The sequence below is a fragment of the Phytophthora infestans genome, genomic scaffold, assembly GCF_000142945.1.
Source record: "Phytophthora infestans T30-4 supercont1.1 genomic scaffold, whole genome shotgun sequence".
Lineage (NCBI taxonomy): Eukaryota > Oomycota > Peronosporomycetes > Peronosporales > Peronosporaceae > Phytophthora > Phytophthora infestans.
In genome coordinates, this window is record NW_003303758.1 from 2,614,258 (window position 1) to 2,748,180 (window position 133,923).

Here is a 133,923-nt window from a genome sequence, read left to right on the forward strand (position 1 = left end):
TCGGTTGGTCCCGTGACGTTCGAGACGGATGGGTGTTTTGCGGAAGCAAAGGGTCTCAACTGGAAGCTCGGTGCGCGTGAAGGCAAAGGGCTGTTCAAGCTGTGCATGACACCAGTTGTGCCCGACGAGGCCAATGCGGCAAGCTCGAAGGATCGCAAAGGGGACACTACATCGTACCTCTGGCATCTTCGACTTGGTCACATTGGCCATGGCGGTCTAGACGCCATCGTCATAAAGGACTACGGTGCAGGCATCAACATGACGTCGGTGAAACAGTGGGAGCTGTGCGACGGATGTGCACTCGGCAAGCAAACGCGAGTGAGCTACATGTCCAAGTCACCCAACCACGCCAAGAAACTACTGGAAATCGTTCACAGTGATGTGTGTGGTCCCATGCAGACGTCGACATTTAGTGGCAAACGCTACTTTGTCACGTTCATCGACGAGTACTCGCACTTCTGTGTGGTGTATTTGCTCCGGAACAAGTCAGAAGTGGCCGACAAGTTTGCTGAGTTTGTCGCATTTGCGGAAACACAGACCGGCAAAGTCGTCAAGACGCTTCGTAGTGACAACGGTGGCGAGTACACGTCGGGCGAGATGGCTAAGTTCTGCAAGCGTCGTGGTATCGTGCAGAAGTTTACGCCTCCGTACACGCCTGAACTAAACGGTGTCGCCGAGCGGATGAGCCGGACGCTGGTGGAATGTGCGCGCTGCATGTTGGAGCATGCTGGTTTGGCCAAGTCGTATTGGGGTGAAGCGGTAATGACCGCTGCGTTTCTACGTAACCGGTGTCCCACACGTGCCATCAGCCATGACAAGTCACCGCACCAAGTATGGACCGGTAAGAAACCACTGCTGGCGAACCTGAAGGTGCTCGGTTGCCATGCGTATGTGACGGTTCCGAAGCAGAAACGCACCAAGTTGGACGCTCGAGCAGTGAAGTGTCGGTTTCTGGGGTACTCGGAACACGAGAAAGCGTATCGTTTCGAAGAGATCAAGAGCGGTCGTGTGCTAGTGAGCCGCGATGCGCAGTTCATGGAAGACGTCTTCGACGGAGGGAGACGCAGCCACGTTGAAGATGACATCGTGGAGCTTCAAGAAGAAGAAGTGACGGATCAAGAAGCATCGTCCGAGGATGAGACGATGGGAGACACTGCGCCGCGTCAAGAATTTGAGCCCGGTAGCAAGCGACACCAGCGAACTCAGTCGCTGGAGGAAGCGGTAGAGATCCCGCGGAGCAAGCGACAGAGTCGGCCGCAGACGCTGGAGGAGATGTCAGCGGTCGCAAGTGGTCGAGAAGAAGATTGTGAAGCGGCCTACGTTGTGGATCAGTGGGAGAAATGCCGACTACGTTCAAGTCGGCGATGGAATCCAGCAACGCGGCCAAGTGGAAGGAAGCGTGCAACTCAGAAGTCGACTCGCTTCGCAAGAACAAGACATGGTCATTGGTGCCATTGCCCGAACGTCGAAAGGCTATCGGTTGTCGTTGGGTCTTTCGCATCAAGGAGAACCAAGCGGGAGAGATCGAGCGATTCAAGGCACGACTTGTGGCCAAGGGATTTTCGCAGAAGTACGGCATTGACTACGAAGAAACCTTCGCGCCAGTCGCCAATTTCACGTCGATCAGGATCCTGCTCAGTCTGGCGGTCAAGTACAATCTGACGGTGCACCAGATGGATGTCAAGACGGCGTTCCTGAACGGGCTGCTTGATGAAGATATCTACATGGTGCAACCGGATGGTTACACGGATGAAGAACATCCTGACCATGTCTGCCATCTCAAGCGCTCGCTCTACGGTCTTAAGCAGTCGCCACGAATGTGGAACCAGACCATTGACAAGTTTATGCTGGAGCTGGGGTTCAAGAAATGTGAAGCCGATCACTGCATCTACGTCAAGTGGGATGACCAAGACATGATCTTCGTGGCTCTCTACGTCGATGATCTGGTCCTCGCCAGTAACAACGACGAGCTGCTCAAGTCGACGAAGAAGGCCTTAAGTGAACGCTTCGACATGACGGACTTGGGTTGCCTCAAGTACTTCCTCGGTATGGAGATCGATCAAGATGCGACTTCAGGAAAAGTGTCGGTGCGTCAGACCAAGTTTGCGAAGGACATCCTGGAAAAGTTTGGCATGGAGAACAGCAACCCTGTCAAGACCCCTCAAGACCTAGGACTCAAGTTGACCAAGGCCATGTGCGAAGGAGGATGCAACCATGAAGAGACCATGACCAAGGTGCCTTATCGCAATGCTGTCGGCTGCCTGATGTACCTCATGGTTGGAACTCGACCGGACCTCGCTGCGGCAGTGGAAGTTTTTAGCCAGTTCGCGGCGGACCCGTGTCCCACACACTGGCAAGCACTCAAGCGCGTCTTCCGCTACATTCAAGGAAAAAGGAAGGTCGTTTGTGCACTAGATGATAAAATGCAAAGTGATTGATTTTTTGGAGCTTACTCTGTCTTACGTCCTAGTCTGCATCCAATCATGTGGTGCATCCAATCACCAACACTCTGGACTCGTCCAATCATCCTGTTCGTCCAATCATCTGTTTGCGCATACATCCGTTTGCGCAATTGACTTACCGTAAACATCGCGGGGTCCTTGGAAACCGGTTTTACTGGTATGCCGAAGCTGGACGAGACGCCTTCTTGACAACACTCCCACTCGACTCGACCGCGCTTGGTGGCTTGATACCCAGCTTGTTGCGAAGATATTCGAACTGCACCGCGGTGATCGGCTTGGTCATCAGATCCGCCTTCATGTCCTTCGTCGGGCAGTACTGCAACACCACTTGGCCATCTTCAACCTTCTCGCGCACGAAGTGGTAGCGAATGTCGATGTGCTTGGTGCGCTTGTGAAACTCGGGGCTCTTGGCCAGCGCAATCGACCCTTGATTGTCCTCGAAAATCATGACAGAATCCTCGTTCTTCATTTCGCCGAGTTCACACAGGAATGCCTTGAGCCAGATCGCTTCTTGAGCAGCTTCCGTTAACGCCATGTACTCCGCCTCCGTCGATGACAGCGCCACCGTGCGCTGCTTCTTGCTTCTCCAACTAATGCATCCGCCGTTCATCATGAACGCGTAGCCGCTTGTACTGCGTCGAGTCTCGACGTCACCAGCCCAATCCGCATCCGAGTAGCCTTGGAGTCCTTCTTCACTTGTTTTGTGAAACTCGATGCCGTGCGTCTTACACTGAAAGGGTGGATCCAGCCGTGATCCAGGTGTACACTGAAAGGGTGGATCTAGCCCAGATCCAGGTGTACACTGAAAGAGTGGATCTAGCCCAGATCCAGGTGAACGCCGGTAGACTCTGACTGGATTCCTCTACCAACACGAGAATGTTACGGACATATTCAAGTAAGGAAGCGTGGATTAGAATAGCTTACGCAAAAAGGCTAGCTCGACCCAGTTTCCAGTCGCTAGTTACTACTACGAAACGAATCCACGAAGACTGAAACTGGGGGCGTGGCGTCAAAGAGTGATAGCGATCAGGTAGGCTTGGGCTGAACATTGAAGAACTTGCCCACCAAACGCTGGATCGGGCGTCCTGGGTGTTAGCTCGGGTCCCCGCGAAACTGGATGCGCAAGGCGCGACTTCGTCGATCTCTCGCAATGTTTCCAGTAGGTTCGTGGGCTCTGGGCGATGGAGATTGGGATCCTCCAAGTTGGCTTGACGGGATACGGATCCCGGAAACCAAGCCACCGAATCCCCACGTCGGGGGAGATGCGAGAAGGATGGATCCAACAAAACATCCACGTCACATCAACCGTCCTGGATCGCCAACACGAGGATCACGAGAACTTTCTTCCAAGCTCGACCAGCATGGATACGTCGGTTACCACGCTGCTTGTTGAAGTTGGACAACCAAGTCGAATCCTGCAGTTGATTACGGGAGGTGGGGAATCGGTGAGTGCCTTCCCATATGGCAACCCGGTGCTTGGAAACGAAATCCCGGAACGCGCGAACGAACAACCCGAGACGCCCGCGCACGTCATTTCGGAAGCTAACCGGATCCACCGGTGTGGTGACCAGCGTATCCCACGGGGCAGCATTTATCAATTCTGCCACGTGAGGTCGAGTGATGAGCGAATCCACGTATCCGGCCGTCGGGATGACATCCGCTTCCCGAGGGAATATCCATTCAGCTCGAAAAGGCAACTCAGGGAACAGGGCCGTGATCTTCATTGAGATGACCGCGACCCGGTTCAATTTCTTGGCGGACCAAGGCTCAATGTCTCTGGTGGCGAAGGCCACAGGAGCACGCCGACCAGGAATGAAGGCGGCATCCGGACCGAACGGAGCCACGGGGAGCATCCCTGGCAGTGACGAGTTAGGGGGAGCGGGGATCAAGACAGATCCAGGGGATCCGCTGCCATGAGGTGATCCTGGGTAACCGCCACCAGGAGGCGATCCTGGAGATCCACCACCATGCGGTGACCCCCCTCCAGATCCGGGGGATCTGCCACCAGGCGACCCCCCTCCGCCAGATCCAAGGAGTCCGCCACCACGAGGCGACCCCCTCCCACCATCGCTACCCGATCCACCATCACTGTCGACTTGAATCGCAGATCCCGCAGTGCCGCCTCCGGATCCGGCTGTGCCTGACGTGTGCAAAATTTATTAGAGCGAAATGGTGACAGTGTCGTTATCCGATTCTGAGTCGGAAAAGTTCAGCTCATCGTCCGACAAAATATCGTCAACGGTGCCCTCTATCAAACGGAGCTCCTGCTCTGTAAGTGAATCAATTTCTGGCAGTCCAGGCTCTTCTTGTTGCTGCTCTCGAGCCGGTAGAGGCGACAAAATGTGGGCACGCTGGAAATCATTCTTGACGGTCGATACAGAGAGCTTGTTCCAGATCGTGTTTACCCATTCACAGAGTGTAGGGCGATAGGTGATTTAAACTCGAAAGCACCTGTTGATTCCCCGTGGTCGTGCCGCTGACGGTGTAGCATGTTTACCCACTCGCCGCGTAGATAAGCTTTAAACGGTCTACTTCACGCAATATCTGCTGGCTGACAGGTTGCTGTGCAGGATGGAGGTACAGCCATGGGATGCACTTAAACCGAGGCAGCGTAGTCTTTCACAGCTGGGGTCCAAGGTCCAGAAAAATCATCCACTAGTAAGATAACAGGCTGCCAAGGCCGTGTGCGGTCGCCGAACATTGCCTTTAGCCACTCGATATGAATCATTTCATTCCACCAGGCCAATGGATTAGCATATAGCTCCAATTGCTGGACTCCGTAATCGACTTTGCTTCTTTCCACACATAAACACCAAAATTACGCCGTTTCTCCCAATTGGCTTGGTCCCCACTGGGTACTGTAGAACGGTTCGATTTAAGCACCAGAAAGGGAGGATATTTTTCTCCATCTGAATCGCCTAAAAGCATGGCGGTCACTCGCTCCTTATCCTTGCCATTATGGCGCACCCACACTGTTTTTAAGCCGCGAGAGTTAATAGTACGCTTTGGTAAATATTAAAAAATACACCTGTACATGCACAAATTATTAGTAAAAAATATATTATAATACAAAATAAATAGTAAAACAAATAAATGAAGTCGCATTAGTCTGATCGGCGTTAAACACCTTTTGTACCCGTAGCTCTAGCATCTTTTGCTGTACTTCAATACCAAACCTGACAGCGGTCATATCTGCCTCCTCTGGCGTCACCTGACCTTGGCGTGTGCGCGCGCGAATACTGAGTCGGTGTCGCCTGAGAAATTTCTCTTGTCAGTGCCAAGATCCCCGGAACGCCATTATGCCGAGGTCCTCTGCTATCTCTGCGCTCTTCATACATAGCATTACCGAGCTGATAGGCACACCTTCTTTTCTAAACAAGTTTATCCAATGCACAACGGCCTCCTCAGCGTCTCGAGGCAGTATTGTTACGGTACCAGGTGCCCTCGTATACTTCATGTCTGCCACAGCTGTCGACGGACAGCGCTGCTTCGGCACCAGGACCATGCTACGCCATTTGTAGACTGACTTCGGCGCTAGTCCTTGGCGTCGTCGCCAAGGAGCGGGTAGAAAAGGTTCACCGTGTGTGTCATGCTACCACCACTGATGAAGTGGTTGGCTACCTCTAGTTTGTGACGATTCGAGAAGCTGCTGTGATTGTATTTGGGCTTCTTACGCCCAGTCCCGCCGACGCGCGGTCGCCCTTCGTGCAGCGGCATGCTGCCGAATTTCAAAGTCTAAGTTAATATAATGGCGGTCGGCGCTCTGATTTGTCGCCAAGCACATAAAGCGCGACGACACGAAATTTAAATCAATTTGATTGGCTATTCAATTTGTTGCTAATGACTGAGCGTCGCCAATCACATAAGGAATACGTTATTACAATTTTGTAAAGCGCTTTTAAAGTCGTCTGTACTGAAATGATTACACCGGTTGGATAAAATGATTCCGACCTGATACGCTGGATGTGGGGCTTAGATGACCTACCTAGCCCCTCACGTGTTGATTGGCCAGAGTACATGTATTATATTCATTTGATTGGCAATTCAATTTGGGAGGTATATGATCGGTTGTTTATGTCCTTACTAAAACTAAGTAAGATCGAACAAGTGATGGTATTCATCCACACCTAAACCCATCGGGCCGGATGACCTTATGGGACCTGCGTATCGTACACAGTTTATCTCAGATAGGCACGAGTTTAGGGGAGGGAAAAAGTGATGTGAAAGGCCCAAGATCAAACAGCCTATTTTATAGGCGGTAGGGAATGGCCTGGATATTAAGAAGAAGGACAAATGTGCTCGTGAGCCGGCAAATTCACCAGTGAGACTGAATATCCACGATCGTCCGGATTATTTCGGATACCCAAAATACAGCGATAGCCACTATTTCCGGATGTTCTTGCTATTGGCTACTTATCTGCCAGTAAAGGTGTACCACCTGTAAATTAGTCACTATTAGCATCCCATTTTCAGGGAGACAGTTGCCGACAGTGCCCATTAGCTGTCAGTCTAGCTTTTTCATCTCTATAGCCCATATTCGACGTACAGGTTGCACGTCTTTTACAGTTACCGGAGCGCATCCGACCGCCACCCCCCCTTCCGAACGATGTAGATCAACCGGAAGAGCACAGGGCTTCGGCGATAAGAATGTCTGTTCAAATCAGGCCATCATGAATGAGTTGGAAGGCACGTTCACGTTCACGTGAAAAGGTATTTCGAGTAAATGTGCTAAAAGTGGCGTACACCACGTAGCTTTGCGTGTGGTGTGGTTGAACAAGCGCGAATGCGTCCGTGACAAATAGATTCAAAGCAAGGGCAAAACCCAAACGAGGTAGTGCAAGGTAAAGAGGTAAGCTATTATTTTTTCGATGGATCTTCGATATTGATTACATCTAACTCTTGCTTTGATTAAATATCTTTCTTACATCTTTTCAGAAATGTTTTGGGCTAAACGGTACTGACCTAGATTGTGTAGAGAGCTTGGAAATATCCGGCAAGAGGCATACGTTGCCTCCCATGAAGGCATCCGAAACTCGCTTAATGAAAACCATCACGAATAGCCCACCGCCAACTGCATTTGTTTGCATAGGACTTGTTTAAACTCCTTTGACGGCATAGTCCGAACGACGCTTAGCCCCAGCCTCGTATTTCTGTTTCAGCTTCTGATCAAAATAACCAAACAATACCCGCTTAGCTGTATCCGCCGTGGTGATGCCGTACGAATTCACATGCACTTAGCGCATTGCGTCGAGAGCCATAGGATTCTGAATTATCTTAATAGCCCAGTGCCAATCTATACACACACGAATAATCAGATAATGATATTTATCATCAGGAAACATAGCGGTCACTGCGCGACAAATATCATACGCTCGAACGCTATTTCCTTAGCACCCTGAAATGCCGAAAAATATGTCCGAATACATTTGCACAACTCTTCCATAGACCGTAATAAAAGCAATGATGTAGTAGGTGATAACAGCATCATCTAGCCACTCGCCACCCTCCAGTTTAACCATGTCATACTCGTGGATTATGAAACGAATGCTGTCATAGTTAGGAGCAAAACAAGGTAATCCTGTTTCACGTACAATATTTAAAAGATCCATCGATCGTCATTAACCAACAAGATAATTTCCGATGGTAGCTGCGCCACGATCAGAAATATTCAACTGCTCCTTTGGAATCTCCAACGAAGCCTCCAAAATCGGAACCAACGGTTTATCTTCGGTATTAGAAAATGCCAAATCTCCATTCGTCCCGTCCGAAATACCGGACGATCCTAAATTTGAGCCGTATCTTCACCAGTCTTGAATTTCCTTTAAATCGCAGAATTCCTCTACAGCTTCGCTAAGATATCAAGGCAAAGTGTTGGTAGGCGCTTAAACGCATGCTGTAATGCGATTGCGAAAAGTGCTAAAGCACATGTTGCACAAGAAAAGCAATCCGATAAGGACTTATAAATAGTTTGGCTAGCTGGTGCTGGTTGCGATCTCACGAAACGATAGGGATGGGTTAGTAAACGATTGGGTCTCTACACGTTTGCCCCGCCTATGCTAACTAATGTGCAATTAAACTTGAGATCATTTAATTTGGGCTACTCTGGGGTGCCCAGAGTAACCCAAGCTTGCACCCTCTTCACAATCATACTAGACTAATCTACAATCAAAGCTGGTGCCCAAAAGAATTGTAAGACCGCGGATAGATCACTGGCTACTGTCCTGCCATGCTGGCGACAACTCTGACCGGCGGTAGCTCTGCCAACAGTAGTTTTATTGCAAAGCTTCCCCTCCAAGTCTCGGATGGCTTTTCAGACCCCCGCCAAGCGACACAGTCACCGCGTCCTAGACGCGTATCCCTCGGGCGGAGACTGGCGAGCTGTCACCTATCGCAACGGGTTTCCAAGGTCCACGGCGGAGTGCCTCGTCGCCCAACGCCGTACTGAAGACCTCTTGCAAAATGGTATCCCGGACAGAAAATGACACCCAAGATCTAGGCGATGCTGGAGGTGTGGCTGGAGGAGTGCTAATTATACACATTTTACACGCTGCCGCCCCTGGTGGTGAATGACTTCAACGTGCGGCTGTCACAAACAACCATCTCGCACCACCTGCTTGACATGTATTACACCTTCAAGCAGGTGCACGTCGAGACCACCATGTGCAACATTGAAACGAACAAAGAGAAGAGGAAGCTGTTTGCAGTACGCCCTTGCTGTCGATGCCACTACCCCCTGCAATATGCTTCGCTATACAATCATACTTACGCATCAGTACGCACGGATTTTTATTTGGACGAAATGTGTGACTTGCGGAAAACCAAGCAAATGGTTTGGCCTTACTACAGTAATTGCAATATTTAATGGTAAAACCAAGCAATATCCTCTATTATGCTGCGGAATTCAAAGTAAACCAAGCAAATGCATGTTTGACATATTACTATAGAAGTATACCTTTACAAATTACACGTACATTTTTTAGCAGCAATAGGGTTAACCCTACGACCAGGTTGACTTAATTTTTTATTATGATGAAACAAACTACAATTTGTACACGAAGCGCATGCACCGTGGCTCAAGTTAGGCAAGAAGACGGCATCCAAAGGCGCGAATCTTCGTTCAATGCGCCGTATTTCTGGGTTCGGTATCACTGCGTACCGGACACACTGTGTCGGCATCAAGACGCATACGAATGAAGACTTGAAAAGGCGCTGCACAGGGAGATCAAGGAGTCGGACGTGTATAAGGACGGGTATATAGGTGAGAATACATGGTTGTCTTTGACAGCGCGCTGGCCCATCGCCAGACGGATTCGTACGTGCCGACACGATGATCTCTTTTTGTTTCGACTGGGGTCGTATAGCGTCGCCTGTAACTCCATTCAGAACTGCTTCCGTTCTCTCAGGGCTCACATCAAGGACTACTTGGCGCTGATGTAGAGAGGGGGGATGAACATCCCGCTGCTAACGAGCAGCGGCGAGACCATCTCAAAGATCAAGGCTCGCATGCGGATCACTTAATGAATGGTGCAGAAGATGGAAGTATACGTCTTCAAATTCGTCAATGCATCGGTCCACATGGAGGACATGGTGTACGGAGTGTGCGTGTAAGTGCTAGACAAGACCAGATTGACTTTGAATGAGACAACGTCAGTGACAACATATGGAAGGTCCACGAGATGGTGCCACCCAATCTGCAAAAACGCACTGAGCACATGGTGCGTCGGGTCCCTACAGACCCCATTTTGTCGGCGCATCCTACGAAGGAATACAGTGAAATACCCCCACCACCACCTTAGTTTAGTTTGGTTTGGCTAGGTCCAGGCCTAATACGATATTTAGGTTGATATATCGCAGATTGTTAAAATTGGTCGCGGGCCAGGTATTTCGTCAAAAAACCGAGAGCCACCCACCGAATGTGACTCTCAGAATCTTGGCACCGTCAGCAATACCAAGCTCTTGACCATGCCACTGTCATTAGCCTCTAATATTTTGGTCATGGAGACCTGTGATACACCAGTCGCGCAGGCACGTGGATCCCTCATGCATCGTGATGTACAGTATTCTGCCTGAATAAAGAAATCCCCAACTCTATAAAACTACGAGATAGATCGAACATGACAGGTAAAGTGATGGTTGGGTCGGTCACACAGTACTGTATTTGGTTAATGCAGGACAAACATCATACCTGACTTGCTGATCAGACCTGAGTGCAACCAGCAGTCTCGGCTGGCAAACTTTGCCAAGCCTCGATAGACCACTCAATCCTTTTTAACATCCCAACCTTGTACGGCTTGTCATTACCAGTGTCCATCTCGTCTAAAGCGTGCTGCATCTTCCTAGTTAGTACATGGCGTTTAGCACAGTGGATGATGCCTTGATCTAAAGGTTGAAGCTTCGAGGTCGTAGTTGGAGGCAGTTTTTCAAGGCGAATGTTTGTCAAAGTAACATCCTCATCGCTGTGCGATGAGGCATTGTCTACCAAGAGTAAAATCGGCCTTCCCTGTTCCCTCATCGACGCGTCTAGGTCGCGCAACCACGACTGGAATACGGTCGTCGTCATCCATGCTTTCTTTGTGGACGTGTACTGCACTGCTTCTGACTTTTTCTTGAACCAGCGAGGCGTCGCTGACTTCCCGATGAAAAGCAAAGGAAGTTTTTCACTTCCATTAGCGTTGGTAAAAACAGCCATGGTAATGCGAGACTTATCTTGCTTCAGGGCTGGCGCCGAGAACGCGCATAGCGAGCCGCGGGGAACGCTGTTGTAGAATAGTCCTGACTCGTCCATGTTAAACACGTCCGAGTAAGCGTAGCTACGAATTATACTACGCAGCTTTTGTATTTCAGCAGCGCATGCCCCCAAATCAACGGCACCAGATTCGCCATGAGAATGACGGAAGCGAATACCGTACCGCTCTTGAAAACGGCGCAGCCACGATTCGCCAATTCGGGGAAGCATAGCATCAGAAATGCGGTGACGAGCCGCCATCCTCTTAGCCTGCAACATGACCATGGCTCCAGAGAGCGAGACCTGCGAGGTCTCGCACCACACCACGAATTCGACCATACTTTGGTCGAGTTGGAGCTGGTACAGTGGACGCTGCTTCTTGCGGGCCAGGCAGTCGGGAGCCAGCTGTCGCAGCTCATCTTCAGCCCTTAACACCCTCGAAACCATCTGCAGCGAGGGCGACTTGACCAGACGGAGAGCCACGCGGGCACGAGAAGCAAGCGCTGTGAACGTTTGGCGGGGGAACGAGCGTCGGAGGTCGCAAACCTGCAGCTCTTGTTGCTTGGTGAGTCGGAGGCGCTTCTGGAATGAGCGCTTTCGCGTTGGTGGGGCGGTCATTGCAGTGGCGTCGACTTGGCAACTGGCACACTTCAGAAATGAGCTCGAGGAGGCCATCCGCTCTCTGGTAACTAGTGCGAGAGCCCGCGAAAAGTTTTTCCGATGTCCTCGGTCCCTGGGCTGTGATTGGTGGAATAGTGAATGCGTTGTTTGATTGGCGGAATGCAATCTGGCCTGTCACTATATCAGTAGATTTGCCGGTAAATGGATACTTTTTGAGATATATGCTGTATCCAAAACAATAGGTTTTGATAGCTTCTTTATTCAGGCAGAATACTGTACTTATACTGCAGGGATTTCGACTAGTCAGAACCGACGTTGTATGATTCATGCTACAACGAGATCGACTCAGAAAAACTGAACAAAGATGACAAATTCTCGCCCAAATCTACGATAAACGCCGTCTCTCCACCATGTTTCGGTTTTGCAGACGCGTGCGCTGTTCACTGGTCACAAAAAAGCTTTCGCGCTCTTTGTGCTTATGCTGCTCCGCCATAATTTCCGTGTTCCCCCATTCAAAACGTATTGATTCGAACGTTATTTCATTTACGCTCAAGTGGAGTTATAGAGAGGGTGCTCGGACAGAGGGGGTATCAGAGGCTTGGCGCATTGTACCGGTTAACGCTTTAGTCACTGAACCAGTTTGGCCTTATACTTCCACCAGTGTTTATCTAGATAATCTGCAAACACCACATTCGATGGGCGGATTCTAGCAGAGCACGTTTCGAAGTCCGCCGCTGTTGATGAATTTACAGTACCGTAGTACCGTTCCGTCTACTGGGCGATAGCAATGGTATGAGCCATTTACTGCTGCTGGTCTGCCGGTATAGACTGGTGCTCGTCAACCCAGACTCAGCGTCACTTCGACAGGATGCAGCGTTGCCAATGGTCCTTTTGTAAGCTAATTTTACACCTTTGCCCGGACAAAGCTGGCAAAATCTACAAACATAGTTGGCAAGTTTTATTTTACCGGTAGCCGTCGGGACAAAACAAATAAGCTTTGGATGTGACGGACCGACGTCATGAATCTGCATATCCATATCCGACACATACGCATGATATTCTCCTCTCGAAAAAAAGCAAAGTAGCGGTAGATTCAACGTAAGTACGTGATGGATGATGGATATCAGTCAAACCAGCTCTGATGTGCTGCATATTTTATTGTTATCCATTCGTTCTCAAATTCAGTGCTAGTTAGAGTTTCTGCAGCAATTGCTTGATGTTGAAGGTACGAAGTTGCCGATTTCATAATCTGACCCAACCGCATAAAACCGAATAATTGTACCACTGCTAGTATGTTGCGCTTTTAATGTTAAGTATAATGCTTAAGAATCACTAATTATTAATGTTAATACTAACCATCGGTAGTTGCAGCTAGCTTAAAAACACTAGACGGTTCATCACAGGGACACACTACCGTAAGAGCAAATAAAACAGGAACAGTAGATAAATAAAATATACAAGTTGTTTTCACACTCGAATCTGCTATTGTGTCGTCAGTCATCCGATTTAACGTTGCGCTGACTCATTGCGAGCAGTGGCGGATGGTGATGGTACTGAAATTGAGGCCCTTCCACCTCGAGTACATGCTACTTAATGCACAGGAAATAACCATCAATTGGTAAAGGCATGGCTTCAATCGAGCCGGATATGTTATATCGCAAGGTGAATGTCGATGGTGCTGTTCGTTCTTTCAGTTTCGTCTAATCCTGAACAGGCATATACCCATGCTCGCCGTTTAGCGTCGCTCCGATCTGAAGATTTTTTTAATCGGTAGCCCTCCTGCGCTCCTCTTTCTTGACCTGGACGACTATTCGTGTTATTTCGCACCCTGGGTGTATTTCGATGAATGTGGCTCTTCATGCGGCGATTTCACGAGATTTGTTTTTTGCAGCGATGGAAACGGTAACAGTGGGCTAGGATGTGGTAACACACTCGACTTGGTCTGACCCCGAGTATTTGTGCTGGAATATGTAGGTCTTTAAAAACATGAAAAGCAAGCGGAGTCAAGGCTACACTCTTAAACTCACCACGCGGACGAGCCTAAACCAGAAGATAATTAATGCTGGAAATCACAGAAACGAATCAAGCTTTATTAGTCATTCTTGCATGCCCAATTCCAAGTGGATCGAATTCCAGTCACTTGTAGGACCCCACATCGGCATCTTTACTCTTCGGAGTAATATGGTAGGAGAAGCGTTACCGGTTTAGTACACCCCGCGGGAATTTACGACTCATGTCTATGTGCGGTATACTCGTTGTCGTGATAGAGTCGCTTAAGCTCTCGTATGTGTCGTTGTATTTGCATTATAATCAGTGCCCATTCCCCTTCGTCTTCTTGATAAAAACAATTTTTATGCAGTCTGTAAATCATGACCTTTGTTTTGAAATTGTACAAAGCCAGTTATTCTTTGACGCATCTGGTCAATCCATCACCCGTTCTAAATGGTAATTTGCAAGTTATTTCTAACGTGTAGTGGTATGGTGGCTGCTATCATTTTGGAGCGGGGTACATTGCTGGTTGGTTTAATTATTTACTGTTTATCCTGGACACAACGATGAATGCAGCATCTCCATGTACTGGCCGGCAGAATATTTTGGTACAAGCACAACAAACTCACAGGACCCCGCGATGCCCGCATTGTATCCAACAACCTTGAAATCTGTCTCGCAAACGTAACCAAACATTAAGAAATACTCGATCATCAATGACCAATGACGACCGAGCTTTTCAGCTTAGCAGGCCCAACCATTGGCGAGCTAGTAATGCCGGGTCGGACGAAATCAGCACTATCAGAGCTATAAATGAATTTCTCTGAGCAGTTTAGCAATATAACCAGGACAGGATACGAAGGCGGTACAAAGTATCACTCTACGGTAATGAGGACATAACGTGTTTATTGCTCACGTCTGTTTCATCCTGTGACGCGAGTAGAATTCGAAAGACGGCCTACAGCCCGCTGTTAAATACAATCAAAACCAGACTAAAATCTACTCAAAACCTTCCGATTGAGCTTATCAAGCAATATGATGTTTGTGGTGTAGAGGCAGATCTGGGTGGAGTGCCGTTAGCAGAATTCAAATTGCGCTTTATGACGACCAAGTAGCACTTTCAGTGTGTAATCCATGCCGAACAGCGTCGAGAAACGAATTCACCCACTCTAAGTTGCCATACATTTTGGTGTCTTCTCGCTACAGCAATGGCTTCCCGCAAAAACCTGAACATCGATTCAGAAGAACGACATTCGGCGGTGATGCAAGGAGCTACCATATTCAAGAAAACGAACAGGATACGACAGCAACTGCGCATGGTACGGAGCATCTCACAACTCTCTTTGAAAGTATCACTAATTCACCCGACTGAAATTTCCGCACGCTAAGCGCGATAGTCGTGTGACGTAGCCAATACTGGAGGAATACTATTCAACGTAGTAGCATACAGAGGTATGGAATGGCTCCCGATTTCTACAGATGAATTATCTGTGCAAGTAAATTTGATTCTTTAAATCACTCAGAGAAGTTGAGAAAATCCCGATATCGTGGGCGAGAGATTGTCGACTTCCATTTCACCAGGGTTGCTTCCAGCATCGCTGTTCTCCACATCGCTGCCCAGTTCATACTCGACTTCGGTGCTATAGCTGCCAACACGTTCCTTGCCGCCATTAGAGTTGTTACTGTCATCAACGCTTCTGTTGTCACCCTGGATATCCTTGACTTCCACTTCCGCAACATTCCTTCCAGCAATGTTCTCCTCACGCTCATCTTCGCTCAATATATCTCCGTCATCGCTTTGGGTACCACGGTCATCTTGATTTACTGTTTGGCATCTGCTCCAATATTTTTATTCAATTATTTTGCCGGTAATGACGCCGCTCACTCTGGCAAAAAAACACACACTTTGCTGCTCAAAAATGTCATCTTCGGGTATACACAGGTCAATTAATTGCTGCCGAAGCTGGTGTGCAGTTCCCTTACCAATATAAGTGCCAAGCCTCTTTAGTGAATTATACAGAAAGCGAAACTCAGAACGGGTTGGGTAGGTCATTCTGTTCATGGTTTTGATTGTGAAGAATTATGCCACGACGGGTCTCATTTTTGTTCCTTTCTTTGAAGAGATATTTTTATCGGAAGAAAAGCAAGGATAAAACTGCAAAATTATATGGCGATTAATAAACGTGCAACCTCAATACGGCAGGACACGACTAGATTCTCTGCTAGGCTTGTTTGCTTTGGCTAATGTGGTTGGGTGTTGGGTGTGCAGTTATCATCTCATCACATCAGAATTCAAAATTAGCACTATGTAGGTCTTGGCCGCTTCAACCATCTTGAGTCGGTTCTTTATCTTCGTTTATTGACCTTGAGTAGGATCCAAAGACCCGTCCTGGCATCGCTGTTGAACTGCTGGCTATAAATCGCAAACAAATGTCGTGTTAAAAATTAAGCACGAGCTAAATCGAAACTAAAGCACCACCACCACCAAAGCGCAAGCTCGCGAGCAGTTCAGGTCCACTTTATCAGCCATTTGCTCCGCGAAGTGACGAAGTGCACTGATGGCATCTGGTGGCGAGTACCCGCTTCCGGTGTAGTAGAAGCCACGATCTGCAACTTTGACTTTCTTGGCAACCTCGGCACGCGCTACTCCAACAGCGAACATAGAGGAGCCTTGTGGTGGAAATGAGGCACCGCATCCTAGATGAAGAAGTCTAGACCTTGTTCTGTGCCTAACAGCAACCCGCATATGGAGTTAGCTGATCGCTTGGATGCATGCAGCACTAGCTCGACGTCTGCGTCGGCACCGAGTAGTTCTTGGGTATTAAATGTTTCTACATAAAAGGGTTATAATTAAAGTTATGCAAAATGCAGGTACTACCATAATGCATATGCATTTTTGGAATTTCACCCTTTCATCTCCCTACGTCACACTAATTCAAATCACTTGAAGCAGATTTTTTTTTTAACTCAATTTGTTTACATGTCATATCCTCTGACATCGGTGAAGGAAGGGTTAAGCAATACAAGTCAATAATGGCACTAACATCTCTTGGCGGAGCAAAATCGATGTTTTGTGACGATAGTGTCTCTATCGAGCCGACAACGCGACACGGTTGGAGGGGCATCTATATATGGATGATCTGCTCGAAATAATTGGGTATCATTACTTTACACGAACTAATAAGTTTCACCCAATGACAAACACACAAACTACGGCGAACTTGTCATTATTGAGAATTTAAGTTTTGGTTTACTCTCTTGATCAATTCCAAGATTTTTCACTACAGTGGTCACGGTAATGAATCTCATTGAAATTATTTTGTGTGGAGTAATTGTTTTATCTCACACAGCAATTAATCTCCGTGAGAGTATTAATGAACTCCCATTAAATAGTGTTTGGTAAAATAAATCTCATTGCTATTATTTTATGTAGCCCTAAAATTAATCTCACATCTACATGTCGGCATAAACATACCAGAAGGTAGAGTACCGATCATCGTCGCCGAAGATTTTTCAATTTGTCGCTGGTGTTCAACTCTGTGTTTCCAGCAACTTCTCCAGCGAAATGATCCGGGTATTTTCAAATAATTTCTTGCAGATGGAGAAATAATTGTGTTGTTCTCCATACTCCATCAAGGTCCAAGGACAGACCAGTTCTTATCATAGCTTTGCGAGCGTAGGTGATGCCGTTTTTATCTCTGTGCGAGTTGATCTCGCGTACAGCTCGAGCAGCAAGAGACAGGAAATACTTCTTGCCCGGATTCCGCAGTTTTCCCGACCACGATCCATCTTTTCGGACTGTATCCTGCCACTGCTCTCCCTCCATAAAGTCAATCTTCTTCTCGTTCCACAGTCTAGCCCAAACATCCTTAATCTTGGCTATCACAAGAGAGTCCGCTGGCTGACACCGATCCGTGGCGTTGGCAGGAAATAATTGTGGCTTGGTATTAAGAGTAGCCAGCTCGACCTTGCATTCTTCTTCGCTTAAATGAGATGTCAATTGTCCAAGAAGATGGTCTTCGTTCGGCCTAGGCGATCCGAACTCATCGCTCTTTTCTCAGAGAGATACTGCCGAAACACTCTCTTATCCATCCACCCTTTAGGGCCCGTACGATAGCAAACTCCGGGTACATCGTCCTTCACGCCGCGGATCGGATATTTGGAGTCCTTGTTAGTGAAGATCATCATTGGAGGCAAAATGCGTGCTCCAAGAACCACCTGAAATCCTCACGACCATCGTGATGCCCTCCCCGCCTGACACAACATCCGCGTACTTAACTTGCTTGTCGCCGACAAACCCGAGCGTCTTCTAGTTGTCGAAGTCGACTACAAAGTGAGTCTCATCGACATTTTCCACAGTTTCTTCATTCAACGAGCCATCCTCAAATGCACGCTTCACCTTACCTAGGTGGCGCGCAACTTCTTGATCTATCGCAGCCTGCTTAGCTGCACTGACCTGCTTTTTGCCGGTTTGAGTTTGCAACACGATGTCATGATTCTTCATAAAACTTTGAATCCACCGTGAAGTCACCTTATCGTAGAGCTTAGCATCGTTCTCATCTACACTTTCTACATCATAGCCTTCTCCTTGAGTACGTAGGATTCGCAGTGCCAATTGACGCAGCATACTGGCGTCAGACTTGAGCCCCGCTTTTCGAAGACGGTCAAATTCATCCACGAGATGCCCAATATTGGCGTTTCTTGTTCGCGAGTTGAAGATCTTAGGAAATTCGTCTACAGCAGAGGCATAAACACCCTTGTGATTTTCCCGCTGACTCATTTGATCTTCTATCCAGCGAACAACCTTCTGACGCTTTGAAATGACTGTAGTAGCGGGTTGGCTTCGATGGCGCGGTGGCATAGACGTCTCGTCGGCAACGATAGCCTCGTCACTCTCCTCTTCATTTTCTGACTCTGAAGTCGCAGTTGCAGACACAGAATCCACCTTGTGACTGCAGGAAACTTGAGCGGTACGCTCAAATGCCGCGATTATCGGAGATCCATCGCTGTGTACAATGGCATCTTGTTGGGTCTCACAATGTGGGCAGAGTACAGGCTGCCCGTATCCCTCGTTTCCGACAGGGGTGCCACAGAAAGGGTGCATGTTGATCCTGCACGTCGGGCAGACGTGAACACCGCCAACCAAAGCGCCACACCCTCCACAAGGTTGTTCTGTAGTCAGGCTGCTCATGAGTGCTAAGTGGTGAGTGAAGTGTCGGTTTAGCAGAAAATTTGAAAATGATTGGTTTCAGAGCTAACCATTAGCAGGATCTACAGCTAAAACAGAGGGTTGGAATGTCACCGGACTGTACAGTGGCAGAGAGAATTACTAAAAAAAACATTATGAAATGAAGAAGGCTGAGACACAAGCACATGCAATCATATAATTTAAAGCCACAGCCAATTTGTACTTTTGTTGGTATTATTAAATACATACTGTGAAAATTTTCTTAAGTACGAACATTAGTGTTTACAGCCGAGCAACGAACGGATGCCAATTATTGGGACAGAGCATTCCACCAAACATGCATCACCACAGATCTAACTCTAAAAGAGTCAATTGACATCCGATGCACTGCTGCTGCGGGACTTGAACTCACAATGCAGCGATTGGCTAGGGTGATCATTAACCACTGCACCATAAGCAAGCCCAATAGTGAGTACAAGATATCAACAGCAACTGAGATTATTAATTAACTCTGAAAAGGTTTGTTCACGTGAGTGAGAGGCACTCTGGGGTGGCGGAAGCCGGTCAAGTAGAACGGCGTGAGCCCCGTGGACGCGTGCACCGCGTTGTTGAGCGCAAACTCAACAACAGGAAGCTGCGTCGACCACGTACGTGGTGCTGCCGCGCACACACTGCGCAGAGTGTCCTCGAGCACTCGATTGACACGCTCTGTTTGGCCGTCTGTCTGCGGATGGTCCGCAGTGGACATCTGCAGACGAGTTCCCAGTAAAGGGAACAGCGTTTTCCAAAACGCAGCAGTGAGCCGCGGGTCTCGGTCCGAGACAATCGTCACTGAAGCCGGTTTTCAGACTGCGGTAGAATACCGGTATCTCAAAATTGCTTAGAGCTGTCAATCTTGTGAATGCTTAGAGCTGTCAATCCCGTGAATTGAGGGAAGCATGGATGCCTACCTAAGGATTGATGGCGAAAACGGTCGTCATTTTCAGTTAGTCGCGTCGGAGCAGGTTCGAGCAAGCCCCATGCGACAAAGAGTATGGAGCGGAGACGATCGTGGCTGGATCACGAAGATCATGGAGACTGCGCGACTGATCAACGGTCTGTTGGTGCTGACGAAGAAGAGGGGGCTTCTCGGCCGAGGGGGGGGGGCGTGCTCACCGGTACGAGCGACAATACAGCGCGTCAGTGGCAGAGAAAAGATGTGTGAGGAGAAACGCTCAGCAAAGAGAGAGGCGAGCTTGCCAGCGCAACCAAGACAACAGTGCAGATGCTGAAATATCTGGTAGCCGATGTCTCGCCGAGGAAAGACGTCTAAGGAGAAATGCTCAACAAAGGGAGAGATGAGCTCGCCAACGTGACCGAGAATACAACACAGACAGAGACGTCTCGCGAGACTTACGCGAGCGTGTACTGGACGCCCCCTCCCTGACTAAGAGCGAGATCGAATGGCTCGCTGAGAGCCAGCATTATTTGCGAGATCCGCGTCTAGCACTGGCGTACTATCATTGCTGTGGCGTCGACCCTGCGTCTTTTGTTTTCGGGGACGAGAATCTTGGCGGGGAAGCCGGAGTGGCGGCGCGAGAGCGGGTTTCGGCGATGCTCGGTGACTTTCCCGGCCCCCGCAATATTGCTGAGTGTCAGCAATTAGTCGCGTCATGCGGGTCCGAAGCAACGTCCGTTTGGGCTTGTGCGGCGTGTGGACGGATTTTGCTGCAAACAGATTCGGACGGTGTCCATTTTTCATCGCTGTCGCAACTGGATACTGTTCTCTTGTCTACTACCGAGCGGGAGTTATTGTTTAACGAAATACCGGAGCCGGCATTACGGTGTTATCGACAGCTTTATATTTTCGGAGAAGACATCTTTTATTTGATACCCGAGCTGGTGCGAGATCGAGAAAAAATTCCTCTTTGTCACAAATGCAAAAGCGATCCACGTAAGAACGAATTTAGCGTCGCGGCTGGTCACAATTATGGGCGTATCGCGATGCTTCGGCTTTGACTGACTCCGCACTGTTGCATATCTCCTGCTCGATGCTTTGGGATCGAGCTTTCGCTGTCCGGTAGACACTACAGGGGCCACGCGATCTGCTTCCCCACAAATGGGTCTTTTGAGCTTGCCCGGGAACTACCAAATGTGCATTCTAGCGGCATGCCTCGTGTGACGTTCGTCGGGTCTCGTGAGGCGTGGTCTGGCCAGCGGAAAAGATACTCGTCATTGTATACGATTCCGCCCGACGACGTGTACAAGGGGTTGGCCGTGCTGATCGGCATCAATAACGGCTTGAAAGAAGAGGGCATTCAGGTTGTTGATACCCCCAAGCGGCGGGAGCTTCTGAGGGCGATGACTTCCTCCGTCGAAGCCTGTGTTGATATTTCTGAGTCTGCCGTTGGCCGTTCTCCCGAATATTGAGCAAAGCGACCCGGCGGTTGTTCACGAGGTAATAGATGCTATGGCTGCCACTATCGGAGAGACGCGGCCGGGGCAGGACAATGAGGCGCCGGTAATTCCCATAGAACGCGGTAGGTCCCCATTTGTGGAATGGGTCGAAAATGCGAAGCTATTAGCTAGTGTTTTTCCCGATTTGTTTCTTACAGGTTCGTGTCCTCTTCCGTCCGGGCCTCTTCCCCAACGTTATGTCGACCCCTTTCTGCATTACTAAGATGGCCGATTTAAGAAGTCTGTGGCTTTTATTTCGATGCTGTTTAATCAACTGCAGAGACATGCGGCGGCCCAGAAAGCTGCCCGAGTCGGTGTCGTACATGGTAGTGCCATAAAAACGTTTGGAGAATTGATTGGTGCACAGAAGTTCAAGGAGGCTCTTGCGTTCGCCAAAGATCATCCGGAGTCGAGAGAGGCAAAACGCCTTAACGCAGGGCTACTGAGGCTGCTTTCTTTGGTGGGAGGTAGCGTCCCGTTCTCGCCGTTTGAGAGGGCGGCGACACGGCCGAAACTTGGCGCGATGCGCTATCGCTATGGAATCGCTCTACATTGGATGACAATCGCGCCTCCGGAGCATGATGACCTCCTGCTTCATCGGGTTGCAGCGATACGGGAGCAATCGGCATGGAATGATCCAAATTGTGTTTTTTTTTCAAGAAAGGAGTGTCGTTTTGGAGATTTCCCGGTTTCTTTACGGAGTAGCGCAAGAGCGCGATTAAAGATCTCATCTCGGTACCCCGCGCTGTCGGCACAGGTATTTGAAAGAAGAATAAAATCGTTAACGCGCGATATCGTACGATGTCGTGACTCCAGCTCAACTCGTGCCAGCACGAGCTATATCGCTGCTAAACGTGGAGTGTACGGGCGCTGTGCTGCTTTTAACGCGGTTGTCGAGCCTCGAGCGGACGGCCGACTGCACGCTCACATGACAGTGTATGCGTCTGCTGTAAACCCCAGTATGTTGACGAGGGTGGCAGGTTGCCCGGAGTTATTGCCGATATGCAGCGATATTTGAGTGCGGTGTCGTGCACGAGTATCCCCAAGCGGTCGCGGGATTGGTGCGAAGCGTGAAAGGAAGATCACGCCGGGATGCTTCCACGGGTTTTTAAAATTGATGTGCCGAGCGCTGTCGTCAATTACAGTGGATTTGTAGGCGCCGCTGAGAAGCGAGTTATCGCGTCAAATATTCATTCCCATTCTGCTACTTGTCGGAAGGGAAAAAGAGGACAGTATGTTTGTCGGTTGTCTAGGCCCGCTGGGATAAACGAGGGCGATACTCGCCCGCTCTGTATTCGTCTCGACGCGCCTAGCGTGTTGGGTAAGCGCCTGCGCGCCGAGTTTGTCGTGAAACCTGTTACTGGCGCGCTTGCTGATACCCTCGACGCGACGTTGCTGTACCCGAGCAAACGTAGTATGCGCGAGCATGTTCGTTGGACAATTGTGTGGGAACAGCATAGACCTGAGAAGGATGCAATGTTTGCTGAGACGAACCTGGCGCTTGCCTGTTTATCTTGTTCTCACACCAGCTCGGCGGTGATGAATGGCGAGGACGCGGGCGATATGGTGGAGGAGTATCAGCAGGCATACATGACCAAGGAAAAGGGTGGTCTGAAGCATGCGCCTACTGTTATGTATACAGCGCTAACAGACATCCAAAAGTTTCCTAGTGTGGCCGAAGACGGTGGAACCAGCTTGCGGAATGCGAAACATTTAGCTACGAGAACAGTGAATGCTTTTACCGGAGGGAACGAGTGGTCGCATTCTCTGATGGCGCATGGAGCGGGTACCGATCGTTTCTCTCTAGCGATACATTCTGGTATGTTTTTTTCCCATAGACTCGTCCAGCGTCTAGCGGACATAAGCGGTGAAAAAGCGACGTCCTCATCAGATGCCGTGTCATCTGATGCTAAATTGGGGGGCGCGTCATCTGAGACTGAATTGTGTGGTGTTGCCAACGGCGGGGTAAAAGGCGATGTCAATCTCGAGACGGCTCGAGATGACCACCCAAAACCCGAGCAGCTCGCGTCGCTCGCACTTTGGCGAGCGAGGACAATGGCCGGGGGTATTCCACCTCCTCCGGGGTATCTGCAACAGGAGCTCGAATGTTCAATTTGAAGGGTGGTAATGTGGTATTGCTGACGCAAGCGGAATCATATCGGCATCGTGGTGATGCATTCGAGGTCTTTAACCTTTGGAATTTGAAGTTATTGTTGATATACTACCACGGGGTGGTTGTGACGGCGACGCTGTGTACAGGGGTCGGCCGAGGCGGCAGGAATTCGACCTCGGGGAGGGCCATCCGCTGTGTTCCGAGTACCAAGGATTCCTTCGTGCGAAGTTTAGAGCTCCGGTCCTTGGTGGAGCCCCGCCCCCGCCGATGCAAAAGAATGGCGAGGCTTCACCTGCTCTCAGCAGACACTTAATCGCTTTGCTGACGCCCTGGAGGCCCGATGAGCCCGAGTACGAGCTACCACCATCCGGGTTAAGCCGTGTATGCAAAAACTGGAACTCGGCCGGCGCTAGTTTTATAAGTCGACAACGGTACCGTTATCTAGATAGCGTGCTAAAGAAGCAGTGGCGATCAGCTCAGAACGAGAAAGTGTGCTCCGAGTGGAGGAGTAGAAATGCTGATTTTTGGAACGGGCTTAAATTGCGACACTCACTAGGGTTCTCGCCGTCTGACAGTAGTGAAAAGCCTGAGGATTTGACTCCTGACCAGTTTGGCTTGGAAGAGATCACCCAGTTGGCTTCGGCAGCGGCAGCAAAAGATCTATCGGTGGCAGGTGCAGTCAGAGCACTAAAAGATGATTTTTTGGCACTTGTTCCCGACCAAATATCGCGCGGGGTGGCAGATCAAGCGCGATCTCCGCCGATATTTAGACGCCATCAGAGAGATGGGATAGATCTATCGATGATGGCTCGGTCTGTTCATAGCATAAAGTCTCGCGATGATCCGGATAGCGCTCTTGTGTCGATGGTGATGGTGATCCGTCCGGCATTGCATTTGGGACGGCTGCTAATGCGGCTAGAGCGGCGGAGGACGAGAGCGATCGATCTTCGTGCTCGCCTGATCAGCTAATTTTGTTTGATCGAATTATTCAAATCGACGACGGAAATGGCGGTCTGCATCAGACTCTTAGTCTTCTTCATGGTGGCGGAGGGACGGGTAAGTCGGCATTAATCCGCCGTATCACCACGGCACTAAAGCGGCGCGGGATCAAGACTGTAAATACGTGTCCGACTGGCGTCGGAGCATCGCACTTACAAAATGGGCAGACGTTCCGTTCAGCATTTAAAACCTTGTAAAAAAACGGACTGAGCTCTGTGTGCCACCCGACCAGGCATTCTCACCTCTCGTTTCGGCTTAGGGCTCCCCTCTATACTGCTAATGCATCTACAGTCATGTGCGTCAATATGCAATTGTCTATGTAATGGGCCCCTCCATTACATAAGTAGGTAGATTTCTTTACATAAGTAGGTGCATTAGCACACGACTAGCGTGTGCTGAAATGCTGTCATGCCATTGGCTGATACATGGGGAGCCAGACCCATTATTAGCCAATTGAACTATGACGTGTATTTGAGTGGCCAGGGCTGTGGCCTTGGTCCTAAAATAAAGTCAGAGTTGATTTTTCCTTAAACCAAAGACTCAGTCGTCCTATTGCGAGCTTCCTCAACACTATAGTGTAAGCAAGAAACGGAGTAAATACCTGGCCCGTAATACCTGGTAGCACTTCGTAGTCCTTCCAACGACCAAGTTCGACATGAGCCAAGACCTCGACCACGCTGCCTTTCTCCATCTCACTCGGATCGAGTGGGAAGCTCTCCACCGCCACGCGGCGGTGTCCGGAGAAGCCGTCGACACGTCGCTGCTGCGCTCAACGACGCCCGACGAGCAGCGCGTTGCGGCACAAGAATTCGTGGAACGCGAGCTCGCCGATGCGAATCGGCGAGTGTCAACTCCCTCGCGTATCTCCACGAATGACGTCGTGAAGCTAGAGACGTCCACCTACTCCGGTGCCGGAGAAGATCGACTTCCGCTGAATCGCTGGTTTCGAGAGATCGACATCGCCATCGTCTCGAGGTTGATCGAGGCGCCTTCCGCGAAGGTCCATTTCCTCCTCTCGCGGTTGTCTGGGAAAGCCAAGGAATGGGCTCTCGGCAAGTTGGCTGTCGATCCCAACGTCTTCCCTACTCTGGATGCCCTCCAGAGTGACCTTCGGCTCGCGTTTGAGCCGCCGCAAGATGAATCCCGAATTCGGGCAGACTTCTTCGCCCTTCGGCAAGGCACGATGACTATGCGCGACTACGTCCAGAAGACACGACACCTCGCGTCGTGCATCGTGTCTAAGCCGATCGATATGGCCTCTCAGGTTCATGTATTCATGTTCGGTATGCGCGAAGGCATGACGCGCTACTGCCTTATAAGATCGGACCCCTCTACGCTCGAAGAGGCATTCGCCCTTGCCCTACGCGAGGACTACGTGGTTGCGGCGTCATACGCTCACGCGCTACCTGCTTCAGCTCGGGATTCTGCGCCCGAGCCCATGGACATCGACGCTATCGATGCGACGAGCAATCGTCAGCGTCATGCAGCGCGTCGGAGCGGTGCTCGGAACAATCGTTCTCTCACCTGCTTCCGCTGTCGGAAGGTCGGTCATCGCGCGGCGGAGTGCCGCGCGCCAGCTCCAGTGCTTGCGCATGTCGATGCCGAGCCCGTGAGTTCTGACCAGCCAAAAAAAAACGGTCAAGGTCAGTAGGTGCGGGGCACCCTACTGGCTGAAAGGAGGTCCGGGTCCCCCGGTGGCAACCCAACCTCCTAGCCCTCCTGTGCGGCATGCACACTTTCATGCCACCACCACGCCGAGCGATTCAAGATTGATCATTGTCAGTCTTCATGTCGCCGGTGCCCGGCGACCACTGCGAGCGCTCCTTGATTCAGGAGCGACCAATAACTTCTTCCGCGCGTCGTGCTTGTCGGTACTCCCGTCGGACATCACTGTCCGCAAAGGTAGAGGGGAGGTCGCTGTCAAGTTGGCCGATGGGAAATCACGCCGCGTCGCGCGGCGCGAGATTACACTTCCGTACACGCTCGACGGTTTCCGAAGCAACGACGACTTCCTCGTCGTTGAGATTTTACGCGTTTGCCTGCATCCTGGGTATGCCGTGGCTGACGCGCTATCAACCAGAGATTGACTGGTTGGCCCGGTCGGTCAAGGGCCGCAGTGATTATGATGTGAGCGAGGTGTTCACGCACCTCCTGGTCGCCCAGAAGGATTGGCCTCACGTCACCGTCGTGGACCGGTCATCCACGACGCACGTTGTGCACAGAGTGACTGATGGACCTCTCTTCACGGCTTGCGTAGTGCTGTTAACTGACGAGTCCCCGCGGCGACGCGGGGATGAAGACCAACTGGCGGTCGAGCAGGGGCTCCCGCAGATGTACGAGACGGCGGTCGAGCAGGGGCTCCCGAAGACGAACGAGATGGCGGTCGAGCAGGGGCTCCCGCTAGAGGGGGGGGACATCTCGTCCAGCGAGAGCGACTCATCATCCTCGAGTTTGCACTCGAGGCGGCGAAAGAGGAAGTCGAAGCAGCGTCGGCTGAAACCTTGCCGAGGGCCCGTACCAAGTGACAGCTCACGGACGGAGTCGGTCTGCGTGCTTGAGTATGTGGACGGTACCGCTGGCCGCCGACGAACACTCGAGCTTACAAACCCGCCTGGCGAGGCAGGGTCGATCGCTCGACTTCCAGGTCTCTCCTGGAAGAACTTTCTTCGCGGCCTCAAGGCCGATGAAATCGAATAGATTTGCCTGATCACCGACGCCGATTCGGCGTCGATCGAAGTGAATGCAGTCAGTGACGACGTCTCGCGTCCAAAGAGCGCTGAACCGAAGTCGGCCCGCGAGGAGCGCTTCGCACCGCAGTCTTGGGAAGCGCTACGCGAATCCGGCAATCCAGTCAGCTTACGAAAAAAGTTTAAAAAATATATTTAATCGAATATGAAGATGTATTTCCGGATAAGATCCCAGCTGATTTGCCAGCTGACCGAGGAATTCGCCACGAGATCGATCTCGTGCATGGCTCGAAGTATTGTGTGACGCGGCAGTGGCCGCTCCCGCCAGATCAGGTCCAAGCTATCGATGACATCTTCGAGAGCCGCCGCAAGGCGGGTCATGTGCGTGAGAGCACATCGCCGCACTCCAGTCCGACCTTCTGTGTGAAGAAAGCCACGAGCGGATGGCGCATCGTCCATGCCTTCAACAAGCTGAACGACGCTACCATCCCTGCCCAGACGCCGATTCCTCGGAAGGACATGGTGCTCGACGCAATGTCGGGTAGTGAGGTCTTCAGCGCCATCGACTTGACCGATGGGTTCTACCAAATCCTCTTGAGGCTGAGTGATATACCGCTCACAGCGGTAAGCACGCCCAGTGGTATGCTCTGGGAGCGGCTAGTTATGCCACAAGGCTTGAAGAATGCTCCCGCCACGTTCAATCGCATGGTATCCCATGTGCTGCGCCCGCTCCGCGATTTCGCACCGAGTTATTTCGATGACATCGTTGTACACAGTCGCGCTGAGGGAGGCCTCAGCGCGCTTGAAGTCCACTTGAAGCATCTGAGGCAAGTCTTCCAAGTGATGCGCGAAAACAAGCTGTATGCCAACTTGAAGAAGTGTATATTCTGCGCGCCGGAGATTCCGGTGCTTGGCCGCTTTGTAAGCAAGAACGGCGTCCGCGCCGACCCCGAGAAAGTGTTGTCGAAATGTGCGTGGCCTACGCCACAGAATCCCACTGAGCTACGTCAGTGGCTGGGTCTCGCAAATTATCTCCACAAGTACACGAAGAATTACGCCGGATTGATCGAGCCGCTCTCTTCGTTGTTGAAGAAAGATGTGTCGTGGTCGTGGACTTCCGCACATCAAGCCGCCTTCGACTCGGTGAAGAAGAGTCTCGCCGAGGCCCCAATCCCCGCGCTCCCGGATGCCTCGAAGCTATTTCACGTCGTCTGTGACGCGAGCGATTTTGCCATCGGCTGTGCGCTGATGCAATTCGATGAAGAAGGTCGAGAGCGTGTCATATCCTACCAGTCCAGGCAGATGAAGCCGGCGGAGCGCAACTACCCTGTTCACGACAAGGAGCTCCGTGCGATGCGCTACGCTCTGATCAAGTTCAGAGTGTACTTGTTGGGTGAGGATACCTTCGCGGTGTACACCGACCATGCATCGCTGAGGACAGCGATGAAGAGTCCTCATCTGTAACGGGGTACGTAGCCCTAAGCTAAAGATGAAAGCGACGGACTGCGGCGCTTGCTTGCTCGCTTGTCCACAGCCGCGTCACCCGAGGAACGATCGCCTCGGAGGCCACCTGAGTAGCCTCCTTGAGTGCAGAGCCTTTGCCGTGAGGCTTAGTGCTCTTGGCTTGCGCCTTACCGGCAGCAGCCTTGGAGCGTGTCTTAGCACCACTCTTTGCAGTGTCACGAGGCATGGTAACGGTCGAATTGGAGACCTAGACGAAGAGCGCACAAGTTGCTGCTCGAGGCTCTAACTGTGAAGTGAGCCTCCGCCGCGCTCGCGCGGCCAAGTCGACGGTTTTCGACTTTGAGAATGAGAGTTTGTGACGAACACCTCTTCACTCTAAATTGGTCGGTAAACCGAGCCTAAGTGGGGGAGGATGTAACGGGGTACGTAACCCTAAGTGTACCCTGGTTACATGAAGTGTGACACTTCACACTTCAGGTGTATGACACGTCATACTCCGGGATATTTGGTACAAGGTACCAAGGTCGTTCAAAGCCAACCATTGGTCAAACGACATTGCATTTCTATAGGTAACTTATAGTTTGTATTAAACCCAAACTTAATCTACCTATAAATATACTCAGTTTACAATCTACCTTATTTAGGTCACTTCGCTCTCTTTAAATAAAGAGGGGACCTGTGAACTGCCGTTCACTGAGAGTTTGTATACTCTCGGAAGATAACTTCCTCTAGCGCAAGGTGCTGTGTGACCCCGTCACACTTGGTAGCACTAGTAGTCAATCCACGCCACCGCGGGTAGACTTCCTGAACCTCTCCGAAGTTCGTTGCCATGGATAGGAACGACTTCTCCCATATGAACGACTCTCAGTTCGAGTCGCTTCGGAAGATGGCAGGCATCTTCGGGATGGAGGCCCTGCAGAGCCTGGTGGTGTCAACACCGGCTGAGCAGCTCGTGCGCGTCAATGCATTCGACGCGTACGAGCAGAGCCTCATCACGCATGTGCGGGAGAACCTGCAGGCTCCGGCGGCGGAAGCAAATCCGCCTCACTCGAAGCCAATACGGCTGAAGGTTAAGCCGTATGAAGGGAAGGAAGGCGAGAACCTTCACTTCTGGGTCCGAGAAGTAGAGCTCGCGATGGACGCGGCTCTGATCTCGACCGAGCAACTGCGTGTTGCTTTTGCACTCTCCAACCTTAGCGGTCGTGCTAAGAGTTGGCTGTACACACGGAAAGCAACATCCCCTGGATGTTTCACATCCTGGGCTCAGCTATGCGAACAGCTCCGAGCCGCGTTACTCCCGGCGAGCTACGAGTACCGCTAGCGTTCGCGCTTCCTCGCGTGTAAACAAGGAAGGTGCGAACTGCACGAGTATGTGCAAGAGATACGGGAGCTTACGGCGTCCCTAGTGGGAAACCCACTCAACGAACACATCAAGATGACTGTGGTCATGGACGGCCTTCGAGTGGGCCCCGCACGCACTCAGCTGTTCCGGGTGCAGTCAAGCACGCTTGATGAGGCGGTTCGAGTGGCTCTTCAAGAAAAATACAGCCATCGCCAGGCGCGTACGCCGGCCTCAGCGTGGCCTGGGAGTTCCTTGTCGGCTCCCGGTCGAACAAGCACTAACGGACCAGTTCCCATGGAACTTGGGTCCGCCGAACAGCGTGACATCCGCTGCTTCATCTGCGGGAAGATGAGCCACTTCAAGCGCGACTGTCCCGCGGAAAGACTCCGCAGACGGTCCTTCCCCAAGCCCGTCCTTAAGGGTCGCTGGCAGAAGCCAGGATCCCGGGGACAGGGGAACGCCGGGAACCAGTAGGGGCGGGGCGCCCTACTGGGGAAGAGCTAAGTCTTCGTGATGGGTGCGCGGGTGGCGCGTACCACGGGGACATAGCCCCTGAGAGTCTTCGCACTCTCGAATCGGCGAAGAGCAGCGGCGGGTTGCTCGTAGTACACGGATGTGTACGGGGATACGATGATCCCTTTAGAATCTTGATCGATTCTGGGGCGTCGAAGAATTTTGCACGCCGCCAGACGGTTGCTCGCAACAGCAACAAGTTGTCCAATGCTTTGAGAGAAAGCAAGGGCAACGGGACGGTGTCAGTGCGACTGGCCGACGAAAAGGTCGTCACTGTCCCCAACGTCCAAGTGGATCTGGCCGTCAAGTTTGAAGACTTTGACAGCCTCGAACAGTTCACTGTTCTCGATATGGATCCATATGATATGATCCTGGGCATGCCCTGGCTTGAGAAGCACGAGCCCTGGATCGACTGGCGAGGCAAGGCAATCGGTGCCAGCCGCCCTGCGCAGTCCGACAGAGCATTGGTAAGTCATGTTCCCACCTCTGTCAGGACCCGGGGCGCCCACAAGGGCTGCCAGGGTACCAAAGCATTCGGCAGATACTTGGGAGTCGTCGACGTATATGACGACTCCGAAGATGCTTGATGGTGGCAGCGCCCAGAAGAGGCGTTGGCCAAGTGGGTAACTTAGGTCCACAAGCGGGTAACTTAGTTCCGCAGACAGCTGCAGCTGTCACGAACACTGAGAACAGCGTGTTCAGAGTGGGTAACAGAGCTCCACTCACGGTCGTCCAGACCTTAACTGAAAAGGAAGACGTCGGATACGCTTCCTGCGTGGGTAACACAGTGCCATACGCGGTCGCCCAGACCTTAACTGAAGAGGAAGGCGTCGAACACGCTTCTTGTGTGGGTACCACAGTACCACACGAGACCACGAGTGCCTCGGATGTCGTAGCGCCGACATCCCTCGACGTGGGCAGCAAAGCCCGACGTCACGGTCGCCGTCGTCAACGACGCCGCCGCCGCCTCAAGTCGGATCCGAGCTTCGTTCCGATCGACGTCGCTTCAAGCGACTCGGAGTCCAGGGCCCGGGCTCCTCCGACAAGGCCAGTGGAAGAGTGTTATCACATCTTCGATGGCGAGACCGGTTTACCCGTCAAGGCATCTGGTGTCCACTTGGAACCGTTGCCAGAGGTTGCAGAGATACTGCACCTCGAGGAAATGACGGCTGAGTCTTTCCTGACCAACCTCAAGGCTGGAGAGATTGCTGAGATGGTACTCATGAGACCTGAGACCACTCGGGAGGAGCTGAACTCCTCCTCTGTTTTGGACGAGAGCGTCCTGGAAGACCTGAACAAGCAGCGTCAGGCGCGCTTGGGTTCTGAGATTCTTAAGAACCCCAAAGATCCGGTGTATCCTTTGGTAACGGAGTATGCGGACGTGATGAACAAACACCCACCGACCCAACTCCCACCAGATCGAGGCGTACGGCACGAGATTGATCTCGTGCCCGGCACAAAGTATTGTGTCACGAGGCAATGGCCTTTCCCGCGCAAGCAGTGCGAGGTCATTGATGCCTTCTTCGCCGCGAAAGCGAAGGCAGGCATGGTGCGGGAGTCGAAATCCCCGCACTCGACGCCGACTTTCTGCGTTCGTAAGCCGAACGGAAAGTGGCGTCTGGTTCACGCTTATAACGAGCTGAACAACGCGACGGTGCCGGCCCAAACACCAATCCCACGAAAGGATGTGTTGTTGAACAACATGGCCGGGAGCGTACTGTACAGTGCGCTGGATTTGGTAGACGGATACTACCAAATCCTGATGCGAGAGAGTGACATCCCGCTCACCGCGGTAAGCACTCCAAGCGGCATGCTTTGGGAGTGGCTCGTCATGCCGCAGGGCTTGTCTAACGCCCCGGCGACGTTCAATCGCCTGGTGACGCAATTGTTCCGCCCTTTGCGTACCTTTGTACAGACGTACTTCGACGACATTTTCGTCCATAGCCGTGCCGAGGGAGGCAAGACGGCCATGGAGGTGCATCTAGGACACATCCGTTTAGTGTTGGAAGTAATGCGAGCGAACAAGCTCTACGCCAACATCGACAAGTGCGTTTTCGCGTCACCAGAGATTAAAGTTCTCGGTTGCTTCGTAAGCAACGTGGGCGTTCGGGCTGACCCAAACAAGGGCAAGGCCATAGCAGCATGGCCGACGCCCCGATCCCAGAAGGACCTTCGAAAGTGGTTGGGCTTGGCCAACTACCTTCACAAGTACAGCGCAGGGTACGCGGGCTTCGCTAAGCCCTTGTCGAGCCTCCTTCAGAAGGACGTCGACTGGCGCTGGGAGCAAGAGCACCAGGATGCTTTTGACAGCATCAAGGCCAGTCTCCAAGAGGCCCCTGTCCTGGCCCTGCCGGACGAGACGAAGCCATTTAGCATCGTCTGCGATGCCTCCGATTACGTCATCGGATGTGCATTGCTGCAGGCCGACACGGCTGGACGCGAGCGAGTCATCTCGTTCCAGTCCAGGCAGCTCAAAGCCGCCGAGCGGAACTACCCTGTCCACGACAAGGAGCTCCTGGCAATGAGATATGCCCTTGTGAAGTTTCGTATTCACCTTCTGGGCTTTAGGCCCATTGTGATCTACACAGACCACGCGTCCTTGAGGAAGGCGACTAACTCGCCTCACCTCTCCCAAAGGATGGCGAGGTGGCTGTCCTTCTTCGCGGAATACAACTTCCGCGTCGAATACAAGCCGGGCAAGCTCAGCGTGCTTGCGGACGCCCTCTCTCGGCGTCCCGACTATGAGTTGGCCCACATCACGCGGGTGACAACGGATCTATATGATCGGATACGCATGGCGTATCGGGACGATGAGGCTGTCGCGCCTATCGTCAAGTTCCTTATGGCCGGAACGAGCGCGATGTCCGACTGGCTCTCGTCGCGACAGCGCTCACGGCTCCACCGATATGAGTTGAAGGAGGGCCTCCTCTATTACCGGGTGGAGCCGACTGATCCTCCACGGGTGGTCGTACCCAGCGACGAGGATCTGAAATTCGACATCCTCGCGCAGGCGCATGACGCGCCCTCCAGCGGTCACTTGGGCCGCGAGAAGACCTTTCTGTCGGTCTCTCAGTCCTTCTGGTGGACCCACATGTACAAGTGGGTCGCCCGGTACGTTAAGACATGCGAAACATGTCAGCGGGTCAAACCCGCAGGGCACTCTTCGGCTCCACTACAGAGCCTGCCCGTACCGGCTGACTGTTGGAAGTCGATGAGTCTTGACTTCATTTTTGGGCTTCCCGCCGACGGACACAGCAACACCGGAATTTTGGTGTTCGTGTGTCGGCTGAGCAAGATGGTACATCTTGCTCCAGTTCCCGTCACTGTTACGGGCGAACAAACCGCAAGGTTGTTCGTCGATGGCGTGTTTCGGTATCACGGTCTCCCGGAGACGATTGTCTCGGACCGAGACCCGCGGCTCACTGCTGCGTTTTGGAAAACGCTGTTCCCTTTACTGGAAATTCGTCTGCAGATGTCCACTGCGGACCATCCGCAGACAGACGGCCAAACAGAGCGTGTCAATCGAGTGCTCGAAGACACTCTGCGCAGTGTGTGCGCGGCAGCACCACGTACGTGGTCGACGCAGCTTCCTGTTGTTGAGTTTGCGCTCAACAACGCGGTGCACGCGTCCACGGGGCTCACGCCGTTCTACTTGAACGGCTTCCGCCACCCCAGAGTGCCTCTCACTCTTCGAGGAGACACTGACTCCTCTATTCTAAGTGGGGGAGAGGCTCGGAAAGCCCTTTCCTCCCAGTTCTCGGATGTGAGACCAGTTTCGCTGCGGAAACAGGTGGAATCCTTTATGGATACCAAGCTGAGCATTGTCAGCAGGGTCCGCGATGCCATGGCAGCGGCCCAAGATAAACAAAAGGAGTACTCAGACAAACATGGAAGAGGAAACTTAAGTATATTTGAGGTTGGGGACTTAGTGTTGCTAAACACGAGGAACCTACCTCTTGACACTGTCAGCTCTGTCGGCAGCAACAAGCTGAAGCACCGCTTCATCGGACCTTTTGCAGTTCTGGCCAGACATGGTGCGTCGTACACCATCGACCTGCCAAAGTCAATGACGACGCACCCGACGTTCTATGTTGGACGTCTTAAGCGATACTTTGACCCGCAGGGGGTTGCTGACTCGCAGACCCCGCTTGACCCAGCTCCTCGAAGCGAGGGTCGGTCACAGTCGTCGACGAGGACGTCGGAGCAGGCACCCAAGCCTCGGTCGGGACGGCAAGGCTGCGGTCAAGGCCGTACGCCGGAGGGGCTCCATACGAACGGACCCCGGCGCCATACGCCGAGTACGCTGAGTACGCCGGGTACGCACCATACGCGTACGTCTGGGAGTGTGCCGCAGGCGGCTCCGGACGTGGCAACAAAGCCTCGATCCGTCGGATCATGCGAAAGGCCTCGTCCAGATCGGTCGAAGAGGCCCGGCGATCCACCCGCAGGTGCAGGCTCGCGACCTCTCGCTCCAGCAAGTCCAGGCGGCCCGCAAGACGAGCGAGCTCGCCCTGATTCCCGGCCTGGGCGGCAGCATCGCCGCCAGTCCCAAGGCCAAGTGCAATCTCAAGCACGAGGACATGTTGACGGAGGCGTGCAACCTCAGGGCCCTGTGTCGGACCCGCAGTCGGAGCACTCGGACGAGAGTGGCTTTCGGGAGGCGCCGAGTACTCGTACTCGTACGAGGGCACCTCCGCCCCTGCTTGACCGGAATGAAGAGGTCCATTTCCACGTGGAGCGGATCCTCCAGGAGCAACGGCGTCGCGGTAAGCGACAGCTCCTCGTGAAGTGGAGGGGTTATGCCCACTACGAGAACTCGTGGGAGCCGATTGAATGGCTCCTGATTGACTGCCCGAAGGCTGTCGCAATCTGGGAACAGAAGCGGCGGCAGCTTCATAAGTAGTCAGGGGCTTCTTGCCCGAACGGGGTACGGACGATGAATACATCCCGTACCCGCGCTCATCGTGAGCGCTAGAAGCCGCGCGCTTCAGGATGTCCCTTGGCAGCATGCGCTTGCTGATCAAGTGGGAAAACCTCACACAAGGATCACGCTGGTCCAGGATACGGGACAGCAGCTGATCTTCATGGAGTTCCCGTAACTCCGTGGGTGAGTACTTAAGAGTCTCCACCCATGCCCAGAACATGTCCTCACAAGAACTCCACGTGGGACAGTTCTCGGGCATAACCCAGGGGTATCCCCAAAGAGGATAGAGACCACCCCGGGTCTTGGGCTTCTTACGACAAGTCGTGAAGTCCTTAAGGGGAATGCGGTGTGGCGCGAGAAGCACACACCGAGCAGCCTCCAAGTTGTCGACGAACAACCGTTCTTTCTGAACAAGGGCTCGTTCATAGATGCCCCTAGAAGTGTGGCCGCCCACAAGGCCACGAGGAGCGACGAGAAGCTCTAAGAAGAGGTCAGCCCCAGAGCTCTCCTCGGGAGGCCAATACCCTCTTAAGTTGATGGCAGCTCCCTGGCTGACGGGTGCCACCACCGAACCCCCACGCACACGCTGGGCAGCTTGGAACTCCTCCTGCTGCTGGTCGAGGTCATTCGAGACCTACCGGGGATCAACGATAGCACCCTCCTCTTCCTCTTCTTCCTCCTTCTCCTCCTCTTCATCCGAGGTGTCGAAGATACTCTGATAGGAGCGACGAGTCTCCTTCTCCTCGCGGAGTGGAGACTTAGAGGCTGTACGCTTCTTTGAGGGCTTGGCGACTTCGGCTTTAGAGGCCTTAGCACGCGCAAGACCCTCGGCAAGCGAGAGACGTTTGCGAGGATTCTCTTCCTCATCGCCACCGGCTTTGGGAGCGCCCTTAGCCTTGGCGGCCGGACTCTCGGAGCGCACAGACGCTCTAGGACTGTGATCACCTTGATCACTAGCGAGCGACTGCACGCTGTCATCTTTGTGCTCACTGGGCACTGGGCTGTGCCCTCCCACAGAGCCCGCAGGAGCATCGTGAGTGCTCTCGGACTCGGCATCGTCCTCACTGCCCGAGTTGAACTCACGTTCCACGAACCGAGGGTTCGGACAATTGGCTGAAGATGAAAGCGACGGACTGCGGCGCTTGCTTGCTCGCTTGTCCACAGCCGCGTCACCCGAGGAACGATCGCCTCGGAGGCCACCTGAGTAGCCTCCTTGAGTGCAGAGCCTTTGCCGTGAGGCTTAGTGCTCTTGGCTTGCGCCTTACCGGCAGCAGCCTTGGAGCGTGTCTTAGCACCACTCTTTGCAGTGTCACGAGGCATGGTAACGGTCGAATTGGAGACCTAGACGAAGAGCGCACAAGTTGCTGCTCGAGGCTCTAACTGTGAAGTGAGCCTCCGCCGCGCTCGCGCGGCCAAGTCGACGGTTTTCGACTTTGAGAATGAGAGTTTGTGACGAACACCTCTTCACTCTAAATTGGTCGGTAAACCGAGCCTAAGTGGGGGAGGATGTAACGGGGTACGTAACCCTAAGTGTACCCTGGTTACATGAAGTGTGACACTTCACACTTCAGGTGTATGACACGTCATACTCCGGGATATTTGGTACAAGGTACCAAGGTCGTTCAAAGCCAACCATTGGTCAAACGACATTGCATTTCTATAGGTAACTTATAGTTTGTATTAAACCTAAACTTAATCTGCTTATAAATATACTCAGTTTACAATCTACCTTATTTAGGTCACTTCGCTCTCTTTAAATAAAGAGGGGACCTGTGAACTGTTTTTCACTGAGAGTTTGTATACTCTCGGAAGATAACTTCCTCTAGCGCAAGGTGCTGTGTGACCCCGTCACATCATCTCTCCCAGCGGATGGCCCACTGGCTTTCGTTCTTCTCTGAGTACAGCTTCGTTGTCCACTACAAACCCGGCAAGAACAACATTCTCGCCGACGCTTTGTCTCGGCGTCCCGACTACGACCCACGCGGTGCATTGGGTCGACAAGCTTCGCTGGATGAAGACGATGTAGACGAGTGTGCCACGTGCGAGGCGTCAGGCGTCGACCTGACGAGCGTCACCCCGGTAATGCCACTTCGCGACGAGATCCGAGCTGCTTACGACCATGACTCGATGTGCTCCAGTATCCTGGAGCATCTCCGCTCTCCCAGCGCCGATACACTGGGAGCCCTTTCCCGCTCTGTACGAAACAAAATTCTCCGATATCGTCTCGAGGACGAGCTGCTGACGTACAGCATCGACAACTTCGATTCCCCACGTATCGTTGTCCCTAACGACCCCGATCTGCGCTCACGGATTATCCATGAGTTTCATGATGCCCCGCTGGGTGCTCATCTCGGTCGCGAGAAGACATTTGCCGCTGTGTCACGCGACTTTTATTGGCCCCACCTGTACAAATGGGTACGTAAGTGGGTGCGCACCTGCAAGATCTGCCAGCGCGTGAAACCTGCCTCGTCTTCGCAAGATCACCTGCGTCCTCTACCGGTGGCCACCGAGGCGTGGCGCTCGGTGTCGATGGACTTCATCTTCGGGCTCCCACCCGATGCTAAAGGACGCTCAGGTATCTTGGTGTTCGAAGACCGCTTCAGCAAGATGGTCCACCTGATTCCGTGTCGGATTCTACCGCGGTGCACTTCATCGATGCGGTCTTCCGCCATCATGGTCTTCCTGAATCCATCGCCTCCGACTGCGACCTGCGCTTCACGTCGGCCTTCAGGTCGAAGCTCTTCGAGCTACTGGGCTCGAAGCTGTTGATGTCCTCAGCAGCCCATCCGGAAACGAACGGCCAGACGGAGCGCGTAAATCGCGTCCTCGAAGACGTCCTTCGAAGCTACGCGACGTCGTTCTCCAACTGGAGCTCGTTTCTGCCTCTGGCCGAGCTCGCGCTGAACAACGCGGTACACGCGTCGACTGGGCTGACGCCCTTCTTCATTAACAGCGCGCGACACCCGCGTGTCCCTGCTCTTCTCGCCGTGGGCCATCCCACAGCGCTGTGTGTCTCCACTCTGGGTGGGGAAGAAGCTGCCGACAAGCCGTCTACTCCAGCTCCGATGTCTCCGGCGGCAACACCGGTACTGGGTCAACCGGTACACACACCGGTTGCTAATGATATCTCGAGTGTATCCCCAGTCCCCACATCGGTCAGCGCAGTGACACGTTCCGCATCGAGCCCACTTGCGCCGGCTAACTACGCGCCAAAGCATGCGGCGCGACCAATCGACTCCGCAGTCGTCTTCGACTTTGTACTACAGCGCCAAGTGGTCACCCGCTATGTTCGTGATCGTGACGCACGGCAGGACGCAGTGGACAAGCAGAAGGAGAACGCTGATAAGGCTGGCCGCAAGAACACGGCCACGTTTACGACAGGCGAACGAGTGCTCCTGTCGACTGAAGGTATCAGAAACTCTGCGGTTACCAACCTCGGCGCGAACAAACTCGCGCCGCGCTTTATTGGGCCGTTTACGGTGATCAAGACCATTGGTGACGCTTACACTCTGGATATTTCTTCGACACTACGGCTACATCCGACGTTCTACGTCGGACGTTTAAAGAAATACCATCCGTCCGAGATCCCGGACGCTGATTTGTCCTCGAGTGACGCGGCAACTTTCCAGCGAGATGGTCCTCCTCCTTTGATCGACTCTTCGGGCGCTCAGCGTTGGATCGTTGAGCGAATCGTCGACCACGACTTTCGCCAGTGTCATGGTACCCGTGACGGTCACACTGAAGCGTTTCCACAGGGTCGCGCCCTGCGGGACAAGGAGCAACACTATCGCGTGCGTTGGCTGGGACTCCCCCCAGGTGAAGATACTTGGGAGCCGCGCAGTCGTTTGCGGGAAGACGTTCCCGACATCGTGAACGAATACGAGAAGACACTCACGTTCCGAAGCGCGAGTGAGCCGGGTGCTGATATTCGCGGTGAAGAAGGCGACCAGCCTCCGCGGGTACACGGAGGCGCTCGCCGTAATATTCAAGAAGAAAACTGGAGTTGACGCCGGGATCGAACCGGTGACCAGCTACACGAGAGCTCGGCACTGTACCGCTGAGCCACTCGGTGAGTAAGCCGAGTGAACAAGTGAGTGAGTGAGTGAGTGAGTGAGTGAGTGAGTCAGTGAGTGAGTGAGTGAGTGAGTGAGTGCTTGCGTGAGTGAGTGCTTGCGTGAGTGACGCGAGGTTCCACGACGACGAGTGAAGCCCCAGCTCGCAGGTCACCTATATTCCGACGTCGCAGTCGCCTGGGTCTACAGGATACTTCTCCGTACGCTGTGCAGTCGCACATCGTCGCTCAGTCAGCTGAGTGAAGTGGTTGTCGTCCCCGTATTCGCGGTCTCAAGTACCTCGTGCGCTGTCTTCGTGATCCTCGTGTCTGCTAGAACATCGTGGACGTTCCACAATGAGCGTATCCCCAAGCACAAGGAAGTCTCCAGTCGGCGCTCAGTCTTTGCGTCTGTGGTGATCATCGTGCCAGCGTTTCCTTGCAAAAACACTTACTCGTGCACTTGTCGCGGAGTTTGATCTCCGTGCGAATCGAACTCACGCGTACTGCGCGTGAGCATGCTCCATTACCCGCTCGGACACGACGTCGCAAAGATCTCGATGCGCCTCAGGGCAACTCCAAAGGTCCAAGCTCCACTCCACCAGAACCTCACCTGACTCCTCGAAGCCCACGTGTGTCGACACCAGCGCCAGCGCCGGTGGCCTCCAAGCTGTTGTCTGAGATGGCTCCTCACTCTGCACGCTCGCTGCCGAGCGTGGTGTCTCTTGTTGATACGCCAGTGGCTTGATGTCGCGAGTGTCGACGCTATCTCCGCCGTTCCAGCAGTCTTCTCCAATGTTCTTCATCAGTGCTTATGTTGCGTAAGTGCAACTTTAAGAGGGGGTAATGAAATGGGCCCCTCCATTACATAAGTAGGTAGATTTCTTTACATAAGTAGGTGCATCAGCACACGACTAGTCGTGTTCTGAAATGCTGTCATGCCATTGGCTGATATATAGGGAGCCAGACCCATTATTAGCCAATTGAACTATGACGTGTATTTGAGTGGCCAGGGCTGCGGCCTTGGTCCTAAAATAAAGTTAGAGTTGATTTTTCCTTAAACCTAAGACTCAGTCGTCCTATTGCGAGCTTCCTCAACACTATAGTGTAAGCAAGTAACGGAGTAAATACGTGGCCCGTAACAGTCTACAACTTATATAGTTAAATACATGACATGAATACATGTATCATTATACGACTGTCGATCGGGCAAAGGAACCAGGACTTGCAGAGCCTACTGATACACGTACCGTCAATTTATTGCTATCCCAGTCTACGCTCCAGCCCTAGCTCAGATAATCAAACCTTGCGTTATTCCAGAGCTAAAGTTTTATTTAGAGAACTTTAGCTTCTGAAATAACTCAGGCTTTGTAAAAAAATTGACTTCGTCCAGAAATATTTTTCAGTGGAATAGCGAAGGGTCGCGTTATTCCACTGGAATAAAGTATTCGAATATCGATCGGTAATCTATCCGTCATGTATTCAGATTTTATCCAGATAATCGTTTTTCCAAGCCTTGCTTTATTCCAGAAACTAAAGCTCTCTTTATCTCACTTTATATTTCTCTTCATTTCTTATGTGTATAAATACCGGGGTTATTTCTTACGGAAATTGAAATAACCCTGAAATAATTTTCAGAGAACTTTGTACCGCCTGCTCCAAAAACCAAATTTAGACGGAATTGACAAAACCCAAATATGCCTTTATACAGGCACGTGAAATAAATATCCAGATAATTTATTTGATCAGATTTCACTTTTTTCACTTGAAAGCTGGAATTCTGCTTGTGTTGCTCAAACTTAGAGCAACTTTCAATTGATGGACACCCAGCCATTCGAAGAGCTCCACAGTTAAAGTCATGGCTTCGCGTGCGTTCCGCCAGGCCCATCCTCCGGTGCAAGACGAAGAAGCCGCAGCCGCATCTGCCGCTGCAAAGCTTAAACAGAATGAGCGCGAGCGCCTCGAGATCGAGCGGCTAGAGGCGCGTATTGCTGAGCAGACGCCTGCACGAGGCTCCCAGCTTGGTGAGGCCGCCAGTTTCGATCTGTTTCCGCTATCTGAGGCCTCACGTCGCGGTCTAAGAACCTGTGGCTTCACTGCTCCTACAAAAATTCAAGTCGGATCTCTACCTCACGCACTGGCGGGACGAGACGTGCTCGCAGCAGCTAAAACAGGCTCAGGAAAGACACTTGCATTCTTGCTACCGGTACTGGAGAAGCTCTTCCGTCTCCGTTGGAGCGTGGAAGACGGACTTGGAGCACTCGTCATCGCGCCTACACGAGAACTAGCGTTACAGATCTTCGAAGTGCTGCGTAACGTGGGCAAGGCGCACGCGTTCTCGGCAGGTCTGGTCATCGGTGGCAAGAACTTCCGCGAGGAACAGCTCCGTCTCATCCGTATGAACCTGCTGATCTGTACGCCAGGTAGACTGCTACAGCACATGGAACAGACGCCTGCCTTCGACGCTAGCAACCTACAGGTGCTGGTACTGGACGAAGCCGACAGAATCCTGGATCTAGGCTTCCAGAAACAGTTAACGTCTATTCTAGAGCATCTACCTCCCGCAGGAGAACGACAGACGATGCTCTTCTCAGCTACACAGACTAAATCTGTCAAGGATCTGGCCGCGCTGAGTCTGCGCGAGCCAGAGTACGTTGCAGTGCACGAACACTCGGCCAACGCCACTCCTAAGGGCTTACAACAGAGCTACGTGGTAACGCCGCTGGAGCGCAAGCTGGACGTGCTGTTGTCCTTTATCAAGTCGCATCTTAAGCAGAAAACCATCGTGTTCTTGTCCACATGTCGTCAGGTGCGCTTCGTGCACAGCGTCTTCTGCAAGTTACAGCCGGGTATCCCTCTCTGTGCGTTACACGGCAAGTACAAGCAAGGCAAGCGTGTGGAAGTGTACTATGAATTCTTGAACAAGCCAGCTGCCGTGCTTTTTGCGACAGATATTGCAGCTCGAGGTCTAGATTTCCCTCAAGTCGACTGGGTATTGCAGCTAGACTGCCCGGAAGACGCAGCCAACTACATTCATCGTGTCGGTCGTACAGCGCGATACAATAAACAGGGGAAAGCTCTGATGTGCCTTGTGCCGTCCGAGGTGGACGGCATGATGAAGCGTCTAGAGGACGCCAAGGTGCCGATCCGGGAGACGAAGCTCAACCCAACAAAGACCTCGAGTTGTCGTCAAAAAGTGGCGTCTGTCGTGGCAGGAGATAAGGAGATTAAGGCGCTGGCACAGAAGGCGTTCATGTCTTATGTGCGTTCGGTGTACTTGCAGCCAGATCGTGAGGTGTTCGACGCTACAGCTCTGCCTCTAGACGCATACGCTGAGTCTCTGGGTCTTCCAGGTGCTCCACGGATGCCGTTCCTGTCCAAGATGAAAGCTGAGCATGAGCAAGGAGGCAATGAAGCTTTACGTGAGGAACTTCGCGGTAAGAAGAACGTGAACCGAAAGTTGCAGCAACTTAAGGAGAAAATTAAGGCCGAGAAGGAACGTAAGCGGTTGGCACGGCAACTGGCTGCGTTGGGTCCAAAGGAACAAGAAGCAGCCAAGAAAAAATTGGAGAAACAACATGAAGAGGACGAGGAGGAGGAAGAAGAGTCGCTAATGGTTGTCAAACGGGTACACAACTGGGACGACGACGAGCCGCTGGACTTGGAATCACTTGGCCCTAGTAAGAAGATTCAGAAGAAGCTGCGTGTGGACCGTGAGGTCATCAACGCTTCGAAGATCGTGTTCGATGAGGAAGGCAACAGTGCCAAGATCGCAGACCGTCTATCGGCGCGTAGTAGTGCGGACACGGAGTTTGCGGACGTGGAGCAGCACGCCAAGAACTACACGGAACAAGTGGCTGCTCGACTCGCTGCTAAGGACGAAGAGGATCGTCGTCTGGAGAAGGAGCGTGTGCGTGCCAAGCACCACAAGAAACGCATGAAGGTTAAGGGTGAGCGCGACGACGAGAGCGAAGACGAAGGTGCGCGTCTTGCCGTAGCTTCAGACGATGAAGATATGAGCGGTGGCAGTGAGAGCGACAGCGAGGAAGAGGCCAGCAGCGACGAAGACGAGAGTGACAAGAAGAATGTCGACCTCCAAGCTGTTGCCAGCCAGGAAGAAACGGCGTTGCGCATGCTGCAGCGTCATTAGATTCTGACAAACATTCTCGAACTACCGTTTACCCATTTCTTTTCGATAATAGAGTCGTCCACTATGGTAGGACTTTTTTTTCTTCTGCTTGGGTCATTCTACATTTTAAGTCTTAGTTCGGAGCGATGGCGGATGCCACTTGCTCTCCTGCCAAGCACCCTCTGCATCGCCTTCCTTCCGGCATGCGTGTACCCACTGATTCTCCATCACCTTCTCGTCCACGTCGTCGCCGTGTACGCGCCGTGGCTATGATCCTGGACGACGTGCTATACGACCATTCAAAGCTCTTGTCGCATTTGGCGATCGACCGCGGCGTAGCTCAATTGCTGTCGGAAGGCGCGTTCCCAACAAACGCTGCCGCTTTCGAAGCTCTTCAAACCTTCCGCAATGCTTACGGACTCCGTAAACGCTTCCCGCGCTTCGTTGATAGCCTCGTGAGTGGCCCACAGGCCAAACTATCGCCGGCTCAAGCGCAACGCGTCATCACGGCTTACTATGAGAGTAATGTACCGGAAGCACGAAGCATCACGCCATTCGCGGGTGTACGCAAGACGCTAATGGAGCTACAAGACGGCGGTGCCTGTCAGCTAGCGCTGTTATTGATCGGTAAGCCGGAGGTACAACGCGAACGACTTAAGGCTCTGGGAGTCGAGGATCTGTTCAATCAAGTGGTATACGTGAGTTCCAATCCAAGCTTGGCGCAGATCACAAGCGCTATGAAACAGCTTGCGAGGCAATTACAAGTACCATCGTCTGCCGTCATGTTCGTGGGTCGCAAGGCGTTCTACGAGATCAAAGCGGCGAATACTGTGGGAATGCTCACTGTCCGCATGGTACGTGGAGATCTTGAGGTGATTTGAGGGGTGTTTGGTTAACCTTTAATGCACTGTAGCTCTTCGGCAAGTACACGAGCGTGATGCCAACGGACGAGATGGAACAGCCCAACTTCCAGGTAAGGAAGCTACTTGATAATGTCTACTTATGTGATACTGAGCAACATTTGGTTGTGCTGTAGATCGAGTCGATCGAGCAGCTTCTGCCGATTGTTAAACTGGCAGACCAGCAGATGCTGCAACCTAAGATCGTGGCGATTGGTGGCGGCACGGGTTTGGCTGTGCTACTCAAGGAACTGCGCCACTATCCTGCTGATCTCACTGCTGTCGTCACCGGTAGGTGTGCCGACTTAACTGCTGTTAGGAAAAGTAATTAACTCTACGTTTCCCCTTTGTAGTATTTGACTCGGGTCGCCACTCTGGTGCGCTACGCAAATATCTTGGCATCCTTCCACCCGGAGATATTCGCAATTGTCTCGTGGCGTTGTCCGACTCCGGTTCGTACTTCTTTACCCTAACGAATCTCACGCAACGTGTACTTACTCTGTCCACCACTTCTCGTTTAGATGAACTCTTGAGCAAGTTGATGAATTATCGCTTCCGTGACAACTTCATGGAAGGCTGCAGCTTAGGCAACCTGCTGCTAGCTGCGCTGACCGATCTACAAGGCGGTTTCGACCGTGCTATCTCGTCCATCTCCGACATTCTCAACATCAACGGATCCGTTCTACCAGCCACACTCGAAAGTACGGAGCTGTGTGCCGAACTTATGGATGGATCCACAGTTGTCTCTGAAGTTAATGTGCGTAGTCCCTTCAAGCCAGAAGAAGAGGAAGAGCCTCGTTCCGAGTCCAGTTCTTCAACAAGCAGCTCGAGCGGAACGCCACCAGCAACACCTCCCAAACCTGAAGAGAAGATCAAGAAAGCGCCGATCAAGCGCGTATATCTGGAGAACCAGAACGTGGAAGCTTTCCAGCCTGCAGTGCAAGCCATCGAGGACGCCGACATCATCATCCTCAGTCCTGGTGGTTTCTACACTTCGATTATCTCTACGCTGCTGGTTCCAGGCATCCGTGACGCCATCGCACGGAGTGCCGGTGCAACCGTGTACGTGAGCAACGTGACCACGCAAAACGGTCAAACTGATGGCTACACGTTGGAGAAAACGCTCGACGTTCTCTCCACTTATCTCGGTGCGAATGCCATCGACTATGTGATCGCGAACAACACTCAGCCACCAGAAGACGTACTTGCGCCTTATGTAGAGCGTGGAGAAGAACTGTTGTTGCCTACCCATGACATGGCAGCTAGTAAACATCCCGTGTTGCTCCAAGGACAAACGTTCCAGGAAGATCTAGTAGCTGGACATGTGACGCGCGAGTGGAAGAAAGCACCGATGCTCAAGCACAGCGGTCGTCGCGTAGCTGCAATTCTCTACACCATCATTGACAAGGAGATGGCACGCTACCGGCAACAACATGAACCACAGTCTGTAACCCCAAGTACATGTAGTGCTGCAAAGCCGAAGAAGTTATGGAAGTCAGCGTTTACAGCACCCGCCGCGGTCTTTGGATTGCTAGCAGCCACAACGCTACTGGCATCTGTGTTTCGTCGTTAAGGAATACTGAGGTACACAAGATGACGGTAAATATCAAGTTTGTTTCGCTCACGTCACTTACATAGAAGTTCTACGCTCCCTTTTCTCCCCCTGGAAGCACAACACTACGAGTCATATTTTCACACATACGTTTTGAAGCACACAGGGCTTACTTTCGCGGCAGAGATGATACAGAAGATGACGTAGAAGTCGTAGAAGACCTCGAAGGTCCCCCGGTGCACGTCTGACCTGGCTGTTCCTCAAAGCCATGATGTGTCACTGCATATTCCGAGAAAGCTTGTGTGGCGATAAACAGCGTTCGGAACTCACGCATCTCGGGCGTGGAGGCTGCAAGATAGCTGGCTTCGTCGAAGAAGACGGTGCGTTTACGAGCAAACTCGTCTGTCCACACGTAGCGGTGATAGCCAAAGTCGCCGATAAGTTTGTTGACAGCTCGGAGGAATAATCCGCGAACTGCTACCTCGGGAAAGACTAAAGGTTTGCTCGGGAAGTGGTGAGCAAATACATGATCGCTACGACTCACGTTCGGCTTGAGACATTCGTACAATGCGTCGCGTAGATCAAACCGTACACTGTCCGGAAGAGCACACGGTACCTCTCCACGTAACACAGCCCCCTTATCCAAGTCCACGACCAACAATTCCTCTCCAGCTCCAGCGAAAAGATCGTCGCCCCCTTCCTCAACAAGTTGACGTTGGGCGTCGTCAAGCGCTTGCTTCTCAGCACCGAAGATAAAAGGCGTCGGACACTCCAGATACTGTAGCATTCGTCGAGGAAGCACAGGTAGGTACACATGCGGCCACGACAGCGGGTGCATAAGAGCACGTAGTGACTCAGCAACTTTCATGAGCACTGACAGATACGACGATACCAACAGGATGCGGTTCTCCAGTAATGCTGCCGTAAACACTAGCAGAACTGTTGAGATGTCCAATGTGTCGAACAACAGACGCACAGAGTGATCCAGTCGTGGAAGCGCTGCAAGTAACGAAACTGATGTAGCTTTAGGAGTCAAGCCTCTTGCTTCAAGCAGCGGTGAGTCAGGAAGCGGTGACGGCTGGTGATACTGCGAGATGTGTTCCTTTGACACAGATCGAGTCAACGTGGCAAGCACCTTCTTGTCAAGCTTGAAACCTTCCCCACCGTAATTAAAAACCTCTTTGCTGTCGCTATTAGCAGCAGCAGTAGCAGCAATTGTCTCCAGCTCTAGAATAAACTCGTACGCTTCTGCAAGACGCTCTCGAAGCAGATCCACCATCGGAAACTTTGACAGCACGCACACTCCATACGGTATCCATCGACATCCACTCGTTGAGTTTATCCGGGAGCTTTCAAGCGCACGTCGCGATAATGGCGGTGCTGGCTTATAGAGAACCACACAAGCTGCAAATAATTCGGCAGCTGAAGCACCAGCACTACTGTCGCCCATGCGAAAGTTAAACGCCAGCGGTGCTGGACAAGACGGAGCTGTAAGTACCACATGTCTGGGGTCTGCACTCCACGGAACAAGAAAATTTTCCACAGACTTGTCCACGACATGAGGTGTCGGGTCATGCGGCAATGGGTGCTGTACTACCTGCAGCTCAATTGAGTCTTCGAACACCCCAATGCCAGAATCATCAGTATCATGCTCTGCTTCTTCCGCTGTCATGGACACAGCTACAGCTTCAAAGGTGAGTACACCAGAGATGGCTTCAAAGCTTCGTGCAGTGCGTAGCGAGTCCAGCGTCTTCTTCTTTGGCGCTGAGGCTTCATCGCGAGTACTGGATGACAAAACCGACATCGATCCGTTAGATGACGAAGAACTCGAACTACCACCAGCCCAATGATGTGCGCGCAATCCGTAGCTTAAAAGTAACGCTGACAGCCGCATAGAATCGTCGATAGAGTCCTTCTCGTCTTCAGGTGACAGCTTCGGGTACAATGCAAACTCAGCGTAAGCACGACTCGTAAGAAAGCGATGATACAGCTCCAGATGAATGAGGCTGAACTTGGTCAATATTGCGTCTTGTTCTGCTTGCAATCTAGCACAGGACGTCACCAGTGTGCGCGATAACGTCTGCATCTCAGCGTCCCCCGCGTAATATTTCTGTGAAATGTACTTGAGCAATCTTCTGCAGCGATACGCAGCCTGCTCTATGCGTTCACGACGCTGGTTACTGGTGCTGCTCGATAACGCGCTTCTGGAGCTGCCACTAGACTTGAGCAGCGACATGTAAATGCGGAAGGCTGGCTTGAACTCATACTCGACATCCAACCACAACGCAATCTCACGATGGTAGTTATGTGGGAACAGGAATATCCAAAAGAAATTAGCGAAGCGGTGGTTCATCAGGATATCCTCGAGGCAGATGACTTCACGCTCCACTGTCTTCTGCATCTCCGTATAGAGGTCCGTCTTGCGAAATTCAGGAAACTTAAACATCAGCACCCGTTTAACTTTAACAGCCACGTCGTCAAAAGTGCGTAGCGCATCTTCACCTCCCGCTGCGAGGTCCCGCTTGATGGACCGTAGTTTATTCGAGTCCACGATGGGAGGCTCGTCACTCCCACCGTCTGCATCGATCGAGCCGTTTATCAGGAACTGCGCGTTCTTCGCCAAGTATTTCATCGCAATTTTGACGCCGTATGTGCGTAGCATGAGCACGTCATCCTTCGCGAAAGGTTTCTTCTGGTAGTTTGCACGCAACGTGCACCAAAACTGCCGGTACTCTTCAAACGAGCACAGGAAGAATAATTTACTCTGGTCTGCAGGATCAGGTAGCCACGCCGCGTAGTAGCGCATCATCCGTGGGTTACTGATAACTTCCTCAATAGAAATCAGCGTGGTCGGGTCTGGTATGGGTTGGTGCGCTGGGAACGCGAATTGCTGCTGTTGTCGCTGTAATACTTCGTCCTTAAAGGCGCGCTGCATGACTTTGCCGATATTGTGTTGATACTGATCATGCATCCAGCGATTCCACTTCTGAAACTTGGCTCCACCATTGGAATTCTGGCCAAAAGATGGCAATGGGGGAAGTATTGAGTGATGCTGTGTTGACGATGAAGAAACAGCTGATGAGGCGCCCGACAAGGCTCCAAAGCCACTGCCACTGCTCATCTGTGCGAGAATCTGCTTCTGTTTGTTCGCCCAAATCTCTGCTGACGTCGGCGCTGTTGAGTTCACCGTACCATGGCAAGCAGAAGACCCATTCTTGTTGCCTGCAACTGTAGAGTACAGAAAGCTTCGAGCCTTGAGTTTGACGTGCTGTGCCCACCGAGACTTGGCGTTTTCCAGCTTGACATCCTCCTCTTCCTCCTTTATGCTGGTGACTTCGTAACTATTGACGTCTTCGTCCGATCCACTCAGCACTTCCGACAGTTCCCTTGCACTCAGCTCCCGTTCTGGCTCAAATAGGTCCGTCTCATACAGCATCTGCTCTGATATCGTGCTCCTCCTGAACGTGCTTCGACTGGAAAACGAAAAGGCCAAACTATCTCGCGAATGCCTCGACATGGCCAACGAGTCTCGTTCGCTCACCGTACCAGCCATCACGGCATTGGAGCGGCGTTGGTGCGGCAATAAAAAATCGTCCTTGTCTGTATACAGCGACGAGCTCAATGCACTTGCCATACTCTCTCGAATCACCTCCTCGGCTGATATCGTACTATCCGGTGGCAATGGTGGACTCGAATCCAACGACGCTATAATGTAACAGCAAAATAACACACACAAAAATTAGTCTGCAATGCCTACTACTCTCCATCACTTCACGTACATGCTCTTCTGTATCTCTCAGAGCCACTGCTCCCACTGTATGAGTCTCCCAGCATGTTCCTAGTGAGTCGTCCACCGTCCGACATGGCATCTTCATCATCAAAGCTCATTGCTCGAGTGTGAGCGTCCATTGACTGCCTAGCTGAGTCGATATCCATCATCAAAAAGCTAGCGTGGCTGCGTAGAGCAGAAGAAGAGACTGGGACGCCTGCACCGGCGCGGAAACTCGAGCCTGCGCTGTTTAGACGGAAGGAGGAGCTGAGACCTCCGCTCTGGCTGAATGGATTAAATCCTGAGCGACTAAGTCGTAGTCCAGATCCCACCACGTGGTCTGCAGATGCACTACGTCGGAGTTCCATGACGTCACTGGGCAGTAGTGTCCGCTCTGGGTTGTTGACACTGGCATAAGAGGTTGGTGCGGATTCAGCGGAGGGTGCTGGAATGGGCGTGTTCAGGACAGCTCCACTACTTCGACTACGCCGCCGAGGGCGCGTGCGGACGTTGGCGCGCTCAAAGTCATCGCTCATGACAGAACAGGGCGTGAGCGCTGCGCCGATCACTGACCGCACTCGAGCTCGGCTTTGGGATGTGTCTTCCTGCAACAAAGTCGCACTTAACACAGGAGTTTTGGTAAGAAACATAAATAAGGTGGAGTACACCACTTGGTGTGGTGTATTGGTGTGATGTACATTTTGAGATTCTGATTCCTATTCTCCCAGTTGGACAGATCGCTTGGGCGTTTGAGCAGCTATGACCGAGCGTCGAGTGAACGCCGCGCAGGACGCGGTCATTAAGGTGCTGGTATTGGGTGATGCCGCAACAGGAAAGACGAGCATCATCAAGCGGTGCGTAGATTATCCTCTTGTTTTTTTTTGGCACACGAGATTGACTGCTTTTAATGCAGATATGTACATGACGCCTTCTCGGAGCACCATCGCACTACGATCGGCGTGGACTTTGCACTTAAGGCAGTCACGGTCAGCGGTACGACAGTGCGTCTGCAGCTGTGGGACATCGCCGGACAGGAGCACTTTCGCGCGCTCAACCGAGTGTACTACAAGGATGCACTAGGAGCACTGCTGGTCTACGATATGTCGCGTCCAGAGACGTTTGACAGCATCATGAAGGTAGAGACAGGGGGTTATGCGTGTTGATGTGAAACTTGTGTGCTTACACACTGCGATGTAGTGGAAGAAGGAGATTGACTCCAAGGTGGAGCTGCCGAATGGAAAGCCGCTGCCGGTTATTTTGTGTGGCAACAAGGTGAAGTTTCGCTAGTTATAACGCTTGAACATGGAGATACTGACAAGAATCCTGTCATTGTAGTGCGACTTGAAAGAAGATGTGGATCGGGACTTCTTGGACGAGTTCTGCAATACGAACAACTTCACGGGCTGGTTCGACACATCCGCCAAGGAGAACATTCACATTGACGATGCCGCCAAGGCGTTGGTGACGGGCATTCTGGAGCACAAGGACATTTTCAAGCGGAAGTCCGAGGCCAAGAAACGCAACGACACTTTCCGCCCCACGAGTGCTGCCAACAGTGGCAACGCAAACCAATCCAGTTGGTGCTGCAACAGCTTCTAATCTCTCTATTCCGACCAGCACAAGACGTTGTTTTTCATGTCATGTCGATGCATAGCATGCGTTGGACGGGGACGACGCTAATCTTTTTAAAAAGTTCCTAGTACCACTTCGTCTGCGGTAGTTTTGACATTAGCTACTAGACGCTGCGTTCGAGTCTGCGAGACGCCGCTTTTTGTTGCTTCCTGAGCCTTCAGAACGTTGTGTCTTGGTGAAATGCACGGGGAGTCGACGACTGTTTGAGGCAGAAATGCCACGATTCTCCATGCTTCTTCGCACCTGTCGGAGTTCATTCCGTCGAGCTCCTAGTTTCTCCAGCAGCTCTTGCTTGTTGGCCTCTGCTTGATCTAATTCATCCTCCAGTTGGATCATCTCCTGCTCGCGTTCATCCGGACGATGGCTCGTGAAAGACGCCGTGATTTCGTTAATGATCTTTTGAACTTTCGCTTCAGCCTCTGGTTGCTCCGCCTCCATGAAGTCGACGGCGCGGATCAAACGTCGTTCTTCCATTCTCAAGCAGTACTCACAAGATTCGTTCTCGTCACGGGCTTTACATTCAGACAAATGTGCAAAATGGTGCTCCACAGCTCCGCACATAGGCTTGCTGCACACCTGTAGATCCAGATGATGCTGTAAATGATCAAGAATGGACTTGCAGTTCAGCAAACATCGCTGGGCTTTGGAAGGAGCACAAAATGACGCGTCCACAATAGCATAACCCAGCTCCATAACTCCAGCAAACTCTCGTTGTGCCATCTCTCTGTTGTCTCCTTCTGCCTTGGCTCGCAAAAGTTGATTAATGAAATCCGCGTTGAAGTTGGCGGTGCCAGGAATGCTGTCTTCTAATGCATCCTGCGACTGCTGCGCGTTCTCCACAACTAAAACGTTGAAAACATATATGCGTTGGTGTTAGTTTATGAAAATCACTTGAAAGTGTTTGCCAATTACCTGGAATAATGCTGTTACCATCGTCTTGAGTCTCAGATAGTTGCTCAGCCACTTGACCTCCCGTTGATGACTCTGAAGGTGTAGTGCATTCGCTTGTTGGCTCTCGCTTGATAAACACGTTGTCACTTAAGTGCCACCTGTACTTAGGAAAATTAAAGATCGGAGCGCTGCTTTCTCTGGCCAGTCGATTTAGTCGGTCGCTTTCTGCACGGAGAGGCTGCTTGCGTTCGGTCCACCTGTTGATACTTTGCAAGCAGAAATTGCGAGTTGCTTCGTTGTGTGCGCCTTGAAGCGCTCGACGTTGGTCGTTAATAAGATGATCGAACGCAGCACAAACGCCGAGAGTCCGTCTTTGCCGGATACGAATACAAAACGGACACACAACCTTTTCGCCATCAGTCGAAGACTTCGCAGAACACGTACTTAGGTGTCGGTAGATGACGGAAATCTCTGTGCACTTGGGGTCGCGACATACTTCGTCACTCTTGCAATGTTCATAATGTAGAAGTACAGAGCGACACGTTGGCTCTTCACATTTTCCAATCCGCGCGCATATGAGTGCATCCTCGACGACAAGAGCAGCTTCGATTCGAGTAGCCAACATCTCCATTAGTACGTGGTCAGTTGTAGGGAACCAGCGCAGCAGCTTTTCCAAATCCACAGGTTTGGGCTGGAGTGTAGACTTCGATCGCGACTGCACAGTAGAAACAGCAGTAGTAGCAGTAGGCTGATTAGCTGGAGCTGGTGGCACTGAAACAGATACAGTAGGGGCGTCAGTTGGGGCAGCAAGAGATGCCGCAGAAGACGCTGGTGAGGCTTCTGTAGGAGCAGGGTTTGTCGAGTTAGTCACCGAAGTAGAGTGTGTAGCTGTTGATGCTTGGGATGACGCCAGCGACTTCTTTTTCTCTTCGTCGGCATTCGATTCAGGTAGTTCTTCAACTCTTGGAGCCTTACTTCCCAATGTTGAAACTAATAGCGATGCAGAATTTGCCGTTGTTGCTGATGTGTCTTGCGCAGATAAATCTTTTGCCTCTTCCACTTCGCCGTCCTGTTCAACACTCATCGCGTCTGCGTCTTCGCCACTGCTCACTGACTCGCCGACCACTTCAAATTCATAGCCATCTTCCACTAGCTCAGCATCTTCCTCTCCACCATCTTTCTTCGATTCCTCCTGCACCTTTTCTTCGTTAGCTGTAGCTAGACTCTTCGTCTCCGTCTTGTCTTCCGTTCTCGCTGTTGGTTTCGTATCTACTACGACATTAACCGCCACTTCTCGAGCTCGATCTCCATTAGAAACAACACTGGATGCATCCCTAGCAGGTCTTGCCTCCGCTGCAGTATTTATGATGCTATTGGCTACGCCGTTCGGAGTAGACCCCCAATCGAGGAATGAGCGGGTCTCTCCGTAGCTGCTCGTGAGCTGGTGGCTGCGCGCGAAACCACGCGAGTGCCACAAGCGGGAGCAGTTAAAGCAAAGCGCCTTCTCTTTGCGCGGGTCGCACGCTGAACACTTGTACAGCCAGGGCTCAATGCGACACCAGCTGCAGACGGTGTCCGCCATTTTGTTATGCGCCAGTAAAAATAATATTTACCACAAATTTTCGTTTAAAACAATGTCACAATGGCGAATGCGAAGCCTTACTACGAGTCGGTGGAGATTACTTGTAATCCTTCGCTGTAACATGTACTTTGAAGCATCAACTATGATAGCTTAGCAGCAGGTCATCAAGATGAGTCATTGGATAAATGATTTTGGGTTGAAATTACGCGGCAGCAACCAAACAGCAAAAGATATCAAGTCCTGCAATAACGTCCACCTAGAGAGGAGAAACATTCACAACACACCGGAAAACAAGCACCACAATGGCCCGACTCAGCACGAAAAACAAACCAAACTTGAGATTTTGCTTGCACTTTCCTGCTTTTTTTACCAGCTATCCTCGTTCTTCACGTCCTCTCTCGCAACGCAGCAGCTAATTTCAGTTAGGAAAAGCATCCCACTGCGTGTAGTAGCTCGGCTGCCTCCACGTGGACAGGTCGAAGATCTCCTACTCCTAGTGTGCTCTAAGTGGCGTACTTGGCCGTCCATTCGCGAGCAGTGGCATCGTGGCGCGCGCGGTCTGTTCTATAAATTTGCGCGATTTCGGGCACGAGCGGGTCATCTGGGTTGGCGTCCGTGAGCAGTGAGCAGATCGACAGCAGCACCTTCGAGATAGTCAACGCAGGGCTCCACTGATCTTTTAAGATATCCAGGCAGATGCCGCCGTTGGCATTGATGTTGCAGTGGTAAATGCGGGTCGTGAAGTTCACCTTGGGCGGCTTGAAAGGGTAGTCGGCCGGGAAGTAGATGTTCAGGAAGTACACGCCACCAGCGTACGGGCTGTCCTCGGGGCCCATGATGGTCGCCTGCCAGTGGAACAGGTCGTCGCCCACGGGGCCGGCACTGCAGTTGGCGGGCGGGTCACGACCCAGATCCTGCAGCTCCTTGTTGATCCGCTTTAAAGCCATGTTCACTTCTGTGCCTTCTCCTCTCTGCTTCGACTCCGCTCCGCTGCTTCCGAAAGGAAAATGACAGCGGCAAAGGGGGAGCGAGGGGGGGGAAAGCTCGCGTGATCCCCTCTATCGCGCAACTCCTTAAAAACAAAATTGGTTGTTGAAAAGACAGTTGCGCAATTAGGGTCTTCTGGAAGTTTTTCTTCGGTTGCGGAGAACAGGCTCATGGGTCGCACTTAAACGGGACTCGCCCAATGTCAAACCCATGACTTACAATTGGCCAAAACGGAAGAAACACAGTGAGTCGATTGGTGGAACAGGGACGCCCCGGGTCATCTTCGTGAACGCGCAAGCGTGTATTGTCACCGAGCCAAGGCGCCACTAGAAGTGGAAATTGTGGCAGCTATATGCATCACTTTAACTGGAGTCCAGCTTCGTTCGGTCTTGGCTCCCGCCAACTAATACCAGCGGCTACGTGGCAGCCTTTCACAATAAAATGTGTCGCCGCCGTCGTCTGGCCACTGGCCAGACGACGGCGGCAACAATTTTTATTGGCCAGTGGCCAGATATCTTTTGGCGATGGCACGACGGCGGAGGACGGAAAGAGACGGGAGCGTTTGTCGCCTGCTTGCTCGTCAACCGCGCGAAGCCTTGCACGCTGGCCTGGCGCAACATTCAGATAATGTCAACATGACCCGCCAACTGTCCCGCTTCAACGTGATCCCGTCGACGTTAATGATGGTGCTCATCACGGTGGTGACCACCTGCCGCGGCGGCTTCCATGCTACTAATGAAAGTTGTACAAACAGGCATATCGTAGTCAAGCGGACCCAGTCGACTGTCGACTCGACAAGGTACTGTAGAGCTCCATCCTTGTCGTGCATTTGAGCTGCAATTGCACCGCCAATGCGTCTACCGGTATTTGTACAAAAGGTTACAATACGCTGATCTGCTCAGTAAATATTAGTAGTATTAATACATTACCTACCACAATGCTGAAGTAGCCTACACCCATGCCCACAATGTCGATATTTTCATCTCCAAGCAGCGACTTTACCAGCAAGCCGTGAGTAGCATCAGTATAAGCAGGTTTGATCATGATGCTGATTGTTTCTATGTGCATACATTTACTGCTCCAATTTACTTTGTACAATGATACCTCCCATACAGCATCTTCTCAGTATCCACTTTCAAAGGTGTGGCACCACCCCGATGCTTTGTAAACTGGCTGGATTGTGGCCGAATCGGCGGCTGTCCGTGTCACTCTTGCTCTTGCGCTTGCGACGCTATAGCGGTAGTGCTCGGCCCGACCACCTTCTACTGTCCATCGCATTTTAGCATCCATGGGTGACCGGTACCGCAGTGCTCAGTCTCCGCGCAACAGCGGCGGAGGCGTGTCGGATGAGCGTTTCGGCAAGCTCGTCACGGAGACGAGCAAGGGCATCTCGACCTTCAACCAGCTCACGCGCAGCATTGCGCAAAAGATGTCGCTGTTCGGAACGCCGCAGGACTCACGTTCCAACCACGTGCAGATTAAGGATCTGACCGAAAAGGGTAACAAGCTCGTGGCCAAGATTAACCGCCGTCTACAGGAGCTAAGCCGGGGAGCCAAGGGTGCTGCTGGTCGTACACGACGTACTCAGGTCAACAAGCTCTCAGCAGACTTTAAAAACCAGGTGCGCGTGTTCGAAGAGACGTGCGAGCGTTTGCTCGAGTCGGAGCGACAGTCGGTTGAGTTTATTCGCCGCTCGTCGCAGAGCTTTAAGGGTAACGACGCCCGCCAGACGCGCGGCGGTGCCGAGTTCACGAACTACAGTGAGGACCAGATCTACGCTCAGGCTAATGTGATCGTCTACGATGAGGATGGTATGGTGGCGTTAAAAACTATTTATTTTATTTGAAGAGAAGAAGGCTGACTAATCTGGAATGTAGATATGCAGCGGAGAGAGGAGGATATTATCCAGATCAACCACCAGCTACGTGAGGTGAACGCTGCATTCCAGGAGATCGATGGTCTTGTGCAAGATCAGGGAGAAATGGTGGTGGAGATTGTGGATAACACCGAAACGGCGAAGGACAACGTGGAGAAGGCTCTGGAGCAGGTGAAGCAGGCCGATGAGCGCAGAAACTGCTGCGCATGCTCCAAGATGAAGCTCATCTGCATTGCCATGCTCGCTCTGCTCGTCTTCATCGCCCTTATGGGCATCATTTTCGCTTCTAAGTGATCAACTGCAACGGGATGTAGGAAAATTGTCATTTTGGCTATCTTGGTTTCGTCTCGTGAATACTGTCAAACCATGAAGGTGACAGCCATCCCCAGCACGAAGTCACAAAGCAGCAGTGAAGGTCGTTTATTTCTAATAGTAAGTGGGTTGTATAACTTCGTTCTATTGTGATTTTTACAATTGACCTTGAAAACTACGAATAAATTCCTCAACACTATTGTTCTTCAAGCTGGAGACGCGCTCCAATTTCAGTGATCATGTGCGAGCCCCGGCGACTATTAAGGTTCCGTTTTGACTTTGAAGATTGGAGGATGCTACCGGCCATTGACTTGAGCACGTTTCCGACCGATCCACTGCTGTTCCGTCGTCGTCGTATAGCTGCTTCCGAAGGTACGGTTGCATCTTCAGTAGCGTGTTGGCGTGCAAGGCGTCGTGCTCGTGATGCCGCCTCTGATGACGAGCTACCACCGCTGCCTACTAGTCTAGTACTAGAGCTTCTTCTTTTGAGATGTGGCCTGGAATCGACAGAAAACATGGCCGAGAAAGGTACAGCAGTATCTCGCTCAGACGAGTCGAAGCACACTGCACAGACGCGCTCCTTCTCGTTCACAGCTTCGACGATACCATTGAAATATCGTGTAGTACCGTGCACACGGCCCATAACGGCCTCTCCGACGATGAAAATCACAGGTGACAACTCAAAACCCATCGTATCAATGCTGTAGTTCGTAAGCCTCTGAGAATGGGACAGCGCTGTAGTATCATCCAAACGGGTGATCTTGTCGGGGGGGATATGTGCTTTCTGCTCGCCAAAGTCGAACACCAACGTGTACATGTACGTCGAGTTCGAATTTACCGGCGACTCGACACCAGATTCTGCATTAATGGGGTCTTGAGAAGTCCTGGCAACGATCTTAGCCGAGCAATATCGTGCAAAACGCGAGCTCCACGCAAGCACGTAGTCTTCCACCGCATAAATCGGCGCCTTATGCGCTCGATTCGAGTTCTCACTGGTGACTACAGTGGTAGTTTTTGTTTGTCTCCGCTGATGCTCCACACTGTCAATAATCATTTGTGACGGGAACACCTCGAAGGCAATAGTACCGTCGGAAAAACGGAGGTCACACGCCGAAGAAGCGTGCGTTTTGATCACGATACAGCTCTCCACAGTGGCTTTACTCGGATGATCCGCTTTAACCTGATATCCTTCCTCCAGCACTGGCAACGACGCTTTTCCTCCACCATGGGCAGCAGCCGAAGCTTGCATTAATACAGCATTCTTTAGAGATCTCACGTCTTGATCTGCAGGCACACTTAAGCGCTTGCGTTTACTGATAAGATGCGGAGGGATCTCGTAACCAGTAGACCCGTCAGCGAAGTCTACAGCTGCCGTTTTGTTCGAGTAAACTCCATTCAGATGTCCAAGTTTCTCTTCCTCGCTTGTGCTGTCGAGATCACCATTTCCAGCCGAACATTTCACGTAGATCTGATCACCAATGTACACTTTGACCTTGCCACTACAAACGAGAAATTGGTCTTCCGTGATGGTAACTGCAGCTTTCTTCTTCTCTCGTAGAGGACTGATCATGTCTGCAGGAACATTCACGAGTCGAATTCGGTTGGCCAGCAAAATATGGAAACGAGATTGATGCTCTCGTTCCAAAGTAATGAGTCCATGGCCGGAAAAGCGACTACCCGGATATAACGAAACCTGAACCTTTTGACCAACAAAGAGCACGCGTTGTGATCGCTCGAGGTCCGTTAGCTGCTGCTCTAGTTCATCCACCGATGGCAAGAAGTCCACTTTGTCATGTGCCACCACCTGTGCGGTAATACCGTCTTCATCTTCCGTCATGACGGCGTAGCCGTCACCGACTCGTTCTTTGACTGTACCGTACGCGCGAATACTATCAGGAGCTCGTTCGTATACAACTCGAAGGCTACACTCCACAAGTGATGCGGTCGGCGAACCTGAATTGCATCGGTTCAATCGTATAGAATGGAGCTTTGCTTCCATCAATCGGATATGTTCGGCCATCAAGAGTTCATCTGTGAGTTTGGTAGGCTGCACCTTTTTGTTGCCACGCATGAAATACTCGGAGATAATCTGCTTGAGACTTCTTGGCGCTGGTTTCTGGCCCTTGTGTGTTACCGATAGTCTATCGATCTGAGAGACCGATGAAACACTTGATCGTCGTCGTTGGGGTCGCGTAGCTTTGCCCATACCGAACGTTTGTGTCATTTGCTGCCACGGTGTCATCGTCATGTCTTCGTCGCTAGAATCATCCGAGTCACTAACTTGCGTCGAGTCGTCTTCGTAGGCCACTCCACACTCAAGTCGCTTCATAGTCAGAGCTTCGTCTTCAAGAAGAAGGCGCCAAGTCTCGTTCACGGTACTAATAACACTGCAAGAAGGCAACCCGATCTCGTAAGCGATACCACTATCGTCAAAGCCCAGTACCATTTCTCTGGGTGGTGTAACGGAGAAGTCCACCATTACATGTTGTAAGGGCGGTAGATACATCTCTGGTGCTTCCGACGGATCAGGGTAATAATCTTCTTTCTCTTCATCTTGCTTTTGCCTGGATTGTCTCCTTGACCTTGTGCTTTTAAGACTCTCTTCTCCGAGGCTCGTCGATTCACTATCTCTCCTCTTACCCTGATCTTGACTGTCACGGCGCATTATCGACGGTGACGCTAATGAAGGGTGCTCCCGCAGCATAATATCCTCGCGCCGAACACGATAATCGAGCGTTCCGTCGTCGAAAACGAGCATAAACATCCCAGAGCCGAGATATGTGGCGAGGTTACCTGAGTAGAAGTACGGTGTCTTCTTGTACCGTCCAAAAACACGCTGACCGTACGTCCACTGGCTGTGCAATGGCACAAAACGCGCTGTCGTTGGTATGTCAGGAGTATTAGAGCTATGCTCGCTGATGTTATCAGATTGCGGGGTCTCCTGATATTGATGAGTGATAGACTCTTGATCGTTCGCTTCTGAGGCTATTGACACAGCCTCTATTGCCTTGATACCGGCTGAATTCCTCTTCGAAGTGACGGTACCATCGCGATGAATCTGTAAGCGTTCACTCGGCTGTCGAATTACCAAAGTCGGTCTGTTAGCAAGCGCCCCGTTATCGTGAAGTTTAATGCGTTCGCTAAGCTGTCGAATGGGCGAAAGCGGAACTTTTCGAATTGGTTGCTCGGGCTTATTGGCGGGTACATCGATGCTCTGCGGGATACTTTTCGTTGGTTGTTCCAGCGTCTTGACAGATAAATTGTCGCATTCACGGGCATAAGCATTCGTATCTTGGAGTGGAGATGCTGGTCGACGTGGAGATGCTGGCCGACGTGGTGATACAGGCGAGATCTCTTGAGTGGTAGCTGTTCGATTATCATGAACTTGAAGTCGACCAGCGAGCTGTGTAGTTGATGAATGTCGACTATCGTTTCCAGAGAATGGAGAATAGTGTTCTTCGAGGTCTGACGTGGCTCACCTGCTTAGTCTACCTGGATGATATCGTAATCTACACTCGCGGTGGGATCGAACGGCATGTGTTGGAAGTCATTATCGAGAGCTCATCTGTCATCGTTGCCATTCCTCCTATGTCAAGCACCGGGAAGCGCCCACTGAGTCGAGGTATCGACGGTCTCGATGCTGTGGCTCTTGGCGAAGCATCTCGAGGTTCAATTGAACCAGTCGATACTAGATCATCGTGAATAAAAAGGTGGCCGGTGGACATCAACGCAGATGGCGGTCTGTTCGATGTCGACTTTGGGGCTTCGCCTTGAGCACCTTCGTCGTGGATAGAAAAGCGGCCGCTGGGACGTCTCGAAGGCGGAAGCCTGGCCCTGGAGTCGACCGCTGAAGCTCCACGCATCTCATTAATTGGCTTGCTAGACACTGAAAGTTCACAAGCCAGTTGTGGATACTGACGCTGAAGGCTTGCACACTATTGTTGGCATACTTGATTGAGGTGCTGGACAGAGCAAACTCACACGCTATTCTTGTGAAAGACCAACGGATCGCTATGGCGTTCGCAATAATATCTGCAGCAAAACCCAGGTCCCAGCATTATTGCAAGCGTAGCGCTTCATAAGATGGTCAGGGAAACTTCAGTTTTAGAAATGGCTACAGTGCTAAGTCTTTTCAGCCAATCGTCGCCTTGCAACCGTCCCATGGCGCTCGACGACGACGATGGTGGCCTCTCAAGACTCCGGACGCCGCCATCGACGCAGTTACAGCTAGCGGTGCAGCACAACCGATACAGACAGCTCCTGCGCACGTTCCTCTCGTGGAAACGGCATGCGCAGACGCAGCGTGAGCGACGAAAAGTACGTAAACGAACATTTGTACAGTTGTATAAAACGCAGCTGATATTTGTCCGTATTGTAAACAGCGAGTCGCCACTGCTTGTCTTGTGGGCTCCATCTTCTGTCAGCGAGAATACTGGTCGAGATGGAGGGCTTTTGTGGCCGTGAGACGTCAACTAAAGCTGGAGGAAGGACGGGAACACGAAAAGGAATCACTACAGGAGAAAGATCTGGACAACGGCGACTGTATTCGTTTTGATAAACAAGTAACGAGTGCAGCGTTAACTTCCGATGGAGGAGACAGTGACTACGACATAAGCAACATTGCGGTTCTGCGACAGCACTTTGATGTACGCACGCAGCCATGGTCGACCCGACGAGTGTTTTTGTCTTTTGACACAATTGATTTTGTATTTGTGCAGAGATGGAGACTTGCAAGCACAAAAAATGGCAAGGGTTCTGCAAAATATTCCAAAGGGGTGGCACGGGTGCGTTCGCTGCTTGCAATTCGACGTTGGAAAGGTTTTATGAAGATGAAGAAAGACCGAGATGCTCTACAACAGCGAGCCTACTTCTTTCTGTATTACTGGCTGCTCAAGCGTTCGTTGAACCAGCTCGGTCGCTATACACTAGTCAAGAAACGAGACCGTCTGCTGACTGTCAAAATCATGAAAGCGAATCGACACCGCATACTGATAAAAACAATGCAAAACTGGCGACTGCGACTACAGCTGCTTCGAGTATTTACGCTCTGGAAAAGTTATGTGCGGCGGCGACATCAACAGGCACTTCTGTACGGACCAATTGCTGAGGCGCTGAAGCACAAGACGCACCATCGTCTTCTCCTATTCATGTTTGCTATTTGGGAGAAGAAACATGCACAAACGCAAGCACAGCATGCCCTTATTCGTATTGTTGACCGTCATTTGTACCGGAAAATATGTGAAAGAGCGTGGAAAACGTGGAAAACCAAGGCACATCAGCTTACTCAAGTGGAGTCTTGTCAGCGTCGCTATCAAGAGCGATCACTGCGGCGAGTATGGAATGCGTGGAGTACTCGAACACGAGAAAAAGAATTGCGCGAACAGCAAAGACGTCGAGCCGTGCGTCACTATTATTTGGCACTTTTACGTAAGGGATTCCATGGATTTCGAGCGTGGCATGCTGAGCGACAACTTGCGTTAAACCGAGTAGATACTATGCAAGACGCAGCAGATTTCAGGATGCTGGCGCTAACTTTCTCACGTTGGGATCACTATACTAGCGAGAGAAAGCTGCAAGCGCACAAGAGTGAGCGCGCTACGCGTCATTATGACTCTCGGCTGCTAAAACACGTTTGGTCAAAAGGGTTTCAGCGCTTTTATTCCAGAGCATTGTCAAAGAAAAGAATGCTGCGAGCGGCAAAGGATCACAACTACACTCGAACAGTGAGGCGTAGCTTTGATACATGGAAGTATTTGTGGCAAGCTGAGCGCAATCGTGGCCAAGTTTTGGACAAGAAGGTGCGAGAATTTTTGGGCGAAAAAGAACGAGTTATCAAGGGGAAATGCTTGGAGAACTGGTCAGAGTTTGCTCGCGCGAAAGCAGCCAGAAGGATCGTAAATGCTCAAGTCCGGGGCCAAGCACAGCGACGAACTCTGCAAAAGTATTTGTCACATTGGATAACGTTTGTCTCTGTTCTACGGTGGAAGCAAATAACTCAAGCACGAGCTGAACAGCACTACAAGTCGGTAATCTGGAGGAAATGTTTCGAACGGTGGCGACAAAATGTAGCTCTGCGTCAGTGCTACCGTAAGAAGACGCGTATGTCGCTGGTGCATTGGAAATTGACGCTGCAACGCAAAGCATTTGACGGGTGGAAGCAGTATTTAAATCTCAAGAGGATGAAGCAGCATCGTATCCATGAAGCGCTTGAGTTTCGCCACGAGCAGTTTGTACGTCAAGGTTTGCGTCATTGGATGACAGCTGCTCTGTCTTTGCAAGAGCAGCGTGAACAGCAAGTGGCGCGTACTCAAGCAAGCAACACGACGCATGTTTGGCGTAAGGTTGCAGCGATAGCTCGACACTGGCGTTACCTCGCTATTCGAAGGCGAGGTCTAAAGGAAAAGGGACAATCTTTAGACATGAGAGGTGCACCGCGACGAGTTCAAGAAGAGATGTACTGGCCATCTGAGCATCAACAAATAGGACGCACACAACAAAAACAAACCTCAGTGCCACAATGGAGGAAGATCACTTTCGCAGAGAATGGTGGGAGCTCGAACTGGACGAAGGAGAGATCTCCGCTATCAGAATTCGTATTGCTGCCAAGGAACCGACCACAACCTCGAAGACCAGTCGAAGTTCTCTTGCCGTTAGAAGCAGAAAACTTACCAAGACCCGACGAGAACACGAACATGCACGAAGCTCTACGATGTGGCTTTGACTTTCCAGCTGAACCATTTGTACCGCTAAACCTGCCGTCGAAAAATGTGGTCGAGCCAGCCAATTCTCTTCGAAAACGTCCATCTAACGCTCCAGCGCCTGTGAGAGAGCACAGTGCACACCGAAATCCATCCCCTGCTCCCCCAATAATGCCACCAAGGGATAATATTGATGATCTGGGTCTGCCGGATACAACAGCAAGACAATTAGACGTGTTGGAACGACGATTATTGACACTGAGTCAGAGAAAAAGAGAGTGGAAGGCTTCTCAGCAACAACTCGAGGCATTACGTGAAGAAGCTGAGTCAAATCCAAGTCTAATGCCGAATGTTCGGGCAATGGAGGAGCAACACGCGATTCGTACAAAGCGGTGGTTTCACACAAAAGAGCGAATTCGTTCTCTAGCGTCCGAGATCCAACACTTGAGAAGAGTTCTGCAGCGATAGTCCGTGAAGAAGATACACACCAACGTCTTATCGTAGTACGGTTTCATACTCAGTTATGAGTGTGGCGGTTGCATCAAATGCAGCCTCGAAGTCGGCATCCTCCATTCCATGTTGCTTGTACCAGTGCACATAGGCTCCTGCGTGGAATTGGCGCTGAGCTCGTTCGAGAAAGCGTTTCGTGGTCGTCAAAAAGTGGCCATTATTCACGCAGATCGTTGCAGACGCGTGGGCTTGTAATGACGGAAATGGTGCACGTCTTGAGTAGACTATCGAGGCTTGCGGCATCGTCGCTAGCCATGGCGTAGAAGGAAATGCACTATGTACGATCTGGCCCAGCTTTTCAGTAAAACGACCAGCATCCTTTGGCCCAGGATTGAAGCCGCGAATTACTGTACTTGATGCAATGGTTGCGCGTGAATGCCGTGGGAAGGATGCGACGGTCTGCTGCACTAAACTCTCCAGCATAGCTAGAGACATGTCGAAGTCTGCAACATGTTCGTGTCGACGCGACAGCAAACGTGATTGTGCGATCACCGGAGCGTGAAACAAGGTGGCTGACGAGGCCGTTTTTGCTAATGAAGGCTGGGAAGGACGTTTGCAGCGTGAACCTGATCCAACACGGTCTCTATATACGCCGGAACGGACGTCAAGTATCTTGGCTACAGGCATGGGACAAACATCATGCAACAATTTGCCAAAATCGAAGGGTCGAACAGCGCTTGAGTCTCCTATTGCCACTGGGAACAACAGCCCCGCCAGATCTGCAGCAGCCATATTGTTCACTTCTTTTAGCGATACTCGCTGATTATCATCGCTTCCCAGCTTTTCCTGGGCCACCGCTTTCCAGTAACTTGCTGTTCGCAATAACTCGTCATTGTCCTTATAGATTACAGCGTCTGCAACCTCTTGCAGCCATTTCAACGTCAACACCGTATTGTAGTTTTGAAGAGGTGTATCTCCGCGAGCGCATGACGGTGCCACTGACGCAGTCACTATGTAATTCTTCGGATACGTGTCCCTCATGCTTTCCAGCACTCGACAGCCTAAGCCAGACCCTGTTCCTCCACCTAGAGAATGCATCACAACACTGCCTTGATAGCAGTCTATACCCTCAATTTCTCGTTGTAGTGAGTCCATGACAAGCTCCACCATTTCTTTGCGATCATCCAGAGCCAGCGATGTGAAGGATGGAGCTGGAGCCTTCGACCTCGGTCCATGGTATCCCATGGCCCAATTGTTGCCTCGTCCCGCCTGCTCAATGTGCATATGAGCGGGCTGAAAAGCGACAGCACAATCACTGACCTCTTTACATACAGCTCGAACGACTTTAGGCTCCGAGTCCGCAAGAATACAACGTGCAGCTCCAGTTGACGGATGAAACAGGTGTCTGGACAAAGATACTACCTTTTTGGAGCCGTTAACTGCAGCAGTGGAATCTCTAGAGGTGCAGCGGAGCTGCCAGTGTGCACCAGCGTCACCCTGAGTGCGATAATCGCCTTGAGCTTCTCCCGAAGAAGCGGCCAAGCGCCAGTACGCGGCGCCCAACTGATTGCCACATTGCCCCACGTGCACGTGTACGCTCATGTATGAATCATACGTTTCTTTAAGAGTATAATTGGCTAAGAGAAACGTAGTACTTTAAAGCTCATATTTAGTATTAGTAATGTATTTTTCTTAAGCCAAAATTACGCTCTAAGTATTTTTAGCGGTCAGAGCGGCTCGTTTGAGTCACGTAGTAAATGTCGGCGCGCTGCACCGCAGCTAGAAGCTCCGCTTCTTCGTCTTCAGCATAGCTGAGGACCATCGGCTCCGAACCGTTCGAAGCGCTCGCGCTACCAGCACTCCAACCACGTCGAGCCGACCTGAAGTTGTGCTCGGCATTCAAAAGTAGCAGAGACGGTATCGTCGTCTTCATCCTCGTCCATAGCCTCCCGTCGAATGAAATTGTGTAAGCACGCGCAAGCGAAAATGACAGCTTTGGCAACGGTAAACTCGCACTCAATAGGAACTCTGAGAATTTTGAATCGTCGTTTTAAGCAACCGTTCAGTCGCTCTACAGCATTTCTGGCCTTAGCATGCCTCAAGTTGAAGAGTTCTTTCGCCGTGCGCGGTCTCCCAGATCCTTCTGCAAATTCCTTTAGGTGATAGCGCACACCTCGAAAAGGGGTCAGCACCTTTGGGTGCAATGCGTATCCAGCATCGGCTAGGACGTACATTCCATCTCCAATGAGTTGTAGCAGTTCGGTTCGTGCAAGTACCACGGAGTCATGTGCAGCACCCTCTGCACCTGGGTAAATTGACGCGACATTGAGCTGCCAGTCCGAAGCAATGAGGACATTAGTCGAAACCCAACCTTTCCGATTCTGAAATCTCTCCGTGTCTTCTGCTGACATCGCAATAGGTACATGAACGCCATCAATTGCAATCAATGCCTGATCGAAATAGGGAAAATCACGTACGGAATCCATGGGAACGGTCGTGGAAAGTTGAATGATATCATTTAGCGCACTAATGATGGCATACAACCCATAATGGCGATATTTATGCGCAGTAGAATACGCCAAGCCAAACTTCACCACTTGATCTCGACAACTTGCAGCACGCCCAAGCCAGTCCAGCGTTACAGCAAGCACTTCTCGGTGATACTTTATCTTGTTCGAAATGAAAGGCGCGCACGCGTCAAATAGTGAGTCGTATACGCGAGTATCCATTCGAAAGTGATCGCGAAATAGAAAAGGATTATCGCTCTCGTAGATGTCATCGAAAAAGCGTTGGCCCTCTTGGTTCAAAAGGCGAGGCACTGGGAATGTAGCTGGTAATAGACGCAGTATTCCTTTTTGATTAGCCTCCAATAGAGCTCCTACAGCCAGTAGAAGCCATAAGTCATCTTCATCATCGTCTCCAACCATTTTGGGAGTGATCCTGCAACCGACAAGCAGGCTATCTACCTCTATTTAGCACTGTGGTGTTACAATCAATTGGTTGGCTATGATTATTGATGCTGTACTTGCTTTGTTGATACGTACACAGCAATTTCAGCCGGAGCGTTAATTACGCGGTTTGGCAATTTAAAGTCGAACACGACCTAATGATTGTGCTTTGCAGATATTTTAGCAAAACAGTCCATTATTTCTCGATTTTATTACTCTGGTTACGAGGCAAATCTCGGCAATCGAGAAGGCTCCTATTATCGGGCTCCCAAACAAACTCGCCGCAGTTAACCGTTATCCAGTGCCGTCGCTGCTTACTGTAGGTACTGTACACCAGCATTTGCTGCGTACACAGCATTTAACGAGTGTGCCTCTGTTTACGGAGTGTGGTGATGCTAAGGAGGTGCATGACTACTGTACGCGCACTCGAAGAAGAAGATGGCGAGCTCGGAAGTGTTACAATTCGCCCAAGAACACTGTGGCGCTGCAACGTACTGCTCGCGAGAACTCGCGTGAAACCTATGCTCAGTACATGGAGGAGACAAACGAGTTGTGCAAGCGTGTGAAGCTGCGTGGTCGTTTTTACTTCAGGTTTGTGGACGAGGACAAGATGCCCAATATCGAGGAGATGGAGAGCGTTGCTGACATCTTCAAGCGCTTCAACACTGGAGCTATGGGGCTTGGCAGTATCTCGCAGGATATTATCAAGGTGTCAAGCCTGGTGAGGGTGGTGAGCTGCCTGCTTACAAGGTGAGCGACTACATCGGCTCTATGCGTCACACAACTCCTGGCGTGGGTCTGATCTCGCCACCGCCGCACCACGACATTTACTCGATTGAGGATCGGGCTCAGCTAATTCAACCCTTGAAGCGCTCGAACCCGTCGGCTGAGGTGTCGGTGAAGCTGGTGTCGGAGGTTGGTGTCGGCGTGGTGGCTTTGGGTGTTGCCAAGGCTAAGTCGGACCATATTACGGTCGCTGCTTTGCTAGGTGCAGAGGAGTTCGGCTTCGCTACGGGTCAGCTGATTGCGCTTAGCTGCATTATGATGCGTAAGCGCCACTTAAACATGCGCCGCGTTGTCGTCGCTACGTAGGACCCGAAGCTGCGAAGTTCCTGGGCCAGTCCGAGCATGTGATCAACTTCATGTCATGCTGGCTGAGGAGGTGCAAGACTACATGCGTTGTCTGGGCTTCCGCAAGCTTGACGATTTGATTGGCCGCGCTGACCGGTTGAAGGTGAACTTGGACGCTCTGCACTACATGAACCGCAAGCTGGACCTGTATCCCCTTTTTATCAACGCCAGCACGTTCAACGAGGGCGCTGGTGTGAAGAAGGAGATGGAGCAGAACCATGGAGTTGACAAGTGTATCGACATGCGTCTGATCGAGAAGGCCAAGACTGCTCTGGAGATCTAGGCGCGTGTGGTAATTGAGGACGTTGCTACGAACCTGGACCGATCACTGGGTGCTACGCTGTCTCACGAGGTCTGCAAGCGTTACGACGAGGAAGGTCTACTACCCACCTCAAGCTCAAGGGCCACGGTGGACAGAGTATGGGCTTCGGTCTGGCAAAGTGAGTCCGTCTTGGCCTGGTGGGAGACCCGAGCGACTACGTGGATAAGGCTCTGTCCGGCGGCGAAGTGTCGGTCTACACGGAGGAGGAATTCTCGGAGCGTGCAGCCCGGAATACGTGATCATGGCCAGCGCTGTGCTGTACAGAGCTACGCCTACTTCTCCGATAAGACTGGAGAACGCTTCTGTGTGCGCAACTCTGGCGTCAAGGCGGTAGTTAAGATCGTGGGTGACCATGGCTGCGAGTACATGACAAGAGGCCGCGTGGCTGTCCTGGGCTCAACTGGCCGTAATTTTGCTGCTGGAATGTCGCATCGCGTACATTTTCGACAAGAACCAGACTTTCCAGGAGAAGTGCAACATGGGAATGGTGGGCTCCAGGTCGTTGACGGAGACGGCGTCGGATGCTGAGAGTCAGGAGGTGAAGGCTCTCATCTCCAAGCAGGCGGAGCGTACGCAGTCACCTAAGGCGCAGAGGGTGCTGGACAACTGGGACGCGTCGGTGCACAAGTTCATGCGCGTGATGCCGCTCCGACATCGAGCGATTACTGCTGCAGAGCGCGGCGGCTGTCAAGGAGACCAAGAAGTTAGTTTCTTCGTCGGTTTAAACGTTTGGCCACTTAAGGTATGTAAGATGATAATGAGCGCAATGGCAAGATGATAACGAGAATGAACAGTACTTCGAAATATGAAACTAATGGGTTACTACTTGCGCTCTCGCACCTGGCATGTTGGAGTCCAATATAATACCAGCAACGCCTTGGAGTGACGTTACACATTACGAACACTAGAAATGTTCTCTTCGCGCTCTTTGTGTTGGAGAGTCTCGGTCAGTGTCTTGCTCACTTGTCTAAGCACGCTGTATCTTCTAAATATTATGTCAGATGCATATTGGCGATATCTTCATTTGAGTTTGTGTAGAAGTCCTCTTTGTAGGTGCTCCGCCCATATGATCAGGGTTTGACTACCAAACAGTTGGTGCGTGTCGGCTCCTAAATTAGTACTGTGCTGTTCTTCCTGTTAGTGGCCACCACCATAAAATTGTGGGTAAAATCAATTGTAGTGTTTTTATCTTCTCCTCAACAAGAATCGCTATTGGGCCAGAACGTACATTAAATATTTTGTACCCCCAGGGTCAATCTGTGGACTATCGACTCAGGTACTGTACATGTATAATAGCAAAATCGCGCAATCAAACCCGGAGCACCGCCAATGTAATAAAATTGGTGAGACTGATCAGTCAGATAAAGCTGTCCTCCCAGTTTAACAACAAAAGGTTAAATAGACAAACCTTCTTCTCTCGAAGGATAAGCTACTTGCCTTTAATCTGTGCACAGTCTACGGTGTTGTTGGCGTATCTGCTGCGAGTCTTTGTGGCCGTTGACGAAAGCTTTCCAGGACGCTGGCGAGATGATGAGAAATGGTGCTCAAGTATGTTGATCTCTTTAATCGCTGTCTATTTTCAAACAGGGACAATTATCTTGCGTCATAAAATCCTACCTCCACCTTCACATGCCACCCTGCCTGCAATTCAAGGAAAACCACCGATTAAGTCCAGGATATGCATTTATTATTGTGCTTTGCAAATATTTTGCCATCTATTTTAGAGCTCTATAATCGACGAAGCAACGTCACTAAAACAGCTTTTTACGCACCACACTATTTTTTATTTCATACATTTAAAAAGTGGTCTAATTATGGCATATCTCTCTGTTCATTCAGGAAACGTCAGCCGAAGCCATAAGGTTGCCAGGTAAGCTCCTTCAAGCGCAATACTACTAACACCTACGAGGACTGACAGACTGTAACGTGCCTTTAGCGTATGCCATTACACTGCGAAAGAAGAACAACGTTCGACAGCAAACTGATCGGCATTTTGATACAAGGTGAAGCCTTGAAGACGAAGGCGGGGTACACAAAAGATGGTGTTCAGTGAGCAGTACGTTCAGGGTTTTTGACAGCACAGGGCTATACTTTGTGCTAATGATTGACATGTACAGAATAGCAGTTGTGAAGCCTTCGTTGCTGCTGTTTCGAGAAGAAAGCGGTCCTGAAAGCTTAACGCTCCGGTTAATGGTGTATAATGCCCCACCGATTGATTGTGGCACTACTGACGTCGATGCATTCTGCTTTCTATCATTATATAGGTGTTTGTGAAACTGGAGCATTGTATTCTGTAAGTGGCTAACTACCGCTTGAATCTATAAATATGTTTACACTCAAACCTGTAGTGTGTTTTATTTTCTTCGCGTCTAGATAATGGAATCGCCACAAGCTCTTGCTCGAAATGAGATTCCGGGTGACATGAAATTAAATGGAATAATAACGGCTCGTAAAGGGATTATTGAAAGGCAACCTAGAGGAGGAAAAATAAAGAAGTTTTCCTTCACATTAGAAGATAAAGTTCAAGTACTGAAGACAAAGCTAATGGGTTATTTGGAAAAAGAACCTTTTACTGGCCTGCTAATTGACGACGAGCGTATCCACTTTAGGGTAAACAAGGGTGCTGCTCAGAGTCCGTTTTGCGTAATGACCGCAGAAAAGTTTTCGCGTTGCTGATACGGCGATTGAAACGTGTGTCTAGTGATGAGAGAACGAGCTGGAATAACGACGTTCTCGGCTGCCTCCGCTTCGAGGTTTTCGTTTACTGGAAGGAGCGTCCAAGAGCTGTTCCCACGTTGCATCGAGCGACAGCAGCTCGTATAAGGACAGCTACCACCGCCGTGGAGCGTTACCAAGCGGACTCCGGAACAATGTTGGACCCTATTGCATTTAATCACGTGGTAACGACGCACGCCAGGCAACCAGATCATACCAAATATACTCTTCCAGATGACAATACGACGCGTCAAGCCATTGCCCTTGACGATGTCGCAGCACAACTAGCAGCCGAAGTTCCGGGGGAGCAGCAGGCGCAGGTTGCAACGATACGCCTTGAAATTAATGGGACATGGAACAACTTTAGGGTGGATATTACTAGCCTGAGAGCAGCACTAGGGCTTCCTGCATATGAAAATTTTACTCGAGGTATTTTTCACGGGTTTGTACCAGTTGACGCTTCAACACAGGACCTCAACGACACTGATCACATGCCTAGTGAGAACGCCTCCTCGTAACAAGAGGATTACATCATGGATCTAGTGAACACACGAGCAAAGAAAAGTGATCCCTATCAATATTTTCGTCTCTTCGACCTCAATATATGTGTTCATTAGCTGCTTTACGAAGAACTAAGAAAATTAAACGAGTCGTCCCGTAATTCCGTCGAGTCGTACCCGCAATGACCAAAAACATCTAGCAACCCCCATGTATCGCGACGTGTGCATAATTTCATGGCAACAGCCAATACTTCGTCGGGATACAGCGGAAATACGAGGTTTGCGTAACGCTGGATCCACTTTTTGAGTGATCCAAAACACAGTTCGATTGGGTTCAATTCTGGGCAGTATGGGGGAAGAAAAAGAAGGCGTGCCCCGGTTTGATGCACTACCGATTCCAGCTCCTTTAAATAAATGAATCTTGGCGTTATTTAAGATAACAATAGAGTTAGGAAATGGTCATGGGTTCAATACTGGAATGAAGTGCTTCGCAAAAGCACGATGAAAGGAACTTCTAGTAAATATTCCGTCCGTCGTTTCCCATGAAACAAAACCTTTGTGGTTTACAGCGGCAAAAATTGAGCGGCGCTTTCCTCTTGAAAACGGGAGTTTTACCACGCGCTTTTTATTCCGGGCAGACCATCCATAACGCCGATAAGCGTGACGCCCATCCTTGGACGTCTCGTCAATCAATATTAACTGCTCAGGGTACGAATATATGTTACGAAGTTTAGCCTTGTAATTAGCTATCTCTAATGCAAAAACAAAACAATTGTCAATATTTTAATCCACACGCCAAATGATATGTTCCATTACCTCCTGAGGAACACTTTCTCGAGCAGCAGGAGTGATGACGTTTCGAGTCAGTCCCAATTCAAAATTAAGAGCGCGACAAATAGTTGACAGCGAAATGTTCTTGACGTCTGCGTAGTTTTCACGTAAAAAACCTTGGAGTTTCTCCAAGTAAAATGTCGGGTGTTGTTTTACGTATCGCTTGACGCCTGCTAAAACGTCCACAGGCCATCGTGCTGTCCTGACAGGCGGCTTGTCATCTTCAACAACACCATTGACAAGAAACAAATTGTACCATCGAAAAATAGTCTTTGGTTTCGGCCCAAAAATATCACTGATAAACTGAACATCGAGGCCGTATACATGCATAAGAGAAATCGCACACCATCGATAGTCTGCTGCGTAAGTCATGCGGCTTGTTTGAATAGGGCGTCGCTAGTAGTGGCTGGTTGGTCAATTCTGTGAGTGATGTTAATTTAGGGCTGGGAGAGACAGCTTCTCTATAATGCACTGTCGACTCTGTATTTCAGACCAGTTTTCGGACACCTTATTGTGGTAAAATCAGAGCGTCCGTAGCTTGTTCGCAGAGATGGTAAAGTGCCTCCACGAGACCGCGAGTACCACTACCTGCAGAAAACGTGGCATCCATAACCTTGGGCGTCTCCTCGACATACTGATGAAGTGTGCTCGAGCTGGCCGAATTTAAAGTGAATGGAATAAACATTAACAATGTATTCATCATCTGTTATTTATGTAAAGGTCCAACGCAATGCCCAAAATCCTAAATCAAAACCTGATCGTGTAAGAGACGGCGACCGACTCAGATGGGCGTAGATGGCCACACGGCTCTGATGAAAATCTGCAAAACAGAAAATATTTGAATTAAAAAATCTGACGCATTCAAAGGGTCTAGCCTGTGTAGCCTGCCTGTCGCCACAAGGATGTTAGAGTGCGCCTGGTAGTCAACTACCGTTTACTTCTCGGCCTAAATGAGCACCTCCTTGATGATCGATGTGCACTCGTCAAGAACAATACAGTAGCTAAATGTACTTCGAAGTAGTAGGTTACCTTCGACGACGCTTGGTCTGGTCTCTTGACTCTCGCGCTCTACGTGTGGGTGTTCTTGATCTTGCAGATCAACGAAAGACTGAGGCAATATCGGGTTTACCGGTACCGATGTCTGAACAACCTGAGCGTGACGGACTCTGTTACCTTCAAGTTGTGGAACAACAGGCTCAGGTTGCTGCGGTACGATCTCTGCGACCTGAACTTCAGGCATCGGGGCTGGTGTTTGTTGGACAACATGATCGAGAACGTGTGTTTCCGGTGGTGCAGGCTGCTCTGCAGCCTGCACCTCAGGAATCCGCGCTGATGGGTCAGGCTCTTCATCTAGCCGAATCAGTCGCTTCCAATAAATCAGCAAGCGCAGATGGCCCGTACATAGCACCCTCGGGCTCTTCGGGATCAAATTCGTCATTGTCGGCCGTCTTGACCTCGCGGTTCGCTATCCGTCGAAAAGTACGCGTTTGGTGTGCTGGTCGCACAAATCGTTAGGGCAGGAGCTGGCATACCTGGACATGCAAGCCCAGCAAATTGGGTTGCTTTAACAACATACAGGCATATCCCAGTTTTCTTAAAGCACAGACACGGACACGTTATTCCAGTAGCATCAACAACCCATCCACTGCGGGACATGTTGACCCAGCTAATTCTAGTTTCAATTACCAAATCTGTAAACAAATTCGGTTTTACTGCACACAAATCCGTGCGCGCCAAAATTGAAGGCTGAGCTGCGCTCGCGCCAAAACCGCGCGTCCAAGACAAGGCCAGTCGACGTACTCTCACTTCTCGTTTTACCATCAACTACGCAGATGCCCCCCTACAAACATCATACTGTTGCTGAAAAGCAGCGTGTCCTTGAAGCGTACCAGTCTGTGAAACAAGTGCGTGTCGAGCCTACAACCTGCAACAACGAAGTCAGCCTGTTAAAGCGCCAAGAATTTGCGAAACAGCTCAAAGAACACCAAGAACAAGGTAACCGAATTGTGTAATATGACGAAATCAATGTTAATGTGCACTTGAAGCGTAAAAAAGGACGCGCTAAGCGAGGAAAGCGTGCTGTCCTGAAGATGCCGCCTTCGAAAGACGCGAGCCTGCAGGTGCAGTGTGCTGTGTCGTCCAGCATTGGACTCGTCACCTACCGACTTCAACGAGGCAGCATTCGTATGGACAAGAATGCTACTTTTGTGGAGGAAATTTACGCGGCTGTCAAGGCGGAGTTAAGGAAGTACTATGAGGACAAGATGGTCGTGATCGTCATGGACAATGCTCCTGCGCATCGCCAGACCGAAGATCGCGTCACTAAGCACGCTGACATAGAGTTGCTGCACTTGGGGCCGTACTCCCCAATGTGCAGCCCCATCGAAGCGTGCTTCAGCGTTTTGAAGGCTCATATCAAGACGGAATTGGCGTATTCCGAGATGAAGTATGCGACCACACCCGGGAACCGGACCGAGACGAAGAGGTCCTCTCCATTGCTGAGCGGCAGATGCGTCTTCTGAAAAGGGCTGCGAAACACAACATGAAGTGGATAACGCCTGTGTTGGTCTCTCGAACGGAACTGCATTGCCGTAAAACGGTAAATGCAGCAGCGGACGGGAAGGCAATGGAGTACGGCACGTAATGTACGGATTTGTATGCAGTAAAAACGAATTCGTTTGCAGGTTTGGTCATTGAAACTCAGAAATTTTCGTAATTGAGTTGTTCATCACGGATTTGATTGCCGTTTAGAACGAATTTGAGTGCGCAAAGGTGTAAATTGTTGTCTCGGTGAACCAATTCCGCAGTCATGACCTTTTTCTTTTCCGTCCTCGTGTAAGCAGCGAGTAAACGCTTGGATACATTAGGCTGATCGCTAAAGGGTTTCATTAAGGATATAAACGAAATTCGTGACAAATCCAGGCGGACTACAAGCTCTGCTGGGTTAGTCCGTTTGCTATCATTCACAATTTTTTAAGTGTAGTGGTACTGCTCAAGCGGATTGTTAGTAGCCGCGTAGCCTGTGGGGGTATGAAAAGCCTGCCAACGTGAAAAGCGGGCGCCTAAGATCCACTGCGAAATAATTTTATTTGACACACGACGAAAGCGAGGACATATTGCACCCGCTCCACGCCACGACCTCACCACAAACTCTCGTTTACGGAAATATTCCTCTTCATCAGTAGCGTAATGCAAATCATAAAGATTCCGGAATATCAGCTGAACTGACGCCCCATCCAACCTGCCTTCTCGCGTTTGTCTTTGCACATTTTATGCTACATGAAACCAGCACATTAGGACAGTGCTATCTGGTAGCTCGCTTGTACAGGCATTGTACTGAGCTTTGTCAGCGTCCATCATTACAAAATCGGGCGAAAATGGCACGTCAAACAATTCCAGAGCCACACGCTTTACGAAAGCCAGGTACCAAGTCACGTCTTCATTTCGACGTTGTGATGTACAGCAGTAAGTATTGACAGGACACTTCCAGCGCGAGCTGAAATACCTACACCAGAAACAGGGTATTTCTGCTTTACGCAGTCGTGCGTAGTGTCTAGATATAGAACCGTTGGAAGATCCAGGTTTTGTTGCACATTCACATAGCTCTCTAGTAGTCTTGTATATGTTAATCCAATACGAAATGGATTGCCTAACGCATAGGTGCCAAGAGTTGGTTCAACTACACCATCCACCACTTTGCTATCACAAAAAACTAGCAGAGAATCCGGATTTTGATACCAAACTCTACGACACCTCCTTACAATCGTATTTACACTGTCGACAAATCTCTAGCACAGGCTCCATTGAGTCCGGCCGATTTTTGCGCAACCAACCTTTTTGATAGTTCTGCACCTTGGCTAGCTCTGGAGCGGGACCCCTATTGCGCCGGTCTCTTATCTTACGACACAGAAACAAGTACAAAGCTTGGGCCACAATTTGAGGGATGTCTTCGAGCTTAGTGTTTAGATAGGTTTTCATTTCAGGAGTTAGTTTGGCTGTTGTAGGTAAAGACAACGCATCTTCAGCCATGATGTGTACGCCTTGCTCTAATACAATTTTTCCGTCACTTTCTTGGCATTCTAGTAGCTTGTATCGACAGCGGCAGGTTTATCCAGACGCCTTGCAACGCTTGGAGGTACACTTTGTAGCTATGTACCGCATTTCGTGCCATGTAGTCGCTAAGCTGTCCTCGTAGCGAGAGATGTGATATATTGTGCAATGTAGCTCACTAGTCGGTCGGAAGTCAGGCTGGCAGACCCGCTAAAAAGTCGCTATACGAAACAGTGCCTCCCGAACTCCACACTTTAAGCCATGGCAGGCGTCCAACGTGAACGCCGTGTTCATCATCCATGCTGCGTGCTTGAAAACGAGGGCTACTTAGTTAAATCCTTATGTTATTGTGCTGCAATTAATCCTACGGTGCTGTGAAAATGCTATATTTATTTTTGGATTCAACGGTGCTTTCCGTGAAGAGAGTGAGTATGGGTTATACCGGATCAAATTTTTCGACTGGCTCTCGCGATATCCGTCCGGAGGTGTAGTGTATACTGTACTGTATACCTCTCAAACACCACTCATTTCGAGCAGAGCGTAAAAATGCCCCGCGACCTGCGCGTCAAGGCGCTAGTGAGAACGCCCCTCCGGCAGCACAGCAGCAGTATGAGGAGCAGTGTCTCGGAGTACAGTGCATCGGCCGTCTCCAGTGATGAGGAATGGGTGGATTCTTCTGAAGAGGTATCGAGCACCACAAGCAGCGGGACGTCGAGGTCCAAGCAGGGGCGGTCAGAGCAATTGGATCGTCCCAGGAGCGTTCAGGACGCCGAACATGATGGCATGCAGCTCGAAGTGGTAGCCCCGCGCCTGGAGCATTTTGAATTCGAATCGTGGGACGATTTGGACGCGTATTTGGTCGAATACATGAAGGCAACGTACCAGGTATGATAACGATGAAGATGGAATCGACTGTGCTCGTATACTGACTTCAGAACTCACACTATTATCTGTACAGAACTTTCGCGTCCGAACGAACAACACGGTTGCTTCCAGAAACAACAAGATCCGCTCGTCGGGCTCCAAGCAACCCTTGTTTCCGGTCGAGTGGGAGAACTACGGCAAAACGTTTATCTGCACGCATTCGGGGGTATACAAGCCGCGAGGGAAAGGTAAAAGGAAGAGGCTGCAATCCAGAGCAATGGAGTGTGGTGCTCAGGTACGATATCTGGGCCGAGTTGGGCGTTATGGATTCGAGTTGGGCACGCATCCCGCCAGTTGGGTAAAATATGTGCCAGTATGTTCAGTTCTGGCTTACAAGATATTTAACTGTGTTCAATTCTATTACAGATCAACGCGTGCGTCCAAGTAAAGGATGAATCCGTTCCTACCTTTGTTTTGAGAATTACTACTGCTCGCTTGATCCACAACCATCACATCAGCAAGCACACGTTCAACCAGTATCCACACAATAGAACTGCGCTGGAACCGGAAGTTATCAGCACCGTGAATGAGCTACGAAAAGCTGGTGCCAAAAAGAAGCGAATACTCAAGTATATTCATGATAACTCCGCATGTAACCCCTCCAATCAAGATGTGCACAATCTAGAGCGAATGTTAAAGAAGCAAGGGAGCACTGCCACCACCAGCGCGAAGCGGCTGAAGAAGTAAATGATGGAATTCTCGGAGGAGCCTGGAAACGTTGGTCGCATATTTGTGGACTCAGTGAATGATAAGGTATGAAAAGGTGTTGCTGTTTATACATCTGATAACTTTAACTGTGTTTCATATTTTAGACGATCGCCACGTGTATCACATTGCAGACCAAACATATGCGTGAGTTGTTTGACCGGTTTCCTGAGGTACTAATGATTGATGCAACGCATGGCACGAATGCCTCCAAATACAAGGTGTTTTCGATTATGGCCCATGATGTTTTCGGAAAGGGGCAGTTTGTACAGCATGCAGTCGTCCAGAATGAGCGTCGTCCTACACTCTTGACAGCGTTGGTTGAGTTCAAGAAGAACTGTAACGGGGTTCCATGGTGTGGAACACACAGGGGTATGAAGTACCCGGAGAGTTAACAAACTCTCAGTACATAAGTTGGAGAGTTAACAAGGTCTCTCAGTACGTTGGCCGAAAGCCACACGTTATGCATTTGATTAGGTTTAACTATGCTAGATAGTTAAACATATACATTTACCCCTAGGCGGCTTGGCCGCAATAATAGTAAATAAAACACTTCTGGTTTTGAAGCATAAAAGTTAAGGTGTTAGCTTTGAGCCCTGGTCTTGGGCTGTAAGTGTCCTTTGGATAAGGAACTTAGTATTAGTGACTCTTTGAGTCGAACGTCTTCCTCTGACGCTAAAGCTACGGCAGCCCCGCTGCACTTGGTAGCACTTGTAGTCAATCCCGCTCCTGAGTCGGTTGACTATATCCTCTGCGAGGATGGAACACCCCGTGTTCGCGAATTTGCCCCCGGCGCAGCAGGACGCGCTTACTATGCTTATGTCCTTGCTTGGCCCGGAGGACGTGGCTCATCTTGCATCGCAAGGTCCAGAGGCGGTCACTGCCAGGCTGGAATCGTTCTCCCGCTACGAGAGCGCGCTCTTGGAGCATGTCCAAGAGAAGATGAGCGCCGCAACGGCGGCGGCGTCGATGACGCGTGAAGAGTCTATGAGACTGAAACCGCTCATGGTGAGCGTAAAAACCTTCGAGGGGAAGGATGGAGAGAATCTCCTTCTCTGGACCCGTGAGGTCAAGATGGCCATGGGATCGGCCCTGCTCCAGTCTGAGCATCAGCGCGTGGCGCTGGCTATCTCCAGGCTTGGAGGTCGCGCTCGCGAATGGGCACTAACGTGCGGCACGTCTGTTGACGCTGCATTTCCCACTTGGGATCAGCTGAAGCAACAGCTTTCGCGCGTGTTCGCGCCGCCTAATCAGGCGTACCGTATCCGGTCAAAGTTCCTTGCTACCCGCCAGGGTAAGAAGGATTTATTGGACTATGTTCAAGAGTTGAGAAATCTTATCGCCGGAATGGCGGCGGACCCTCTTCCGGAACTGGTCAGCGTGACCGTGTTCATGGAGGGACTTCGTGTGAGCGCAGCTCGAACGGAAGTGTTCCGTGTACACCCTAGCTCTTTTGAAGAGGCGGTGGATGTGGCATTGAATGCCGAGCACAACTTCAGGTCGGCGCGACCTGGTTGGAGCGCTGGTAGCGCAAGCTCTTCGAGCGGTCCAGAGCCGATGGACCTCAGCTATGCTAAAGATGAAGAAGCGGAGCTTCTTGCTGCGGAGCAGCGCGCCGGCATCCGCCGATGCTTTGTGTGCAATAGCACTAAGCACTTGAGGGCCTATTGCCCTCTGCGCAAGAAGCGCGAGGCTCCGGCGAGCCAACCCTCCGGGTCATCGCCGGGAAACGGCAACTCCCAGTAGGCGCGGGGCGGCCTACTGGGGAAGAACTGAGTTCTGTTGTGCCTCGAAGAGGTAGAGGGCAACGGGGCTCAGCCCCGAAGAGAGCTGAGCTCTCTTACGAGAAGAGTGTGTGCAAGCCGGGCTTGCTGGTCGTTCAAGCGAATGTGAAGGGCTTTGCAAAGCCATGGAGAGTCTTGATGGACTCGGGAGCCTCGGGCAACTACGCCCGTCGCTCCACCCTGGAAGGGAGTCAGCTGTATGCTGAAGCACTGGAAGTGCCAACGAGAGATACGATATCTGTCCGTCTCGCGACGGGGACACTGGTAACTGTGTCGAAGGTCTCTGTCGACCTTGGAGTGAAGTTTGAGAACTTCGATAGCGTGGAACGCTGTTTGGTCTTAGACCTGGATGCGAGGTATGACCTCATCCTTGGCATGGCATGGCTGGAGCGCCATGAGCCATGGATCGATTGGAAGTCGAAAACGCTGGGTGCGTCACACCCTGCTCCTAGTGGAGCTTTGGTGAGTCCTGAACCCACCTCTGCTAGGAAGCAGAAGCGCTTTTGGCGCGAGCACGAGGCCGAGGCGGCCGTAGTGCTGGACATTGGTATGTCCGAAATTGTTAGCAACGAGGTTGCTGTTTGCCCTGAGGGCGTACGTGGTGCGGCACGTTATCCGCTGAGCGGTGCAGGTCAGGTCAATGACCAACTGCTGGGTCCTGGTGAGGACGAGCGCGGAGTGGCGCGTAATCCACTGAGTGGTATGAATCTGGTCGATGACCTACCGCTGCGTGACCCGAGGGTCGCGGTCGACTGCGAGTCGAGGCATTATGGGCGTGGCCCAGGAGATGCACGTGAAGTGACACCTAGTTCACTGTGTGAAGGTCAAGAACCTCTTGGCTTTCAGCCGAGTGTCTTGCGAGACACTGTATCCTCTTCGAGGAGTGATGGTGCTGCTGCACCCGGTGGTGGTGACGGAGATGTCGCCACACCGCCCTCATCCGGCCGGGCTCGGTCGCGGAGGGAGAGGAGAAGAAGACGCAGGGCGTCTGTGACGTCTTCGACGTCGGACGAGGTGTCCAACGTGACGAGCGGTGATGCTCCACGTGATTGCTGTGAACAGCTGTATACACTCGTGAACGGAGTGACGGGGGAGGTAGAAGGCGATATCAGCCTTGATACTCTGCCCGCTGCATAGGCTCTGCTAGAGCTAGACGAGATGCCATTGCCGAGCCTTGAAGGCAGGCGAGCTAGCCGAGGTGGTCCTGCTGGGACCTGAGGAGGAGTTGAACTCCTCATCCGTCGTGGACGACGCGGTCCTAGAGGACATCAAGAAGGCGCTGAGCGCAAGAAGTGGATCGGCGATCCTCAAAGATCCTTCGGATCCCTTCTACCCGGTGGTGAAGGAGTATGGAGACGTTGTCTCAAAAGACCCACCGACGGGCCTGCCTCCGGATCGAGGCGTGTGTCATGAGATTGACCTGGTTCCTGGAACCAAATACTGCGTAACAAGGCAATGACCTTTGCCGAGAGAGCAGTGTGACGTCATTGACGCATTCTTCCGTGCGAAGCACGAGGCAGGGACGGTGCGTGAGAGTAAGTTTCCGCACTCGACACCCACGTTCTGTGTCACAAAGCCGAACGGCAAGTGGCGCATTGTTCATGCTTTTAACAAGCTGAATGCGGCCACTATCCCGGCGCAAACGCCGATTCCTCGCAAGGATGTTCTGCAGAACAACATGGTAGGCTGTACGTTGTACAGCGCGCTCGACTTGGTCGATGGCTACTACCAATTGCTCATGAGAGCGAGCGACATTCCGCTGACAGCGGTGAGTACTCCGAGCGGTATGCTCTGGGAGTGGCTGGTGATGCCCCAGGGGCTGTCGAACGCACCAGGAACGTTTAATCGTCTTGTGACGCAGTTGTTTAGGCCCCACCGGGCGTACGCTCAAACGTACTTTGACGATATATTCGTCCATAGTCGTGCCGAGCACGGAAAGTCAGACGTGGATAACCACATTGACCACTTGCGAGCGGTGCTCGAGTGCATGCGCACTGATAAGTTGTATGCCAACTTGGACAAGTGCGTCTTTGGCGCGGAGGAGATACCTTTCCTCGGGTGCTTCATTGGGAAGCGTGGCTTACGGGCAGATCCTGCCAAAGTCAAGACCATCGTGGACTGGCCGGTTCCCAAGAACCAAAAAGACTTACGCAAGTGGCTAGGCTTAGCCAATTACTTGCACAAGTACAGCGCGAGCTACGCGGAGATGGCTCGGCCATTATCAGATCTCCTTAAGAAGGACGCACCATGGTGATGGAACGTCGAGCACGACGGAGCCTTTGAGGCTGTGAAGGAGAGCCTCCTCCAGGCTCCGATCCTTGCGCTACCGGACCCGGATAGTCCGTTTGGCGTCGTCTGTGACGCCTCCGATTATGCAATCGGTTGTGCTTTACTACAAACAGACGCCGAAGGGCGTGAACGCGTGATCGCGTTTGAGTCTCGCCAGCTCAAAGCTGCAGAGAAGAACTATCCAGTTCATGACAAAGAGCTACTTGCAATGAAGTATGCTCTAGTCAAATTCAGGGTACACCTGCTAGGCTCTAAGCCTTTTGTGATCTTTACTGATCATGCGTCGCTACGCACTGCGACACAGTCGCCTCATCTCTCTCAGAGAATGGCAAGATGGCTTTCCTTCTTTGCCGAGTATAACTTCGAGGTGAAGTACAAGCCGGGGTGGCTTAATGAAGTGGCCGATGCGCTCTCGCGCAGGCCGGACTACGAGTTAGCTCATGTCACGACAGTGACGTCGTCAGTGCTTGACTTAATACGCGGAGCGTATGCACAAGACGACATGTGCGTAGCGCTGCTACGGGCTCTTGGGAGCGAAGAGTTTAAAGACTCTGACAAGGAATTGTCTGGGCGCTTACGCGCGAGGCTGCATCGATACTCACTCGATGGCGGCCTGCTGTACTACAGCACCGACTCTGAGGATAACCCTCGTGTAGTCGTTCTTCATGATGAGGATCTAAAGTATCGAATCCTCTACGAGGTTCATGATACGCCCGTGGGCGGGCACTTAGGTCGGGAGAAGACCTATGGCTCGGTGAGCTCGATGTACTGGTGGCCCAAGATGTATAAGTGGGTCGGCACCTATGTACGCACGTGTGAGACGTGTCAACGGACAAAGTCCGCGCCGAGCACGGCAGCGCCATTGGCGAGTTTGCCTGTCCCCAAGGGATGCTGGCAGTCCATGAGTATGGACTTTGTGTTTGGCCTTCCCAAGGATAAGGCGGGAAACACGGGTATAGTGGTCTTTGTAGACCGATTGAGCAAGATGGCTCATTTAGCGGCAGTGCCGGACACCATTGACGGTGAAGGTATAGCTTTGCTGTTTTTAGACCGAGTCTTTCGCCAACATGGCTTGCCTGAGGCAATTGTCTCGGATCGAGACCCGCGCTTCACCGCGAAGTTCTGGACGTCCCTCTTCAGAGTGCTCGGCACTCGTTTGGACATGTCCACAGCGGACCATCCGCAGACCGATGGTCAAACCGAACGCGTGAATCGCGTTGTGGAGGATACCCTCCGAAGCGTATGCGCTGAGGCGCTAAAACGCTGGAGCCAGATGCTCCCACTCATTGAGTTCGCATTAAATAATGCAGTGCACGCCTCGAAAGGCTACACTCCGTTCTATGTGAACGGCTTGGTTAACCCTCGCGTCCCACTGACGCCGCCACGCAGTGGCTCAGGGCTTGATGGGGGAGGGATAGCCGAGCGGCTAGCTGATGTCAGCCCTGTTGCGGTTCGCAAGCAAGTCGATGACTTTGTCTCTTTGAGACTGAGCGTAATGCGTCAAGTACGCGACGCTATGGCTGAAAGCCAAGACACGCAGAAGGAACATGCAGATGCCAAGGGCAGAAGCAATGCTGAGAGATTTGAGGTCGGAGACTAGGTTTTATTAAACGCTAACAGCCTGCCTACTCATGCAGTATCTGCAGTCTTCAAAACGAAGTTAAGACCTCGGCTCATAGGACCGTTTAAGGTCGTGGCCAGGAGGGCCTAGCGTATACACTCAACCTTCCAAAGAAGATGCGCACGCATCCGGTCTTCTATGTTGGCTTGCTTAAGCCATATCAAGACCCTGCTCAGGTGAGCGCGGAGGCGTTGGCACCAACGGCAGCTGGACCACGGACAGCTGCAGGGCAGCAAGTGGTAGAGCCACGGGAGGCTGAACGACAGCAAGTGGTGGATCCACAGATGGCTGGTCAACAGCATGTGGCAGAGCCACACGTCGCGGAGCCAAGTGCTCGAGATGCAGGAGCAAGCCAAGCTGAACGCTCAGCCGAGCGACTGGACGCTCAAGGTCCGAGACCTGGTTGTGAGTCAGCAGTGGTGGCTCTAACCTATCCACAAGGTGGATCATCTCTTCGAGATCGACCGATGGACGGTGAACGGGAACGTTCGCGTCGTGGACGCCGGCGTCGTATGGACGCAGACACCGTTCCGGCAAGTGCTGACTCTCCCCGCGAGAGCCCAGCTGAGGCAAGGCCTCCTCCTGCTCTGCTCGATGAGCATGGTGAGCTCCACTTTCACGTGAAACGCCTTGTGGCGTGGCGTAGACGCCAGGGTCGTACCCAGTACTTGGTGAAGTGGAGGGGTTACCCTCACTCACAGAACTCATGGGAGTTTGAGGCTATCCTCCGGCAAGATTGCCCTGACGTCGTTGACGCTTACGACCGGGCACATCATGTGCCGAAGCGCCACCATGGCGTGCGACAGCGTCGCCAGGCGCTGGGCGCCTCCCACTAGAGTAAGGAGCGATCAGGTCAGTAGTTGAGCTCAGGCTCTGACCAGTGGCTGTAGCAGCCAGCTCGTACGTATGAGCGGTGCTCGCAGCGGGAGCAGGAGGTGGAGAGACCTCGTAGTGTTAGGGACATGGTCCCGAAAGAAGCAGGTGCTTCGTGTTGTGCTGAACAAGGTTCAGGCACAAGCGTCTCGATAGACGCATAGTTGTTTTGAAACAACTTGCTCGATGAGCATGATCCAAATGTGGATACGCTGTAACAGCGAAAGTGGTGTCCCGGACGGGGATCGAACCACTGGCCTTTAGCTTGACAGGCCGGAGCTCTACCATTGAGCTATAAGGGCGATGTAACGGGGTTACATGGTGTGGAACACACAGGGGTACGAAGTACCCGGAGAGTTAACAAACTCTCAGTACATAAGTTGGAGAGTTAACAAGGTCTCTCAGTACGTTGGCCGAAAGCCACACGTTATGCATTTGATTAGGTTTAACTATGCTAGATAGTTAAACAGATACATTTACCCCTAGGCGGCTTGGCCGCAATAATAGTAAATAAAACACTTCTGGTTTTGAAGCATAAAAGTTAAGGTGTTAACTTTGAGCCCTGGTCTTGGGCTGTAAGTGTCCTTTGGATAAGGAACTTAGTATTAGTGACTCTTTGAGTCGAACGTCTTCCTCTGACGCTAAAGCTACGGCAGCCCCGCTGCACTTGGTAGCACTTGTAGTCAATCCCGCTCCTGAGTCGGTTGACTATATCCTCTGCGAGGATGGAACACCCCGTGTTCGCGAATTTACCCCCGGCGCAGCAGGACGCGCTTACTAAGCTTATGTCCTTGCTTGGCCCGGAGGACGTGGCTCATCTTGCATCGCAAGGTCCAGAGGCGGTCACTGCCAGGCTGGAATCGTTCTCCCGCTACGAGAGCGCGCTCTTGGAGCATGTCCAAGAGAAGATGAGCGCCGCAACGGCGGCGGCGTCGATGACGCGTGAAGAGTCTATGAGACTGAAACCGCTCATGGTGAGCGTAAAAACCTTCGAGGGGAAGGATGGAGAGAATCTCCTTCTCTGGACCCGTGAGGTCAAGATGGCCATGGGATCGGCCCTGCTCCAGTCTGAGCATCAGCGCGTGGCGCTGGCTATCTCCAGGCTTGGAGGTCGCGCTCGCGAATGGGCACTAACGTGCGGCACGTCTGTTGACGCTGCATTTCCCACTTGGGATCAGCTGAAGCAACAGCTTTCGCGCGTGTTCGCGCCGCCTAATCAGGCGTACCGTATCCGGTCAAAGTTCCTTGCTACCCGCCAGGGTAAGAAGGATTTATTGGACTATGTTCAAGAGTTGAGAAATCTTATCGCCGGAATGGCGGCGGACCCTCTTCCGGAACTGGTCAGCGTGACCGTGTTCATGGAGGGACTTCGTGTGAGCGCAGCTCGAACGGAAGTGTTCCGTGTACACCCTAGCTCTTTTGAAGAGGCGGTGGATGTGGCATTGAATGCCGAGCACAACTTCAGGTCGGCGCGACCTGGTTGGAGCGCTGGTAGCGCAAGCTCTTCGAGCGGTCCAGAGCCGATGGACCTCAGCTATGCTGAAGATGAAGAAGCGGAGCTTCTTGCTGCGGAGCAGCGCGCCGGCATCCGCCGATGCTTTGTGTGCAATAGCACTAAGTACTTGAGGGCCTATTGCCCTCTGCGCAAGAAGCGCGAGGCTCCGGCGAGCCAACCCTCCGGGTCATCGCCGGGAAACGGCAACTCCCAGTAGGCGCGGGGCGGCCTACTGGGGAAGAACTGAGTTCTGTTGTGCCTCGAAGAGGTAGAGGGCAACGGGGCTCAGCCCCGAAGAGAGCTGAGCTCTCTTACGAGAAGAGTGTGTGCAAGCCGGGCTTGCTGGTCGTTCAAGCGAACGTGAAGGGCTTTGCAAAGCCATGGAGAGTCTTGATGGACTCGGGAGCCTCGGGCAACTACGCCCGTCGCTCCACCCTGGAAGGGAGTCAGCTGTATGCTGAAGCACTGGAAGTGCCAACGAGAGATACGATATCTGTCCGTCTCGCGACGGGGACACTGGTAACTGTGTCGAAGGTCTCTGTCGACCTTGGAGTGAAGTTTGAGAACTTCGATAGCGTGGAACGCTGTTTGGCCTTAGACCTGGATGCGAGGTATGACCTCATCCTTGGCATGGCATGGCTGGAACGTCATGAGCCATGGATCGACTGGAAGTCGAAAACGCTGGGTGCGTCGCACCCTGCTCCTAGTGGAGCTTTGGTGAGTCCTGAACCCACCTCTGCTAGGAAGCAGAAGCGCTTTTGGCGCGAGCACGAGGCCGAGGCGGCCGTAGTGCTGGACATTGGTATGTCCGAAATTGTTAGCAACGAGGTTGCTGTTTGCCCTGAGGGCGTACGTGGTGCGGCACGTTATCCGCTGAGCGGTGCAGGTCAGGTCAATGACCAACTGCTGGGTCCTGGTGAGGACGAGCGCGGAGTGGCGCGTAATCCACTGAGTGGTATGAATCTGGTCGATGACCTACCGCTGCGTGACCCGAGGGTCGCGGTCGACTGCGAGTCGAGGCATCATGGGCGTGGCCCAGGAGATGCACGTGAAGTGACACCTAGTTCACTGTGTGAAGGTCAAGAACCTCTTGGCTTTCAGCCGAGTGTCTTGCGAGACACTGTATCCTCTTCGAGGAGTGATGGTGCTGCTGCACCGGGTGGTGGTGACGGAGATGTCGCCACACCGCCCTCATCCGGCCGGGCTCGGTCGCGGAGGGAGAGGAGAAGAAGACGCAGGGCGTCTGTGACGTCTTCGACGTCGGACGAGGTGTCCAACGTGACGAGCGGTGATGCTCCACGTGATTGCTGTGAACAGCTGTATACACTCGTGAACGGAGTGACGGGGGAGGTAGAAGGCGATATCAGCCTTGATACTCTGCCCGCTGCATAGGCTCTGCTAGAGCTGGACGAGATGTCCATTGCCGAGTTCGGCGAAGCCTTAAAGGCAGGCAAGCTAGCCGAGGTGGTCTTGCTGGGACCTGAGGAGGAGTTGAACTCCTCATCCGTCGTGGACGACGCGGTCCTAGAGGACACCAAGAAGGCGCTAAGCGCAAGAAGTGGATCGGCGATCCTCAAAGATCCTTCGGATCCCTTCTGCTCGGTGGTGAAGGAGTATGGAGACGTTGTCTCAAAAGACCCACCGACGGGCCTGCCTCCGGATCGAGGCGTGTGTCATGAGATTGACCTGGTTCCTGGAACCAAATACTGCGTAACAAGGCAATGACCTTTGCCGAGAGAGCAGTGTGACGTCATTGACGCATTCTTCCGTGCGAAGGACGAGGCAGGGAGGGTGCGTTAGAGTAAGGCTCCGCACTCGACACCCACGTTCTGTGTCACAAAGCCGAACGGCAAGTGGCGCATTGTTCATGCTTTTAACAAGCTGAATGCGGCCACTATCCCGGCGCAAACGCCGATTCCTCGCAAGGATGTTCTGCAGAACAACATGGTAGGCTGTACGTTGTACAGCGCGCTCGACTTGGTCGATGGCTACTACCAATTGCTCATGAGAGCGAGCGACATTCCGCTGACAGTGGTGAGTACTCCGAGCGGTATGCTCTGGGAGTGGCTGGTGATGCCCCAGGGGCTGTCGAACGCACCAGGAACGTTTAATCGTCTTGTGACGCAGTTGTTTAGGCCCCACCGGGCGTACGCTCAAACGTACTTTGACGATATATTCGTCCATAGTCGTGCCGAGCACGGAAAGTCAGACGTGGATAACCACATTGACCACTTGCGAGCGGTGCTCGAGTGCATGCGCACTGATAAGTTGTATGCCAACTTGGACAAGTGCGTCTTTGGCGCGGAGGAGATACCTTTCCTCGGGTGCTTCATTGGGAAGCGTGGCTTACGGGCAGATCCTGCCAAAGTCAAGACCATCGTGGACTGGCCGGTTCCCAAGAACCAAAAAGACTTACGCAAGTGGCTAGGCTTAGCCAATTACTTGCACAAGTACAGCGCGAGCTACGCGGAGATGGCTCGGCCATTATCAGATCTCCTTAAGAAGGACGCACCATGGTGATGGAACGTCGAGCACGACGGAGCCTTTGAGGCTGTGAAGGAGAGCCTCCTCCAGGCTCCGATCCTTGCGCTACCGGACCCGGATAGTCCGTTTAGCGTCGTCTGTGACGCCTCCGATTATGCAATCGGTTGTGCTTTACTACAAACAGACGCCGAAGGGCGTGAACGCGTGATCGCGTTTGAGTCTCGCCAGCTCAAAGCTGCAGAGAAGAACTATCCAGTTCATGACAAAGAGCTACTTGCAATGAAGTATGCTCTAGTCAAATTCAGGGTACACCTGCTAGGCTCTAAGCCTTTTGTGATCTTTACTGATCATGCGTCGTTACGCACTGCGACACAGTCGCCTCATCTCTCTCAGAGAATGGCAAGATGGCTTTCCTTCTTTGCCGAGTATAACTTCGAGGTGAAGTACAAGCCGGGGCGGCTTCATGTAGTGGCCGATGCGCTCTCGCGCAGGCCGGACTACGAGTTAGCTCATGTCACGACAGTGACGTCGTCAGTGCTTGACTTAATACGCGGAGCGTATGCACAAGACGACATGTGCGTAGCGCTGCTACGGGCTCTTGGGAGCGAAGAGTTTAAAGACTCTGACAAGGAATTGTCTGGGCGCTTACGCGCGAGGCTGCATCGATACTCACTCGATGGCGGCCTGCTGTACTACAGCACCGACTCTGAGGATAACCCTCGTGTAGTCGTTCCCCATGATGAGGATCTAAAGTATCGAATCCTCTACGAGGTTCATGATACGCCCGTGGGCGGGCACTTAGGTCGGGAGAAGACCTATGGCTCGGTGAGCTCGATGTACTGGTGGCCCAAGATGTATAAGTGGGTCGGCACCTATGTACGCACGTGTGAGACGTGTCAACGGACAAAGTCCGCGCCGAGCACGGCAGCGCCATTGGCGAGTTTGCCTGTCCCCAAGGGATGCTGGCAGTCCATGAGTATGGACTTTGTGTTTGGCCTTCCCAAGGATAAGGCGGGAAACACGGGTATAGTGGTCTTTGTAGACCGATTGAGCAAGATGGCTCATTTAGCGGCAGTGCCGGACACCATTGACGGTGAAGGTATAGCTTTGCTGTTTTTAGACCGAGTCTTTCGCCAACATGGCTTGCCTGAGGCAATTGTCTCGGATCGAGACCCGCGCTTCACCGCGAAGTTCTGGACGTCCCTCTTCAGAGTGCTCGGCACTCGTTTGGACATGTCCACAGCGGACCATCCGCAGACCGATGGTCAAACCGAACGCGTGAATCGCGTTGTGGAGGATACCCTCCGAAGCGTATGCGCTGAGGCGCTAAAACGCTGGAGCCAGATGCTCCCACTCATTGAGTTCGCATTAAATAATGCAGTGCACGCCTCGAAAGGCTACACTCCGTTCTATGTGAACGGCTTGGTTAACCCTCGCGTCCCACTGACGCCGCCACGCAGTGGCTCAGGGCTTGATGGGGGAGGGATAGCCGAGCGGCTAGCTGATGTCAGCCCTGTTGCGGTTCGCAAGCAAGTCGATGACTTTGTCTCTTTGAGACTGAGCGTAATGCGTCAAGTACGCGACGCTATGGCTGAAAGCCAAGACACGCAGAAGGAACATGCAGATGCCAAGGGCAGAAGCAATGCTGAGAGATTTGAGGTCGGAGACCAAGTTTTATTAAACGCTAACAACCTGCCTACTCATGCAGTATCTGCAGTCTTCAAAACGAAGTTAAGACCTCGGTTCATAGGACCGTTTAAGGTCGTGGCCAGGAGGGCCTAGCGTATACGATCAACCTTCCGAAGAAGATGCGCACGCATCCGGTCTTCTATGTTGGCTTGCTTAAGCCATATCAAGACCCTGCTCCGGTGAGCGCGGAGGCGTTGGCACCAACGGTGGCTGGGCCACGGACAGCTGCAGGGCAGCAGGTGGTAGAGCCACGGGAGGCTGAACGACAGCAAGTGGTGGATCCACAGATGGCTGATCAACAGCATGTGGCAGAGCCACAGGTCGCGGAGCGAAGTGCTCGAGATGCAGGAGCAAGGCAAGCTGAACGTTCAGCCGAGCAGCTGGACGCTCAAGGTCCGAGACCTGGTTGTGAGTCAACAGTGGTGGCTCTAACCTATCCACAAGGTGGATCATCTCTTTGAGATCGACCGATGGGCGGTGAACGTTCGCGTCGTGGACGCCGGCGTCGTATGGACGCAGACGCCGTTCCGGCAAGTGCTGACTCTCCCCGCGAGAGCCCAGCTGAGGCAAGGCCTCCTCCTGCTCTGCTCGATGAGCATGGTGAGCTCCACTTTCACGTGGAACGCCTTGTGGCGTGGCGTAGACGCCCGGGTCGTACCCAGTACTTAGTGAAGTGGAGGGGTTACCCTCACTCACAGAACTCATGGGAGTTTGAGGTTATCCTCCGGCAAGATTGCCCTGACGTCGTTGACGCTTACGACCGGGCACATCATGTGCCGAAGCGCCACCATGGCGTGCGACAGCGTCGCCAGGCGCTGGGCGCCTCCCACTAGAGTGGGGAGCGATGAGGTCAGTAGTTGAGCTCAGGCTCTGACCAGTGGCTGCAGCAGCCAGCTCGTACGTATGAGCGGTGCTCGCAGCGGGAGCAGGAGGTGGAGAGACCTCGTAGTGTTAGGGACATGGTCCCGAAAGAAGCAGGTGCTTCGTGTTGTGCTGAACAAGGTTCAGGCACAAGCGTCTCGATAGACGCATAGTTGTTTTGAAACAACTTGCTCGATGAGCATGATCCAAATGTGGATACGCTGTAACAGCGAAAGTGGTGTCCCGGACGGGGATCGAACCACTGGCATTTAGCTTGACAGGCCGGAGCTCTACCATTGAGCTATAAGGGCGATGTAACGGGGTTACATGGTGTGGAACACACAGGGGTACGAAGTACCCGGAGAGTTAACAAACTCTCAGTACATAAGTTGGAGAGTTAACAAGGTCTCTCAGTACGTTGGCCGAAAGCCACACGTTATGCATTTGATTAGGTTTAACTATGCTAGATAGTTAAACAGATACATTTACCCCTAGGCGGCTTTGCCGCAATAATAGTAAATAAAACACTGCTGGTTTTGAAGCATAAAAGTTAAGGTGTTAACTTTGAGCCCTGGTCTTGGGCTGTAAGTGTCCTTTGGCTAAGGAACTTAGTATTAGTGACTCTTTGAGTCGAACGTCTTCCTCTGACGCTAAAGCTACGGCAGCTTCGCTGCAAGAACAGCCCAGCCTGGTCACGGACTAAGTGCATTTTGATTGACAAAGATTTTACTGAGATGTCTGTCCTCAACGTCGCGTTTCCGGATGTCGTGGTGCTTCTGTGCCAGTTTCATGTACTCAAATATTTGCGTGAGGAGATATCGAGCGCAGAGTATGGTTTTACTTCATGGCATGGACAACAGTTGCATGGAATCATGAACTTGTTGGTGTACGCGAGGACAGAGCACGAGTTCACGAAGTATCGAAACTATATGCGGCACATTATGAGCATTGGACGTGGTGGTGTGTCTCGTTCTTCTGGAGCTGGCCCCAATTGGGGTCATTTGGTCACTGAGAGCAGCGAGTTGGTTACTGAGAGCAGCGAGTTGGGCACTGAGATTAGCGAGTTGGGCACTGAGATTAGCGAGTTGGGCACAGTTGGGAACAGTTTGGGTGTTCGTACTGGGTTGGGCATGGATAGTGAATTGCGCGGAGTGGAATGTGGAGACAGAGATGACGACTTGTCCAAACACCCATTTGAAATTTACTTCGCTAAGAATTGGGACACTTGCAGGTCAATGTGGTGTTCTTTGGAGCGCCAAAATGCGGTCATAATGGGGAACAACACGAACAATAGACTGGAGGCATCGTGGAAGCAATTAAAAGACCTCGTGGACTCGTTTATGGGTGTAGATGAGTGCATCGCTTCCATTATGTGCTACCAGTCTCAACAGAAAAAGAAATTCGTTGACGACGTGTGCAAGTTGAGTGTGGTGCATAACATCAAGTATGATGCTGAAATGCAGTTCGTTTCGAACTTAGTGAGCGAGCATGCGTGCGAGCTTATCTATGAGCAATACATATATGCAACTACGAAGGGCAAGTACAAGTACTATGAGCCAGTCCCCGACGTGTACTTGCTACAGCATGACTGTGACGACGAAGACGCTCTGGATGAACCCAACAGTGAATACTCCATCACGAAGCGCGACTGGTCATGTTCGTGCCTTTTAATGTGCTCTCGGCTCTTGCCGTGCCGGCATATATTTTTTCTTCGCAAAGTACTCGGGTGCGAAAATAATATTCCCACTCAACTATTGAACCCTAGATGGCTGCTGGCATCGCTACGGATGACCACCGATTTTCCCGAGTTTGTGGCGAATCTTTTGCCGTGTCTCGGGTCATGCAAGAGCCCAATCCTGTCTGGGATTCAAATCGCAAATTTCGTGAAGCAAACTCTGTTGCATCGACAATCACTGAGCATCTGAGTGGTCTGGGGATGAGAGAGTACCAGACAGCAATGAAAGTTCTTCGCGAGGTCGCGACCCTTTTCAAACATGGTGAGTACAATGCAATTGCTTCGCACCAGCCAGTTCCTAGTGGTACGGCCTGTACAGACAGCGAAGCTATTCACGAATCTCCAGACGGTGGCTTAATTACGAGTCTAACGGCAGACGATTCTCGAGCGAATTCGTGTATTGATGCTGGCTCCTTTGAGATTTCCCTGGCAAATGCTACTGTTGATTCAACTGGTGACGAAGTGAACACGACACAGGTTGGTATCCAATTGGGCACAAATTTGGGCTCTGGAACGCCCCAGTTGGGCTCTGGAACGGATCAGTTGGGCTCTGGAACGGATCAGTTGGGTGCTGGAACAGACCGGATCGGAATGAGTTGCGATCGGTTGACAACTCAAACCGACCAGGTTCAAGAGTCCACCCAGGTTGGTACGCCTTTTGAGGCCAACACAGCTCAAGGACGATCTGTCAATCTAGAAGATTCTAACGATTCCTTTGAGATCCAAAGTCCACCTAAACCAAGATGGTGGCCGAAACAAAAGCCCAAAGCTGTCAAGGCTAAACGAAACCTGGCAATCACGATGGTCCAAGAAGATTTGGATATGCACGAGAACAAACTCCATCTCCTAGCGCTGTATAAAATTCTCGATGAAGCTCCAGCCTACAATTCTTCGCATAAAAGTTGACCCACTTCAGCCTCTTCAAATTCCTAACAAAGCCCAAACCACCCATCGCTTACGAAATTGCAAAGTTGCCTGCAAGCAAACCGCTGATGAGACCTGAGGACATTAGCAGAGTGTTCTCAATAGATTTGATTAAGAAGTGTATGGCCAAGGTGAGTGCTTACCAGAAGAAACACGCTGGAGTACGAGAACTCGATATTGCGCTTGAGATTGTTGGGCTAGGTGTCTTTGCAAACTCGACAATCGCCCTCATGAAAAAATGGCACCGTGCCCAAGTAACGTTGAAGAAGATCGACAGCACGTTGAATTTGTTGAAGCAGCTAGACTTCTCGCGTCTAAACGCTTCAACATATTCGATAGAAGATGATCCTGAACTACCGGAAAAACTCAAGGCCATTCCTCTCTTTTCAGCGCAGGTACGTATCAATCGTCTTACTATATTTTTGAAAACGAATAATACTAATGCATTGTTATGTAGGCTTTATAGGCACAAGTGCTGGACCTTACTGCGAAAGAGTGTTTATCCTACGAAATAATGCACTTGGTGTTTTCCAAGAGGTTCGTCCTCAATCCCAACGTGACTATATTCGACTCGGAAGCCCTGGGGGTCGTAGTGGACGGAAAAATCTTGGCGGACCACGAAACTATACGCAGAAATCTGGCAGGCTTTTCGAAGGAGATTATTTTGTTCCCTGTGAATTGCAACGGGAACCATTGGTGCTCTGTGTTGATGAACCTCGAGAAAGGGAGTGTAGCTATCTACGACTCTAGTTCATCTTCCTATTTGATTAGTGTTCGTGCCGTGGCCCAGACACTGATCATGCTATTACCACAGTTAGCAAGACCGCGGCCACGAGCACACACGTACGAGTCCAGACTTGGCGTTCAAGTGGACAGCTACAACTGCGGTGTTTACGTCCTACTGGCGTTTGAAGTGTTCTGTGGAGGTGAGCCACTTGGTCACCTAGACAAAAGAACTTTACAGTGTTTGAGATGCAGATACTTGCATATGTGCATGCAAGCTTGAGCAAGGAAAATAGACTTAGTTTAAGCGTAATACATTTTTTTCTGGTCGTTATGATAATTGTGGTGTTATATTAAGAAAACTGTGAAGGACACATCCGGCGACAATTAAATCTCGACAAGTGATCCTTGCGACTCTAGTACATGTATGGGCGAGCTTTGTGTCTCCCAACGCTAAGTCGCACCACAGACCCGTCTAAATACGGCACCGCTCTATCCGGGTATGTATAGCGTCCTAACTGGCTTTAATGATCTGGGCTACGTTTGGGAGCTGTTTGTGTTCCTGATGGGCACGCTTGGGCTTCTGGTGGGCGTGATTGGGCGCAGGAGTCTCGTCTCAGGATTCTCATCTGGGCGCAGGAACACGTGCCTTTCAAGAAACCTCCCATATTTTTAGTGTGGTGTGCTGTTCCTTTTTATGGTGGACCTTTCTAATTAATCATTGCAAATCATCTCACTTATCGTGAGAGCCTCAAGATAATCGGTGCTTTGGATGGCCCTCCTTTCGCTTGGCCCCACTTGTCTTGGCTGAACATGCTGCAAGCTCGCCTTTTCTCAAAGTTTATGACGTCGTCGTCTCTCTTTGAGCCATCCATTTATTGCTTCTCTGTCCCAACAGCAATGTTACATATTACTTCGTATTATATTTCTAAAAGTCATAAATTTGTATACCGGTAACTAGCTTCGTTGGGCTTGTGCGACTTTATGTAGGGGTAGGCAATTTTGTGTACACATGATACACCATTTTTCTTATACTACAACAGGCATGCCCTTTCAGAGAGGCCGCGGTAGGGTAAGGGCAATGGCTTTTTTCTGATGCCAATTGGATACATTTCGCACGGGACGCATCCGGAGCCTGCGCACGTTTAAAAAAAATCTGCGCTTCACTATCGAATCTACCGCGAAGCTATCTGCTCTACTGGTGCGAAGGGCCCACAGCGCACGTGCGACTACCAAGGCTATAGGCACACGTAATTTATGAATAGTCTGTTTTGGTCCAACGTAATATATTTGTTTTGGTTATTGTATGCAGAATGGACATCTCCGAACTCCTGTCGACGCCAGGATACGTGTGTGACAGTTGTCACCACGACTTTGAGCGGTCGGACCACCTACGGCTGCACCAGCAAGGACGCTGTCGCGGTATCTCTGTGCCCCCGTGCCAGCTTTGTGACGTGTGTTGGCATTGGGCCAAGGGGAACAGGCACCATGTCACGCGCCATCAGCGAGGGAGTAGGTGCCGCAATCTCGCCGATCGCATCGAGCACCGGAACCAGCTGGCTGCAGCGAGGCGACAACGCGACGCAGCATACCACCGAGAGCGACGTCGTCTGCAGCGGGAGTCCGTTGGAACCCAAGAACAGCTGGTGGGACCTGACGATGTGCAAGGTCGGTTGGACCAGCTGCTCGAGTCGGATGATAGGCATGATCGGTCGGACCAGGTGGATGATTTCGACACGGACAATCCGACTCAACATGATTACACCCGAGATCAAGCTGCTCGTGATGACGATGATTATGCACATGATCTTCTTGATCAGCTGCTGTTGACTGGAGATGATGAGCTATCGGACATCGTTGCTGTTCCCAGCTTTTTGGAGCAAGAACATCAAGACAATGACGAGTCAAGGTGCACAAGATGATCAAGTCCATCAGGAAAATGGGAAAGCGGAACACGTCCAGGCACAAGGTCACCAAGAATCAAGTAAGGCTACGGGGCGCGACGGTGTTACTGATTGCGTCATATGCCTGGATCCTCTCGATGGTGAGACATGGATGTGTGACCAAGACAGCTGTCGGCAGCCGTACCACCGTGAGTGCATCAAGCGAACAATCCCCGTTGACCCACGTTGCAGTAGCTGCCGCGCCTACGTGCACCTTGAAGTTGAAGACGATGAAGTGATAATTGTGAGGCATGTGGCGGCACCACCAACGTGTGTGGTTTGCCTCGGGGTCATCACGGGCGTGGTACTGAAAGGACCTCAATGTAGCCACACGGCTGACTACGAGTGTCTCGTGGCGTACAACGCTCAGTATCTGCGCAATATCCGAGCCCGTGACTTGCAGTGCCCAGCGGGTTCGCAGCCGTTCCCAGTCCCCGGTGGGCTATCCTTCCGTGATGAGGAAAACGACGAAGGATCGGAAGACAACCCCTTTGAGTATGAAGAACCGGATGAGGAATCAGAAGAATCAGAAGGTGCGCAAGACGATGGAGACGGAGACAACAGTGTTGACGAATATCACGCGAGTGACTTCAGCAGCTCTTCTGACAGCGATGAAGATTACGCCCCCTAAAGATAGGGAGTAGGCATGAGAGGTAGTGCCTTAAAATTGAAGGTGCAAATCCGTCGTTTCAATTTGTATTGGAATTTGTAAGTATCAAAAGTACAAAAAGAGACGATAGTACAATAAAGGGCGACGATACAATAAGGGACGACAGTATATTAAGAGACGACAGTACAATAAGGGACGGACGATAGTACAATAAGGGACGACGGTACAATAAGGGACGGACGATAGTACAATAAAGGACGACGGTAGTAGAATTGAGGGGAGAAGTACAACAGAGAACGATGGTACAATAAGGGACGATAGTACAATTAACGCCGATGGTACAACAAGAGACGACAGTATGGTACAGTCAGGGACGTCAGTACAATTAAGGACGATCGCACACCGCTACTTTACTGGCTTTGCTTCGGTTACGAACTGCTGCAAGGATCTTATTGACGGTGAGTTCCTCGCCAATGAAGGTTGCGAAGTCCATCTTGAACTTGTCTTGGTCATCGTCGTACTGCTCGCGAATGAACTCGGCGACGATCTTCATCCTGGAGAGACGCGAGCGATGAACTTTTCGCTCACTCCCGCGCGATACTGGTGCCAGTCCGGGTTCGCATTCCAGTACTGATGAATATAGTCTTTCCACGACTTGGCGTCCGGAAGTTCAGACACTAGTGCTGTCGTATCCGATCCTGGCTTAAGATTAGCGGCCACTGGTACTTCAATATCGTCGTCACACACCTGTTCCTGGGTTGAACGAGTTGTATCGCTAATAGCCTTGACCATTTCATGCAGCCCTTGAAGCAGTGTCTTCAGCTCTCCCAACTTGGTGTTAGAGGTATTAGTGTGCTCTTGTGCGGCGTCTGCTGATTCGGTCGTATGCTGAGTATCCTGCATAGTGTCGTCTGATAGCTGTGAGCCTCCAAAGTCGATATCTCGTATACCTTCGACAGTCGCGCTAGTGCACAAACACCTGCTTCCCTCCTTCGCTTCTTGGATGTGCCGCGTGGTACCTTCGTCAATGATGGAAACGCGTAGTCGCTGTCACGCCAGGTGTGGTGAAACTTCTTCCGCGCGTACGTAAGCCATCTATCCAAGAAAGGTCAATGCTTCAGCTGCCCGTTCTTCCTTCGTGAGATGATGGAGTGAGTAGGTTCGACTTGCGAGGGGATCATGATCTGTCTTCCGGTCACGAATAGTGAAACAGCCAAACTCGATGTCGCTGTCATTAACGCGCGATTTGCGCTTGAGACCAAGCTGAATGTCGTCCTTCTTCATGAACAAGACTTCGTTGATACGGCACATACCATAGAAGCTGAGAGAACAAACCGCAAAAAACCACAGCCGCATGGTTTCGTTGAACATCGAATTCGACTCCAAGAATGTAATGACCTTCGTCAGCATCAACAGGGACATCGGAACCGCGCGCTTTGGAGTCCGCTCGCGCTTCTTGGATTTGCTGAGACCGGCGAGAATCCGCGTGATGGCTGCTGACCGTGCCGGGTTGCCTCGAGGTGCTGGGGTGCCGTCCGGAGAAGTCTCAACAACCCAACGATCGTGTGGGTGGCCACCGGCTAGCATCTCAGGTTTCGTGTAGTGCCAGCTAAGCGCAGCGCGAAGCTTTTCAGCGGGCCATTGAGTTGAGTTGGAGGTTTCGAGTAAGTTGATGTACGCGGCCACCACACCGGGCAGCTCCACAAATCGTTTCTTCAGTGGGTCTGGGTAGCCTTCACTTTTGCAGAACGCTGAGAATCGTCGAAGACTGCTGCTGTAGTCGCTACGCGTCCTGCTCTCGAGTCTTTGATCCACAAACCGGGCTGCAGCGATCGCAGCTTGGTAGAGTCGACTTGTGGTTGGCAGGTCCATTAGCGCCTTCGTCACGTGTTGGTCTTAGCAGCAAAAGGTGAAATGAAGATCTCTTTCATTCGGAGGATGGTCTCGGGTATCCGTCGTCCCTTATTGTACCCAAAATGTCGTCCTTTATAGTCCTGTGCCTCATATGCAAACGCATGGTGCTGACATATGAGTTTTCCAGTAAATCAATAACTTTTCAGTTTTTTTACCAATCAAGGCACATCGCACGGTCATTTATTGGGCTCGCATCGGTGGGAGAAGTGTATCCCTTTTATTTCTTAACACAAATATTTAACTGCCCTCTAGTTAGCAGCTAGACTGGCTTATTATAACCAATTACCATGTACAGTACTTATTAATAATAATGTAATAATAATGTCAATGTTATTGAGACTCTCAGTACAGTACACATGACTGAGTCAGTACTGTACCAGAACCAGTACAGGCGATTCTTCGTCAGATTGCGCAGCTGCTTCGCCTACCGACACTCTACCGACATTTGGATCGTCGGGATCGAGTCGGGATCGGATTCGAATTCGACAGAGGGGTCCGTCCGAATCGGACTGGACTCCGTCGTCGGAATCCGCTTTCAGCGCTTTTTTATTACATGTGTACTGCATTACCAGTATTGTGCTACTGTACTCGCTGAAGCGGCCAAGTTTCTGTGATGGAAAACGTTAGCGGCTTGCGAAGTTTCGTCGCAGGACTGTTTTGCTAAGTTGGCGTGGGCGACTGTCTCTGACAGAAACTCTTTGTTACAACATACATATTGTACTGTATTTGCCATTGGCAAATGGCCAGTCTGCAACTTGCAGAACAGTAGTCTAAATTTCGTGGTGTGACATGCCCGTGAGCACGTGAGTGAGTCTGTGTGCTCCATTTTACAGTGAGCCTGAACCGTCCGACGGGGGCTTTGTGTTTCCCGAACGGGTTACAGCAACTTGCTGTAGAGCGTGCTGAGCACGCTCTACCGTGGGCATATCCGCACTGCACCATATCGGCCTGAAGATCCGCCGGTGCCAGAATTAGTCTACCGATATATGTAATACATTTTGTACCCTTTGGATATGGATTGTAAATGTGGCAACCCACAAGAACTTGCTGATCTGCTGTGTTGTGCTGTGAGCATTCCTCGCCTCAGGCGAGTCGCCTGCCAACTTGCGTTTCACAAAACTTCAGAAGTGCATGGATGCATCACCTTGAAATGTGTTGAAGTAACCATCTCCGATGTGATGCTGACTATCTAGGGGAATATAATTGTGCTATATCATATAGAGATTTCTTATATAACTGGACTGGTTGGTGGAGAATAACTCCCCTCCAGGACACCAGACTATCTAAATCACCACTTCCTCTTTTACGAACTCTACCACACAAGCGTCTTCTCCTTCTACATTCAAGACTTCCTCTTCACTATGGCCGCCTAATCCTCTCTACCTTTGTCCTCATTCAGTTCTGTACTGCCCTAACAACTCTGCGCAAATCATCCCTCCAACAGGTTATCAGCCCAACGCTTCGCCAGGGTACTGACGAGCTGAAAGCGGCAAGACGATGCGCCTCCAAGCCCCAAGGCTCATGAAGGAGATCGGAGAGAAAATCGCCCGACGGACACCAACTTGCGTGAGGCCACGTTGCCAACTTGGCTCCAGCCACTGTGCTGTAGCACAGCATGCGTAGTTATTCGCCATGCTGGGAGGTCATGAAACCCCCGCGCCAGCCATGGAGCTGTAGCGCCGCACGAGACACATACATTCCGTGCCACACCGGCCATTGCCGAGTTGTGAGGCCATGATGCCAGACCAGCCATAGCGCTGTACTATTGCTGCTGGTTGAAAAGCCGTACTAGAAGGCCACAGTGCCTTGTGCTCTACGTACATGTACGCGTACACGTACACGTACACGTACACGTACACGTACACATACACGTACATGCATTTGATGATGTACAAGTACATGTAGTACATATTTAAGGCGAAGAACTAAATACCGCCCTCACGCACCAGCAGCATTGCTGTAGTGTCACGCCATACTGGGAGGCCAAATGCCCCGCTTGCGAGCTATAAAGCTGTGCTTAAAATATTCCAGCTACAAGCTGTGTATTTACTACTAGTATATGTGTACTTAGTGAGATACCATTTTAAATATGTACATCTCGAGCTACAAGGCCGAATGGCACAGCTAAAACCTCGCTTAATGCAAAGCTGCAGCAGTCTACTAAATGCAGATCTACGGCTTGTTGAGAACAGGTAATCCACTACATTTTGGACCTGTAAAATAAAAATATACCTTAAAAAAACAAGAAAGAGATAAAATGAAAATGGGCAATTGTCCATACAAACATGTGTCTGGTATTTAACCAAGTTAAGAAATACGCCCAGAAATGTATGAAACTGGGAGGCAACAACGCCGAAACAATTCATTCAATTCGCCAAATTAATAAAAAAATTATTGCGGCAAAAGTTTCAAACATTTCCAGCATAAAGAAAAAATCTTCAATACTTTATGACTTTAAGACAAGCCTACACAAGCCTCTGTCTACAGAAAGCAACTATAGTTTTACTGCATTAGTTTCATTTTCAATGGAATCGATAGTTTACAAACCTATTGCTTGCACTTGCGAAGTATAAACAAAATAAAAATCTTCGAAATGAGAAACAACTCCATGAGCCTCTAGGGAGAAAAATAGCCCCAACGATGAGAGCCTGCAAACAAGATGCGTACACTACCGATGACACTGTTAGATGTTTTTATGCTTTGAAAGCTGTAGCCTTTCTTTAAAAATATTTGATATCAAAAAACTCTCCACACAAAAGTAAAAGCAATCAAATAATAACAAAAAGCAAATACGAAATTTCAAAGTGTGAAGAAATATCCACAAATTAAAGAGCACAAAACTGGCAGTTTAATGAACAAAATTTTAACACAACTTTTACAAAATATCTAAATATCAACACGGTGAACAGGTGTATCCTCAAAGGTTTCCTGAGTAGCCAACAATACAGCGAACAGGTTTTGACACCTCAAAATGAAAGGTTTTCCTGAGTAGCTTTCTTCAAAACGCGTGCAACAAAAGCGCTAACAACGACATCCTACTATGGTGAACAGGTTTAATCCTCTACGGTTTTACTGAGTAGCCAAAATAACAATAAAACAAGAAATCTGTACAACCCCTGCCAAAACTGGTAACAAAACGACAAATCTGACAATAGAAGTCAAAGAAAAAAGAATGTCAATATCAAAACAAGATCTACCTCTTGTAAATGTTCATGTACGCACAGGACTGTTATTAACAGCCACCTGTGGTGCACCTGACAGATAGAGCATCATACACATTCCTCGATGTGGGAGGCTGTTGAAGTAACCATCTCCGATGTGATGCTGACTATCTAGGGGAATATAATTGTGCTATATCATATAGAGATTTCTTATATAACTGGACTGGTTGGTGGAGAATAACTCCCCTCCAGGACACCAGACTATCTAAATCACCACTTCCTCTTTTACGAACTCTACCACACAAGCGTCTTCTCCTTCTACATTCAAGACTTCCTCTTCACTATGGCCGCCTAATCCTCTCTACCTTTGTCCTCATTCAGTTCTGTACTGCCCTAACAACTCTGCGCAAATCATTCCTTCAACAAAATGCAAACCCAAATTACAAAAATACCCTGCTTTTGTGGTCAACTCTCCAGACATTGCTGCCCTCGGTAGAGCTTATGCGAAAGCACTTGCGGGCTGACTCGCAGCATAGCGATGAAGAAGTCGTGGTGGTGCCTAGACTTCCGAGAGTCTAAGCTGTCATTTTTGCTCATAAAAACAGCAACAGGAATGATTTTTGCCGGCGCTACAGTTAACTTGTTTTATGTAAGTCCCAAAGACGAGCCAACAGCGGAGCTCGCCCAAACCTGCACTTTTGACTTGCCCCAAAATAATAATCAAAGCCCGGCGGTGCACACGCAATTTGGCTGCAAACAGCAAGCATTTGATCGCTTTGTGGCACGGGCTTCGGTTATGGCAGCCGCTGCCCACGTTGGGCACGGCATGGCGCATGAACGCTCACGGTAGGCGTCGTGATGGCGGAGGACGGGATGCTCGCTAGCTCATAATTCGCATTAAAAGCAAATTTAGAATCAAGAACTGATCTCAAATACCTAAAGCAGTGTCGTAGGGCCAAGTTGGCAGTACCTGTACTGTACGGGCCAAGTTGGCAGTACCTGTACTGTACGCCGGCGATCGTTCAAGGTCGGCGTGTCCGTCCTCCCTCACTTCGCTGCTGGCCACCGCCGGACTTCTGCACGTGTGGCAACGCGGCAATTACCCTCTCTTAAGTGCGAATGTCGGTAGGTCACAGAGCCGAGCCCGATCGGGAATGTTTACTGACCAGAGAGCTTCTACCGCCATTGATTGGACGTGCCGACCTCCATCGTGGTTTACCGGATCGGCGCGCTGTCATTCTCAAATTTGCATCACATCGAGCGAGTCGGGCAGACCAAGTGTCCAAGCTCATACGTCACTGACCACTATTACTCCAGCTACCGCTGCGACACTGTTTCAATTTTATCATGCCCATGGTTGCTGCCGCCGGATCAAGCTCGCCGCTATCGGCTTCCAAACCTAAGGCCAAGTCCATTTCGCCAACGGCCAAAGGTATCTGGTCTTTGGAGGAGCATGACCGCTTCCTGGAGGCCATGAAGCTCTTCCCTAAGGGTCCTTGGAAGTCAATTGCCGACCACATTGCTACGCGCTCTGTGCGTCAGGTGCAGACCCACGCACAAAAATATCAGGAGAAGGTGTCGCGTCGATTGCGCGGCCTGCGAAAGTCGAAAAAGAAACTCGTGCGTCCTGAGCATCGTATTGACGAGGACACTATGGAACTGTGCAAGCTTGTGGATTGCGCCGCCGGGAAATTGGTTGCAGCAAGCAAGAAGTCGACATTGCGAGTCAGCGTCGTCGTGCTTGAGCCGTTGCAAAAGAAAAACATCTTGAAGGAGGAGCCCGTTGAACCTCACAGTAGCCCACGGGGCACGGATGTAGATATGAAGACCGATGACTTCTTGCCGTTGCCATTCCTGGACTTTGGTGAGGATATCGACCTGGATCCAGTCCACATCCCCACCGTCAGCGAGTCTCTAGACTTCTTGATCGACTACCTGTCGATATAATCTCTGCAGCCAGCCACAGCTCGGTTGCTGATAGTGCAGTAGCAGGAAAGACCCGTCATATTTGGTGAGGTATCCTTGGTCAAGCACACTTGCTTGATTCATATTTATATCATAAAGAGCCTTAGCAATACCACACACACACCTTATCCGTGGGGGATGATGCGTCGATACAACAGCTCGGACGGAGGGCGTACTGAATCCGAGTTAGTTCAGGCTCAACAGTCCCCGCTTGATCTCTGGACAACAATGTTTTCTAGGGTGTCATTTGATTGCACTTCTTCCCGCGCACAGTCCTCTTTGGTACTGTGTTGGACCAAGTTCAGTAGCGCCATGGTGCCACAACTGTCATGCGACAACACCCAGACACACCAACTACATGTAATACTACGTACTTCGAAGTACTACGTAGTACAGTAGTAACATGATAAAGGGCTCTCTACTTGGCTGGTAGCGCACACATTTAATGCGCAGTTGCGCCGCCACCAAGGAGAACGCAGTCGAAGAGCAGCGGTTTTTTTTAGGAACCGCTGAACCCGGCACTAAAGCAAACAAATTGCTGCTGCATCCTATCGCTGGGATTACATTTTACTGACGCGTTTTGCCTGGCAGTGCGCAGATCATGTACATGTACGGTACATTTTGTTCCCAGATCTCTGCCATGTCGCATGTTTTAAAGGATTTGCTCGTCAAATGGGGCTTGGCCGCCAAGCGCCAAGTTGGCGAGTCGCCAATGGCGACAACGTGAACAGCTTTGAGTTGAAGCCTTCGACTTTCAGCAATTGGCTACAGAGTACTGTAGGAACTTCCTAGGAAGGGCACAATTGATCTTCGGTAGTGCTGGTGAAGGCATCACAGTACTTTATCAAGACTTCGGATCGAGAACTCGGCTGTTGCTGTGCGAGTTTACGTTTGGGGGGCCCGCGCGTGTCCAGTGGACTCGAGATTCTCAACGCCATCGAGTCAAATCGTCGCGAACGAATTGCTGCAAGCTGACTGCTTGTCAAGCGAAAACTTCAAGCAGTGCTTGAAGCATTTCGGTTGCAATGAAGCCAGCAGTTGCTGCTGCAATGCAGCCTGCATTGAAGCTCCTTCATATTCAACTCACGCGTCGTGTCTAGTAGACAGTCTACGGCCCCTATTTAACTCAGCATTGCAGTCAGGCTGCTTTCAGTAGCTCGTTAAGAGCGACTGGCGCACTCCACGAGTTCGGCGACAACGTGACAGCGTGTTGTGCAGTGCACAATGTGCAGCACAGCCACGATTAGCTGTGCATGTGTGACGGCAGCTCAGGCTCCTCAGACTGGTTAAGAGGCTCAGTCCATTCCGTTTGAATGACGACAGTGATGTACACAGTCATTGTGCTGACCCAATCTGGCAGTCTTGAATTAATTTTCGACGTAATCACCTTCATGCATTCATGTGCTTGAAACAATCAGCATGAAGATACTGAACTCACAGTCAATTGAAGCTACTGGCACCGTCATAATTAGCTCTGGCCGCCACGAGCGATTATTTTTAGGCATTGCAATGGATCTCCGTCAGAGTTCTCCACAGAGTCATTGCTCTCTACGAAAATCGCACAAGACAACAATCCCTCATCTCTCATTGTGCCATATAAATTAACATTTTACTGTGATAACAAATCCATCGTTTGTTTACTTCGAAGTACTGTAAGCTTATTCCAGGACTTGCTGATGGTCCGCCCTTCAAATGCGTTATCATGAAAACGCCGCTGCATGGACACGCAGCAGAACTTGACTCAAGTGCTAAGTCCATGTCAATGCTATTTCTTGACGTCAGAATGATATGATCAACGAAAAGCTGGCCACTCGATATTTTGCCAGGAGTGCATCGCTCATACATCACAAGTATATTGAAGTTAATATTACATTATTGGATTCTGCCATGAGACTTTCGAGTGTCTCGGGGTTGCTGCCCTTCGCTTGAACTATCTGCGACCACAAGCTCGCTCAAGCCTTTAATGAGGCTAAAAGGTTTCATCGCCGGGAGACCCCATGGACACATCGCTTTACTTTGGGTACTGTCGATAAGTAGGCTGCATTCGATTGTCTACGACTACGAAAGCGTTGGCCACCACACATCCGTATTATGGAAATGCGGTACATGGATGGCATCGTTGCTAAAATAACGACTGTGATCGTACACAGCTTACAAAGCTCAACGTTCGCTTGCACTTCGCCAGCAACCGGCTGGAATCGTGCTATCTGCAAGAAACAGCGTGCACTGGAATCAGACATCATGAAAAGCCTACATGTAGCAGACGGCAAGTTGCCGTGAGATTCTTGCCAATGTATACATTTGGCCCAAAACACTACTTCAAAGTACTCGTTATTTGTGATGTCTGCGTCAGAGTCTGACGTCGATGCCGCCCGTGCTCCTAATCTGGATCCAACGAGCAGAAGCACAGGACGACTAAGCGATGTAAACAGCTGCTACACTCTTGCCAGGCTAACTGTCATTTCAACACGCAGTTCATTGCTCCCAAATCGATCTTAGCTAGTTGACAGCTTAAAAGTATCATCTGGCAACAAATGCAGCGAAAGTATTTTAGACAATGAAAGCGTATAACTGATATTATCTCGTTGTAATTTGGCTCTTTCTGCCGAGCAGGACTCTCTTGAGATGTTACGGATTGTCGCGATGGCGCAATAAATTAGGCAAGAAGCAGGTCGATAGATTCCTGCACGTCTTGTCGGTAGGCGTCGTCGGCCAGCACCTGGTCGAACGACACTTCGGACGTGTACGGCAGCGGTTCCAACTCGAACAGCAATGGCTCCATGTCGACGTCCATGTCCAGACTATCGAAGCTGATGGAGCTTATACTGCTGATGCTGTCGACATCACTTGCAACAGGGCTGCAATCGCCAGTCAGCAGCTCTCCAAATCCGCAGCTTAACGGTGACATGTCCCCGACTGGAAAGGCCGACGGCGAGCGTGGCGAGCCCTGCACTGTAAAATTCTTCACGCGCTGAATGCAGCCCGTTGCATGAGCGTCCACGCGGTGCTCGGGGCGCACGAATTTCTTCTTCTGTTTGCGCAGACCGCGTCGTCGGCGGTTAATCTTCTGCTGGTATTTCTGTGCATGCGTCTGCACCTGCTTGATAGATCGCGTACCAATAAAGGCGGCGATGGAGCGCCATGGTCCCGTCGGGAACATCTTCATGGCATGCAGGAACTGTTCGTGCTCCTGCTCGGACCAGAGGCCACGCGTGATTGGCGTCGTTGGCGCAGGCGCGACAACAAGGCTACCTCCGTGGGGGCTAGTGGGCATCATGATCATGGCGTCTGTCGCTATGGTTGCTGTTGTGCTGCGGCTGGGTGCGCGGCTCAAGTAAAAATCGGAAATGGGGTCAAACTCGCGACGTGATTGATGTGGCCGCTAGTCACTTTTTTAGCTTACCTTCGCCATGACACGCCGTGGCCCTTCTTCGCGAAAATGGGGGGATGGGCATATCTGAGAGCGAGTAGGGGTATTTTATGGCTCAGCTTCGTCCGTGGTGGAATGAATGACCAATGGCAGCTGGGTATCCCGCGCGCCTCGTCTGCTCAGTTCCGGTACAGTAGGGCGCGGTATCTCAGCGCGCTAAAATTATCAGTCGGTAAAATACGAGCTTACTGTATTAAATAGTGAAGACGCAGCGGATCAGCATTATTATAACATGCTCTCGTGCCGAAGCGGCTGCTTCTCAACATTTTCACGCGAGACGCATTGAACAGTGAGAACAGTTTTTGAAGCGAACCTGTGGCATGCAGTAGTCGTGGCACCAGGCGAATTACATAAAGGCAAGTTGCGGCTTGCAGTAGGCTATCCAGTTTTGAGAATTATAAACGTTTAATAGTATGAACAGTGTTTGCTGCGTCTTCGGTACGTTTTAATAGTTAGGCTTCATTTTGCTGAGATCTGCCGCTGCTGCCGGTTGCAGAACTAAAACGCGCAGACAAAACGGCCTACGTCAACGCAAAATGCATTTTGGTGCTGTCTCTGCTGAAAACGCTAACCGATGTTAGACAAGTTGCAGCATCTCATGCCGAGTAAATATAATAGCGTAAAGGCTTCGGCTCTCATACTTTCGCGTTGATATTCCTTGTACACGTATGTTTGCTCTACAAGTGGAAATTAGTTTGCGAGGGTTACTGGGATTTCGCTTTGGCCGCTGTCTTCGTCACTGGTATAGATGTCAGAAAGCTTGGCTATAAGTGATTGCTTCCGGTTGGAACGGCCTAGCTAATCGCACAGACAGTAGCATATCCAGCGGTCCGATGTCTTATCGCAGATGCCGTCTGAGCCATGCGCTGCCTATACAGTTCTTGTGCTGCAGCAGCGATACCGGTAGCTTTGGAAATGCAAGTATCCACTGGTTGCTGGCCTGTGATCAACCCTGACTAAACCCCTTGCAAAAATCTTGGCTGGTGCTATATAATAAATGAAGCATGTGCTTTTTTGCAACGGTATCAAGGGAGGTGTTGATTTTATGATCAAATCTGGGCACATTTTGGTCACGAATAGATAACTTCGGAAGCCTCCTTACGGGCATATATGCGATACATATATGCCAAAGAATAGTCACGCGTGTTGGCGGTGCTGCAAAGACTGAAGGTCTCAGGCGTTGAAGTAGCCTTGACCAACGGCATTGGCGCGATTCCAGTGCCGTCCCAGTCCAGTACCAGTACTCGGACTCGGCATGCGAACATGACTCCGCCGGCACGCGCGACGTTCCTTCGGTCGGCTTCGCTTCTCAGTCTTTTCTTTTTCTTCTTTTCGTTTTGCAGCGGGCTCGCATGGCTTTAGTCAAACAGAGTTGCATACACTGCATCTAATTCACTCAACCAACTCATCGAGTCAACGAGTTGTGTGTTTATGAGACACCAGCGTAGGGCGCTGCATGCGAGCCGCGACGTGATGAGGCCGGTGCTGGATCAACACACTTTGGGAAGCGCGGCCGCGTCCGAGCTGCGACGCATGCCGGCTCTTCCAGGGAAAGCTCGCTCGGCGAAAATGCGAGCTTTGTCAACCTGAAAGTTTCACTTAGCTATTCATTATTGATTGGATTCCTGTCCCCCCATTTGAGTGGGTTTCACACGAGGTGCAGTGCAACTCTCGCTGCGAGTCTATATTAATAACAGCGACACCTTTGCACAGACAGATATCGAGACTTACAAGTGCTAAGCGTTGAAAACGATGACCAGCGAGCTTTGAGGCTACTTTAACGTGTTGCAGCTCGGTTTCAGTCGCGAGTCAAGCGGGGGGCTCGTTATTACCAGGCTCCATCGTCGAAACTTGTCTCCAAAAACGAGCTTCGATAAAGTCGACGATCGTGTTCGGTTGGTACATAAAACAGTGGTCATGGTAATAATCTAGTCTACAGCATTCGCAGCCCCAGCCCATCTCCTAACGGGAGGACCAAATCTTTTTTTGTAGGCCTAAGCTCAAATTTTGCGAAGGTTTCCGCTGGCAGGCTGCAGCTATCGGCGACAAGCGGCGGCGTTAACTCAGCGGCTCCGGCGCTGCTATTAGCGACACAGATGCAATGCTGGGTGTTGGTCGGCCTCATGTCGGACGCCGCTGAGCGGATCATGGCTGTGTGCGACAAGCTTCTGCCAACGTGGCGTCGCCGACCGCGCTGCACGAGTATTGTAAGTTGTGGCGAGTTCTGCTGACTGCATTCAGTCCATTGCAGACCCACTGTCACTGTGATGCATTGGCAAAGGAAAAACATGTACTTGGGACAAAGGAAGTCTGCGGCAACGAACAGCTAAGAACTATGGAGCTTGGATACAGAGCCAATCGTGGTGCTGGACTGCGCTCAGATATGTGTGCACGCAAGTTTCGGAAGTTGGCGTGCACGTCTTATGCGTGAAGAGGCAGAAGATCGCTTGCTGACATAAGGTTACTGAGGCCGTCGCGAAGGTTCAACGCTGATCGATCTCGAGGTTGCCTGCTTTCAGCTCGGATCACGACGGAACCGACCATGGGACTGTCCATCTGGGTCGTCTGCCGCAGAAGGCAAGGTAAAGTTGACACAACTGGACCAGACCACGGTAACGCCGGCCGACTTCCTGTGTCTCAAGTCTCGCGAGCCGATGTTGTAAGACTTATCGCTAGTATAGAATGGCATTAAATCATTAGTAAGTCGGCCGGGACACACTCGTTCATCAAGCTGCAGCCGACTTCCGCTGCTTTTTAAGCTGTGGCTTGTTCACATCGCCATTCACTTCATTTTCAACCTGCGCCTCCTCCGTCTCATTACCCGCCCCTGCCACACTCTTTCTCTTACGGGCCTTTGCCGCTGCTGCGCGCTTATCAATCTCAAACTCAAAGCCCACAGGCGTCGTAAGCTTCGGAAGTCGTACGGCTGGGACGCCGACGCCCCCACTGGCCGAAAGTGCTTTGGAGAACTGGGCGCTCTTGCCTGGCGCCGCTCCGTGGGTTGTGGCGTCGTGGTACTTTTGCGTTTTGCGCTTCTGGGCCTGCACGCGCTTGCGGATGGCAGCGATTTCCAGCAGCTCTCGGGACGTCCGTGTTAACATATCGGCACGAGAGCGAGCGGTATACTTTTTGATCTTGCGGAATTTTGGCGACTGCGGGATCGTCAGATGACCGTTTTCCTTGGCCACACGCGCTAAGCGACGTCGCTTCTGTGCCACCTTGCGAGCTTCAGCCACTTCCTTGTCTTTGCCAGTCAGCACCTTATCTCTTAATGCGGCCAGCGAAGCTTTCGTAGGCTTCAGCAGGCGGTCTGTAGATGATATTGCGCGTACCCTGGGCACGGGTGCGGGGGCGCCGCGGAAAATGGCGTCCAGATCTACGGGGCGCTTCGTCGGCGCCATTATTGTCCGAAGTGCTGCTTTTCTCGAACTGGCGGGAGGCATCCCATACAAATAATAAGTCTTTTTTTTAAATGAAAAAATTGTTTTTACCAATCTAACAATTATTAATACATCATCCACCAATGAAATACACACGGTGGTGCAGTACACCTATTTCTACTCTATTGAAGATGTCAACTTCGAGAATGCGCCCGGTGCCTCCAACTCGATCTCGACGCACTTCTCCTCTACAGACAAATACCATCGATGTACCAGCTGCAGTACAGGCGCAGCATGTTTCAATCCCGCTAAAAGCGCAGCAACCGCCTACTTCGATGCCTCCCAGATTGACGCAAGCAATCAAAGACGAGTTTGCTATCCGCTACCTGCAGCAGATTGGCGCCAATTCCACCCCAGAGAACATTGCAATGGTGTTGCAACACTTACCACTGGAGAAATGTGCTGTCTCATCTGCCTGGAAATCTCGTGGATCATTGGCCGACGTTTTGCAAATCGACTGGAATCCAAAGTCGCTTAGTCTGGGTGGTGAGCCTCCAGTCAAACTAGCTGCTAGTGGGGTGGGTGTTCATGTAACTCCAATAGCAGCGCTATTGTCACCGAGACGACAGCTACGTGGTCAGCATTCTTTTCAAATTGGCACGGTTTGCTTCACCTTTGACGATATGAAGCGTAAGTTTTTGCTGCCATTCAAACTAGCCACGGTGCCCACTGAACTTGATGTCTTACAAGTCTTTGGAAATCGCTTGGAAGCTGACAAAACACTGTCGCCCAACCAAGTGGAGAAATATGGTGGTGCGCCTGGCTCACCCACAGCTTTAGGCTCTATCGCTGAGTGGGAGGCACATCGACGACTCAAAGCTGTAGACGAGCGCAATGTCCCGCCGAATGCCAGCGCAGAAACAGTGTCAGAAATGCACAACGAATTTTACCTCACGTTGCCATTGATCTCCTTAGGGCTGCCTGAGGGTAACGAAATTACACGAACGGTACTTTACGAAGCCCTGTCAAGCACCGTCATGATAGAACTTGTTCAGAGCACCTTGCGGTATCTTTACTTTAAAGTGATCGACCCAACAAGGAAGAAGATACGCATCAGCAACGAGCAAGACGCACTTTTTGTCGCCATCGCACAGCAGTTTGCTCTGCTGCGAGTCAAGATGGAGCACAAACAGCGATTGATTCCTCGATCGCTCACAGTGCTCGTGCCATTATTGCTACTCGCCCTTCGCGTAGACATCGAGACACTTGTTCGTCTACAATACCCACTAAGCTTCTCTTGTGCCTCGGAAGAGATGACTCGACTCCTGCAAGACATTGACGCTCAAATAACGCGGTTATTAGACCCTGATGGTAACTGGAGTCGTTTGGCCGTGTTGGAGACAACGCACGAGGCCGGTCAAGCTCGTGCATCGTCCACGTTTCAACGTGCTCGTAGATATCGACGCCTCCGCGACCAATTCTTCCAGACTAGCGCAGTGCTGCATGGTCTCTTCCCTGACCCTTCGTCGGGCAACTCTCGCCGCGTCATGACTCAACGTGGTGGTGCAGGAATCAGCCATTACACACACTTTTTCAGCAGAGCTGCACCCACAGCTAAACAAGAGGAATGTCGTTTATCGGACGTATCCGTTGCTTCTAAGCTATCTCTACTCCAAAGTCTTCGACGCTCACAACAATCGTAAATCATAGCAAAGGGAAAGATCGTATTTTTCTCAAAGGCTCAGAAAATGAAGAAGTTAATGCTATCAGCGTCAATAAGCCAGATTTCTGACCCAGGCTGACGGCCATGTTTACTTGTTCAGTTCCTCCCAGAGCTTCTCCACGTCACCGCGCGAGTTGGCGACGACGGTGCGGCCGTCCAGGGAGATGGTCTCGCCTTCTGCGTTCACGAAGACCAGCATGGGGATACCCGTGACGCCATACTTGGTGCTTATGGCCTGGTTGGCCGCGCGTTCGTCGAAGGGCAAAGCCAGGAAGGGCATCTCGTTGTAATACTCGGCATACTGCGACGGATCGCGGTCGGACGAGATGAAGATGAGCTCGAACTCCGGGTGCTGCTCGATCATGTCGTCATACACAGCGCTCAGGAAGGGCGTGAACTGGCGGCACGGGGGGCACCAGTGCGCACTGAAGTAGAAACCCACCACCTTCTTGCCGGCCAGCTTGTTGTCCGTGTCCTGGAGACCGTCCTTTGTCTGGAGCTTAGCGCCGAGCTGTTCCGACCACTTCATTTTGTATTTAATACTCTTTCTTGGGGGTCGACAGCGAGAATTATAGTGAGTGAAAAGTTGTGTGGGTATCCAAATGGTACTGTGACGGACAGAATATTATGAAATGAATTTTGACGAAGCACAAAAGTCAAGTGCGAATTTCGCCACGTGGATCAATTTCGGCTTTCGGACTGGAAAAGAATGACTGAGCTTCGTAATCTTACCCCCCTACTGGAGTCTGGTGTCTGTCTGTCAGTCCGTCCGTAACGGGCTAGGGTTAATTAATGTAACGCAAATACGCGCGTTCTACTGGCTGCCGAGCGCAGCGAAGGCGGCTCCAATTGGCTAAAATCGCATTATGTGGTGTACATATTATATGTGGTATACACATCGTACTTAAAATGCACCGTTCAAATTTCATTTTGCCCCCATTTTCAAAACGGAAGCCGCGGAACGCCACGTTACTCAAGGTACGCTGCGTGTATGCATGTTAGTTTGCATTAGTAGCTAGCAAGACACTCATACACAGATAGTCCGAGGTTCCTGGGGCTGCTTAGGGGGTAGCTTATAACTTGCGGGATTCTATCCTGCAAGTAGGTAGCCGTGCTAAGGGGATTTAGTTCTAGAACCCTCTGGGTTCTTGGGGCTTCATCCCACCGCCCACTCTGCGCGAGAGCACATTTGGCACCTGGTCCATTGACCGCAAACCCGACAGCGAACCAGTTGAGCCGGTCGTTAATGGTTATTAATGGGCACGCACATTGCGTGCGTGCAGTTGGTCAGGAGGGGTACCGTAACTGGCCTCTTTTAACCGACAGATGGGATGGGGGCTGTAATAGCCTATCAATAACCAGCCTTTGCAATTAACGGCCGCCTTTTGGCAAAAGGATATCGCACCTCAAGCTACAGTACTATCCGGGGGCCCAACCCTGAAGATTCGACTGCACAATTTGCAAACTAAAACCGCTCCGGGCCTCACGGCCCGTGACTGTGGGATAAGTGATCGGAGATAACCTTGATGGGGGCAAGCAATCCCAGGTAGTACGCGTATTCCAACACACTACTCTATGAAAACCTACTGCTACGTGCGGTGTACTTAGACATTGTCTAACGCGTCACGTTTTCGTGTTCGCAGAACTATGGCTCGGAGTAAGCGAAAGAGGACGCGCGAGGAACTCGAGGAGGCCCAGCGCGAGAACGAACGCATTAACGCGACACCCATTCAAGAGGAAAAGGATGCGCGAAAACGACGTCAGACCAAGCGCAGAAAGAAACGATACGACTTGAACAAAGAGCTGAAGGCCCTCAGCGTACACCAAGACGAGCCAGACGTCACAGAAGCGACGGAAGTTCCGCCTCATCGTATTGAAGATCAGGAGGAGAAGACGGAAGAGTCCGATCCTTCGGTACATCAGCGCCGTTTTGCAGCTCAGATGGAGGCAGCGTATCAAGCGGGAGCCGCTGAGGTGGCTTCATTTGCAATACCTCCAGCTCCTGTTCAAGATACGATTCCGGTGTCAGCAGCGCAACGAGCTCGCGAAAGACGAGCTAGCAGGACATTTTCTCAAATAGATCGCGACCGTACCAGTGATGCGCAGAGAGCTCGCACGAGACGAGCTAATATGTCACTCTCTCAGCAGGATCGTGCCCGGAAGAAAGACGCTGAGCGCAAGCGCGCCCGTAGAGCTCGGATGCGCGGGGAGGAGCTTCAGGAGCACCGATATCAGAACAGGCAGCACCAAACGGCACACAGAGTGGGGATGAGTGAGCAAGAACGGGATACTGAACGCGAGGTAGCCCGCCAGCTACATGCGAATCGGCGAGGACACCTCTCGGAGGAACAACGAGATGCTGAACGTGAGCTAGACCGACTACGGCAATTTAATCGGAGAGCAGGGCAGACAGCAGAAGAGCGCCAGCAGGAACTCGAGCGGGTGCGCACTCGACGCCAGTGCGTTCGACATGGCCACGCTCTTATTTCCCTCGATAACTTCGATGCGTCCATGATAACGGGTGACGACGTGGTGAGCGGCCGGCACAAGCTTCCGACAACAACGGCTTGTCCGATCTGCAATGCTTGGAAGTGGCCTGGGGAGTCTGCGATATCATGCTGTCTCGCAGGCAGGGTAAATCTGCCTCCACTGCACCCCGCGCCACCAAAACTGCTTCAGCTGTACGGAGATCCCGAGTTCCGCCGTCAAATTCGTGCCTACAATCAAGCCTTCGCATTTACGTCGATTGGTGCTTCGTGCTCAAACCGATCGTTTCAAAATGTGCATCAAGACGAGAGCGTTGCGGGTACACACGGGGTGTACACATATCGCATTCAAGGGGCTATGGGGCACTACCTCGGATCTCTCCTCCCCCACATAGACCGTCGGACAGGCGCGCGAGTAGCACCCAAGTTTGCGCAGATCTACATTGTGGATCCAGACATGCAACGCCGCGCGGAGCGACGTCTTGGTATATTCGCGGATCTGGATCGTGTTGCACTACTAGACATCGAGAAAATGATGGCAGAGCACAACCCATTAGCGCAACGGTTCCTCCACTTTGGGCAGCAAGTGCGTCAACACAACACGGAGACTCCAGTAGATTTGGTCTTCCGTCTGCATGATAACTCCTCGCGACCGAGGACGCATAACCGCCCCACTGTGTCTGAAGTGGCTGCGACTCTCATTGAGGATGGCAACCTGGCTCAGCCTCGGGATCTACTGCTCTTTACACGCGATCAAAGGCTGCTACGTTTGTATGAGACTCACGCCGATTACGATCCACTCCAATACCCGCTTCTCCTTCCATATGGAGAGAAGGGCTGGACCTACACAGACGAGTTCGCGAATGGTGCTGAGTATCGAAACAAGAAGGCGATGTCGCTTCGTGAACACGTCGCGTTCCGCCTTCATCAGAAAGTGAATGACCAGTCCGCTCTCCACCAAGGCGGGCGTCTATTTCAACAGTGGTGTGTAGATCAGCGTGCAAAATGTGAGCAAGAACAGCTTCGCTGGGTGGCCGACAATCAGAAAACACTTCGCGCCGATCAATACAGGGGTGTTCAAGACGCTTTGCTCAACGAAGATACTTTGGCTCTGGCGGAAGGAGAAGTGCTGCTGTCGGAATACGACCGGGTCCAGAACAGATTAATGCACCCGGACCAGGACGGAGGCAACAGAGGACGACCTACCCACTTTCTTAATCAGGTTGGCAAGCGTATCATACTACCGGCTTCGCACCTGGGTAGCCCGCGGTCCATGTACAAGTCGTATCAAGATTCGATGGCAATTGTTCGGGAGTATGGACGGCCCGACGTCTTCTTGACGGAAACGTGCAACCCTAAGTGGGACGAGATTCTTGAAGCGATACCTTCCGATATCCAGACAGCTCAAGATCGACCAGACATCGTGGCTCGCGTGTGGCAGCAGAAACTGCAAGCGACGCTTGACGATTTAAACCAAGGCGTCCTGGGGCAAGTGCGCGCGCGGATTTACGTTGTCGAGTTTCAAAAACGAGGGCTCCCCCACGCTCACGTATTGATTATTCTGGCTGACGAAGACAAACCTCGAACGCGCGAGATCGTAGACAAGATGGTATGCGCTGAGATCCCAGATAAGGATACAAACCCTCAGCTGTATGAGACGGTCATGTCATGCATGCTCCATGGTCCATGTGGGCCTGCAAACCCTTCCTGCGCGTGTATGAAGGACGGCAAGTGCACCAAAGGATATCCGAAGCCCTTAGCAGAAGTTACACAAGCCAATGCCAACGGATATCCAGTGTACAGACGACGTCGACGGCAAGAAGGTGTTCTAAAGTTCAAAGGCAGAGAATACGACAATGCTACGATCAACCAGTGGGTTGTACCGTACAACCCGTACTTATCCCAGAAGTACAACTGCCACATCAATGTGGAAGTGTGCACGGATATTACTGCGGTTAAATACCTGTACAAGTATGTGTACAAAGGACCCGACATGGCTATACTCACTGTGGAAGAAGTCCGAGGAGGGCAGCAGAGTGCGCGTCGAGAACCAAATGAGATTCTACGTTTCTTGAGCGCCCGGTACATTTCTCCGGTGGAAGCTTGCATGCGCCTGCTCGATTTCACGATTCAGGGAAAAACCCATGCGGTTACTCAGCTAACGGTTCATCTCGAGTCAGGCCAGACGATTTGCTTTCGCGAGACGGAAAACGCGGAGGCAGTTTTGGAACGTGGTAGTCACACGATGCTGACCAGATTCTTTGAGTTGTGTGCGAGCGAAGTGCCCGAGAATCATATTGCCAAGACGATGTTGTATCAGGATATCCCCAAAGAGTTCTGCTGGAAAGCGCCGGAGAAAGGGCAACCGAAAAGGTGGGTTCGCCGGAAGCAGTATCAAGCAGCTGTTGGTCGCATGATTCACGTGTCTCCTCGAGATATGGAGCGGTTCTACCTTCGGCTACTGCTCTGTCAGCGTAGAGGTCCAACGTCGTTTGAAGACTTGAGAACGGTTAACGGAATTGTCTGCCCAACATTCCAAATTGCGGCGCGGGAGGCTGGCTACTTGGAGAATGACAACGAGTGGGTTTCGTGTTTGACGGAAGCGGCTGAGTTCCAAATGCCGTATCAACTACGCCAGCTCTTCGTCACCATTCTGGTGTATTCAGCTCCAGCAAATGTTGGTGTGCTATGGGATCGGTTTTTCGCGGATCTTTCCCAAGACTTCGCACGCAAACATCAGGCTTTGATGAACCCCTTCAAGTCGGCGTTGGTCGAATTTGAAACGCTGATGAGCATTCAAGAACTACTTCAAGCGAGTGGGTATGCGGTAGCTGACTTCGACGAGCTTCCTCAGTTGGGGTCGTTCCCAACATTGATTCGTGAAGCGCTTCGCCAAAACGGATTACTTCGACGTGAGCTCACTGGATACGATGCGTCAGCTTTGGAGGCGATTGTACACACAGAAGATCAGCTAAACGAAAGTCAGCGGGTGGTTTACGACCAGATTATTGAAGCGGTTGAATGCCCGGAGGAAGGCAACAAGTTATTTTTTGTTGATGGCCCGGGTGGTACTGGAAAATCTACACTGCTTCGAAACATACTGGCCAAAGTCAGACTCTCGGGGAAAATCGCCATCGCTGTGGCGTCTAGCGGTATTGCCTCGCTCTTGCTCATGGGTGGTAGGACAGCTCATTCTACATTCAAGATCCCTTTGAAATTGAACGAGAGCTCGACGTGCGGTATCAGGAAGAACTCCCATATTCAGGAGTTGATTAAGCATGCAAGTTTAATTATTTGGGACGAAGCACCTATGGCCCATCGCCACGCATTCGAGGCAGTAGACCGAACACTGCGGGACATACTTGACAACGATACCGAGCCTTTTGGGGGGAAAGTGTTTGTACTTTCGGGAGATTTCCGCCAGATTCTCCCGGTCGTTAAGAATGGAACACCCGTCGAGACAATTGACGCTTGCCTCAAGTCGTCTAGGCTGTGGCCCCAATTCCAGACGTTCCCGTCTTACGGAAAACATGCGAGTGCGCACAGCTGATACTGCAGACACTGCTGAGGAAATGGCTGCGTTCTCCGAGTTCCTGCTGCAAGTCGGGGAGGGAAGGCATGATGTAAACCCTTCCCTAGGAAACGATTACATGAAGATCCCGCGCGATATGCTGATTGAGAATCCACCTGTGCCTGAGGATGAGGACCAGGAAATTCGTCCGGGCGTTATTCCAAGAGGCATGGATCGGATCATCGACGAGATGTATGGCGAGATTAATAACCCCGAGGTTGCTACCGACGAGTATTTCGCTAACCGAACGATCCTCACGACCACGAACGCAATCGTGCACCGCATCAATGAAGCGGTGACCGATCGATTAACTGGACAGGCGCGGGAATACATGTCTTCCGATTCTGTACAAGACGACGGTGATGGCAATTTTTTCGAGCAGGAGGTACTCCACTCGATGAATATCAGTGGAATGCCGCCCCACAAGCTGACCCTCAAGGTAGGAATGCCTATCATGATGATGCGGAACCTGAATCCAGATCTAGGGCTGTGCAACGGAACACGGCTTCGAATTGTGGCCCTCAAGCCACATGTCATCCACGCCACAATCATGACCGGTGAGCGACAAGGGCAACATGTGTTGATTCCCCGCATTGTTTTCATCAGTGACGGAGACATTCGGAGCTTTCCGTTTCATTTGAGACGCAAGCAGTTTCCTGTCCAACCGGCCTTTGCGATGACGATTAACAAGGCGCAAGGACAAACGGTGCAGTACTTGGGGCTGTATCTTGCTACGCCTTGCTTCTCCCACGGGCAGCTGTACGTTGCGATGTCGCGAGTTACTTCAAGATCAAGATTCAAGGCGCTGGTCGAGTACCCAAAGCTGGAGGAGGAGGATGGGGTCTACGCCCAGAATATTGTCTACAGACAGATCTTTGGTTCGGAGTAGGAATGTTCAACTTCAAATGCATTTAATACATAACGTTTACATAAAACATGTTTAAGCGCAGCGAAGGCGTGAGCCCATTTCCCCTGGGACTACAGCCTGCCACCTCCGCCGCGTAGCGGCGGCGAACGGCTAGTCTTACCCCCCTAGTGGAGTCTGGTGTCTGTCCGTCCGTCAGTCCGTCCGATAGGGGTTAGGGTTAATAATCCTCACGCTAATACGCGCGTTCTACTGGCTGCCGAGCGCAGCGAAGGCGGCCTCGATTCGCTAAAATTGCAATATGTGGTGTACACATTATATGTGGTCTACACACGTACTTAAATGCACCGTTCAAATTTCATTTTGCCCCATTTTCAACTGTGGGCCGCCACCTCATGCGAAGGGCGCTGCCTGTGCACGCGTTAATTAGCATTAATAGGAGGCGCCGACGTGCACACACATACAATATCGTCGTAGGAGCTGTTGAAATTTTTTGTAGGCCCTGGTGACTTATATTTAGGCCTCAATCGAAACTTTAGTAGCTATTGAATATAGAATGATATTTTAGGCTTCATAGTACTTTTCTAATGAGTTTAATTTCAATACTGTTTTGCGTAGTACTATTATCAAGACAATTCCTATTTTTCCTTGCAGCTATTTAGTAGTACACATAATTATAATATCAGCGTTTTATAATAAATAACAATTGTATTACTATTAATAATAATGTGAAAAACTTAAAATATGACTATTGTGGCTTACACCCCTGCACTCCACACTGCCTCCGGATAAAGTATCATCTTCCTCTGTATTTTTGCACGTAGTGTGCGACTTTAAGATATTGTGTGAACTTTCCAGCAATATATGCTATGTACATCAAACAAAATCGGAACAGCGTTTGTGATTCAGCTAGCGCGGAGGCACGTGACTCAGCAAGAACACGAAACACGAAAGAACACCGACCCACACTATGTAGACGACGAAATAGAAGAGCAACACGAAGCACGTTAGGCCATGGACGACGATAGAATTCTTAGCCGATGCAAACCACGAAGTTTTATGCGTAGCGTGAAAGGCGGAAGTGCACGCAGCTATGAAAAGGACAGAGGGACAAGAATATGACGGGAGCGTACGGACCACGGAAGGGAATTAAATACATAGACACCCCAGCATGCTGAAAAGCACGGGCCATGGAAGAGTACGCACGTTCGAAGCCACGGTAGAACACGTACCAGTGAGAATGCACAGAAACAATTCTCCAGCAACACCACGGGTAAACATGGAGCACAGTCAGCCGACCAAACCTGAGCCCACAGTAAGCCAGATACGGAAAATCAGAAATCAGTCTTGGGAGCACGATGCCTACGTAGAAACTGAGCTCACCGATCCACGGAGCGCGACACTACGATAGCTAACGATAACACAGACGACAGCCCATCCCCGACACCAGAGATAACACGACAGCATGGACGCTGAGTTATCCACTAAAGTATCGGAGAACACGCTGCCACACGAAATCACCGAGTCACGGAGCACCATACCAGTGTAGAACCTGAGCTTACCGAGCCACGGAGGACAGCAGTACATGATAACACGATTGCACGGACTGCGGACCGCCTACCAAATGCACAGGGGGTGGGCTTGGTATGACCACGATTACACACCGTGGAGCACGATGGCATCGTAGAGCACGATAACACGGACAACGCAGATGCACTACACGTGCACAATACCATAGACAGCATAACCACACCGCGATTGCACGATAGCGTGATACCGCGGTCGATGACACTTCATCAGGAGATCACGATGCACGGGCGACGGATCCACACGACTGCATGAATGCACCAAAGCACGGAATAGCACCCTTTGGTTAGAGTACCGGTGATGGGAGGCCAACGGCCACGAATGCCTATGTATCACGAAAGCGGTACAGCCCGCGTAAATGTTTGAGAACAGGGAATAGTTAGGAGCCACGAAAGAGGCCGTACTAAAGTGCATGAGCTCAAAAGAGAGCGCATATCCACAAACAGCGTGAACCACGGGTGAACAGAGAACCACGAAACCAAGAAGAACACGGAAGAGCACAGGCCATTGAAGATCACGACATTCAGCCTGTAGTACGGGGTAACGGAAACGTATCAAACCACGATATTGTACAAAGCCACATGAGATTACGGACAGTTAAGTGGTTGGCTACACGAAGCCACGACGTACTAGGTTGAACGACGCCCATAAAACACGCGACACGAAGAAGCACTTAATTTGCGGCCACCTCATCTCCAACCAACCATGCCACTCCGCCGCGTAGCGGCGGCGAACGGCTAGTCTTACCCCCCTAGTGGAGTCTGGTGTGCGTCTGTCAGTCCGTCCGAGGGTAGGGTTCTAAAATGTAACGCAAATACGCGCGTTCTACTGGCTGCCGAGCGCAGCGAAGGCGGCCTCGATTCGCTAAAATGCTGCCGAGCGCAGCGAAGGCGGCCTCCATTGGTTCTTACACATTATATGTGGTCTACACATCGTACTTAAAAGCACCGTTCCAATTTCATTTTCCCCCCATTTTCAACTGTGGACCGCCACCTCACGCGAAGGGCTCTGCCTGTGTGCGCGTTGGTTAGCATAATTAGAAAGCGCCGATGAGCACACACGTACTATATCGTCGTAGGAGCTGCTAAAGAATTGTAGGCTTTGGTGACTCATATTTCGGCCTCAATCGAAACTTTAGTACTTATTGAATTTAGAATGATGTTTTAGGCTTCGTAGTACTGCTGTACTAATCTAACTTACAGTATTATTTTATTAGTACTATTATCAAGGCATTTCATATTTTTGCTTGCAGTCATTTGTAGTAGTAGTACACATAAAAATTATATCAGCGTTTAATAATAAATAACAATTGTATTACTATTATTAATAATGTACAAACTTTAAAATATGACTATTGTGGCTTACACCCCTGCACCTCCGTAATAAACTATTGTCTTCCTTTGTATAGTGTGCGACCTTCAGATATTATGTGAACTTTCCAACAATATACGTTGTGTACATCAAACAAAATGGGAACAGCGTTTGTGATTAAGTTGGCGCGGATGCACATGTCTAAGCAAGGACACGAAACACGAAGGAATACCGACCTACACTATGTACACGATGGGATAGAAGAGCAACACGAAGCACGGAAGGCCATGGACGATGATAGAAGACTTAGCCGATGCAAACCACGAAGTTTTATAAGTAGCGTGAAAGATGAAAGAGCACGCAGCCATGAAAAGAACAGATGGATAGAACATGACAGGAACGTACGGGCCACGGAAGGGAACTAAATACATAGACACCCCAGCATGCTGAAAAGCACGGGCTACAGAAGAGCATGGACGTTCGAAGCCACGGTAGAACACGTACCGGTGAGAGTGCACAGAAACAATTCTCTAACAGCACCACGGGTAAACATGGAGCACAGTCAACCGACCAAACCTGAGCCCGCAGGAGATCAGATACGGGAAATCAGAAATCATCAATCTTTGGAGCACGATGCCTAGGTAGAACATGAGCTCACCGATCCACGGTGCGCGACACTACGGTAGCTAACGATAAGACAGACGACAGCCCAGCCCCGACACCAGAGATAACACGACAGCATGGACGGTGGGTTATCCACTAAACCATCGGAGAACACGCTGCCACGCGAAATCACCGAGTCACGGAGCACCATACCAGTGTAGAACCTGAGCTTACCGAGCCACGGAGGACAGCAGTACATGATAACACGATTGCACGGACTGCGGACCGCCCACCAAATGCACAGGGGTGGGCTTGGTATGACCACGATTACACACCGTGGAGCACGATGGCATCGTAGAGCACGATAACACGGACAACGCAGATGCACTACACGTGCACAATACCATAGAAAGCATAACCACACCGCGATTGCACGATAGTGTGATACCGCGGTCGATGGAACCTCACCTGGAGAGCACGATGCACGGGCGACGGAACCACACGACTGCATGAAGTCACCAAACCACGGAATAGCACACTTCGGCTAGAGCACCGGCGATGGAAGGCCAACGGTCACGAAATAGTATCTACCACGAAGCCAGTGCAACCCACATAAACGTTTGAGAACAGAGAAAAGTTAGCATTTACGAAAAGGCCGTACTAACGCGCATGAACCCACAAGAGAGAGGACAGAACCGCTGAGCAGCGTGGGCCATGGGTGAGCAGGAACCTCGAAGCCGGGAAGAGCACGAAAGAGCATGGACCATTGAAGAAAACAACACCGGACCTGTAGTACGGGGTAACGGAAACGTTCCAAACCACGATATTATACGGGGCCGAATGAGACTACGGAAGGCAAGTGGTTAAATACACGATGCCAAGATCTACGGGGTGAACCACGCTCTCAAAACACGCGACACCAAGAAGCACTTAAATTTGCGGCCACCTCATCTCCAACAAACCATGCCACTCCGCCGCGTAGCGGCGGCGAACGGCTAGTCTTACCCCCCTAGTGGAGTGTGTTGTCTGTCTGTCAGTCCGTCTGTCACGGGCTAGGGTTAATTAATGTAACGCAAATGCGGGCATTCTACTGGCTGCCGAGCGCAGCGAAGGCGGCCTCGATTCGCTAAAAAGCTGTCGAGTGCAGCGAAGGCGGCCCTCATTGGCTAAAATCGGTATTTTGTTTTGTACACACTATATGTGGACTACACATCGTACTTAAAACCACCGTTTAAATTTCATTTTGCCTTCATTTCTAGCTGCGGAGCGCCACCTCACGCAAAGGGCGCTGTGTGTGTGCGAGTTAATTTGCATAATTAAAAGGCGCCGATGAGCACACACGTACTATATTGTCGTAGGAGCTGTTGAAAAAAATTGTAGGCTCTGGGGACTTTTATTTCGGCCTCAATCGAAACTTTAGTACTTATTGAATTTAGAATGCTGTTTTAGGCTTCGTAGTACTGCTGTACTAATTTAATTTACAGTATTATTTTCTTAGTACTATTATCAAGACATTTCATATTTTTGCTTGCAGTCATTTGTAGTAGTAGTACACATAATAATTATATCAGCGCTTAATAATAAACAGCAATCGTATTACTATTACTAATAATGTGAAAGCCTTAAAATATGACTATTGTGGCTTACACCCCTGCACCTCCGGGAAAAAGTGTCATGTTCTTTTATATTTGCGCGTGTAGTGTGCGACCTAAAGATATTGCGCAAGCTATCCAACAATATATGTAGCGTACAAAAAAAAGGGAAGAGTGTTTGTGATTAAGTTAGCATGGAGGTACGTGACTAAGCAAGAGCCCGAAATACGAAGGAACACCGACCCACACTATGTAGACGCTGGGATAGAGGAGCAACACGAAGCACGGAAGGCCATGGACGATGCTAGATGACTTAGGCGATGCAATCGACGGTGTTTGATACGTAGCGTGAAAGACGGAGAAGCACGCAGCCATGAAACAGGACAGAAGGACAAGAATATAAAGGGAGCGTACGGGCGACGGAAGGGAATTAGATATATAGACACCCCAGCATGTTAAATGGCGCGGCTACGGAAGAGCACGCACATTCGAAGCCACGGTAGAGCACGCAGCGGTAAGGGTGCGCGGACAGTAATTCTCCCATAGCACCACCGTAGGACACGAAGCACGGTCGACGGGCCCAACACGAAGCCACGGAAGAGCATAAGCGGGAAATCACTAAACATTGGAGTACGACATAAGGGTAGAACCGGAGCTCACCGAGCCCGACAGCACGATACTACGGTATATAACGATCGCACGGACGACAGGCTAACCGCGACACCAAAAGCTAGCACGATAGCATGGACTGTGCCACTAAGCCATGGTAGAACGCAGCCGCCGAGCTATAGACGGAAATTTACCGAGTCCCGGAGATGCATACCAGTGTTGAACCTGAGCTTACCGAGCCATGTAGGACAGTAGTACATTAGAACTGGATTGCACGGACGGCGGACCAGCCACATTATACACAGGGGGGGGCGCTTCGGGTGATCACGATTGCACATTGTGGCGCACGATGCCATTGTAAAACACGATAACACAGGCAACGCAGATGCACTACACGAGCACAACACCAGCTACAGCAAAACCACACCGCGATTAAACGATAGCGTGATAACGCGGTCGATGAAACCTCACCAGGAGAGCACGATACACGGGCGACGGAACCACACGACTGCATGGAGGCACCAAACCACGGAATAGCACCCTAGACCGAAGACCATCAAGCCACGGAACACCATACCAGTGTAGAACCTGAGCTTACCGAGCCACGAAGGACAGTAGTACATGAGAACACGATTGCACGGACGGTGGACCAGCCACGAAATAAACGAGGGGGCTCTTAGGGGGACCACGATTCCACATTGTGGAGTACGATGCCATTGCAAAACACAATAGCACGGGCAACGCAGGTGCACTACGCGAGCACAATACCATAGACAGCATTACCACACCGCGATTGCACGATAGCGTGATACCGCGGTCGATGGAACCTCACCAGGAGAGCACGATACACGGGTGATGGAATAATACGACTGCGTGAATGCGCCAAACCACGGAATAGCACTCTTCGGTCAGAGTACCAGCGATGGGAGGCCAACAGCCACGAAAGAGGCCGTACTAACAAGTATGATCCCAAAAGAGAGGTCGTATAACCAATAAGCAGCGTGGGTCACCGGTGGGCAGGTAGCCACGAAGCCAGAAAGATCACGGAAGAGCGCCGGTCACTGTCGAACATGACATCCAACCTGTAGTACGGGGTAACGGAAGCGTACCAAACAACGATATTATACGGGTCCGCATGAGACTGCGGAATGGTAAATAGTTAAGTACACGAAGCCAAGATCTACTGGGGTGAACGACGCTAACAAAGTACGCGACACCAAGAAGCATTTAAATCTGCGGCCACCGCATCTCCAACAAACCATGCCACTCCGCCGCGTAGCGGCGGCGAACGGCTAGTCTTAAACATCTACTGCAGCAACCTGTCTGTCCGTCACACTAAATTGTCGTGCCTGTCACGCTTTTCCGAACAAATCATTGGATAAAATGATTTAAATATTTCTACTGGTTGCCGAGCGCAGCGAAGGTGGCTTTAATTGGCTAAAACTAGATTGTGTTGTTGCATCAATAAATTCATGTGTTTCCCAGTTTACATATGGGGATTTGCACAAGGCTGTACATTATCCAAAGGCATCGTTTAAATATTATATAACTTTTTTTATAATGCATGTTGCTATTGATATTTGAGTACTAAACGGAGGGCAGGGTGCCTATCGTACACGTTAGCATGCGTGTTTCCGAGGACATGGTTTAAGTATACTAAATTCTCTGTACTCAGTAGGATCTGCGTGTTACACTGACTAAAATGATAACTTCAATTTTTTTACTGTAAAAATATTAGCATTAATAAGTTATCTGAGTGGGTTTCTGGTATTGCTCAATCGTATTTGTTACATGTACAGCAGTAGCCGGTCGTGTGGACTGGTCGTAAGAACAAAGCTGTGCTTATAAACGTTGTCACTTGATTCACAAAGATAGAAAGTTTTAGATTGACGTGTAAACAAAAGAAGTTATATGTGATGATGACAATTACTACTGTGAGCGAATTGAACTTGACCATTGTTTTCTAAGCGGGTTTTTAGACAACAACATTCTGATACTTATTAATAGGTAGACGCGCAGCGGTAAGATAACAGCACAACATGAGAGGTGTCAATTATGGTTACTATAAGTAGGCCCGTAAAGAAACGTTTATCAACTTAACCCTTTCGTTTCCATAAAAATACATAGAGTATGATTTAGCAAAAGTGGGTGGGTCTCTTAAATTATCCGTCCTGGTTTTGTCAAATAGACTAATCGTTTATTGTATTAAATAACGTATTACACCGTATTTTGATATATGAAATTCTCTGAGACGGTGGCAACCCAACTGTCGCAAGCACCAATATCTACCACTTAGAACGCAAGCGTAGTCTAAATTTCACCTCAAATTTTATTGTGTCTCTTACGTTACGGTGTTGTGTGGCACACCGAAGAATGCACTCGAAGCCCTCGACGAGGGGGGAGGGATACATACTAGCGGAAGCGCTCTATAGTGATTTCAGCAAAGAAAATCATTTGTTGGCGTCTAACATCTAAAAGATAGGGTAAAGATTCCCCGAGGCTGCCCTCATTACGGAACCGAGACCGAGACGTCGATGGATGGAATCACTGACTGAGGATACCGACATACGGGTCGACGATCACGTAGCGGTGGCACGTGCACCCGCGGATAGGGCGAGTACTGCGATTCAGGCGATGAATACGAGTGCGTTGTCGGTTCCGGAGGGGCAGCAACAGACGAACGAGGTGCTTTTTGTCCATGACCCGCCGGAGATGACGACCGTCAACACCACCGTCGTCGACAGCAAGCTGGGACTCACGATAACAACAATCGACGGCCACACCACACGACGGAGGTGGCCATGGCGCCAACCTTGGACGGCAAGACGGATCTAGAGGCGTACGGCATTTAAATCTATGTGACGACGACATAAGATGCTAATGTCACAGTAAAATCAAGAAGAACAAGATCAAAGTCGATGGAAGCGTCGTGCAATGTGTGAATATACTGCGTATGGCAGTAAATGCAGGAATCCAACCCAAACGGAAGATTACTGCGAAAAGCACAACGTTACTTTGTGCGAAAGCACCTACCCACTCGATAAATCCAAGCCACATCTTTGTCAAGAAGCGTCATGGTCATGCTGGCAGAAGTACCATGGATATTATCTGCCTAATCTGGTCTACAATCTCGAAGGTCATCTCATGCGAAGCTCTTCGATATACAAAATGCAGGCACCTTTCCTCCGATCAAAGGCAAGCAAGAGGACTACGCGTTAGGCTCACGTGGCTCACGTGACCGCTGGTCACTAGTTCCGGTGTCGCATCGGTACAGCAATTTGATTATATGAAAAAAATTGAGAAGTGGATTTATAGATACTTGGTTGGTGCAGATTTTTGTAAGCAAAACTACCCACACTACACTGCAAGCTTGAGGACAAACCACGCTTCGGTAGCTCTCAACGTGAAGATATTATTGCGTCAGATGTCCATATGGCCGGTTGCGAGTCATCGTGAACTGCATTTTCTCCCAGACCATCGGCGAGGTGCAAGTGGCTGCTGGTGGGACGAATTTGCATTAGTCAAGGTGGCCAACGACTAGCAAAGAGGCTACATCCTCTCGCACTGTTCCGTGCCTGCCGACAAGATGAATTGGCGTTTGACGAGCAGCGTGTGTAGCAATCGCTGCAGGTCCAACACAATGGACATCAGTCGGAAATTCGCAGTCTAATCACCAGCCACACCGTGTACAAACCGTCGTAGTAGCTACCGCGCATGATTGTTGTTGCCGCTGACGCTTCGTGTTCACATCGGTTAGGGAATGCAGCGGCCAGTGTAGCAACGGTATCGCTCCAAACGGGCAGCATGTATGACTGACGTTCGGCGCCCATGTAGCGTTAGCATCGTACAGCGTGCGGACCGGCGTGGCGACAGCGACTTGTCGGCGTTAGCATCTTATGTGTGGACCAGCGTGACGACAGCATGGGAATCGAGCAGCATTTCCACCAGAGATTTCGGTGGTGTCAGGCAGCGTGCAATGGTAGTGACATCGGTCAGTGTCAGGCGGCGGGTGGGTTAGCAGAGATGGGTGGGGGCAGTCGGTATGAACCCGAGTGTTCACAAGAAAGGAAATTGCGGAATGAGACTCGTTGGGGCTTGGCGCGCGCTCGACGCCCCCGCACGCGAGTTTGAATCGTTGACCCTCCAAAACGGCTTGTTTCGCGCCAAAACATTGCGAGCTTCAATGTTGAAGTCACGTTTTCGCCGGTGTCCTCGGTTTGACCAATCAAATAGCATTCCGATGATTCTAGCAGTCTGATTGGCTAGCAAAGTGGTCTTTAATATACGCGTATGGCTACCTATTTCGATTATGGGTAGTACCTATTTTTGCTAAGAGGACCAATTACCTTGCAGTAGTTATACCCGACAGCGTATGCTCCTTTGTCGGGTCCGTTTTGACGTAGAAAAGCGTACCTGAGGAAATGTAAGCCAGTAGTTATGTGGCTATGCGCTTCAAGACCACATCCTCAAAAAAGGTAATCCTAACTTTGATCCTGGAGGTAGTAGTTAGATCTCTACCACAGCATGTCGTTCGCCAATTTGTGTAGTATTATGCTCTGGGTTTTACAATGACATCTCCAGTTATCTTTTTAGGTACGTTTTGGTTGGAATTGGCTATTGCTATTTTTCGTACAATGATCTTTCGAACGGTCTGATTGGTCGGAATCACGTTCGGCACTGTTTAATTTCCAAAAAAAATGCGTTATGCAGAGTATCGTGAACGCATAAAAAGACGCCAAGGACAGTAAACAACGCCACGTGGTGCAGGCATCATCAGCTACAAGACACAAGCGTTTGCTGGTGGCGCAGCAACACACATGGTGCGCCGTTGTCGTCATCATGACGTCCCCCTTGGTGTCGATCATCAACCTGTCGATGACCGCCATCTCGGGGCCGGACTGGGCAAGGAATACGAGTGTGGCGGCGGCTCCTCTGATATCGCCGCCACACTCGTATTCTTCGCCCAGTTCGAAATCATCGCCTCTTCCACGATGCGTGCACCGCTATGTGGTCGCCGAGGCGTACGTCGGTAGTCGTTGTAGGAGGCAAGTGTGCGACCCGATTTTGGAAGGCAGGCCCTCACATTCGTAGTGCTGAGCGTTGATTCCTCAGTTGCAGAAGTCAAGTAGCAAGTAGGTACCCTGTATGGCGAAGTGGAAATGCACCGGCGTTGTGGGAACAATCTGAGTAGAGCGGTGATCTGTGTGGTGCTGTGTTACCACGCGCTCTGGTATAGTAAATATCGTTTTGAGTGTTGAAACTATTGTCCTGTGTGCTGCTCTGGATCGATCATACGACAATTTGACTATCATACTCTGCCCTCATGTCACTGTATATGAACCAAATTGTTTATTTTTATTATTATTCGAGCCACAGCTCGTACAGGTTGCCTTTGCCTCATTCAGTTTAGGTATTTACGCAAATAATACCGTTCTTCCTCATCCCATTTCTCTAGTTAATGGTAGGGTTCGCTTGGAGGTAGCACATCATATGTCAAAACGACAGATTGCTCTTGCTCCCACAATGGCGATCGATAGTAGGCACACTTGCTGCACGTGCATGGCTCTCGTATATCCATATATTCGAACTGATCCGCGAGAATGTCAATTTCGCTCATCGCAATCCATAAGTTATTAACTTTGCTGAATGCGTTCTCCAAGATTTTACCTTCATTCCAAGCTTGAGCTCTCTGTTCGGTGCTCCGAACGTCTGCCATCTGGATGTCGACTTCAATTTTGACATCAAGCATCTCTGCTTTTTCGACAAGAAATGTTTTCAGATATTGCAGTCGGTCACGTATCATTTCGGTAGTTATCTAAACGTTGTAGTAACGAAAAGGTGTTAGTACCATCATAACATATACGAATTTAAGACTGGTCTTTCGTACCTCTGAAAGCTCCATACACAGCTGCAGCCAGCGTACCATCCACACAAAGTGATGTCTGTAGTAGCCGCTGTATGGATCCTTGGAATGGTCGACATTCATAACGTACATTTCCTTTACCGGCAACATCTCAATAAAGTCATCAACGTCTTTGGTTGAGTGGAATACATTCTCAAAAACCTGCAATTAAAAAAAACGTTTGCATGTTAGCAGTTGTATCCATGACACCCTCAGTTTGAATGTTGACGCAGTACTCGATCTTTTGCTGGTATAAACACGGGAAGCAACGAGTCAAAGTTGAGTCTGCGGTGGCAGCTGAAATGAACAAGCGCGTCTTTTATAACGATCGGTTTGTAAATCTGCTCTCCATTGGACGCTGCAACTCCTGCAGTGAAAGGTAGCTGCAAGACGTGTATGTCAGTAAGAAAACTAGATTCGCTATTAGCACCACACTAGTTACCTCTGCCTTGTCGAGGCGCCAATCCATTCAGTGAATTCCAAGTTGCTAGTGCCAAGTAGATAGCTGTTTTGGAAATGAAAAATGCCAGAATGAGAGAACATCATCACCTGAGTCTCCTAACCGCAAGTTGCAGTTCAGAGACACTTCGTGGTGCAGTCTGCAGCAAGGAAGGAAGTTCGTATCAAGTAGCTTCTTTACGTTGCAGTTGGAACCAGCAAATACTAAGAGTAGTACAATCGTACCTGCCTAGTATTAGATATGCAGGTACACCACTGCAAGTGGTATGGATTCGAAAAAGTGTGTGTTTGGTGAGAATCTAGAAAACAAACAAACTTGGAGCTGTACTTATCGAAAGGTCGCTCAAAACAATCTAGAAGAGTATGACGTGAAAGAGCGAGCTAGTAAGTTAAAAATGAAGTTCATCTAGAATCAGCATGTAATGGCCGGTAACCCTCATCTTGAACATCTTTGCGTGGATCAAACAGACTACGTCAAGAATGTTGGCAACTGCGTGCAGTGGCAATGAACGTTTAAGCTTCAATGATGCAGCTGTCACCACTTCCACGCGCGGGGAGAGGGAGCAGAACCAAAGGCAGCGTTCACGACCGACATGTAGTAGCAGTGACAATACGGTCACTAGCAGCCGCGTCGCGATGGATTCCACGCAACAGTTGTAGCAGCTGTTGAGTCGGAGATAGCGGCGTCGTCGTCATGTCTCCCAGTTTGCTGTCGATCACCAAGCTGTCGATGGCTGTCGTCTCCGGCCCTTTGGTAGCAAGCACCTCGTTGCTGTGTCTCCTCCGATATCGTCGCCACACTCGTTTTCATCGCACTGGTAGCAGTACTCGCCTCCTCCGCATATGCACGCACCACCACTACGTGATCGTTTACCAGTAAACTAGCAAATCATCGCACAAGATTGCTGTTGCCGTAGCCGTTTCGCGTTCACATCGGTTACGGAATGCAGCGACCAGTGTAGCAACGGTATCGCTCCAAACGGGCAGCATGTATGACTGACGTTCGGTGCCCATGTAGCGTTAGCATCGTACAGCGTGCGGACCGGCGTGGCGACAGCGACTTGTCGGCGTTAGCATCTTATGTGTGGACCAGCGTGACGACAGCATGGGAATCGAGCAGCATTTCCACCAGAGATTTCGGTGGTGTCAGGCAGCGTGCAATGGTAGTGACATCGGTCAGTGTCAGGCGGCGGGTGGGTTAGCAGAGATGGGTGGGGGCAGTCGGTATGAACCCGAGTGTTCACAAGAAAGGAAATTGCGGAATGAGACTCGTTGGGGCTTGGCGCGCGCTCGACGCCCCCGCACGCGAGTTTGAATCGTTGACCCTCCAAAGCGGCTTGTTTCGCGCCAAAACATTGCGAGCTTCAATGTTGAAGTCACGTTTTCGCCGGTGTCCTCGGTTTGACCAATCAAATAGCATTCCGATGATTCCAGCAGTCTGATTGGCTAGCAAAGTGATCTTTAATATACGCGTATGGCTACCTATTTCGATTATGGGTAGTACCTATTTTTGCTATGAGGACCAATTACCTTGCAGTAGTTATACCCGACAGCGTATGCTCCTTTGTCGGGTCCGTTTTGACGTAGAAAAGCGTACCTGAGGAAATGTAAGCCAGTAGTTCTGTGGCTGTGCGCTTCAAGACCACATCCTCAAAAAAGGTAATCCTAACTTTGATCCTGGAGGTAGTAGTTAGATCTCTACCACAGCATGTCGTTCGCCAATTTGTGTAGTATTATGCTCTGGGTTTTACAATGACATCAGAAATAGTTTTTAGGCATCGTTTGCTACAATTGCTCATTATGTACTTTGGTTTAATTGCTAAATGGTTAAACTTGTTTTTATCCATTATTTCTCGTCGTCATGTGTTTTATAGCCAGGAGTTCTCGAAAACTACAATAATGCAAACGTTGATTTTG

General features: G+C 50.9%; 19 protein-coding genes across 19 annotated transcripts in view; 10 read left to right on the forward strand and 9 right to left on the reverse strand.

Moving 5' to 3' along the window:
• Nucleotides 1-41,372: 41,372 nt before the first annotated feature.
• On the forward strand, nt 41,373-43,000 carry PITG_00499 (ATP-dependent RNA helicase dbp4, putative; the record flags this gene model as incomplete). The annotated part of the gene is made up of 2 exons (XM_002909049.1): nt 41,373-42,936; nt 42,990-43,000. 2 exons carry the CDS (start codon nt 41,373-41,375, stop codon nt 42,998-43,000), a joined length of 1,575 nt encoding a protein of 524 aa, XP_002909095.1.
• A 127-nt stretch (nt 43,001-43,127) lies between these two features.
• On the forward strand, nt 43,128-43,664 carry PITG_00500 (uncharacterized protein; the record flags this gene model as incomplete). Its single annotated transcript, XM_002909050.1, has 2 exons — nt 43,128-43,508; nt 43,596-43,664. 2 exons carry the CDS (start codon nt 43,128-43,130, stop codon nt 43,662-43,664), a joined length of 450 nt encoding a protein of 149 aa, XP_002909096.1.
• Nucleotides 43,665-43,775: 111 nt separating this feature from the next.
• Nucleotides 43,776-46,115, forward strand: PITG_00501 (uncharacterized protein; the record flags this gene model as incomplete). The annotated part of the gene is made up of 5 exons (XM_002909051.1): nt 43,776-44,497; nt 44,557-44,616; nt 44,680-44,833; nt 44,896-44,994; nt 45,064-46,115. 5 exons carry the CDS (start codon nt 43,790-43,792, stop codon nt 46,113-46,115), a joined length of 2,073 nt encoding a protein of 690 aa, XP_002909097.1.
• Nucleotides 46,116-46,263: 148 nt separating this feature from the next.
• On the reverse strand, nt 46,264-50,399 carry PITG_00502 (uncharacterized protein; the record flags this gene model as incomplete). The annotated part of the gene is made up of 4 exons (XM_002909052.1): nt 46,264-49,251; nt 49,324-49,799; nt 49,874-50,255; nt 50,331-50,399. The coding sequence occupies 4 exons, from the start codon at nt 50,397-50,399 to the stop codon at nt 46,264-46,266; spliced, it is 3,915 nt and encodes a 1,304-aa protein (XP_002909098.1).
• A 223-nt stretch (nt 50,400-50,622) lies between these two features.
• On the forward strand, nt 50,623-51,462 carry PITG_00503 (Rab32 family GTPase, putative; the record flags this gene model as incomplete). The annotated part of the gene is made up of 4 exons (XM_002909053.1): nt 50,623-50,717; nt 50,777-50,999; nt 51,061-51,135; nt 51,199-51,462. The coding sequence occupies 4 exons, from the start codon at nt 50,623-50,625 to the stop codon at nt 51,460-51,462; spliced, it is 657 nt and encodes a 218-aa protein (XP_002909099.1).
• An 86-nt stretch (nt 51,463-51,548) lies between these two features.
• On the reverse strand, nt 51,549-53,017 carry PITG_00504 (uncharacterized protein; the record flags this gene model as incomplete). The annotated part of the gene is made up of 4 exons (XM_002909054.1): nt 51,549-51,559; nt 51,660-52,329; nt 52,387-52,438; nt 52,479-53,017. 4 exons carry the CDS (start codon nt 53,015-53,017, stop codon nt 51,549-51,551), a joined length of 1,272 nt encoding a protein of 423 aa, XP_002909100.1.
• Nucleotides 53,018-54,471: 1,454 nt separating this feature from the next.
• PITG_00505 (ubiquitin-conjugating enzyme E2, putative) lies at nt 54,472-54,915 on the reverse strand (the record flags this gene model as incomplete). Its single annotated transcript, XM_002909055.1, has 1 exon — nt 54,472-54,915. The coding sequence occupies one exon, from the start codon at nt 54,913-54,915 to the stop codon at nt 54,472-54,474; it is 444 nt and encodes a 147-aa protein (XP_002909101.1).
• A 1,226-nt stretch (nt 54,916-56,141) lies between these two features.
• On the forward strand, nt 56,142-57,280 carry PITG_00506 (syntaxin 7-like protein; the record flags this gene model as incomplete). The annotated part of the gene is made up of 2 exons (XM_002909056.1): nt 56,142-56,766; nt 56,833-57,280. 2 exons carry the CDS (start codon nt 56,244-56,246, stop codon nt 57,123-57,125), a joined length of 816 nt encoding a protein of 271 aa, XP_002909102.1.
• A 59-nt stretch (nt 57,281-57,339) lies between these two features.
• PITG_00507 (uncharacterized protein) lies at nt 57,340-59,472 on the reverse strand (the record flags this gene model as incomplete). Its single annotated transcript, XM_002909057.1, has 2 exons — nt 57,340-58,947; nt 59,014-59,472. The coding sequence occupies 2 exons, from the start codon at nt 59,470-59,472 to the stop codon at nt 57,340-57,342; spliced, it is 2,067 nt and encodes a 688-aa protein (XP_002909103.1).
• Nucleotides 59,473-61,304: 1,832 nt separating this feature from the next.
• PITG_00508 (uncharacterized protein) lies at nt 61,305-64,309 on the forward strand (the record flags this gene model as incomplete). The annotated part of the gene is made up of 3 exons (XM_002909058.1): nt 61,305-61,460; nt 61,862-63,597; nt 63,718-64,309. The coding sequence occupies 3 exons, from the start codon at nt 61,305-61,307 to the stop codon at nt 64,307-64,309; spliced, it is 2,484 nt and encodes an 827-aa protein (XP_002909104.1).
• A 27-nt stretch (nt 64,310-64,336) lies between these two features.
• PITG_00509 (uncharacterized protein) lies at nt 64,337-65,536 on the reverse strand (the record flags this gene model as incomplete). Its single annotated transcript, XM_002909059.1, has 2 exons — nt 64,337-64,863; nt 64,918-65,536. 2 exons carry the CDS (start codon nt 65,534-65,536, stop codon nt 64,337-64,339), a joined length of 1,146 nt encoding a protein of 381 aa, XP_002909105.1.
• A 3,634-nt stretch (nt 65,537-69,170) lies between these two features.
• On the forward strand, nt 69,171-71,925 carry PITG_00510 (uncharacterized protein; the record flags this gene model as incomplete). Its single annotated transcript, XM_002909060.1, has 8 exons — nt 69,171-69,434; nt 69,746-69,787; nt 70,208-70,240; nt 70,532-70,562; nt 70,629-70,660; nt 70,957-70,985; nt 71,394-71,592; nt 71,878-71,925. 8 exons carry the CDS (start codon nt 69,171-69,173, stop codon nt 71,923-71,925), a joined length of 678 nt encoding a protein of 225 aa, XP_002909106.1.
• Nucleotides 71,926-103,810: 31,885 nt separating this feature from the next.
• PITG_00513 (myb-like DNA-binding protein, putative) lies at nt 103,811-104,535 on the forward strand (the record flags this gene model as incomplete). The annotated part of the gene is made up of 1 exon (XM_002909061.1): nt 103,811-104,535. The coding sequence occupies one exon, from the start codon at nt 103,871-103,873 to the stop codon at nt 104,468-104,470; it is 600 nt and encodes a 199-aa protein (XP_002909107.1).
• Nucleotides 104,536-107,144: 2,609 nt separating this feature from the next.
• PITG_00514 (myb-like DNA-binding protein, putative) lies at nt 107,145-107,771 on the reverse strand (the record flags this gene model as incomplete). The annotated part of the gene is made up of 2 exons (XM_002909062.1): nt 107,145-107,249; nt 107,343-107,771. The coding sequence occupies 2 exons, from the start codon at nt 107,769-107,771 to the stop codon at nt 107,145-107,147; spliced, it is 534 nt and encodes a 177-aa protein (XP_002909108.1).
• Nucleotides 107,772-109,181: 1,410 nt separating this feature from the next.
• PITG_00515 (uncharacterized protein) lies at nt 109,182-110,349 on the forward strand (the record flags this gene model as incomplete). Its single annotated transcript, XM_002909063.1, has 4 exons — nt 109,182-109,213; nt 109,710-109,813; nt 109,911-110,125; nt 110,170-110,349. 4 exons carry the CDS (start codon nt 109,182-109,184, stop codon nt 110,347-110,349), a joined length of 531 nt encoding a protein of 176 aa, XP_002909109.1.
• Nucleotides 110,350-110,644: 295 nt separating this feature from the next.
• On the reverse strand, nt 110,645-111,361 carry PITG_00516 (uncharacterized protein; the record flags this gene model as incomplete). The annotated part of the gene is made up of 1 exon (XM_002909064.1): nt 110,645-111,361. The coding sequence occupies one exon, from the start codon at nt 111,359-111,361 to the stop codon at nt 110,645-110,647; it is 717 nt and encodes a 238-aa protein (XP_002909110.1).
• Nucleotides 111,362-111,504: 143 nt separating this feature from the next.
• Nucleotides 111,505-113,001, forward strand: PITG_00517 (uncharacterized protein; the record flags this gene model as incomplete). The annotated part of the gene is made up of 3 exons (XM_002909065.1): nt 111,505-111,844; nt 111,905-112,095; nt 112,159-113,001. The coding sequence occupies 3 exons, from the start codon at nt 111,505-111,507 to the stop codon at nt 112,999-113,001; spliced, it is 1,374 nt and encodes a 457-aa protein (XP_002909111.1).
• On the reverse strand, nt 112,998-113,584 carry PITG_00518 (nucleoredoxin, putative; the record flags this gene model as incomplete). The annotated part of the gene is made up of 1 exon (XM_002909066.1): nt 112,998-113,584. One exon carries the CDS (start codon nt 113,548-113,550, stop codon nt 113,110-113,112), a length of 441 nt encoding a protein of 146 aa, XP_002909112.1.
• Nucleotides 113,585-131,456: 17,872 nt separating this feature from the next.
• PITG_00522 (uncharacterized protein) overlaps nt 131,457-133,923 on the reverse strand; it is a gene marked incomplete at both ends in the record, with an annotated part of 4,075 nt that continues 1,608 nt past the window's right edge. The window contains 5 exons of the mRNA XM_002909067.1: nt 131,457-131,460; nt 131,639-131,709; nt 132,319-132,359; nt 132,772-132,864; nt 133,553-133,683. Of these exons, the coding sequence (XP_002909113.1) occupies nt 131,457-131,460; nt 131,639-131,709; nt 132,319-132,359; nt 132,772-132,864; nt 133,553-133,683 (340 nt within the window). The remainder of the gene's footprint in view (nt 131,461-131,638; nt 131,710-132,318; nt 132,360-132,771; nt 132,865-133,552; nt 133,684-133,923) is intronic.